This window comes from Paroedura picta, chromosome 3, assembly GCF_049243985.1.
Source record: "Paroedura picta isolate Pp20150507F chromosome 3, Ppicta_v3.0, whole genome shotgun sequence".
NCBI classification, from domain to species: domain Eukaryota; kingdom Metazoa; phylum Chordata; class Lepidosauria; order Squamata; family Gekkonidae; genus Paroedura; species Paroedura picta.
Window position 1 is genome coordinate 165,281,854 of NC_135371.1, and position 143,228 is coordinate 165,425,081.

The window sequence follows — 143,228 nt, forward strand, 5'->3', positions numbered from 1 at the left end:
ACAATGCTTTGAAACAATAACATATAGAGGACGGCACACATTCTCCTTTGGCTAGAAGTACTGAGAGGAGGGTACTAGAGGTAAGCCACACCTGGAGGTTTATTTATTTTATTTGCAGGTAACTTTGACCACCACTTCTCATATTCTTATAGAGGAACCCGCCCCTCCCCCTTTCCCCGGGTTCCCCAGAACACATCTTGAAAGGCATGGGCATTTACAGGACTTTATTGCAGAAAGCAAAGGAAATCTCTACCAGGTTCTCAGTCCACTCTTAACAGATCCGATCCCCTCTGAAAAGGATATTGGCGTGGGAGTGTTATTTTAAAGATTAGTTTTATTTGGGGAGGGGGGGGAACCAAGAGGGGAGGGAATTTTACATAATAAAAGACATCTCCCAGGAAGTCCACACAGATTACAAATCATTTTTCATAGAAGATATTTTGTACAAATTTTACATGTCTTCAGAATGTGTAAAATGCAACTCAAATCCGTTCGTGAACCTGTTCTTATAGCAGAGAGGGTGAGAGAGAGAATGCGGGCATGCATGCGAGAGGGGGGACAGGGAGGAAGAAGAGAATTTTCTTTCGGGGTATGCAAAATCAGCCGGTCACCACTTCAAATATAGCTTCCCCCCCCCTCCCCGGCATCGCACTGCAGTGTTGCATTTCTAATCCCCCCTCTGCTCTCAGCAAGGTTTCTCCCCCCAACCCCACCCCTCTCCAACACAGCATCTATGTCCTGTCCCTTCAGACTCACCAATACTATTTTGCTTTCAAGGGACTGATATAACCCTACCTAAAAAGTACTGATATTGTCACCAGTCACTGCAGCTTCCCAAGCCTGCTGAATCCAGCATCTGACGCAGCTGGGCTTGTTTCAAACCTAGACGGACCAGGACATTCTCCCCAGCTACGTGAAAGAGCTTCTTGATAAGGGTTGCGCTACACACACTGCTAGGGAAGCGAGCCGGTTAACTCTGCAGCTTCCCCTGGATTTCAAAGCGGGCTACTGAAAAACCTTGTGCTAGTGTGAAAGAGTTTGCATGGCCTTGACCCGGCCCTCAAGACAGGAGGGCGGGGAAGAACAAGACCCGCAAGGGCACAAAATAGAACAGAATTCTCTCTGGAAAGACCACAATTCGCGATTGAGATGATCCTCCAACAAAAACCCGCAGGGGGAAGCGGCTTCCAAAGTCATCCTGGTGACTTAAAGGTTGAGATTTGTCAGCCACTTTGTGCATCTGCCTGCCCAAGCTGCAGGCAAAAGCAGAACAGATCCGCTGACGTCGTTGGGGAAAAAATGTCCAAGCTAGACTTTTAGCCCAAAATTTGTGGAAGTGGCACACCTCAGCAATGGTGAGGAGGGGGGGGGGGAGAGAGAAGACACGGACAACCAAAACAATCACTAACTATCAGAAATCTGCTCTTTTAAACTTTGGGTTTCCCTTAAGCTCAGTAGATAATTTCCCTACACTACAGGTGCCTGGTGGGACAGCAGCTTAACACTGACTCTGAACGGAGAGCCTTCTGGGCACAGGGAAGCGGCTTTCGGTACAGGTTGGACAGGTGGCAAATTTGGTGCCAACTCATCCGGGAAGTTCCCACGTCGCTTGGTCGAACTATGTGGAAAGCAGCTCTTTGGGCAGAAGCAGTTACTGGCAGTCTCCGTTCTGGAGTCGCAGAGACCTTAAAACAAACTTCAAAAGGGGAGGGCATCATGCTCACTAGCAAAATTGCACCACTGGGCTTCGGTGCTCCCAACACCACTACTGGATTTGCGACAAAAATGCGGACGATGTGAGGAATCTCCCCCCTCCTGGTAAGAGGGCGAAGCTGGTGTCTAAACTGAACAATGACTCATGCAGAGTTGCAACCCCTCTATCATGAGAGTTGTCTCTCTCTCTCTCTCTCTCTCCCTTCCTCCGGGTCATTAAGATGACTTTTCTCCTCCGTTTCCCTAGTGCACAAAATGCTTTTCAAGGTGATTGTTTCAAATTGACACTGCAGAAGTCGGCCTGGTTTGCAAGAGGGGGAAGAAGAGACCGTTCTCAGCTGCCCGATTTTCCCCAATCCACTCGCAGGCCCCGGGGCCCTGCAGGCCAGATAAGCTAACCCTTCATTCTGAGCGGGGAGGGACCCGGGGCTCTTAGACGTGACCAGAAGCTGCGTGGAAGCCACGCCCGAGAGACACACACTCACTCGCACACCCCTGGGCCTATTCCTTTTTGTTAAAAAAAGACGCCTGCTGTTTTGCTCTCTTGCTACACTTCCTTTCGTTTTTGTTTTGTTTTGTTTTGCAGGGATGCCTCCAGTTAGTTCAATACTTTAAAGGCTGCAGCAGCATGCAAGAGAAACTTATCAACGTTTTGATTTCGTGTGGTTTTGTTTTGTTTTTTAAAGAAAGGTTTTAAGAAAAGTCTCTCCAGGGAGATGTTGACTTGTAGGCTTTTATTTTTTTTTTTTTTCTGTCTTGTCTGAATAAAGGTTTGGTTTTGCTCTCCGAATGTTCCTGGTTAGGAGACGGCACGGAAGGGCTGGAGGATTCAGTCGACGTATTCGTCTCCCTCAGCTTCGTCGTCGCCATCCACTGACAAAGCAGCATACTTGCTGGCATAGCTAAATTTCTGCAAGAGAAAATGTTGGGGAGCGACAGGTTATTGGCGCCAAGCACAGAAATGCACAAGGGGAGGGGGGCTGCGCCTCGGCAGTAGAACATCAGTGCTGTGCGCAGAAATTTGCAGGCTCGATCCCCGTCATCTCCAGCTACATGGCTCAGGTAGTAGGCGACGTGCAAGTCCTCCACCTGAACTGTTGGCGAGCTGCTGCCAGTCTGAGTTGGCAATGCAAATCTGGAGAGTCCCATTGCTAGACTCAGAAGGGAGCTTCAGGCATTCCTATGGCAGTTTTGCAAACAGGGTTCTGTGCGTGCCACGTGTCATTCTGTCAGTTTTCCAGGCTGCGCGGAGGACAGGGCTTGCTGCAGAATTGCTGATGTTTGTTTGGACATTCTTGGCTGATCACCGATGGTGCTCAGAAAAGGAACGGCTGGGCTTCAGATCCCCTGCTTTCCCACAAAAAGTCCACGGCTTTCCTATGGAACCCGAAGTGCTTCAGTTTAACCTACCCTAACCATGTCAGCCTGAACATGTGAACAATATAGGGTAGCTTATATTCAGACAACTGAGCCTTCCAGTCCCACACTGTGGATTCCAGGTGGCTACTGCCATCCCCTACCCGTAAACCTCTTTAAGGAGAGCAGCTGAGGAGCAGATGTGGGAATTCCTGTATTATTGTCAAATATGTTCATTGCCACGGAACGTGGACATAACGTAGCAGGGACCGGCTCTTCCATACACAGCTCAGGGCTTGGAAAATGTGCACCTGGATCCTTACTCTTGCTGAGCCGAGGGGCGCTTTGAATTTAGAGAACAGGGACCGGGCGCCACAACAAAACGGCTGCCGTGGAAATATGCAGAAAAGATGACCCAGCATCAGTAGTTAGTCCAAAGTTGAAATCAGAAGGCCAACGTTATACATCACTCATTCCACTTTTATGGGATATATATTAATCACTCAACTTCTCAGCAACCAACAAGTTGACTGATTAATATACCCAATAAAAGTGGAACGAGAGATTTTTAACTTTGGCCTTCTGATTTCGACTTTGGACTAACTATGGAAATATGCAGTGCAGGGCCAGATGGTTGACAAAATCATAGTTTGCTTCTCGTCCCCCAAAGCCCTGGGCTGGCGCTGGCTGGGTCACCGTGCAATGCAAACTTCTGCTTGTGGGTCACCATCCCAAAAAGGTTGGGAACCACCCGTCACACTTCGGGGGGGGGGGGGGGGAGACTGTAAGATCAAAGCCCAGCATCTCATTCATCTCACTCCAAGAGGCAGGACATGGGGGGAGGGACCGTGGCAGGACGTTTCAGGTTCCCTCCCAGCTACCTGCATTTAATCTCCATTTAAAAAGGACCAGGTCCTAGCAGGGGATGTGAAAGACCTCAGCCACCTAAGACCCTGGAGAGCTAATGACAGTCTAAGTAGCCACACTGACCTTGAGAAGAAGAAGAAAAGTTGATTTTTATAACCCCGCTTTTCACTGCCTGAAGGAGTCTCAAAGCAGCTTCCAATCGCCTTCCCTTCCTCTCCCCACAACAGACACCCAGGTGAGGCTGAGAGAGTTCTGACAGGACCACTTCGTCAGAACAGCACTATTAGGACTGTGACTAGCCCACGGTCACCCAGATGGCTGCCAGTGGAGGAGTGGGAATCGAATCCGGTTCTCCAAATTAAGAGCCTGCTCCTCTTAACCACTAGACCAGGGGTAGTCAACCTGTGGTCCTCCAGATGTTCATGGACTACAATTCCCATGGGCCCCTGCCAGCAAACGCTGGCAGGGGCTCATGGGAATTGTAGTCCATGAACATCTGGAGGGCCACAGGTTGACTACCCCTGCACTAGACCACACTGGCTCTCTTGCTGGACCAAGGGTCTGATTCCGGAGCAGGCAGCTTCACGTGCTTGTGGCTGGAGAGACGTTTGACCTCGGCCCCAAAGGTCCAGGCAGAGAATCCAAAGTTCACTTCCAACCACACGCTCGACACCCAGTTCCCCACACAGACACCGCTTGGCCGCAACGGCCTGGGCACGGCAGCTCCCGCACTTACAGGGGTCGGGTTCTCTTCAAACGTCTTTGGCTCAGACGGAGACCTGGAGTCCTGATCCTTCTTGCTCTCGTTCCTGGAAAAGTCAGGGCTACCGAGTTAAAGGAACACACAGAGCGTGAGAGTCATACAGGAAAGAGTCAAGCAGAGGAAGTGAGAGCAAAGAGGAAGGCAGACTACACACCGGCCTGCATGACACCGAACCTGCGATGACACAGACCGCGAAACAGCAGACGGCTTGAGAAGGTTAGAAGTCAGGGGTGTGATGTTTCCTACTGGTTTTTGTTGAGTTATACTGCCTGCCCACCATGCCCTTTAGCTGTGTCCCCTTCTCCCCAAACCATGTCAACCTTCCTGCCTTAAAGGCTGAGTGGCTGATCACAAACACTGCCCACACAGGCAGGAAACTGGGTCCCCCGGTGATGTCCCACGAGACAATGAGATGCACCCACAGACCTATCTGAATCTTGCCAGTGGTCTCTGCTGCCTCCATCTTCGGGACCACGGCCAGAGCTTCCGCTTCGGCTCTTCGGACCACTCTCTTTCCCGCCGTCGGGCCTGTTTTCATCTCCTGGAAAAGTGACAAGTCTTTTGTTACTCTGAGCGTGATGTATGGACTGGCTGAAGGGCAAGGGAAAAAGCCTCCGCTTCCAACTGTACAAGGCAGCCAGTTTCCCTTTAAATAGCAGAACCTAAGAGAAGCCATGTTGGATCAGGCCAATGGCCCATCCAGTCCAACACTGTGTCACACAGAGGCCCAAACCCAGGGGTCATCAGGAGGTCCAACCATTGACTTTAAGAACTTAAGACAAGCCATGTTGGCCCAAGGCCAATGGCCCATCCAGTCCAACACTCTGTGTCACACAGAGGCCCAAACCCAGGGGCCATCAGGAGGTCCAACCATTGACTTTAAGAACATAAGACAAGCCATGTTGGCCCAAGGCCCATCCAGTCCAACACTCTGTGTCACACAGAGGCCCAAACCTAGGGGCCATCAGGAGGTCCAACCATTGACTTTAAGAACATAAGAGAAGCCATGTTGGCCCAAGGCCAGTGGCCCATCCAGTCCAACATTCTGTGTCACACAGAGGCCCAAACCCAGGGGCCATCAGGAGGTCCAACCAGTGACTTTAAGAACATAAGAGAAGCCATGTTGGATCAGGCCAAGGGGCCATCCAGTCAGGAGGCCCACCAGTGGCTTTAAGAACATAAAAGAAGCCATGTTGGACCAGGCCAATGGCCCATCCAGTCAGGAGGTCCTCCAGTGGATACCTCAAGGACTGTTGGGTCAGGCCTTTGTTCGAGGTAGGGGAGGTTAGGTTTCCATCCTCCCAAGCCAAAGAGTCATTTGTCAAAACCTTCATATCAGATACAAAGAAAGCCCCCCCCCCCCTTACTAGTTAACATTGCAGACCCTGACGCCAGAATACGGATACACGTTTGTGAACTAGGCGGAACATGCAGAGGGTTCTTGGAACCACGCTCCAGAACAGACGCAAGTTCTGCACGCAGGTCGACTTTAAGATTTCCTGCTCCTCCACTGCCCAGAGCTTTGCTGCCCTCTCCTGGCAAGCGAGAAAAATTAAGCGCATCTTTGGTCAAGGCATAGTTGGCTCAGGGTGACCCAGGAGGTGGCTTTCAAGGCTTGAGACGAACAGAGGAGGTTTGCCATTGTCGCTCTCTGCAAGGCCAGACTCCTGGGTGGTCTCCCATCCAAGGACGAATGAGAGCCATCTCTGCTCAGCTTCCAAGAGCTGACAACATCAGGCTAGCCCAGGGGTGGACAAACCATGGCTCTCCAGAGGTCTATGGACCACAATTACCATGAACCCTTAACAGCATCATGCTGGAAGGCATTCATGGAAAATGTAGTTCATGGACATATGGAAAGCCACAGCTAGCTTGATCTGTCTGTACGCATACAAGTTCTGGATTCCTTGGGTGGCTTCCCACTGAGGACCACTTAGGGTGCTATATATGCCAACGTAGTCAGCTCGATTCCACCACATGTAGATCCGTGTAGATGGCGGCATGCAAACGTCTATAAAGTTTGAACTATATGCATAATTTTAACAGATTAACTGATCAGATTGCTGAAATCTTGCAATTTCCTTCAGCCTCACACGTCAAACAGGCCACACCTTGGATCTCCAGGGCCTTACCTTTCCTTGGGGTGTTCTTGGGGGGCACTCCATCTTCAGACTGCAGGGATGGCAGAGTCTGGCTTCCACTGCAAAAGAGAGCACGTGGTAAGAGTGGAGGGTGACACTCCAGAGATAACAATTTTGAGAAAACCTCCAAGAGGACTGAGCAAATTATAGATCGCGAGGAAGTTGCTGTCCATCTCTGTTAGAAGCGACCGAACGGTTCTTGTGTCTAAGGCATGGGTAGTCAAACTACGGCCCTCCAGATGTCCATGGACTACAATTCCCAGAAGCCCCTGCCAGCATTCGCTGGCAGGGGCTTCTGGGAATTGTAGTCCATGGACATCTGGAGGGCCGCAGTTTGACTACCCCTGGTCTAAGGAAACAGCCTTCCAGTTTTTAGCTAGATGCCCAAATGCCATGCCAGTGCAAAGCCTCGAAACATGTTCGAGTTTAGTGTTTCTGCCCCTGCACTTCCCCCCGTGGACCATAAGCCTCTCCAATGGTGTGCTGCACCACCAAGGCCTGATGTTTGGGGCAGTGTGGCTTTAACGGAGCCTGTGTGGGAGGCAGCCAGCTTAAAGGAGCCCCGGCAGAAGTCAACCCAGATGAGTTTCTACCAGGAGGGACCCTGGCATGGAGACTTGCGGGAGCACTGACAGGGGGAAGGTGCTCAAGGGCAGCCAGGGAGAAAGAGCCAGACTTATTCCTCTGCAGATGGGAACAGGTCGCTGGATGAGGGGAAACGGGATGGAAAGAAACCCCCTCTTCTGTTCTGAGGCTGTATCCTGGGACACCCGACAGGCTCATGAAGGGCGGGTTATAAATGCAAACATAAATAAGCAAATAAATCCATGAGCTTGCTGTAGCGGTTAGGAGTGCGGACTTCTAATCTGGCAAGCCAGGTTCGATTCTTCACTTCCCCACATGCAGCCAGCTGGGCGACCTTGGGCTCGCCACAGCACTGATAAAACTGTTCTGACCGAGCAGTGATATCAGGGCTCTCTCAGCCTCACCTCCCTCACAGGGTGTCTGTTGTGGGGAGAGGAAAGGGAAGGCAACTGTAAGCCTCTTTGAGCCTCCTTCTGGTGGAGAAAAGAGGCAAATAAGATCAAACGCTTCTTCTTCTTCAGTATTATCAGGGCCTCACCTCCCTCACAGGGTGTCTGTTGTGGGGAGAGGGAAGGGAAGAAAATTGTAAGCCACTTTGAGCCTCCTTCGGGTAGAGAAAAGAGGCAAATAGGATCCAACTCTTCTTCTTCTTCTTCAGTAATCTCAGGGATTTCTCAGCCCTCCCTCACAGGGGGTCTGTTGTGGGGAGAGGAAAGGGAAGGTGAATGTAAGCCGCTTTGAGACACCTTTGGGGAGAGAAAAGCAGCATATAAGAACCAACTCTTCTTCTTCTGAACTGCTTTTCCCCATCCTCAGAATTAACAGCAGCAGAGTGAGCAAGCCAAACAAAGCGAGCCACTCATAAAGCAGGAAAAGGGAATTTGAAGGCACGGACAAAGAATGCACAAATCTGATCTTGCAGAGAGGATACCTCAAGGACTGTATTGGTAACAGCTCCTTTGTAGTGGGAGGACACAGCTTAAGTAACATGACCTTCCAACCTTATGTTATTTTAATTTTGGGGGCGCAGGGATTTTTATGCTGTTCCGCCCTGACAAGTCAGCTCTTATCATCGTAAAAACATCAGAAGAGCCCTGCTGGATCAGACCAGGGGTCCATCTAGCCCAGCATCCTGTCTCACACAGTGGCTGACCAGTTTCTCTGGAGGGCCAACCATGGGACTTCCCCTGATGTTGCCTCTTGCTTCTGGGACTCAGAGGATTAGTGTCTTTGAATGTGGAGGTTCCTCTCAGGCGCCATGACTGGTAACTTATCGATAGACTCATCCTCCTTGAATCCATCTAATCCCCCTTTTAAAACTGTTTCATTCTGTGGCCATCATGGCATCTTCTGGCAGCAAATTCCACATTTCAATCCCTCTCTCTGTCAAGTAAGTTCTTCCTTTTGTCTGTCCTGAACCTACTGCCCATCGAGTTCTAGTATTTTGGGAGAGAAAAATGTTCTCTTTGTCAACTCACTCCACCTTATGCATAATCATACCCCCCCCCCCCCAAAAAAAAAACTCTTTTCTAAAATGAAGACCCAGACACTTCAGTCTTTCCTCCTAGGGAAGATGCTCCAACTCCCAAATCGGTGGGGCTGCCCTCCTCTGTACTTTTTGCAATTCTGCAATATCCTTTGGGAGACACGCTGACCAGAACTGCATACCCTGGGGAATGTTCATGTAATCCCAAGATTCTCTGGAACCCTGGTTGGGAATCCTTGGGCTAGATGCTTGAATGATCCTTCCGCCCCTTCAAACCTAGACAACTTCACCCCCTGCCCCCCTCCCCCCAAAAGGAGAGAGAGAAAACATTGAGCAAGACTGAATCCAAAAAGTCTGGGAACATATAATGACCTACAGAAACTATCACAAGAAATCAGGACTCCGCAAGGGAGGCAGAAAAAGGACTGCTTTATGGGGGAAGCTGTGGCCTATAATTGCTTTCTTGGAAAGCCATAAAAGTGGGGAAAACCAAGCAAATATAACAGACAATACATTTAATGCTGACGGCACAATTCGGTTTGTTTAACAACGTGAACAAACAATGTAGTGGGGTGGAATGGGGAGGGGAGGGATGGATATTTAAACTGGTTATAGGCCTCTTTGTTCTTTTATTGTGTATACTGTTAAATGCAAACTTTTTAAAAAGATGAAAATTAAGCAAACATGAACTTCTGGTTAACTTCCTATAGCTTGTCTGTAATTAAGACTGTGCAGCGGCAAAATTCAGCTTGCCCTGGGACTAGATTTCTCTTTAATGGCACCTACGACCGTCTGCTAGCCCTGAACCTCCCAGAACTGCAGCGTTTTTCAGAAATCTAACCCTCCAGCAGCACCAAGCAGTGAGCGGTTCACCCCAGCATCCAGCCCTAGAGACTCCCAGGCGAGTGATCCCCAACTGAGATGCTCCATCAGTTCTGCAAATACTGCTAGATAGTCAGAATTAAGTGTTGCGTTTCTTCAAATCCCCGTGTCTTCCTTTTCAACAGTCACATGTCCTCTGCTTCTCACAGGTGGCAGCCCTCCAGGTGGCACCTGGCGATACACTATTAGTTGATCTCCTGATCACGCTCAGTTACTTGGGAGAAAAGGGCTGCTTAGGAGGGTGGACTCTATGCCGTTGTAACCTGCCGAAGCCTATTTCTCCCCTCCCCGAGACCTGCTCTTCCCAGGCTCCACCCCTCCAAAATCTCCAGCTATTTCCTAGCCCTACCAGCAACACAGGTCCACAATGGCATTCTATCCTTTCACTCTGCTGTAGATCAAGAGAAGAAGAAGAAGAGCTGGTTCTTATATACTGCTTGTCTCTACCCGAAGAAGTCTCAAAAGCGGCTTACCGTTGCCTTCCCTTTCCTCTCCCCACAACAGACACCCTGTGAGGTGGGTGAGGCTGAGGGATCCCGGATATTACTGAAGAAGAAGAAGAGTTGGTTCTTATATGCCGCTTTTCTCTACCCGAAGGAGGCTCAAAGCAGCTTACAGTCGCCTTCCCTTTCCTCTCCCCACAAAAGACACCTTGTGAGGGAGGTGAGGCTGAGAGAGCCCTGATATTCCTGCTTGGTCAGAACAGCTTTATCAGTGCTGTGGTGAGCCCAAGGTCACCCAGCTGGCTGCATGTGGGGGATTGCACAATCGAACCCGGCATGCCAGATTAGAAGTCCACACTCCTAACCACTACAGCAAGCTGGCTCTCCAGACGTTTCTAGCAATTAATGAAATGACACATCATATTACCAGCCCCCCGGCCCTAAACCCTCTAGGCTCCCCTTCTCACATATTTCAGTCTGTGGCCCCCTTCAAATGTGCCAGGCCTCTCTATGGGGCCATATTGTCCCTGCTGAGAATTGCTGGGCTATGCTGAATGCCCCAGGTTACAGTTAGACAAATCATATTATGGAGGGGTATATATGAAGGAGAAGAAACAATTACAAGCCAAGTTTAAAAAAGACCTAGTAAGTAGATTACTAGTAAATGAGCCTCTTGGGGCGCAGAGTGGCAAGGCAGCAGACATGCAGTCTGAAAGCTCTGCCAACGAGGCTGGGAGTTCAATCCCAGCAGCCGGCTCAAGGTTGACTCAGCCTTCCATCCTTCCGAGGTCGGTAAAATGAGTACCCAGCTTGCTGGGGGGTAAACGGTAATGACTGGGGAAGGCACTGGCAAACCACCCCGTGTTGAGTCTGCCATGAAAACGCTGGAGGGCGTCACCCCAAGGGTCAGACATGACTCGGTGCTTGCACAGGGGATACCTTTACCTTTAAGTAGATTTCAATGTCTTGATGTGATTAAGAAACAACACCTGAGGAATCTAAGCTTTCGGTCCTGCCCCCCCCCCCTCCTAAGTCTTTAAACTTATTTGTTGTCAAATTTGGAGCAGGGATCCCTTTAATCGTGATGGTGCAAAGTTTTCCGTTCCAAAAAGAGCATTCCTTCAAGTGTTACACACAGCAACTGTAGAACATGATACAAACTGCAGAGTATACCACCCCCTGCCCCCACTACATGGATGGCCAAACCGGTCCTTTCCAGATGCCCGCGGACTACAATTCCCATGAGCCCCTGCCAGCATACTGGCAGGGGCTCATGGGAGTTGTAGTCCACGGGCATCTGGAAAGGACCAGCTTGGCCACCCCATCCACCCATGAGATAGTCACCTTGTAGGGGAATGCTGGTCCGAGTCCGAGCTTTGGGAGCGTGCCGGGTGCGAGTTGCTGCTGCGTTTCACCCAAGCATTCTCTTTTGGCGGAGGAGCTGGCATCACCTTCAGGGGGAGCTTCTCTTCCCGGGGAGTCTTGGAGGTGGGAGACAGGCCTTCCTCCTCTTTGCCGGTGCTTTCGTTCTCCAGGGATTTCTCGCTCTCCCGCCTTCGTGAGGCTAAAAGGGTAAAATCCAGGCGTCAACACTCCTAAGCGTGGCAGAACGTATTTCTGAACCCAAATATTCAGTCGTTCGGGGCCCAGCGGTGTCACCCACCAATGTTATGCAGCTGCACAGACATAGACTGATGGCTCCGTCAACCTGTGCGTTTCCGTGATTATAGACCACGACAACCATGGAACAAATTTGAAACTGTGCCCAGTCTGCTCGATGAAACAGGACACGATACAATGAATCATTCAGAAGTCCGGCTTGCAATTCAGTCTTTTTGCTTTTTCTATCCAAGTGGAGAAATGTTGTTTCTTCCAAGGGGGTTGCTTTGTATCATCATAATAACAACTTTTTATTTATATCCCGGCCTTCCACTGCTCAGGGCGGGTTACAGCTTCAAAAGCATATACACAAAGTTAAAGCATTCCAAATTCTGCCAGTCCTGCCCTCGACTAAGTCCCAGATGGGAGAGGTTTGGCAGGAACAGATCTTCCATCTCCTCTCCTCCCTCCCCTAGTGGGGAGGCCAGCTACCATGATGGATATTATTTGTGGCCTCGGCTATAACCCTGGTGGAAGAGCTCCATCTTGCAGGCCTGGTGGAACTGGTTTAGGTTGCACAAAGCTCTGATCTCTCCTGAGCTCCTCCCACCAGGCTGGGGCCCTGGCCAAAAAGGCCCTGTCCCTGGGCAACTTCACCTCTTTCATGATCGGCATTCATTCTTTTATTGATTTATATCCCACCTTTTCTGCCAACAGGGACCCGCTCCTCCATTTCATCCTCTCCGCTCCTCCATTTTATCCTCACAACAACCCTGTGAGGTAGGTTGGGCTGAGAGTGTGCGACTGGCCCAAAGTCACCCACGGCAAGCTTCCATGGCAGGGTGGGGTTTTCGAACTTGGGTTTCCCAGATCCTAGTCCAACGCTTTCACCACCACACCATGCTGGCTCTCATTCAAATCCCTACTGATCAGCAGTTACCAACACCACCAAGCAAGCAAGGTATATATTGCATGTTCAAAATTATCCATAAGGATTCATGTCCTGATCTGTATTGTATCTGGATAGCATCTTCAACATTATTATTATTATTTAATTTAGTACCCACCACTCCCCAAGCAGGCTCGTGGCGGGTTACAAATGTCCAGTTAAAAAAAAAAGCAATTAAAATGGACAGAGAAAATAACAGTACAGAGACAATCAAAGTTGCAGCTTGACACCAGGGGGGCCCTGTCGATCTTCCCTCCACTGCCCCAGCCTCAACCGTAGACCTGGCGGAAGAGCTCCGTTTTGCAGGCCCTGCAGAATGCTGGAAGGTTCCGCAGCTCAACCGAGAGCTCATTCCACCAGGTTGGGGCCAGGACCCAAAAGGCTCTGGTTGAGACCAGGCGTGCTTCTTTGGGGCCAGGAACGACCAGTAAATTATCACCCGCAGAGCATAAGGCCCTGCGGGGGGCATACAGCAATAGGTGGCCCCTCAGGTATGTGGGTCCCAACCCGCATATGGCCTTAAAGGTTAAAACCAAAACCTTGAACCGGATCTGGACAGCAACTGGCAACTGACATCGAGAAATCCCCCAATACAACATATGAAGCTGACTTGGAAACCAGCAGGGCTTCCCACCCTCCTGGCAAGCAGGTCAATGACCCTTTTGTGGACCACTTACTTCTTCCTGTTGGGCCTGTTCCCACAGAGGGGGTTGTACTGCCAGTCTGCGAGGACTCGCTCCCTGTCCGCGATCGCTCCTGGTTCTCTTCGCTACGCCAGCTAGGGTGCCTGGAGAATAGAAGAAGAAGAGTTGCTTCTTTAAGACCAACAAGACCACAACCTTTAAGACCAACAAAGATTTATTCCCTTTCCTGTCCCCACAACAGGCACCCTGTGAGGGAGGGGAGGCTGAGAGAACCCTGATATTACTGAAGAAGAAGAACAGTTGGTTCTTATATGCCACTTTTCTCTAACTGAAGGAGTCTCAAAATGGCTTACATTTGCCTTCCCTTTCCTCTCACAACAGACACCCTGTAAGGGAGGTGAGGATGAAAGAGCCCTGATATTACTGAAGAAGAAGAACAGTTGGTTCTTATATGCCACTTTTCTCTACCAGAAGGAGTCTCAAAAGTGGCTTACAATTACCTTCCCTTTCCTCTCCCCACAACAGACACCCTGTGAGGTGGGTGAGGCTGAGAGAGCCCTGATATTAGTGCTTGGTCAGAACAGCTTTATCAGTGCTGTGGAAAGCCCAAGGTCACCCAGCATGTGGGGGAGCGAAGAATCAAACTTGGCTCGCCAGATTAGAAGTCCGCACTCCTAACCACTGCACCAAGCTGGCTCTCCACAAGGATGCAAAGCAAGCGTTGTGGCCGTTACTGGGGAAATCCGTCGTGCAGATCTCTGCAAAGGGTCTACGGCTACGCCCAAACGGAACTGCTGCCCTTTACATTTGATAGCCCTGCTTCCAACGGGGGTTCTCGTTACATAAGGGAGTAACGATGGGCAGGTCATAATTTGCAGGAAACAAGTGAAGACTGTTTGGGGTTTGAACACACTGGTGCCAAACTCTTACAGCCCAGTGGTTTGTTTATGCAAGGATTTAAAAAAAAAAATTCTGCCTTTCTACTGTAAAACACTCAACAGCGGTCAAGTTAACCCAGATAAATCAATCGGCACATTCATGAGATATGGATGATTAAAATAAGCATAGGGAAGTCATCGTAAAAGAAATGATGTCTGTCTGACCCACAGGAGCTCCCGCACACTAGCAAGTCAGCTTCACCTACTTTCCAAATTGCCTCTGGGTTAAAGCAGCATGTGTGTCTCTCTGTGTATTTATTAAAGAGGGAAAAGGGAGCCAGGCACACTTCTCGGCTGAACAAATTCTCTAGAGTAGCGGTCCCCAACCTTTCTCAGGTCAGGGACCGCCTCCGGAGTGAGGGAAGAACCGACGGCCCAGGTGCTGCGAAAACGCGCACACGCAATTGCCGCACATGCGTGTTTTCGCCACCAGGTGGCGGTAACATGCATGTGCGGCAACTGCGTGTGCATGTTTTTGTCACTAGGGGGCGCTAACGCGAATGCACGGCAACAGCGCGCATGCGCGTTTGCGTAACCGCCATGCCGGCGGCTGCCCCTGCCTCTTCCCTTCCTTCTTGCTGCCGGCGGGGGAAGGCAGGCGTGGCTGGCAGCGGCCCGGTACCGTGGCTTTGGTGGCCTGCCACCGGGCCGTGGACCAGGGGTTGATGACCCCTGCTCTAGACCGTTAGGGAAAATGAGTGGATGAGATGGGCCTTTGCCAAACATGGCTTCTGATATGGCCACTGGAGATCCCCCCCGAAATATTGTTTTGGCAGCAGCTGCCCCCACCGCACAAGGATCTCTACTGCGTAACTGAAGGTAAGCTATGTGTATGCAAGAGAACATAGGTAAACGATTTTAGATTCAAATGAGTAGCCGTTTTGGTATGAAGTAGCACAATCAGAGTCCAGTAGCACCTTTAAGAACAACAAAGATTTATTCAAGGCGTGAGCTTTCGAGTGCAAGGTCTGACGAAGAGCGCCTGCACTCGAAAGCTCACGCCCTGAATAAATCTTTGTTGGTCTTAAAGGTGCTACCAGACTCTGTAAACGACGTTTGTTTGTTAAAATACTTTTTATTAAGAAGGCCCTGTGAAGCAGCGCTTCTGCTTGTAACGTTGAAGAGCTACTTTTGGAGTTATGTCCAACCTCACTCAGTGGCATTGTGCCGCTGGCTCCGCCTCCTGCGGCAGCCATTTTGTAGTTGGGCCTGTCACCCTGCGTCAGAATCCCCAAAGTGCCCACAAGCCCATAAATGTTTGGGACCCCACAGCACCCCCCCCTGCAACCCCCCCCCAGTCCTTCATGCTCATCCATCTCACAGAGACACATATGGCAAGGCCCCAACTAAAGATCTTTATACTGCTATGTAATATCTGACATTCTGTCCTCCTTTCAATGTTATTTTGTCGAAACTGTAATAGTTAATAAATTTCTTGATAGCAAGGATCCTGCTCAAATTGCCCGTATTGCAGCATTTTTAGGCAAGGTTTTTAGAATTACAGTATTTGCTGGCATATAAGACTACTTTCCCCCCCTGAAAAACATGCCTCCAAGTGGGGGGGTCGTCCTATACGCCGGGTGCACTTCAGTTGGGATAGACATAGCTGCCCATAGTACTGTATTTTGAGTGGAAATGTTGGGGGGGGGGGTCGTCTTATACGTCCAGTCGTCTTATACGCCGGCAAATACGGTAATTCCTTGTTTTTAACTAAACTGAGTAACTCTGCTTAATGTTTTTTTTCCTGTTTCATTACTTTGTATCGCCCTACTTGTATTGCTCCTTATGCCAATAAAGGCTTCTGTATCTGTCTCTGTAAAGATCTGAGATGACAAGCAGGGTCACATATCCTAAGGACAGCCACTGGATTTTCAAGGAAGGCTACCGGGAGGTTATCTTTTGCTTCCTTCAGAATGGACCGACTCAGCTGACAGTCTACAATATTCAGTGGGGTGCAAGGATCTCTACTGTACTGTTGTTGTTTTGCAATGCTGCCACTGCAAAAATTCCTCTTCTGCTGACACACCTGCATGACCCTCGCCTCCTAATTCAGCACTCACCGCTCCCGGGGCCGTCGCTCTAGCCTGGGTTTATCATCCTCTAGCTGACGCTGCAGCTTCTCCTGCTCCTTCTGTAGCCTCTCTTCTACTTCGCGCTCTCTTGCCGCAGTGTCCACAGGCTTGGCCCCCCCAAAGATGGAGGCCGCACGGCTAGACTGGGTAGCAGGAGCCACGGTGGTATCTTCCTCCTTGGGGGTGCTCCTGGGCTTCAGGTTCAACTTAGGCCTCTGGGTGGAACCTAAGAGGAGGGAGAAACACCCAAATCAATACCAACATTAAAGAAAAAAAATAAGCTATCCTAAGATTAGGAAACACTGACCGCAAGAGACTTAAGCTTCGTAGGGTAAAGCTTAATCATTAAGTCCTTAGTCCAGTGGATCTCAGCCTTGACCCTTTAATACAGTTCCTCATGTTGTGGGGACCCCCAACCATAAAATTAGGCAAGGGCTCTTTCACTGATATTAAACCGAAACAAACCAATGGCGGGAAAATCCATTTTTCGGGATTGTATATAAATTGTTTTTTTTCCCCCAGGATTTCTCAGTTCAGTTCTGCCTCTTGTCCCACCATGCCGATCTCGCTCTTTTCTGCTGCTCCAGACAGACAAACGCTCTGTCTCGATCTACCCCCCCCCGCCAAGCTGCTTGCCCTGCCGTGACCTCTGTGAAAGGGTCATTCGACCCCCAAAGGGGTCCTGACCCCAAGGTTGAGAACCACTGCCTTAGTCCTTCCCTGATAATGTTACCATACAAAGCTTAAGTCCCTTGCTGTCAAGTTTTGCTAATTTTAAAATAACTTCCATTTTAAACTTCAATGGAGAAATACTAAAAATACCCTGAGGAATCTATTAAGAAACAGTGACCAATGGGTGCTGATCAATCTTTAAAAACTCCAAACTTCCGCAACGGTGTGTTTACTATTCATTGGGAATTGAACCAGATTTCTTCAAGCATTCTCCTAGGATTATGTTTGCTGTTGTTGGCAGAATACCACTTTGGGGCAAGTGGAAGGTGGGGTGGGTGGATGGGAGCAAAGCCAACAAAATCTTCCCCAACTTGCAGCCGAGCACGAGCTGGTCTTACCTCTATCATCTCGCCGGCTGTCCTCCCTGTAATAATCGTCCCGTGAGCTCCACCTGTCCACCCGGTCATCTCTCCTTTCGTAACGGTCCTCGTAGCGGTCGCCGCCACCCCGGAAATCATCATCTCGGCGGTATCCACTGCCGAAGGCTCTCCTGCCACTGCCTGACCTGGAGTCGAAACCTGCAAGGGAAGGACGTTTATGGTGGCTCCCTTGGACGAGAGGAGAACTGTCATGGCTGCAGACAAGAGATGCTCCACAGGCGAGACAGGAGCCCCATTTCAGGGGCGTCAAAACAGCAAACAGGTGTCAGAGAATATGTCCTAAAAGGAGGAAATATGATTGTCTATGGGCATGTCCATAAACATAGAATACAGCGAGTAGGAAGAAGAGGAAGAAGAGTTGGTTCTTATATGCCGCTTTTCTCTACGTGAAGGAGTCTCAAAGCGGCTTACAGTCACCTTCCCATTCCTCTCCCCACAACAGACACCCTGTGGGGTGGGTGAGGCTGAGAGAGCCCTGATATCACTGCCCGGTCAGAACAGTTTTATCAGTGCCGTGGCAAGCCCAAGGTCACCCAGCTGGCTGCATGTGGGTGGGCGCAGAATCGAACCTGGCATGCCAGATTAGATATCCACACTCCTAAGCACTACACAAACTGGAACCAGTTTATCATGAATTTTGGGTGGTTTGTGAAATCAAGTTTATGACTGGTCAGCTGGCACAAACGAACTTTGAACCTGTTCACGGAGGCTGTCGCAGTTTGTGAATGGATACATTTCCAGATAGACCGTCTCAACTCAATCAAGATGTTCACTAGACTTACAAAGCTGGGGTGCGTGTGTGTTTGTGTGAAGTTACCCTGTTTTGGTGTCACTGCCTTGTTCCTGAGAAATTTCATAGACTCCTGTAACGGCAGCAATGCAAGAAAAAGAGGACTAATATCAAACCACTGAATCCCTGCAGTAAAAACTGAATGGTGGGTGTGTGTTTCAAACCGGGTACAACCAGTTCATTATACAGCATGCCCAGCAGAATCCAGTTCCTCCTCAACAATGCAAGCATCGAAGGACTGATCCATCTCAAAGCACCTTGTCAAAAGAAATCCAAGCAGGGCAGAGGAATATCTACAGGTCCAGCACAACCAGTTGAGGGTACAGAATGCTGAGCAGAATCCAGTGCCAACGTGGCAATGCAAGCTTAAAAGGACTGACAGATTTCAAATCACAATGCAACAAGACATCCAATTGGGGTGGGGGGCCCCTCTTAAAACTGACAACAGAAATGGAGAAACCCCAAGTTAGGGGTGGGAAGAACCTCATTCTACCCCCATAATCCCCCTAGGAAACACTTTCATGGGGGCACCTTCTTTGGGAGGGGGGGGGGGCTTATAGATCCCATAAATTCAATCCTCAACAAATTTGGAAAGCAGGCAGAAGTTGGCTAGAGATTCCTATGGAGTCTGGTGCCTCTAGCAGGCCGGTGGTTGTTTTACCGCATCACTGACCTTATGAACCAAACTGGTTTGACAGACATCTAAAAACGTTTGTCCATGGTTTGCGAACAAGGCACGCCACAAGCCACAAATTGTGTGTTACCCAGGGCACGCCTATCTCCCATGGTGATACCAAGCTACAACCAAACAGAACTGGACAGCAGTGATAGATTAAGGTTCGTGGGTGAGGGCGGGATTTCACATGCAGTTCTCGAGACAGTCTATCTGTTCCCGGATAGGCTTTTCGGCAAAACCCATTCAGCAAAACCCACCAAAAGCTTGAATTAAAAATGGGCTCAGATGTGACAACAGCCTGGAAGGCAAGTCATCCGTGACGGCATGCAAGCACCACTCCCATAAACTAACTGGGGGAAAACCAAGGGACCAACGACAAAATCATTGGCTGGAAAGAACTCAAAGATCCCATTGGCTAGAACAGAGATAGAATCATAGAATCATAGAGTTAGAAGGGGCCATACAGGCCATCTAGTCCAACCCCCTGCTCAACGCAGGATCAGCCCAAAGCATCCTAAAGCACCCAAGAAAAGTGTGTATCCAACCTTTGCTTGAAGACTGCCAGTGAGGGGGAGCTCACCACCTCCTTAGGCAGCCTATTCCACTGCTGAACTACTCTGACTGTGAACATTTTTTCCTGATATCTAGCCTATATCATTGTCGTCCTTGTAGTTTAAAGCCATTACTGCGTGTCCTCTCCTCTGCAGCCAACGGAAACAGCATCCTGCCCTCCTCCAAATGACAACCTTTCAAATACCACAAGCTTTTGGAGCCCAAGGGCACCTTTGGGATTCTGACTCTGGGCAGTGGACACGAGAAAATGGCTACCCCACGTGGCAAAGCTAACCACAGGGGGAAAAGAGTGATTTTTAAAAGTAAGCTGGGGAAGAGGAGTGAGAGAGAATAAAACCACCCCTGTGGGGGCTTGCAGTGGCTGAAACAACATTATTTTCATCTGCCCACCAATAGAATCTCCATGGGCATACAGAAAGGCGTTGGCAGGTGCTACAGCTCCCAGGGGCATCATGTTAGGGCAGGGGTAGTCAAACTGCGGCCCTCCAGATGTCCATGGACTACAATTCCCATGAGCCCCTGCCAGCAAATGCTGGCAGGGGCTCATGGGAATTGTAGTCCATGGACATCTGGAGGGCCGCAGTTTGACTACCCCTGTGTTAGGGGCTCCTGATCTATACGCAATCAGGAGTATTATCTGGATTGATGTACCGCAACCTGAGGAAACCAGAAAGCACTGGGTCTTCTGCCTCTAGAACACTCCATTCCTTCCGCCTCTAGAACATTTCATTAAGCAGTTCGCTCTTGGGACACTAAAGCAAAACGAGCTGATAAAAGCCTTGTTCTTCTGGACGCTGCTTCTAATACCCTGTCTCCAATTACAGTCTCGCTCAAGGTAGAAATGCCTTCCGGGCACCAATGACCTAAGACACAAAATGGAAATTTTCAGGCATGCGGGAGGAGGGGGGAGTTTAATAACCGCTCAGCACAACTGGCTGCACACACTGAAATGCCCCACGAGAGGTTGTTTAACCCGACAGCCCCCGACCCAAGTTACTGGTGCACTGTACCTCCTCTATCGTAGTCCCTGCTACGGTCATCGTAACGATCTCTGCCCCCAAAGCCCATCTCTCTCCGGGGACCATCGCGATACCGGTCCGAATCGTAACGATCACGGTCCCGATATCCTAATTCAGGGAAAGAAAAGGAAAGAAAAAGGTTACAACGCGTACAAAACAGCTCTAGTACAACACTGGGTAGTTCCGAAAAGCACGCTGCACCCAGGGAGGTGAGTGGACAGACAAGTTCGTGGGTGACCTTCTAAAATTACAATGTTCTACCAAGAAATATTGCCTTACGTTTTACCATGAAATGCATGGGAGTATTTAAGTTTGTGCTTGTTTGCACTCCAAACGGATTGCGGAAGCGAGTGTGGCCATAAAACAGGTCTTGCTGGGCTTCTGGTAAGAGGCCAAGTTCGGATGCGTCTCCACAAGTACAAGGTGCAACTGTATTCGCTCTATTTATTTATTAAATTTGTACACCGCACCTCTTGGCTAGCCAATTTGCAGTGGCTCACGACAGTCAGATTACAATGACTGAAAAATCCCAACATTTAACAGTCCCAGCTAAAACGAACTTAGAAGCCACTGTATCAACAGCATCCTCCCAACAGTTCTGACCAGCTACAGATTATTATTGATAATAATGATGAGGGAATCTGATAACCATCTTCAAGTATTTAAAAGGCTGCAATGTAGAGCAGTGGTCCCCAACCTGCGGTCTGCGGCCCGGTGCCGGGCCGCGAAGGCCATGGCGCCAGGCCGCGGTTCCCTCTCCCCGCCCCCCCCAGCAGTAAAAAACTTCCAAGGCCGCAAGCTTGCGGCCCGGGAAGCTTCTTACTGCGGGAGGGGGGGGAGAGGGAATCAGGGCCGGTCTGCGCATGCGCACATGCGCCACGCACGTCCGAAATCGCACATGCACGGCCAGCTCGCACATGCGCAATGCGCGGCCGCGCATGCGCGGGCGGGGCAGTTGCCCTGCTGGTCCCCAGCCAAAAAAAGGTTGGGGACCACTGATGTAGAGGATGGAGCAGAGTTGTTCTCTCTTGCCCCGGAGGGACGGACCAGAACCAATGGGATGAAATTAATTCACAAGAAATTCCGTCTCAACATCCGGAAGAAGTTCCTGAAAGTCAGAGCGGTTTCTCAGTGGAACAGGCTTCCTCGGGAGGTGGTGGGTTTTCCGTCTTTGGAAATTTTTAAGCAGAGGCTGATTCTGTGAAGGCTTGAGGGGGTGGCAGGTGACAGTGGATGAGCGATTGGGATATGAGTGTCCTGCATAGTGCAGAGGGTTGGACTAGATGACCCAGGAGTTCCCTTCCAACACTATGAATCTATGATAAGCATATCAAAGGATTTCACATACATAATCCAGACAACAGCCCTATAAAGATTACTCCAGCCTTAAAAGAGCTCAGAGTGGTACCCATGATTCTTCCCTCTCGCCTTTTATCCTGGTGGGTACCTTTCTATGTGTAGTTTAAAGCCATGAGTGCGGGTCCTATCCCTTGCTGCCAAGAGGAACTGCTCCCTGCCCTCCTCTAAGTGACAGCCTTTCAAATCCTTCAAGAGAGCCATCCTGTCCCCTCTCAGCCTCCTCTTCTCCAGCTTGAACATTCCCAAGTCCCTCAAGCCTTTCCTCACAGGGCTTGGTCCTGAGGCTCCAGATCACCCTCATCACATCTAGAAAGTGAGTCAAGGAAGCAGAGCAGAACACTGTTTTTCAGCTTGAGGCCATAGAGGATGAAATCTGCCACGAACTCACTATCTCCAAAGCTATCCTCGCCCCTGCGGGGAGGGTAGTCATCAAAGCTCTCAGTAGCAGGACGAGCCCTCCAGTCAGTCTCGAATCTCTCCGAATCGCGGTTGCGATCACGATCTCTGCCGAAAGAGCGATCGTCCCTGTCTGCAGGAAGCAAAGGCAATGCAAGAGTTAAAACCATACGCCAACCCGTTTACAAGTGGACCTAGGGGAAAAGAGGGTTAAAAACAATGTCATCCGTTCAGTCGTGTCCATTCTATAGGCTTTTTGTAAAGGTATCCCCTCCCTGTGCAAGCACCAAGTCATGTCTGACCCTTGGGGTGACGCCCTCTAGGGTTTTCTTGGCAGACTCAATACGGGGTGGTTTGCCAGTGCCTTCCCCAGTCATTACGGTTTACCCCACAGCAAGCTGGGTACTCATTTTACCAACCTCGGAAGGATGGAAGGCTGAGTCAACCTTGAGCCGGCTGCTGGGATCGAACTCCCGGCCTCATGGGCAGACAGCTTCAGACAGCATTTCTGCTGCCTTACCACTCTGCACCACAAGAGGTTAAAAGCTAGCCCCAGTTTAAATGCTTCATCGCCATCTTGCTGGATTTCCCCCCAGCAACATAATGCATCCTCCTAAAACAGCCCATTACAGCCTTCTATGGAGGTACCGCTGAAATATTTTGCACGCTTTGAGGTGCCAGGAAGTGATGTCAGCCGGCCATATCTCCCTGCCACGCCCCCAGGAAGTGAGAGGGGCCCCGAGCAGCAAAGGTTTAAATGGCATGTGCCCCTCCCCTTCCTTCCTTCTCCAGGCTTTCATTGGCCACTTTGGGAGGGGGTGGGTCAACCTGCCCAAATAAGGGTAGATTTTTGAGGGGCCTTTGTGGCACTGAATGGTACTTTGCTACCTTGGTTGGAAAACCCCGTCCTATAGCATTAGGCATTAGGTTATTTATTTATTTATTTGTTTAATATTCCAATTTATATCCTGCCACTTCCAAGACCGGCTCGTGGCGGGTTACAAGTCCCCACTAAAAGACATTAAAACCCCAACATGGCGGAAAAATCCCCACCCAACCCCCACTAAGCAGAGGGGCGAGGAAGGAGGTCATAGTCAATACTCTGCTCATACCCAAGGTTACTGCAGAGACACAATTTAATTGGCTAAACAAGCCTAAAGTGTATATACTGACAAATTTAGAATCCAATGTCATCTTAAAACCAACACGTTTTTATTCAAGTTATGAGCTTTGTGTGCACACACACACTTGTACCTGAAAGCATACGAAAGCTCACACCTTGAATAAAAATTTTTTGTTGGTCTTACAGGTGCCCCTGGACTCTAAATTTGTTCCGCTGCTTCAGACCAACATGGCTACCTGCTGCTTGAATCTGCGTATAGGAAAGGCAGACTATTGCTTTAAAAGTTGTCCAGTAGCTGTGAAGCGACCTGCTTTGAAAGAGGAGATACGCTTCTTCATAGGACCGCAACCCCCTTTTAAAAAGAGGTGGAAATAAAGGCAGAGGTTTGTGGAGGGGATGCCTGTAAGAAACACCAGGTAAAGGTTGATGGCAACCAGCCAAAGAGATGCAGCACTGAGCTCGGATCCAGACCCCAATGGGAAGTCTCCCGAAGCTGTGGTGAAGCGGACAAGCCCAATCCTGGCCAGTTTCACCACTGCTTTGCACTTCAAGCTTGCGCAAGATGCTGCATCATCCAGTGGCACCCGATTTTCTCCAGACGGCCTGCACAAGATCTGAAACCTCCGGTCACCAGCAAATCTCCCCTACCCCACAAAAGAAATACAGTTAGAGGGAACTGGGCCCGAAGAGAAGGGCTCAGGATGGACGTTCAAACCAACAGAGAAAGTATATGCCCTGGAGATAAAAACCTAATGGATTACAGTGATCTGCTTTAGGCTGTTTGTGATCACCGAGACTCCACGTGCTGCTTACTACTAGGGAGATTTCTTGGGAAACAGGCAGGGGGCTGCGAAATCCATCTCTGATGCAAGCGAACAGCCCCAGCAGAGAACTGAAAGCCAGCAAAACCACCTTGCAGGGTTGTTGTTTTGTTTTGCTCAAAATGAAATTTCTCTCCGCTTACAGCAGCCTTTTCCCACCTCTGGACTGTGGAGGAGCCCCTGAAATAATTTTCCAGAATTTGTGGAGGACCAGCTGGCCACGTTCCCTGGCCACGCCCCTGGATGTGACATCACGGCCCGCACTCTTTCTGCCCCCTCCCCCCCTGTCCTTACTAGTTCTATGCCAGTTCTGCATCATGGAGGGTGGGGAAAGAAAGGTAGAAGCTCAGAAGACAGCCCACACACACACAGAAGCTCAGAAGACAGACCCCCCACACACACACAGAAGCTCAGAAGACAGCTCATACACACACACACACACCATATCATGCCATGTCAGTGTTTCCACGGACCCCCTTCAGAACCCCCGCAGACCCCTGGTTGGGAATCCCCGGCTTACAGAGATGCGGCTCTTACCTTTATCCTGAGCTTGATCAGCAACATCCACTCGTATTCTCCGGTTCCCTAGAGACTGAACACAGAGTGCAACATTGGCTTATTTAAGTCCAAAGACAAGCAGCTCAGCAAGCTCAAGGTAATCTTTCAATAATGTACTTGGCAACACTCCCGGGAAACGGGTGCCATGGCAGCCCATTCGGGCTGGAGGCGAAGAGGCCAGCCTAGCTGGGAGACCTCTGTCACTGCAATGCATGCTCTCCAGAAACCCTTCTTGCCGGATCTGTGTTCCTGCCGGCACTTCCAGACGTAAATACATGGGATGCACGTCAGTGTTTTTTTTAAGTCATATCCCAGTTTATTGCTGCGGGGAATCTAATTGTGGGTTCTCCCTAATGCCAGTGGAACAAAAATATTAATGAGATTAGTTGTGTTACACTCATCTTGGGCTCAAGGCACCGTGAGGCTGTTTCAAGTGTTAAATGCTGCCTAAACGCTACAGAGTAAGCGGATTTAAGTATGTCCAGCTCCCTGTTGTGTAATAAATTGCATTTTGACTCGTAGTGCTAACAATGCCTAGATAGTTGCTTTGACTTTTTTTTCATGGGGAAAGGAAAACATAGTTGTATATTAAATCACAAAATCAGACTGCCGGCTGGCAAAAAAGCCAGTAGAAAATGAGCCATTTCCTCCTGGCCGTGTCAGAAGATCTAGTACATTTTGAGCCCACTCTTCCTGCAAAGTGCCGATATTTCTTGCGATCCTGCGTTGAGCAGGGGGTTGGCCTAGATGGCCTGTGTGGCCCCTCCCAACTCTATGATTCTAGGATTCTATGATTCTAAGCAGCGGCTGGACAGGTACTTCTCCTGGATGCTTTAGGCTAATCCTGCACTGAGCAGGGGGTGGGACTAGATGGCTTGTCTGGCCCCTTCCAACTCTATGATTCTATGGTTCTTGGCAGGGGCTCTGATCCCATCAGGTCACAGAAGCTAAGCAGGGCCGAGCCTGCCATATATTTGGATGGGAGACCCTCAAGGATTTGGATGGAGTTCCTCCAAAGAACACTAGGCGTCATGCCGCAGAGGCAGGCAATGGCCAACCACCGCCAAACCGTCCCATGCCAGGCTGCCGGAGGGTCCCCAGATCTCCTGGCTACACTACCCGTGCCATACGATAAATAACAATAGATTTCGGCAGGTTTCCACTCACCTCTTCATTGAGGCTCAAAGCGCTGAGCAAGGAGTCCAGGTCTTCGAACTCAGCATATCCAAATCCTTTCAACCTTTCTGGGTTTGTAGGCTCTCGTGGTAAACGAACAGCACTTATCTGCCGTTGGATGGGGACAGAAAAGAATTTCTGGGTTACCGTATATACTCGCATATAAGTCGACCCGCATATAAGCCGAGGTGCCTAATTTTACCACAAAATCTGGGCAACTTTATTAACTCGCATATAAGCTGAGGGTGGGAAATGCTCCGTCATCACAGGCTCTCCCATCCAGCCCCCTCCCCAACAAATACAAAAAAGTCAAGAGGATTAATCGCTGCTGGGTTTTGTACCCCACTTTTCACTAGCTCAAAGTGGCTTACAATTGCCTTCCCTTCCTCTCTTGATGCCAGACACCCTGAGAGAGCTCTGACAGAACTGATCTGTGAAAACAGCTCTGGCAGAAGAACCAAACAGTGCCCCCCAGGCCAGCAAACCAGAGCAAAACAACAGTACCCAAAGTTGGCAACCTACTACAACAAGTACAACAGCCACCAAACTGGGAGAACGGACAACTCTAACTACAACTACAGTGCCCCCCGAACAAAACACTGGAAGAAAGAACTGTAAAAATCAACTTTTAAAATAAACACAAGTCAGAGCAAGCTCAGCTTGCAGTAGATATTTGCAAAAGGCAATGCAATGATTGGCTGGCTAGAGCAGGCTGTTATTTCGATTACCATATATACCCAAGTATAAGCCGAGGAGGGCTTTTTCAGTGTGAAAAAAGGTGCTGAAAAACTAGGCTTATACGCAAGTATATAGGGTACTTTCCACCTTCAGGAGTGAGGCAACGCCACCTATCACGCTTCACATTCCTGGTGAAGACAGAAACCCACGGCAGATCGTCTCCACAAGAAAAGGAAAGCTGCATCGTAACAGATCACAAGAGAGAGATTTGCAGGCTACTGGTATCTGGCATAATGCCCAAGGACCTGTTAGCAATAACCATCGAGAGACTTACAAATTGCTTGACAAGGAACGGCAGCAAAGAACTCAGGTGCGACTTTTGAAACTCTTTAATTAAGCCAGACAGAATCACACCCAGGCATTTTGCATTAATCACCCGCCTTCTACCGCGACGCTCCTATTATTGCAAGTTGCCTGTTTTGCTCATCAACCGGCATAAAAATAGTGAAAAAAAGCATGTTTTAACTCAGAAACTTTCTTCAAGGAACCCCAGAAGTGGTGGGATTGCGGGGAACAGGGGTAGTCAACCTGTGGTCCTCGAGATGTTCATGGACTACAATTTCCATGAGCCCCTGCCAGCAAACACTGGTAGGGGCTCGTGGGAATTGTAATCCATGAACATCTGGAGGAACACAGGTTAACTACCCCTGGCGGGGAATATGGTTGGGAAGCAGAGCTGTGGACACGCCCTCCTGCGGCCCCTCCCTTTCCCACCCCCTCCAGGCCCATCACTGGCCATTTCAGGAGGGGTCAGGTCGACCGGACCATATAAGATCCTCTCACCTGATAAATGTTTAACCAATTAAAAAAAATATATTAAAAATTAATCAACTCCCACCCACTCAGGAAACTCTTCCAGGGCTGTCAAGAAACCCCAGGGTTTCAGAAAACCCTGGCTGAGAAACTATTTGGATTCCGAGCTAGTTAAGAGTTGATTTAACAATTTGCCTATTCCTAATTCACCCACCCCGGTCCAGATTAGAGCCTTTAACCACTAAGCTGGCTCCAGCAGTTTTGGGCAACAGAAAACTAAAGGAAAGCCATGGCTTTTCAGTCCGAGGAACAATCTGCTGTGATCAGCAGGGCATGCTGCCACACCGATAACATTCAGGATGGCTAGAACAAGCGGTATTTCATGCTCCAGCCTTTCCAGACCTAGACCCGTGCTCCTTCAAGCATGATTTCCTGTTAATCCTTTGTACGAGCAGGCCTAGGAAGGGAGAGGGAAACAGCAATGCCAAAAGTGATCTGTCAGTTGCAGAGGACACCCCAAAGCTTGCACAAACCAATGAACCAAGTCCAAATAATTGATAAATGCTGTAGCAGGAAGCCAGGAGGCTGGACGCTGCAAGATGTTTGCATGGATGGAGAGGAGAGGCCTATTCAGCAGTGGAATAGGCTGCCTAAGGAGGTGGCGAGCTCCCCCTCACTGGCAGTCTTCAAGCAAAGGTTGGATGCACACTTTTCTTGGATGCTTTAGGATGCTTAGGGCTGATCCTGCATTGAGCAGGGGGTTGGACTAGATGGCCTGGATGGCCCCTTCCAACTCTATGATTCTGCGATTCTCCAATCCCTCTGCTGCAAAGCTCTGACTCCCACCCCTCGCTCTGTTCTTATGGGTCTCCACCCACCAGGAGCAGCATTTCAGGAAGTGTTTGGGACTTCTATGGCCCGGTGGAAGTTCCAGAAACCCTTCTGCCAGAGGAAAACGTCTGTCAAATCCAATCCAGGTTGGATAGTACAACAGCAATTTTATTTGTGGTCATTCGGACCAAGGTTCTGGTTGTGGGGTAAAATTTAAAACTACATCTAGGATCCCCTTTTTCTACCTACTGGATTAGGACTTAAGGCTGCTGGGCATGGTAACTCTCCTGCAAGCACCTCACAAGGATTTTTTAAAAACCTAATAACCTTTTAAAGGTAGCTCATGCGTAGCAATCGTCAGAGAGTCCAGAGAGTATCACTCAGTAAGGATTAGAAAACAGGTAGAGGAAAAGCTTGGCTTTCCATGAATCGATTACCCAGAATGCTCAGTGAACCAGCATCACTCAAGAGAGCTAGTGTGGAGTAGTGGTTAAGAGCAGCGGCCTCTAACCTGCAGAACCAGGCTTGATCCCCCATTCCATGAAAAGCAGCCAGCTGCGTGACCTTGGGCTAGTCACAGTTCTCTTAGAGCTGTTCTTGCAGAGTAGTTCTGTCAGAGCTCTCTCAGCCCCCCCTACCTCACAGGGTGTTTTTGTGGCGAGAGGACGGGAAGATTGTAAGCCACTTTGAATATCCTTCAGGTAGTGAAAAGTGGGGTATAAAAACCAGCTCTTTGGAAATGTTATTATCCATTGTGGCAAGCAGGTTGGGAATTACTCTTCTAGTCATTCAACAGGTTGAAAAAATGTATCCCATTTCCCCTTAACTAAACGTACCCTTTTGTTATTTTAGAAATATGGCACATCACGCAGAACTAAAAAGTATGTGCGATGGGAGTGACAGAGCTAGAAGAACACATCCCTAAATTTCAAGACGATGTCTGCTGTCACAACCATGTGTGTCACACCCTACTGCAGCCTTTCTCAACAGCTTGAGATTTTTCTATTGAGAAACCCCTGAAACATTTTTCAGGCTCTGAGAAACCCCAGAAGTGGCATGATGGTGTATGATGTGGTAGAGAAGCATATCTGCGGACACGCCCACCCGGAGACCCTCCCCTTCCCACCCCCTCCAGGCCCTTCATTGGCCATTTCGGGAGGGGGCCCCCCGCAGGTTGACATGATCATATATGGTCATATCACGTGATAAATATTTAACAAATTGCTCCCTTCTCCTTTAGCTCCCTGCCCACCTCAACAACAAGCACTTTCCCCACAGTGTAAAAAATACACTCTTACAGATGAAGAACAGAGTTTTGCTCCCCCAGAAAAAAAGAAAACAAATTTTTGGGAGAACTGACATATCCAATGCTTCATGCCCAGTGAAACAAAACTAAATGTACTGCTTTAACAACAACATAAAATGCATACTTTATGTTATCTTAGGATATAAAACTGCAATATTTCACATGTACAGAATTTTAATGTTATAAATGATTTGGCTTTCTACAAGCAAAATTGCAAATGCACCCAAAACTTGAAAGAAAACAGCAGGCTGACGCACCCTATGCTACCTTAAGCACGTGTATCTTAAATTTTGCTACATGGTTAAAGCAGGCTTTTTCAACTGGAGTTTCATGAAACCCGGGAGTTTTTATTTCTTTCTTTCTTTTTTTAAATAATTTTTATTAATACAGAAAAAAGTTACATAGAAATTACAGAACAGCAAATACATATAACAGAAATAGTAACAGGAAAAAAGAAAAATGAGTATAAAGTCATTTTAAAAAGACTTCCAACTGTACTTACAAAGAAAAAAAAAATCTTAATCTTTTTTTGCTTGTATCTAAACTTTTGTTGTATTACAATAACAAATATCTCAAATACTCTATAAAATATAGAGCCATCCTTAATATTTATAATCATATCTTTGTTTTGAATTTTTTTCCAATATAAATTTTCCAATATAAATGGAATTTTTTCCAATATAAATGGAAAATGGAAACCCAGGGGTTTCTTGATGGTCCTGGAAGGGTTTCCCAAATGGCTGGGTGTTAAGTAATTTTTAATCTATTTTTTTAATTTGTTAAAACTCTTTTGGGGTGACATGACCAGATATGTGGTCATATCAACCCGTTCCCCCTCCCAAAATGGCCAGTGATGGACCTGGAGAGGATGGGAGGGGGAGGGGCCCTGCAATTACTGCCCCGCCTTCCTCTGATCTCCACCCCCCATCCCCAGCAAGGTGGGGCAATAAGCTACTTGTAACCAGTCTGTGCGTATATGTGTCACAGTAGTTTAAAAGAAGAAATCAGGTCAAAAGGACGACAGACGGTATGCAACAGTTAATAAGCAATAAAAGCCCTGCAGGATCCCTTCATGAAGATTAGATATCCTTCTAGGTACGGAAATACATCTTGGATTTAAAAGCCGTAAGACTACAGCATGCTCACCCTGTCTTTAAAAGGATCACTCATTCTAAAAAACCAAACAAACCCAAAACCTTTATAGGAGGATATTCCCCCAATGTTCTCCACAATTTCCAATTTTCCCATCAGAACCCCAAAAAAGGCCTTGGGAAAAATGGAGGGGGGGATTTATTCTGCTGAATTTCCCCAGTTCTTTCCCCTCTGGGCATGTCACTGTGGACAACTTCTATTGTAAATGAGAAAAAACAACATCCAGGAACAGTGAAAAAGAACCATGTTCAAGACTGCTGAGTCAACTTCATGAAATATAGTTGCAAAAGTCGCCTTCTGTTTTGCAGCCTTTTGCCTCCAAGGCAGAAGGGCTGCCCTTGACTTAGCAGGGCTCTATTTGCAAACAGTGCATTGCAGACTGTGTTTGCCCTTTGGTTTTTGAGCTGAGGTTGGGGAGGGAGCTGGGGATTGAGAAACGGTGTCTGTGGTCACCTCTCTCCAGTTATAACGGGCTCTTTGTAGTTTCAAGATGACGGCAGGACAGCAAAAGTACTTTGCAGAATTCTATGTGCAACTGTGCCAGTAGAAAAGAGCAAGAACCCAGTAGCACCTTAAAGATGAACAAAATTTGTGGCGGGCAGCTTTCGTGCATCACTGCCCACTGCTTCAGATGCAGAGCAGTGGCTCTCGAAAGCTCATACCCTGCCATACATTTTGTTATTCTTTCAGGTACTCCTGAACACTTGCTCTTTTCTACTGCTACAGACTGAGATGGCTACTAGCATTCAGCTTAAGCCAAGCTGAGAAAAATACACATTATTTAAGCCTAATATAGATCAGAAAATCTGATCGGCTACTGGTATATAGCTGAGCCTGGATTAAAGCTGATTTTTTTTTTTTGGCTTTTAGTCGGATATACTCAGCTATCCTGAAGATCAGCTAGGGAAAAGGGAGCTGAGGGGCCAGTCAGCTGAGGCAGCACAAGCTTAAAACTTCCAGCCAGGTCTGCGGGGAGAGACACCCCCATCATACACCAATCCTGGGGCCAGCTTCTTCTGTCGTGTGGTTTAAACCAGGGGCAGTCAACCTGTGGCCCTCCAGATGTCCATGGACTATAATTCCCATGAGCCCCTGCCAGCGTTTGCTGGCAGGGGCTCATGGGAATTGTAGTCCATGGACATCTGGAGGGCCACAGGTTGACTGCCCCTGGTTTCAACTACACTGCAGAAAAAGCCCTCACAGTCAGGTCTGCTTGTGATGGGAAGAGACCACCCCAGGACATGCGGATCTTGCTGCCAGCTTCTCCTGCAGCTTGGTTAAAAACAAGACAAAACATTTTTCTTCTTAATTCTATTGGACCCCCCAACATTTCAGGATTTCCAAAGGGGAAAAAAAAATCCTGGATCAGAATATCATACCAGTACTGGGATCTGAAAAACTGACTTTTTTCCGGTCCAATTGACCCAAACTGAAAAATACCAATTTGATTTTTTCTTTGCACAGCCGTAATGACTACTCATTTTGACCTACGTACAACTGGAAGCCATTCCAGAGGCTTGTCTGAGAAGCACCTGCCTCCCACCCCACAATCTGCACACGTCTAAAGAGAAAAAATGCTGCTTTTATGAGGATGAATGCTAATCTAGCCCCCCAAAGAATGTATTTGAGATAATTAAGAGTGCCACAATGCCATTCCTCGAGATCCACCAACTCAATGCTCACCGCCTGGTTCCGAAAGCTCAGCCCGCCCCTTGAATACTCACATTAAGTCCTCGGAAAAAGTCCTTGATAGACTCTTCTGTTACATCGTAGGGCAAGTTTCCCAGAAAGGCAGTGTAGGGGGGTGATTTTGGGAGACGGCTTCTGTCAATATTGGGCTCCCGAGCTGCCCGAGGTGCAGTGGGCAGGATGGAACGGTCAATCGGAGGGGCGCGGTACACGTCGTCATCGTTGCTATGCCAGGTGGTGGAAACTAGGAAGGAAGTTTTGCACATCACATTATACCAGGGGTAGTCAAACTGCGGCCCTCCAGATGTCCATGGACTACAATTCCCAGAAGCCCCTGCCAGCATTTGCTGGCAGGGGTTTCTGGGAATTGTAGTCCATGTACATCTGGAGGGCCGCAGTTTGACTACCCCTGCATTAGACACTGGGTGAATCCAGGCATTTTGCAGCCCCACTCCCAATTGTTAGGCAGCCTACACTTGTCGGCAGCGTATCAGGAAAGGCAAATTGGAGGTTGCTTAAGAAACAGGACGGTCTTCGCGTGCAATCTCCTTGTTATTCAGCCTAGTGAACTATTAGGCCAAGGCATAAGCGGCTTCCCTCCGACATCTCTCCTTACAAAAGCAGACGCATCACGAAAACAAAATGCAATAGAGACTGGCCCCAGGCTGTCCCTTTAATGGGAAAGCAGCAGAAATGGAGGGTGCCGTACAGATATAAAGACCCCAACTAATCGCAAAGCCAACTCCCTAGTAACATCTGGCCAGTATTACTGAGAAACAGACATGAGTCTGTAACAGTACCCCGATACGTACATACTGGAAGAGGCAGATATGCCTTTTTGGCCCTGGTCCCTGCCTGGTGGAATGAGCTCCCAGGAGAGCTGAGGGAACTTCTGCAGTTCTGCAGGGCCTGCAAGACAGAGCTCTTCCACCAGGTGTTTAGTTGAGGCCAGGATGTGGAAGATCGCCCCCCCCCCCCCTCTGGTGCCTTTTGGTGCTTTGGCACCCTTGATGCCTGCCTTGTTTTACATCTTTCTGGGCACATATGGTGGCCATTGCTAGCTTGGTAAGGGGGGTGGTCGGGGGGGGTGGTTTGGGGGATTTTAAGGTTATGTTGTTTTTATTGTATTCTATATTTGTTGTAAGCCGCCGCAGGCTAGCTGATCTAAAAGCGGTGGCATAGAAATTTAACAAACAGAGTCAGGTTGCCACGGGGCTCCATTTCTGAAAATCAGCACTTGCTCATGTGCACACACAGACTTATTACTTGCTCAGTTTGCCGTAGCCATATACAAAGAGGACCCCTCCCCCACCAGGTGGCCTCTTCACTACATTATTGGGAATTCTGAAGCACAGTAGAGGTGAAGGGGCTGCTTCCTCACCTCCTGGAAAAATCTGAAACCGCTGGGAGCGGTATTCACAAGTGGTTAAGGCCTAAGTGGGCGGGGTCCCTCACCCGGACTGACAAGAATTCCAGCCATTCGGGTGAGGGGCCAATCGGAAGGTGGAGGCTTCCCTGCGGGCCTCCGACTCGGAGGCCCGTAAGGAAGCCAGGGACTCAGCGGGCAGGGGGGCAGATGGGGGAGGCTTCCCAGCGGGCCTCGGAGCAGGCCCACCATGTCTGGGACACGGCAGGCCTGCTTGGAGGCCTGTAGGGAAACCAGGGACTCGGTGGACGGGGGGCAGGTGGGGGGGTCCCCACTCGGGGGGGGTTCCTGGGGGGGTGCAGGGGCCACCGCTGCAGCCCCCCCCTTCAAAGCCCACTTTTACAAGCAGGCTTTGAAGCCTGGTAGAACCATAAAACATTTAAATACAGTATGTGCAATACTTACCGTCTCATCAACCTTAAACTTATTGTGTTGCTTTAATGTAAAAGGCATCGTTTAGTATAGAAAGCTGTGCTGCTTGGCATTTGTACCCAACGTAAATTTCTACAAGAAATACTGTGAACACAGAGACCACTAAAGAGACAGGGTTACAGACTGCTGTTCTTTGTGCTGCCTCAACGTATGTCTCTTGGTTTTAGTGGTGACCAGAGGAAGACAAACAGCCACCCGCTTGAAAAAAGGACCCTGTGTATTTCTCTCATGAAGATATCAGCATTCTCTTTGTTGCAGCAATGCATCTTGGATCAGATTGCTAGATATGTCTACAGCAGGGGTAGTCAAACTGCGGCCCTCCAGATGTCCGTGGACTACAATTCCCAGGAGCCCCTGCCAGCGAATGCTGGCAGGGGCTCCTGGGAATTGCAGTCCACGGACATCTGGAGGGCCGCAGTTTGACTACCCCTGGTCTACAGAGTATGTAGGAACTATTCTCTACTCCGGTTTTCTGTCCTGCAAAAAATCTTCATACTAGTGAATACAATTTTGTACTAGAGAATGTCTCTTTGTACTAGAAACTGTACTAGAAAACGTCTCTTATTTAAATAAAGGGAATGAAAACCTGGTAGAGTAAGAAACGGCTCATTCTTCTGGTGCGCCCTTACATTTGTTTTCCCAAATGATTCTTGCTGGTGTTGTGGGGGACCCTGTTTTTAATTTTGCCCCCCCCTTTCCCCTAGGCCTTTGCAACTTTGATTTATACAAACGGTTTCAGTGTAAATGAAACCAAGAAGTAACCCTACGTGCTCTCAAGGGACAAAATGCACGAAAGTCATTTTTGAGAAGATATATACTACTCTGAGCTTTACAATTTCAATTGTCATTTTTTACAGCTAGCTTTAAAATGGATCTGAATTTGGTACAACCAAGAGGAAAAGCCTGCATTGATTGATCAGGATTGCTATTCTAAGGCTACAGAACTATGTACTCAACTTAACTGTAAAAGTCTCAGCAAATTTTTATGCATTTATGTTTATTTGATAATTTCTATTCTGCCATAATGAGCAAGCCAGTTCACAATGTTATCATGGCAAATCAATGGCTTTTATTTATTTATCATCTCAACAGCCAAGTATTGTGGACTTAGAGAAACAGTCCTACACTTGATCTTAGCCAAAAGGCCGAGAAGCGATGGACTTAGAGAAACAGTCCTGTTCTTGCTGGCCTAGCTCATTTGCCAGAATTTGTGCCCTGTCTTTGAATTGGGTTCTGGTGTCACTGGATGGCAAAAACCAGAATCCAATTCAAAGACAGGGCACAAATTCTGGCAAACGATCTAGGCCAGCAACAGTCAAGAGAGCCAGCTTGGTATAGTGGTTAGGAGTACGGACTTCTGATCTGGCAAGCTGGATTCAATTCATGATTCTACTGCCAAGTAATTCCCCCACTCAGTTTTGCCCTTATGAAGATGTTGACTCAGAAAAAAAATGGTGGAATAAGAAGTTGCTATTTTCCTCTTCCTTTAAACGTTGCAGGGCTCCCCTCCCTCCCACGACTATGTACAATCTAGTCATCAGAAGACAGGCCATGCACGGGGAGGACAAGGAAGTGGCCCTCTTACCATCTCCTTCCAGGTCGTCTGTCTCATCTGCCCAGCTGACTGGTTTAGGAATATAGGTGGTGCCGCCACCACCACCACCATCCTCTGCCAGAAAGTCCGTCAGAGTCAGGGTCTTCCCCTTCTTGTTCTTCTTCTTAGCTGTGGGAAGAAAAGACATGTTCAGCCACTTCAACATGACCCTTCCCTGAAGGAACTGGAAGCTGTGCGGCTCTGGCCAACTGTTCATTCAAGGGACTGCTGAAGGACTGATCGGCCCCATGTTCCAAAAATGACGAAGCCCGATTCTACTGAACAAAAAATGTGTGGATAACACTGCAATAGAGTCAGCTCACTTTTAAAGCTAATAAAGCTTTCCTGTCTCTAAGCCAGGAAAACTAAATGAATGTGCCCATTCCATGTTCCCAACACAGCATCATTCATTCATTCATTCATTCATTCATTCATTCATTCATTCATTCATTCACGACATAACTCCACTGGAAAAGAAGCAGAAAATAACAATTTCGTCTGCTGTCATAGTTCATTGCTGCAATAGTCTTACAACCTCATCCATGTAATGGCCTCGGTCAAGGGGAGGGCTGACTTGGTGGAAATTACTATTAAGCCTTTAGCAGAGAATATCATTTGCAGGATGTCACTGTGCTACCTTAGGGTTCACACCAATTGCTAATGTCCGACAAAGCAATGGAGCAGGCTATTAGGATTCGGACTGGAAGAGGCAAATTCAAATAAATGCAAGCCAAGCATTTCTGACCACGCTCCCATAATTGTCAACTCTTCAACATTGCCCCCAAAATACCCTTTTATGATGTTTGACACGTTTTGTAGCTACTGCCTCCTATCTACGGGCCTGTCTCTTCCCCTAGCCACGCCAAAGAGGGCCAAGATCCTGCGACCGAAATTTACTCAAGGTCCCTGGCCTGAAAGAAGTAAAATTAGTCTCAAACAGGGCCAGGGCCTTTTCAGCCTAGTCGAACGCTCTGCCAAATGAGATCAGGGCCCTGTGGGACTTTAATCAGTTCTGTAGGGCCTACGAGTCAGAGCTGGCCTGCCAGGCCTATGGCTGAGGCCTAGAAATAATATCTCTAGACAATGTTGGGCTCCCTGCTTAAAGGTCCCCCCAAAAACAACTCCCTAAGAACTCCATATGGCCCAAAGTTTCAATAACTATTTGGGCAAAGAGGCAGCGGCCATAGGTTTCTGTACAACAGGATCTGGATTTATTTAAAGAATTTAAAACAGCATTTTAGAGTTTTCAAGCTGAGACAAATATTTATTATGTAGTTAAATGTTGTTGTAAGTCCCTACCCAAGCCCCCCGGGGGAAGGTAGGGTATAAATCTAAAAATAAATAAATAAAGGTATCACAATCACTCATGCAGTGCAAAGAAGGCTTCAGGGGCAGCCTCCCTAGTAAGAACATAAAGGTATCCCCTGTGCAAGCAACCGGGTCATGTCTGACCCTTGGGGTGACGCCCTGCAGCGTTTTCATGGCAGGCTCAATACGGGGTGGTTTGCTAGTGCCTTCCCCAGTCATTACCGTTTACCCCCCAGCAAGCTGGGTACTCATTTTACCGACCTCGGAAGGATGGAAGGCTGAGTCAACCTTGAGCCGGCTGCTGGGATCGAACTCCCAGCCTCATGGTCAGAGCTTTCAGACTGCATGTCTGCTGCTTTACCACCCTGCGCCACAAGAGGCTCTAGTAAGAACATGCATACACATAAAAGTGCACCACTTGTAATCTTAATAAGTTCAGCAAATAACGCTCAGGGCACTCTTAATGTTTTAGTGACTACTTCAATTATCCATCCTAAGTAGGTAAAATGGACCTTAATGTTAGATCAATACAAGTCTGCCTATTAAGGTAAGAAAGTGCAATACAGCAATGTTACTGTGTATACCAGTGGTTCTCAACCTTCGTAATGCCGCGACCCTTTAATACGGTTCCTCATGTTGTGGTGACCCCCCAACCAGAAAATTATGCAAGTGGTCTTTCACAGAAATTAAACCGAAACTGACCAATGGCGTGACGATCTCGTTCTTTTCCACTGCTCCAGACAGACGAACGCTCTATCTACCCTGCAAGGCTGTTGCGTGGATGGTGCTCCCCCGGCCAAGCTGCTTGCCCTGCCGTGACCCCTGTGAAAGAGTCGTTCCATCCCCAAAGAGGCCCCAACCCCCAGGTTGAGAACCACTGGTGTGCACCCAACTGAATAAAATAAAAAGTGAAATTTTTGACGTAGAATAGAATCCTAGAGTCGGAAAGGGCCAGGTAGGCCATCTAGTTGAACCCCCTGCTCAATGCAGGATCAGCCCAAAGCATCCAGGATAAGGATCTGCCCAGCTGCTGCTTGAAGACAGCCAGTGAGGGGGAGCTCACCACCTCCTTAGCTAGTCGATTCCACTGCTGAACTCCTCTGTGAAATTTCCCCCCCTGATATCTGGCCGATATCGTCCTAACATGTTGTTTAAACCCATGATGCTTTAGGATGCTTTGGGCTGATCCTGCGTTGATCAGGGGGTTGGACTAGATGGCCTGTGTGGCCCCTTCCAACTCTATGATTCCATGATTCTATGACTGCAGGTCCTCCCCTCTGCTGCCAACAGGAACCAATCCCTGCCCTCCTCCAAGTGACAACCTTTCAAATACTTAAGGACAGCAATCCTGTCCCCTCTCAACCTCCTTTTCTCCAGGCCGAACATTCCCAAATCCCCCAGCCTTTCCTCATACGCCTTGGTTCCCATACCCGCGGAGCATTCTCGTCGCTCTCCTCTAAACCCTCTCAATTTTGTCCACATCCTTCTTGAAGTGAAGCCTCCAGCTGCAGAAGAATTCACCCCCAAAGTTACTAATCTATCCATTTTCTTCTGAACACCAGCTCCCAAATGGCAAGACCCAGTTCCATAATTTCCTGGAAAACAATCAAAGTCCGCAGGATACTTCTTCAAAAAAATTTAAAGGGGGGGGGGAGGGAGGTGGAGCGAGCGAATGAGCTAATCCAACTTCTGGCTGGATGTTTGCAGCAAGCCCTGCTTAAGTACCTCCACCGTCCAACAAAAGGTACAAACCGGTCCCTGTGCACCGAAGATAAGCTTCCAGCCAAGCAATCGCACTTCTTGGAACCTTGCCCCTTTTCTCTTCTTCCCCTTGAATAAACAGACTGGAAGGTTATTTGCCACCAGCTGAGTTCGGTTACCAAAGCAGATGGGCTGCTGTTCCAGTTGCTAGGGCTGGCTGTCAGAGGAGGCCCCCGGAAAGAGCTGGCTCACCTGCTTTGAAGAGCTGCTACAGGTAAATACAGATGTTTCTGCTGCGATGCACAACAGTTCAACAACAACTACTTCCCTGTCCCCTGGGGTAGGGCTGCAGTCAGTATGGCTATGAAGAGAGGGGAGTTTCTCTAGCAGAAAGACGGACGCTGGGTAACTGCAGACTATTAAAATCAGAGTCCAGTAGCACCTTTAAGACCAACAAAGATTTATTCAAGGCGTGAGCTTTCGAGTGCAAGCACTCGAAAGCTCACGCCTTGAATAAATCTTTGTTGGTCTTAAAGGTGCTACTGGACTCTGATTTATTAATGCTACTTTAGACCAACACGGCTACCGATTTGAATGCATACTATTAAGACCACAACGGCTTCCCTCAAAGACATTTTTCTGATGTTAGAGGAGTTTTCTGTTTCCTTGGAATCATAGAGTTGGAAGGGGCCATACAGGCCACCTAGTCCAACCCCCTGCTCTACGCAGGATCAGCCCCAAGCATCCAAGAAAAGTGTGTATCCAACCTTTGCTTGAAGACTGCCAGTGAGGGGGAGCTCACCACCTCCTTAGGCAGCCTATTCCACTGCTGAAGCTTGTTTCTGTTAGTATGGCTTTTAAAAGACCGACGTACTTTGAAAATAGACTCATCCTATGAGTGAACAGCACCGGCACCCTTAGTAGATTTAAACACCTTCAAAGTCTACTGAAAGTCTATAGCTTAGAATAGAGCAAGTCTTCTTAGGATGACAGAGCAAATGGGCCAAGGCAGGATTATGCAGGTGGCTAAAATGAGAAACTCCTGGGGAGGGGGAGGGAATTAGGAAGGTTAGGGCAGGGTTGGCCAAATGATGGCCCTCCAGATGTCCATGGTCTACAGCAGCGGTTCTCAACTTTCCTATTGCCGCGATCTTTTAATACGTTCCTCATGTTGTGGTGACCCCCAACCAGAAAATCATGCAAGCGTTCTTTCACTGAAATTAAACCGAAACTGACCAATGGTTTGAAGATCCATTGTTCATGATTGCATATAAATTGTTTTTTTTTCTGGGGTTTCTCAGTTCAGCTCCGCCTCTTGTCCCACCAAGCCGATCGCGCTCTTGAATGCTCGATCTCAATCTACCCCACAAGGCTGTTGTGTGGATGGCACCCCCTCTGGCCAAGAGACTTACCCTGCCGTGACCCCTGTGAAAGGGCCGTTCGACCCTCAAAGGGGTCCCGAACCTCAGGTGGAGAACCACTGGTCTACAATTACCACGAGTCCTTGCAAGTGCTGGCAGAGACTCATGGCAATTGTAGTCCACGGACATCTGCTGAGCCAACCCTGTTTGGCCAACCCTGCATTAGAATGAGAGGGGTCACCAAATTTTGGGCGCAGTTTGAAATCCCGCCAGTATCTGTGGAGACAACTGATTATGGTGTAAAGGTGGGGTGTGGTGTATTGTAACAACACGATGATGTTCGCCTGGCCTCGACCCGGGCCAGGGCCTTTTCAGTCCTGGCCCCAACCTCGTGGAATGAGCCCCCAGAAGAGCTAAGGGCCCTGTGGGATCTACCAGCTTTTCGCAGGGCCTGCAAGACGGAGCTCTTCCGCCAGGCATATGGTTGAGGCCAGGGCAGCTCTCCCACTAATCCATCAGAAGATCCCCTCCAATATTGAGATCTCTAACATCGAGATCATTGTTAGATCTATTGCATTGGCGACACCCTCTTCTGAATATTATTCTCCCCACCAGGCTGAACCTGGGGGGAAGTCGGGTAAATACGATCAGAACTGTGACCACCGCCGCTTATCTGTTATATGTGACTTGTTGATGTTAATTGGGGGTTTTATGGGGATTTTATTGTGTTTTAATGGTTTATGTTGTAAACCGCCCTGAGACCTATTTGGAGAAGGGCGGTCTAAAAAATTAAATAGTAATGATGATGATGATGATGAAGGCCTTAGCTAGCGTCCACAATGAAAGTGGAATAAAAAAAGGCAGCATACTGCTTGCTGAACTGCTCCAGTTCAGAGCACAGTCAAAGAGAGGCTCAGTGTAGACTGCCAGCCCTGAATACAACTCTTTAAAAAAGTTACTCAGCATTTCTAGAGCGCTGCTTGGATCAGCAAAAGAACATTAACGAACACCATATTTACACAGGATCAACAAATGTGTTGACCAGAGCAGTTGATGGAATGTTAACATATTAACCACAGATATTCTTGTGCATGCAGATTCATAAAAGATTTGCCCAAGTTGACTCAGGGGAAAATATTTCCAGCCTTAAACATGTATTTATTCCTTTAGGACCTTGGAAAGAAGTATTTTGGAGCCAATGCTTGACTATAGTTAGACTAGAGGGAGGATAGTGACTTTCCTCACGTTTCCTATCTGAACAAACCTGTTCAATGTTGGGATATGTTGATTTTCCTCTTGCTTACCCCTCATAACCCGAGACGGAGAAACGGACACAGAGATAGCTGTTGCACACACCTTTGTCACAACACAGCGGAAAGCCACAACCAATTTTGCCCAAGCAATCTGTATTTATCGACGGACTTTGTTTATAGCAGAGGTGGCCAAAACTGTGGCTCTCCAGATGTCCATGGACTACAACTCCCATGAGCCCAGCTGGAGAGCCACAGTTTGGCCACCCCTGGTTCAGGCACTATTTTTCTCCACAATGGGGCCCCAAAGTTGCTCACGACATTCTCCGTTTCTTTATTTCATGCTCACAACCACTCTGTATGACACAAGAACTTCTGAACACCTGGTTGTCGCATTCCCATAAGCATATAGCTGAACAGCCCAAACATCAAAGAGGTTTCCCAGACCACAGAAGGCTCTGATCTTGCTTACCAAATTGAGGACAGACAATGGAATCCCTCAGGACTTAACAAGGATATTGGGGTTTTTTTATCTCGCTACAGATGCTGGCCCAGAAGCACCAAAGAAAGCATCTCCAGGAGGCACGTCTGCCTTTTTCCTTCTCGAATTCTGTCATGGATGACCTGACACCTTCTAAGTTAGTAAAACCAACTTTGCCATCACGCTGAAAACTAAGATTCAAGTGGAACTGTTAGGAAAGGCCAAATCCAAACGGAAGCCGGAGCTTGCTTCATTGAATTACGCCCCTCAGCAACACTCTCGGGTCAACAACAGGAAAGAAGAGAAGAGCGAAAGAAACATTCAACCTTAATGCGGCAGGTTGTTACACTCAAGTCTTCCTCACAAGCATGGCTTTGCACTCCTCTCAATGTCACCATTCCCCTATCTTCAATGGGGTATAATGCCACAGAATGTTCAAAAGAAGCCATTCTCTCCAGGGAAACGGTAGCCTGGAGATGTAATTCCAAGGGAACCCTGGGCCAAGGGTTACCTAGTCCTCCTTGGCCACTGGCGGGGAATAGGGTGGCCAGATCTAGGTTGAGAAACTCCTGAGGGGAGGGGGAGCTGGGAGTGGGGGGATTAGGGGCCTCAATGGGGTACAATGCCACCGAGTCCATCTTCCAAAGCATCCATTTCTCTACGGGAACTGAACTCTGAGATTATCTGCAATTCCAGGGGATCCCCAGGTCCCACCTGGAGGCTGGCATCCCTACTTCCTCTGCGCGTCAAAGCCAATCTTCTGAACATCCACTAGATATTCACACCTTGGCAGCTGAAAGCTGGCTATTCCCAGCAGGACAGTGCGTTGTCATGCATCCAGAGTCCTAAAACACCAGCGAGGACACGGTCCCAGCCCAGGAAGACCCTGTCAGGTGCCTGATGAACGGCGGCTCCGATATGATCCACTTACTTTCTTCTGCAACCTGCATAGTCATTGGCCAGCCTCTGACCAAAGATAAACGGCATGGTTTTAAAACGTCGGCTCACCCCCTCTCTTATGAAGACTTTAAATCCTGCAGAAAAGCTACAGGGCCAATTTGGTTTGCCTCCACATTGTGATAATTCCCATTATGTCATCACATTATGACTTCACGGGCCAGGCTGGCCAGAAGCATTAAAAGTTATTTTCAGAGACCGAGGCACAACGCGGGAATTAAACGTGGATTTGAAGGGTGTCGCGACATCGGATGGCCCAGGCTAGGCCAACCTCTTCCGATCTCAGAAGCTAAGCAGAGTCAGCCCTGGTGAAAACTTGGAATGGAGACCAACAAGGACATCCAAGCTTGCTCTGCCAAGGCAGGCCACAGCAAGCCTCCTCTGAACGCTTCCAGCCTCAAAAAACCTATGAGGTCTCCATAAATTAGCAGAAACTTGATGGAACTTTCTACCACCACAGCCACCACCAGTTTTCTGTGGGTTTTTTTCCCCTCTTGTCTTTATGTCTTCTTGACACAGTGATTTTTTCTGGAGCTCTGTAAATATGTTCCTTGCTCCCAGCAGCCAGGCCATAATCAGATTCTGAGGGCAGGCAGCAAATTGGTGAGTGGAATGGACATTACAAATGTCCCCATAGGCAAGAGGAATTGTTGTGGTAGAACATATGCTGTGCATGCTTACCATCTTGAAATCATAGAGTTGGAAGGGGCCATACAGGCCATCTAGTCCAACCCCCTGCTCAACGCAGGATCAGCCCTAGGCATCCTAAAGCATCCAAGAAAAGTGTGTATCCAACCTTTGCTTGAAGACTGCCAGGTCTCAAGGATCACAAACAGGTCGAAGACAAGACATCTGGCTGTGGCCCCAGAAACACAATGTCAGTCCAGGTAAACACCTGAGCTAGTAAGACTATGGGTGATACAATGAAGACTGATCTTTCAAAGCTCTATACCAGGGGTGGCCAAACCATGGCTCTCCAGATGTCCATGGACTACAATTCCCATGAGCCCCTGCCACATGGCAGGGGCTCATGGGAATTGTAGTCCATGGACATCTGGAGAGCCACCGTTTGGCCACCCCTGTTTTATACCAATACTACACTCTCTTACTGAATACTTAGCATGTATATATAAATGCATTTGCAGCATACCAGTACTTTATCTCATTACATCCTTTCAAGGTAGGTAATTTGTCTTCATGTGCTCAGCAAGTTCATGGAAGAGGGGGGGGGGAGCGCCATTCCTGGTTCACGTCTCAGTCTTTCAGACACTGCTTAAGTGTGCTTTCCTTTCAGTGGCATGCCTGAGAGCACACCTTCCCAATACTAGATGCAAACAGGACTTCTTGCCAAAATATTCCCCGCAGAAGGTGCCTGCCTAAGTTTGTGATAAAAATACTTAAACCTGGCTTGCAGGCCTGTGATCCTGCTGTGGGCACATGAATGTACACTGGAAGCTATTTTAGGACCGAACCCTAGAGATTGAACCTTGATGCCCATGTGGCAATATTCACATATTTCTGTAAGCCATAATCCCCCCCTCCCCCGATGCTATTTTGATGCCAGCCACAAAACCTTAGCCTCACCCCTTTCCACTCCCCTCACCTCACTGGCATAAAACAAAGTACTGTCAAATTTCTGTTATAAATAAATCGGCTTAGCAGAAGGCAATGCTCACCCAGCCAAAGAATAAAGGGACATAAATCTGATATCAAGAAACATGAGACTGAGCAACCTGGAGGAGAACGCTTCCAACTCTGCCTCGCCACAGCACTGATAAAGCTGTTCTGACCGAGCAGTAATATCAGGGCTCTCTCAGCCTCACCCACCCCGGGGTGTCTGTTGTGAGGAGAGGAAAGGGAAGGAGACTGTCAGCCACTTTGAGCCTCCTTCGGGTAGAGAAAAGCGGCATATAAGAACCAACTCTTCTTCTTCTTCAGTAATATCAGGGCTCTCTCAGCCTCACCCACCTCACGGGGTGTCTGTTGTGGGGAGAGGGAGGGAAGGCCATTGTAAGCTACTTTGAGCCTCCTTCGGGTAGAGAAAACCGGCATATAAGAACCAACTCTTCTTCTTCTTCAGTAATATCAGGGCTCTCTCAGCCTCCCCTCCCTCACAGGGTGTCTGTTGTGGGGAGAGGAAGGGAAGACGATTGTAAGCCGCTTTGAGCCTCCTTCGGGTAGAGAAAAGCGGCATATAAGAACCAACTCTTCTTCTTCTGTATTAATATAAAAATAAAAGCATTATTCAATACATTATATAATATTAAAATGCTCAAATATAGAGAACAGATACACAGAACATGTGCAGAATATAACATTAATGAACCAGTACAACAGAATCAGAATCCAGGAGCACCTTTAAGGCCAACAAAGGTTTATTATTATTATTATTATTATTATTATTATTATGATGATGATTCATTTCCCGCCTCTCCTGATAGGCTCGAGGCGGGTCACAACAACTAATCCCATTAAAATTCCCATTAAAATATCAATCTACTAACTAACATGGCGGCTAAAAATCCCATCCCTCCCCCAATTATTAAGAGGTGAAGAGGAAAGGATAGGGGAGTAGCGTACACTCCAAGGCGTGAGCTTTCTAGTGCAAGCACTCTTCCTCAGACTAAGAACTCTTAAAGGTCTTAAAGGTGCTGCTGGACTCCGATTTTACTGTGCTACTTCAGACCAACACGGCTACTCGTTTGAATTAATGAACCAGATAAAACATCTTATACACAATCATATTACAATAATAATTAATTTTTTTATATTGAGATGAAATAGCCTAAAACCGCTGACTTTCACATTCTCTGTTGAATGTTACTTTCCCTTCTGTAAGTATTAACCTGAATGTGCCATTCCTCATTGATAGGATTGGCCACCCAGCTGCTACTTAACTCATTTGTGTATAAAGTTCCCCCAATCCCAAAACTGTCTTAATTTTCTCGTCTTAAAAAAATGCTGCCATCTTGCCTGCCTGATTGAAACAGTCCCCCGAACTTGAAATCTGTGGATTTGTGATTACATTCTGTGAAATGCCGAAACCAATTTGTTTGCGAGAAATATTACTTTTGTTTTCAGAGAGTCCCTGTTTCAAAAGCCTGGTTGTTTTGCCAATGTGCAGTTTTTCACATGCAGATTTTCTAACATAAAAAACCACAATCGCTGACACATGTTGTGAATTGTTTGAGGGGAATATGTTATGCTGTCAGCAGGGTAACATAAAAAACGACACAATCCCTGGCACGTGTTGTAAATTGTTTGAGGCAACATGTTTTGTTGTCTGCAGGATTATTTGGTAAAAATAAGTTGTGGGTTTAGTGTTACAGAAACCACAAGGAAAACATCCCAACAGGGAGCTTGAAACCTGGTTCCGATCCGATGACTCGCTTACAGAACCTGGTCTTAAAGGTACCACTGGGCTCAAGCTTTGTTCTGCTGCTTTAGACCAACAAGGCAACCCAACTGAACCAGTCTCTGCTCATTGTCGCATGCACTAAACATGACAAGTCATTCTAGGACCTCCTTTCCATGATCCCTGAATGGTGCAATTTGTTGTTGTTGTTAGTTGTGAAGTCGTGTCCGACCCATCGCAACCCCATGGACAATGATCCTCCAGGCCTTCCTGTCCTCTAGCATTCCCCGGAGTCCATTTGAGTTAGCACCGACTGCTTCAGTGACTCCATCCAGCCACCTCATTCTCTGTCGTCCCCTTCTTCTTTTGCCCTCGATCGCTCCCAGCATTAGGCTCTTCTCCAGGGAGTCCTTCCTTCTCATGAGGTGGCCAAAGTATTTGAGCTTCATCTTCAGGATCTGGCCTTCTAAGGAGCAGTCAGGGCTGATCTCCTCTAGGACTGACCGGTTTGTTGCAATTAGACAAGATCTATTTCAGGGACAATGCAGGATAAGGGGATTCTACTCTGCTGCCTTACCAGTCCTCCCATCATACCTCAACAATCTCAAAGACCAACATCTCACTTAAAGCAGGGAACCAGTTAAGGCCTTCAAAGCATTGGGAGATTAATTTGCTTCTACCCTGTGCTATGCAAGCCCAGAGGTTCCACAGTAGGAATATAAAGGTGTAACAAAACCAAGTTTAACATGGAATTGCAATTACAAAGGCCTGCTAATGCAGAAACAGCAAACGGAGTATCAAAAAGAAACCACAACTCATTCCCCCAATGGCCAAAACCTCTCCCAGTAAAGAAAGGCCTTAGCTAGGTGCCCAGAAACATTTTTAAAAGACTCACCCACGCTCTTCCTAGATCTGAGAGGAGAATACCTTACATTCTGAACTGTGCCAGTGAAGTCCTTTTATGTCTTTAAGTGTCTGAAGAATGCATTGGTATTTCTGCAGCTGTAGCAGATTTTAAGTTGACTGTTCTTTCCTCTGTTCTATAACTTGCTTGTAACCGCCTGGATGCTTGCATTAGAGCAACTTTATTGTAAGCCACTTGGGAAGCATTTTCAAGGTACAAAAGCGGTCAATAAAGTCTTCTACAAATGCTTTTCTGGGAAAGCTTGTGATTTAGATGCCCATACTCAGCTGGCAGAGCCAGTGGGGCATAAGAGTTGAAGCGTAAGACTGGGAGACCCAACCCTCAAATCCCCACTCTGCCAAGGAAACCTGTCCGGTGACTTTGAGCCAGTCACTCTGGGCTTAACCCACCTCACAGGGTTGCCGTTGTTGAGATAAAACATGAAGGAGAGGATGATGATGCAAGTCACTTTGGGTCCAAATCGGAATGAAAACCGGGGTATAAATACAGTAAACAAATAACTGTGTGAGAGAGAAAGCTGTAAGGAAAGCTGTCTTCAAAGATCAAATGAGAGAATATACAAGTCTGTGGGATACAAAAGGCAAACGCGCTTGCTCCAGCCATAGCTCATGACACCAGATGCATTCGTAACTTCAGAAAAACATACCACCCTGCCTACTCCATGGGAAGAACACAAGAAGAGCCCTTGCTGAGTCCGATCAGTGGTCCATCTAGTCCAGTATCCTGTCTCCAACAGGAGTGGCCAACCAGTTCCTCCAGAGGGCCAACAATATGGCACAGAGGCCAAGACTTTCATAACATAACAAGAACCCTGCTGGATCAGACCAGTGGGCCTTCTAGTCCAGCATCCTGGTCTACCCAGTGGCCAGCCAGTTCCTCTGGAGCAGTGGTCCCCAACCTTTTTATCACCGGGGACCACTCAACGCTTGACAATTTTACTGAGGCCCACTGCCCTAACGCTCTCTGACTCTGGTCGCTATGGTAATGTTTAAACATCCCTTCAAAATAAGATACAGACACGCCACAACAACGAACATAAGGAACATTTTATTTTCATGGAAATTTTAACTCATGACAATGACAAATCAATGGGAACCCTGAGCTTGTTTCTCTGCAACGAGATAGTCCCATCGGGGAGTGATGGGAGACAATGACACCCGAAGTGTGTTGTAAAGGGCCGGGGGGATGAAGTAAAGGGCCGGGGCAAGGGGGGGGGGGACAAGGCGTCCTTTGCGGCCCACCTCCAATTAGTAGATGGACCACATGTGGTCCGCGGCCTACAGGTTGGGGATCGCTACTCTGGAGGGCCAACAACAGGCGGAGAGGTTGAAGCCCTTATAAGAACATCAGAAGAACCTGGTGGATCAGACCAGTGGTCCATCTAGTCCAGCATCCTGCCTCACACAGTGGCCAGCCAGCTCTTCTGGAGGACCAACAACATGGGGAGGCCAAGGCTCTCCCCCTGCTGTTGCCTCCCAGCTCTGGGATTTAGAGGATTAGTGCCTCCGAATGTGGCGTTTCCTCTCAGTCACCATGACTAGTAGCCATTGATAGACTTAGTCTCCATGGATCTATCTAATCCCCTTTTAAAGCTGTTTATTCCATCTCCGAAGTTGCAGCCTCATCCCTACGCTATGACATTAAGAATGCATCTTTATTTGTTGCATGTTCTCAGACTTATTCTTCACGTTTCATACAACTAATGCTGAGGATACAAAATAAATCGATACATAAATCTATAGGGAAACCAGCACAAGTGTCCAAATTCAGTATTTTGCCTGCTGGACTCTGCCCTGAGTTTACCAACCCGGATATGTGAGATTTTGTTTGGTCTGCACACATCTGTGCACCTGTGCCACAAGAATCTGGGGCTTTTTGAAGATCCAAAGTTGGCAACCTTAGCAAATATTTGGACTCGAGACAATATCACTACATGGATTATAGAAAAATAAATTAGTGCTGAAAGTTGTATAAAAGGTAAAGGTATCCCCTCTGCAAGCACCAAGTCATCTCTGACCCTTGGGATGACGTCCTCCAGCGTTTTCATGGCAGACTCAGTACGGGGTGGTTTGCCAGTGCCTTCCCCAGTCATTACCGTTTACCCCCCAGCAAGCTGGGTACTCATTTTACCGACCTCGGAAGGATGGAAGGCTGAGTCAACCTTGAGCCGGCTGCTGGGATTGAACTCCCAGCCTCAAGGGCAGAGCTTCAGACGGCATGTCTGCTGCCTTGCCACTCTGCACCACAAGAGGCTCTTGAAAGTTGTATACTATATTCCAAAGAACAAAAGCCATCAGGGTTGTTCGGCTAGTAGCCTGAACCGCTGTCGTCTTGCAAGCAATGCGCGTGATTAAAATAGTAAGGTGAGCCCTTTAGGAAGGGCTGAAGTTCAAAGGCGTGCACGCACGCAAACGCAGGCACGGTAACATGACATCAGGTGAGGGCTAAAAAAGGTTACCGATCAGCAGTGCAACCTCCTGACTGCAGCGTTAACGTAAAATGAAACTTGCTGCATTTCCAACGTAAGCTGGGTCTTTAAAAAAAAGAGAGAGAGACAGACAGAAATAAACTAAATGTTTTCCAATCTGGCCACTTCGGCTTCTCTTTCTCCCCTACTGCTCTCTTCCTCGGTTTCAGTGACAGCAGATGAAGTATTAACTAGCAGGCACCGGCCTTAAAAACAACACCCTCCGTTTGCATCAAATGGTTGACAACTCCCAGGCAAGCAGGACCAAGCTGGTCCCTGCTGCAGTCACACACGGTGCAGTTTCTACATCATCAGCATTGTCAAAGCTCTAGAACAGGGATAGTCAAACTGCGGCCCTCCAGATGTCCGTGGACTACAATTCCCAGGAGCCCCTGCCAGCGAATGCTGGCAGGGGCTCCTGGGAATTGTAGTCCACAGACATCTGGAGGGCCGCAGTTTGACTACCCCTGTTCTAGAAGAATGGGGGGGGGGGACACATGGATGAAAACAGCTTGTCTTGATAGCTGGGAAATCCACATGGCCACACAACGACCAGTTTCTGCTCACATCACAGCGATTTTTATTTTTTGTGTATGCCAAACTTCCTTCTGCCTGTCACAGCCCAGCCAGCAAAAGAACTGGGTCATCAGAAATCCGACGTAAGAGCAGCCATTTAACAACGGGCGCCGTAACTTAACTCGGGCAGTATCCTCAGCCCCCTAGCAACTGCAGTACAACGTACGTCCCTATCGCAACACGGCTCTGCAGAACTGTTTATCAAGTTTTGCCACCTGGGGCCACAAAAGGCTTTTTTTCCTTGGGAACAAACACTTTGCGCTTCCCCAAGGAAGCTGCGTTGCTGGAGAGAAGCATGGAAAACCAAATTCGGAGTGAGGCTCTTGCGTAGGAAAGACTGTAAATAAATTTGCGGTCATGTGAGGCTCGGGATAATTTCCTGGATTTAGGGGATTATTCTCCTGACCTCCCTCTAGAGGGGCATCTATGGGTCCTCTTCACCCCGTGCCCCCATCCCATATTTTTTACAATAACCTTGCGAGGTAGGTAAGGATGAGAAAACAACTGACGCAAGGTCATGCCTCTCTACAGAGAAGAAACCTGAATCCAGAACTTCCCAGTTGTAACCAGACATGCAAAGGGATACCACCTCATCTCTACCTAATTCACAGGCTCCTTCTTGAACAAAAATATAAGAAGAAGAAGAGTTGGTTCTTATATGCCACTTTTCTCTACCCGAAGGAGGCTCAAAGCAGCTTACAGTCGCCTTCCCTTTCCTCTCCCCACAACAGACACCCTGTGAGGGAGGGGAGGCTGAGAGAGCCCTGATATTCCTGCCTTCCCTTTCCTCTCCCCACAACAGACACCCTGTGGGGTGGGTGAGGCTGAAAGAGCCCCAATATCACTGCTCAGTCAGAACAGTTTTATCAGTGCTGTGGGGAGCCCAAGGTCACCCAGCTGGCTGCATGTGGGGGAGTGCAGAATCGAACCCAGCATGCCAGATTGGATGTCCACGCTCCTAACCACTACACCAAACTGGCTTTATTTATTAAATTTCTGTTCTGCCCTCCCAGTATGGCTTAGGGCAGTGGTCCCCAACCTGCGGGCCGCGGCCCGGCGCCGGGCCGCAAAGGCCATGGCGCCGGGCCGCGGCTCCCTCTCCCCGCCCCCCCCCCGCAGTAAAAAACTTCCCAGGCCGCAAGCTTGCGGCCCAGGAAGCTACTTACTGCGGGAGGGTGGGGAGAAGGAATCAGGGCCGGGCCGCGCCCGTGCAGGCCGCGCCAGCGCGGCCCGATCCGCGGGCGCGGGCGGGTGCGGCCAGCGGGCGCGGCCGGGCGCGGCTCGTGGGTGCGGCCGGGCGCGGCTCGAGGGTGCGGCCGGCGGGCGCGGCCAGGCGCGGTCCCTGCGGGCACGGCCCGATGCCCTGCCGGTCCCCAGCCTAAAAAAGGTTGGGGACCACTGGCTTAGGGGACAATGGGGGCATGCCCTTAAAGAAGGCGACATAATATAAAAGCTGCTGTTGCTTCTTCCACCAAATTTATCCTAGGACATCTTTTCAGCACTCAAGGAGGTGTGGAAAAGTAATCTAGATTGTGTAACAGCCATGCGAAGTCGTAGAAGGCGGAACCCACTGCATGACCAAGAACACTTTTTGCAAGAGGCTGTTTTGTAAACAGGAGTTTCAGAACTCCATCATGAATGCCAAAAACAAGTAAGCAGACTTATCATATAATCACCGTTGGAAGGGACCTGGTTAACTATGTCTGGTTAACTATGAAACCCACGGATGCATCAGTATGTTCTTTCAGAACTAAAGGGGACTTAGGATGCCAGTCAGTTTTATAATGAACTCTAATTCATTTATTAATTTTTATTCTGCATCCTCTCCTCTACAGCCTCGGAGCCATTTACAATAAAATACGGGGAGAAGGAACATCACATACCCATTTCCCATTCATCTATTTTATTATTTATCACCAAGGATGGCCCAACTGCAGCTCTCCAGGTGTCTATGGACTACGATTCCCACAAGCCCCTGCCAGCACCTTGGTCCACCCCTAATATACACCATGTCCTCCTCTCCAGTGGGCACCTCAGTTTACATCATTCGCCTCTCCTCCATTTTATCCTCAAACCAACACTGTGAAGCAGGTTAAAAAGGTAAAGGTATCCCCTGTGCAAGCGCACAGGGTCATGTCGTGAAGCAGGTTAGGCTGGGAGTTAAGCAGGATTCGAACAGGCATCTTGGTCCCTACATCACACTCCCATTTGCCAAGGCTTGTCCCAACATTGGGGGGGGGGGAAATAATGGGAGTGTCCTTCCCTGCCAAAAAGACCCATACACAAGGTTAGCCCTTATGGCAGAGGCATTTACACGAAGCCCCTTGGTTACAAAGTCTAATTTACTGCAAAATGCTGAAGCGACTCTCTGCTAAGAGTTTTACACTCCTCACCTTGTAAGCTTCCTTGGTGCAAGTACCGCTTGGTGCAGCCTAATGCATTTCAAAGGCATATAGAAGTCACCCATCGGATGAAGCTACTGAAGCTACTGGCAGGGGGGTGCAGGGATGCACAGAATCACACCTCTAGCACCGACTGAGTCACAATCCCGACACAGACAGGGACCAAAGGGCGCGGCGTTTCGGTCGGATGCCACTCGTGTTATTTTGTGCTCATGTTTTTTCCCCTTCCTACCTCTTAAGGGGTCTGTGCGCTGTACTGCAGATGAAAAACCTATCAAAGTCTTTCTCTTGCCTGCAGAAATGGAAAGTGAGTGCAAAAAATACTAGACTTCCTTCTCACCTTGCATTGTTCAATCATCCACATCCAGAAATGGAGATGTCCCCGAGGGGCCAAGAAGCAGGAAAGTTGCATGCTTGAAAGACAATAGAACAAGGACTGTTGTATGCGTTTCTCCTGGGGGAATCCAAGTAATTGGACCACAAGCAGTACAGCAGGGAGAGAGAAACCAACATGTGACAAGCTGGTATACCTTTACTGCCTTAGAAGCCTGGAGCCAGCCTGGTGTAGTGGTTAAGAGCAGCAGTCTCTAATCTGAGGAACTGGGTTTGATTCCCCGCTCCAAGGTTGGGTGACCTTGGGCTAGTGACAGTCCTGTTAAGAGTTGTTCTCACAGAGTAGTTCTGTCAGAGCTCTCTCAGCCCCACCTACCTCGCAGGGTGTCTGTTGTGGGGAGAGGAAGGGAAAGTCATTGTAAGCCGCTTTGAGACTTCTTTGAGTAGGGAAAAGCGGGATATAAAAAACAACTCTTCTGTTAGTTTCCCAGCATGGTGAAGTGGCCATAATGTTGGATTAGGACCAGTGAGGCCCAGGTTTGAATCCCTACCCTGCCATGGAAGCTTACTAGGCGACCTTGGGCCAGCCATCCCCTCTCAGCCTAACCTATGTCCCAGGGTAACAGTTGTGAAGATAAAAATAGAGGTGGGGAAAAGTGATGTTGTAAACCACTTTGGGCCTTCACTCGGGGGAGAGGCGGTGTGGCTCATCTGAAGCGCCTCTGCTTTTTGTACAGAGACGATCTCGGCCTCAGTCACCAGCACCTTTAGTTAAAAGGAGCAAGTAGGGGACGATGCAAAACGCCTCCTCCTGAAACCCTGGAGAGCCCCCTGCCAGTCTGAGGAGACAATATGACCTTGATGGGCCGATAATCGGATTCAGTGTAAGGCAGCCTTTATGTGGGAAGAATATAAGTAAATAAATTATGTCACAAGTCAAGGAGGGCAGAAGACATTTAAGGGCACTGTGTAAGTACAGCACAGGGAAAGGGACGAAGACTAAACCCATATTTGCAAGAAAAGGAAACAGAGAGAAGGCTCTTAAGGAGCAAACCGGTCCAGCTGCAGGAGACTGTAGTATGTGGGTAGGGACCAGCTGTAGTATGTGGGTAGGGACCATACAGAGTAGTTTTCAAACTTCTTAGCTATGGTGCACCGTTTCCCCAGTACTGCTAAACTCCTACAAATTGCACTGGGGTTGGGGTTCTAGGTTCTCAATGCCAGATCTGCCAACACCAGTTTAAGAGGCCATAAGAAGCTGATGACACTTGCACTCAGTCAATCCAAATGTCTCCTAAATAGCCAGACGGTCAGTGTCGTCCCTTGCCTTCCCAGAACATACATAAGGCAAACAGACAGCCTAAGTCAGCAAACGCTGGCAGAGGCTCATGGGTATTGTAGTTCATGAACATCTGGAGGACCACAGGTTGACTACCCCTGGCCTAAGTCATATGCAACAGACCACACCCCAGAGGGATACCTTTAAAAAAAATCTAGTTTTGTTGCTTCTTTGCCTTACAGATGAAACTGTATACAATTAAAATAATTGGTAGACTATAATGATCCAGAATAGAGCTTGGCTGGTCATTCTAGAGCACATAGTCCATGCACACAAGGTTCCTGCCAGATCTGTTCAGCCTCTTTATCATAGAAATGGAGTACACGCCCTAAAATGCATCCAATATCACCATGGCTGCACACCACTTTCAAGGACACTTGTCAGCCATTGTCACTGTCATACTGGCCAGACAAAATAGGGAAGTTAGCATGCATAGTGGAAGGCCAGACTCATGTTCTGAAGCAATGCTATATAACGAGCGCAGTAAACTCTTGCACATACTTGGCACATGCCAACTCTGGCCCAATGGCCTACGTTCTTTCCAGCAAGTTAAAATTACATGAAGAGCTAATCTACCACGTGTTTCAGTGATTTTGGAGAACGCTGATGCACAGGATACAAATCATGGCCCAGGAGGGAAGAAACCATGCTGGAGAGCTGCCAACTGGACTGAAGAGACGGCTGGGAACGTGTGCATGTTGAGTGGAGAACAGTGTAGAAGAACAGAAACGCAAATAAGAAAACGACAGCCCTGCAACGCGTATGCACACCTCACAGGAAAAGGATATAACAGAACAACCAGACCAACTCGTCTCTTCTTATCCAGGAAAACAGAGATGAGCAGGAAGGCTGCCGTGTGACACAGCAAGGAAAATGTGTCTGGAAAAGTCGGGTGGCAAGAAGACAAGAGCAGGAAATGTACTATACAAATTAGAACCCCTTATTATTGAATGACACACAATCCAGCATATTAGTCACAGGTCCGGACTAGGATCTAGGACAGGGGTGGCCAAACTTTGGCTCTCCAGATTTCTGTGGACTACAATTCCCAGGAGCCCCAGGCAGCACCATGCTGTCAAGGGCTCATGGGAGTTGTAGTCCATGGACATCTGGAGCCAAAGAGACATCCAGGTTCTAATCTCTACTCTGCCACAGTACCTCGCTGGGTGACCTTGAGCAAGTGAGTCTCTCACCTTCTCACCTACCTCACCGTGCTATTAACGTTATGATAAAGTGGGAAGGATGATGTTGTAACCCACTGCGTACCCTGAATGAGGACACTGTGCGAATTTCAGAAACTTGGTGGGATGAGGATAAGCAGTAGGATACAGTGATTCCTGGATACCAGTTATTTTGGAAGGATAGGGAGGGAAGGGTCAGAGGTGGACGGGCTCTGTGTGTCGAAGAGGGCATACAGTTCAGCAAGATGAAAAATGTAAGAGAAATAGTTTGACTTACAGAAACGCTCTAGGTGGAATAGTGTGCCCAAAAGGAATCTTAAATCTGGGAGTTTATAACTTACGAGATCAAACTTTAGAGCCGGTTTTCCCAATGCTCGGGTTTCTTGATAACCCTGGAAGAGTTTCCTGAATGGGTGGGAGTTATTTTCATATATATTTTTTAAATTTGTTAAACATTTATCGGGTGATATGACCACATATGGCCATGTTGACCACCCCTCCCAAAATGGCCAATAAGGGGCCTGGAGGGGGTGGGAAGGGTGGAGGATAGATGTGTCCACAGCTTATGTTTCCCAACCATATTCTGCATGATCGTGCCACTTCTGGGGTTTCTCGAAGCCTGAAGAATGTTTCAGGGCTTTCTTAATGGGGAAAAAAGTTGAGAAAGGCTGGATTAGAGGATGATTTAAAAACAGTAAAAGAATTAAGGAAAATGGCTGGATGAAATAATTGTGTTGTAATGCAGTGGTCCCCAACCCGCGGGCCGCGGCTCCCTCTCCCCACCCCACCCCCGCAGTAAAAACCTTCCCAGGCCGCAAGCTTGCAGCCCAGGAAGCTTCTTACTGCGGGAGGGGGGGGAGAGGGAATCAGGGCCGCACATGCGCACACTCTAGAAAGTGCCGCGCATGCCGGTCCCCAGCCTCAAAAAGGTTGGGGACCACTGTTGTAATGGGCAATTTTAACTACCCACACATCAATTGGGTCAATATGTGTACAAGTTAGGAGAAAAGGATTGGGTTTCAAGATATTCCCAGTGACTGTATCATGGAGCCAATGGCCACTGAACCCAACGTGGTCCTAAGTGAGAAATGTAAATGTGATAGCACTGGTTGGGCACAGTGACCATAATGCTATTAAATTTCACATTATGTAGAAAGGAAGTTGCTGCAAAACACCAACACAACCACATTTGAATTTGGAAGGGATAACTTCTCTTAAATAAGGGGACTTTTAAAGAAGAAACTGAAAGAAAAGGCAAAGAGGGTCAAATCCCTTCAGGAACCTTGGAAACTACTTAAAATCACAACTCTAGAAATTCAGATAAAATGTCCACCACAGGTTAGGAAAAGGACAAATAGGTATTTAAAAAGTCCTGCATGGTTAACAAACAAAATAATGGAAGGAGTAAAAGGTAAGGAGGATTCCTTTAACAGAAAGCTAACTTGAGTGAGTTAAACAAAAGGGAGCACAAGCTTTTTTGGCAAATAAAAAGCAAGTCAGTGATCAGAAGAGGAACATATAGCAAAAAAAAAAAAAAAAAAAAGACCCAACAGTACAAATTTTTTCAAATGCATTAGTAGCAGGAAACCAGACAGGGAAGCAGTGGCACCCTGGATGACCACGGGGTAAAGGGATTACTAAAGAATGATTGAATGCTTTTATTTTTTGCCTCTGTCTTCACTGTCAAAGATGGGATATATTTGCTGATTTCAGAAGTATTGAAAGATCTGAGTTGGATTGAGGTGATGATAAAAGTCCTACTTCTCAGAGACAAACTAAAAACTGCCATATCACTAGTCCCAGATGGCATCCATCCAAGTTGGGGCTCTTAGCTTGGAGAAACATCGACTGAGGCGTGACATGATAGAGTTTTACAAAATTATGCTTGGGATAGAGAACATAAAAGTAGTACTTTTCTCCCTTTTTCACAATACAAGAATTCGTAGGGACTCAATGAAATGAATGAGCAGTATGTTTAGAAATGATAAAAGGAAGCACTTCCTCACTCACGGTAATTAACACATGGAACTCATTGCCACAGGAAGGGGTGGCAGCTATAATCAGAGTGCTTCAAGAGGCGATTGAATAAACATATGGAGGAGGGAGTCCTCCATGCCTATTAGCCACAAGGTATGGATGGAAGACTATGCCTGGGGCAGCTCTATATTCTTGGTGCTCCATGGGGGGGGGGGGGAGACAACAGTGGGAGGGGCTTCTGGGGCACTGGTCCCGCTGCTGGCCGTCCAGATGGCACCTAGGTTTTCACCACGGTGTGACACAATGCTGGACTAGACAGGCCACTGGCTCGATCCAACATGGCTTATGACCTTAAAGTTGATGGTGGGCTTCCTGATGACCCCTGGATTCTGGCCATGGTGTGACGGAGTGCTGGATGAATGACCAGCATGGCTTCCCTGTATTTGTGCTGGAGATCTGGCCCCACTGGTGGGTCTTCCTACTGGGTTTGGGCCACTGTGCGACATCGAGTGTTGGACTAGATGGGCCGTTTGCTAGATCCAACAGCTTCTCTTATGTTCTGAAAGCCACCGTTGGACCTCCTGATGGCCCCTGGGTTTGGGCCACTGTGTGACACAGGGTGCTGGATGGGGCATTGATTTAATCCAGCATGGCTTCTCTGTATTTGTTTTGCTGGGGGGGAGGGGACAACAACAGTGGGAGGGATTCTGGAGATCGGGCCTCCTGATGGCCCCTGGGTTTGGGCCACTGCATGACACAGAGATCTGGAAGGCACCGGCCACTGGCCCGACCCTGCATGGCTTCTCATACACCTGAGGCAAGCAAGCCTCCTCGTGCCTATATGAGATTCGACTCAGGGCCTTCCTAGGTCAGGGAAGAGCTCTTCCACCCCTTCCTTGTCTGGGCGGGAACGATGAAAGGGACACAGCAAAGGCCAATTCCCTCCCCCCAACTCCAAGCTCTACATCAGGGGTAGTCAAACTGCGGCCCTCCAGATGCCCATGGACTACAATTCCCATGAACCCCTCCTAGGGGCTCATGGGAATTGTAGTCCATGGACATCTGGAGGGCCGCAGACCCCTGCTCTACATACTGCAGGAGCCGATAGTGGCGAGGGTGGGCGGGGCTTGGGACGCTCACGCGGCGCGCCCCACCCAGCCTGACTCCGCCACGCCCCTCCCGTGTCCAGAGCGTGGCGAGTCCGTCGCGCGGCGGGCAGGACCTCCGGGCGGCACCCACGTGGGCGCCGCGCCCCACGTTCTTCTTCTTTTTTTTTTCCTTTTCCCTTCGCCACCTCACCCGGGCGCCACCGCGCGTGCGCACTGGAACGCCGTCGAAGGTTCCATCGGCCGCCGCCACCGCCCCCCACCCCCATCTTGGGTCAGCCAGTCAATCATCTCTCTCACGCCCAAGTCGACTAAGCCGCTCCCTTCCCCCACCCACCCCAATGGCGCTGGCCAGGGCAGGCGCGCGCCGCGAGTTGCCCAAGGCCGCCGCGTTCGAAGCTGCGGCGCGCGCGCGAGAGACATGTGAATGAGTGCGTGCGCGAGGGGCAGGCGGCCGCGCGCCCCTGCCCTAGCCTGAGAAGGGGGACGGGCCGCATATGAGGAAAGGCAGCCTCGAGGGCGGCAGCCTCCAAAGCAGCCGCGGCCTTCCCTTCCGGCGCCCTCCCCTCCTCACGCGCGTCCGCCCGCCTAGCCGCTCCCCCGCGTTGGAAGAACAGGTCCCGCCGGGCCTGGCCGGAGCCTGAAGGCCCATGCCCCGCCAAGCAGCACTCACCTGAGGCCGCCATGTTGGGAAGAGGGAGAGAAGGCAAAAGGCCCGGATGTGGCCGTCACGTGATTATAGCGAAAGGCGAAGCGCCTCCTCGCCGGGAGGGGAGGAGGGCCGAAAAGGGAAGAGGGCGGGGAGGAGACAAAAAAATAACAGGGAAGGAGGAGGCGGGCGGGATTGGCTCTGCGTTTCTCAGGCCGCGGGAGGAAGTGGGAGGGGAGCGCGCGGGCGGGGAGGGACGGAAATGCGTGCAAAAGGGAGGCAGGTTTCTTTCTTTTTTAAGTGTGGGTTTTGTCTGCAGGCCACAAGCTGGTGGCGACCTAGGTCCGTGATGCACACGTTGGGTAATGGTCTTTCAATCCAGTGCGGAAATGCAGGGAAAACACATTTATTTATTTATTAGAATCACAGAAACATATAGATGGAAGGGGCCATACAAGCCATCTAGTCCGACCCCTGCTCAACGTAGGATCAGCCCTAAGCATCCAAGAATAGTGTGTATCCAACCTTTCCCTGTAGACTGCCAGTGACGGGGAGCTCACCACCTTCTTAGGCAGCCTATTCCACTGCTGAACTACACTGCTGAACTACTCTGACTGTAAATATAATAATAATTTATTATAATTATATAAAGCCCTTCCCGAAGGACTCGGGGTGGTTTACAGGAAAAAGATAAAGATAATGTATGGTAACAACAAGTGATAACAGCAATAACATAATAATAACCTTAACATGATAACCCCAATAACAGAGAATGATGGAACTGCAAACGAGCAGAAGGAGAGGGTCCTCAGCAGGATCTAACACCATAAAGTCTACTCTCCACGGCATCTGTTTTTTCCAGGGAAGTGATTTACATCATTTCCCCCTCCTGCATGTCATCCTCATACAACCCTGCAAGGTAGGTGGGACTGAGAATGTGTCTGGCCCAGGGTCACCCAGCATGTATCCATGGCCTAAGCGGGGATTCAAACCTGGGTCTTGCAGGTACTAATCTTGAGATGACACTCGCTCTTGTAAGTATACTCTCAATAAAGCAGGGTTTTATGAAACCCAGAGGTTTCATAGAATCATAGAGTTGGAAGGGGCCATACAGGCCATCTAGTCCAACCCCCTGCTCTATGCAGGACCAGCCCTAAGCATCCTAAAGCATCCAAGAAAAGTGCGTATCCAACCTTTGCTTGAAGACTGCCAGTGAGGGGGAGCTCACCACCTCCTTAGGCAGCCTATTCCACTGCTGAACTACTCTGTGAACATTTTTTTCCTGATATCTAGCCTATATCATACTGCAGGAGTTTCTTGACAGCCCTGGAAGGGTTTCCTGAATGGGTGGGAGTTAATTCATTTTTAATATATTTTTTAAAAATGTTAAACATTGATCCATGATATGACCATGTATGGTCGTGTTGACCCATTTTCCCTCCCCTAAAATAGCCAATCATGGGCCTGGGGGTGGGTGGGGAGGGGAGGGGCCCCAGGTGGGTGTGTACTGTGATTCTCAGCCATATTGTATATGATCTGCCACTTCTGGGGATTCCCGAAGCCTGGAGAATGTTTCAGGGGTTGAGAAGTTGAGAAAGGATGGTTTGGATTCTCCAATACTTTACAGATGGAAGTAACATTACTTTCCTGCATTGAAGACTGGTCTAAGACAAAAGCCCAAAATAAAAGCTAAGTGATACTTTTTTTATAAGGACTCTGTGTGGTTTGTGGGGTTTTTTTAAAGTTAGTCCTGATCAAAGGAATTATGTGGCTTTAACTTTTTTGTTTCTACTTATTGTCACAGCCAACATCTCTCAGTTCAAACACTGCTGCTGACAACTCTCCTCGGCCTACTATCTGTTAAAAGGACCATACTTGATTATGTAAAAAAAGAAAACATAGGCATAACAGATATAACAATTCATTTCAGCATGGATCTGATTGTACCTGCAGGATTTCCGCAATGCAAGCAGAAATTTTGCTTTAAAGCATAGGATTGTCAGGTTTCCGTCTCAGCATCTGAATCAAAGTTTCAGGACTTTAGTTTCTTTCCAGCATCTTCAGGTGGGGGGATATATGTAAGGGAGCCCATTAAGGGCTTTCCCACATTCTCATTTTCCTCTCTTGCAAGGTCTTTTAGGGGTTTCTAAACGAATCTATTAACAGAGAATTGACATTATATATACAAAACAGTAAAAGGTACCCAGTCCATCAGAAAACCCTTAATATTACCACCTAAAATATTATTGTTGACTTTTTTGTATAGCTTTAGACCAGTGGTCCCCAACCTTTTTATCATCGGGGACCACTCAATGCTTTTTACTGAGGCCCGGTGGGGGGGGGGTAGTTTACTCCTCTACTCTCAACCACTGCCCTAACGCTCTCTGGTCGCTATGGTAATGTTTAAACATCCCTTCAAAATAAGATACAGACAGGCCACAACAATGAACATAAGGAACATTTTATTTTCATGGAAATTTTAAGTCATGACAATGACAAATCAATGGGAACCCTGAGCTTGTTTCTCTGCAACGAGATAGTCCCATCTGGGAGGGATGGGATACAAGGACACCCGAAGTGTGTTGTAAAGGGCCGGGGGGGGGGGGGGAGGCGTCCTTCGCGGCCCACCTCCAATTAGTCGACGGACCACATGTGGTCTGCGGCCCACAGGCTGGGGATTGCTACTTTAGACCACACAGAATCGCCCCCATCAAATATTTCATTTCAGGTATTTCTTTGAGACATAAAATTAACTCAAAGGTGCTTTTTAAATCTGTTTACAGAATGTAAATCGAAGTAACAAGGGAGTAGAGAATCCTTGAATTGGGGAACAGAAGTTGGGAATCACAATTGTATTTATTTATACCTTACTCCCAACCCCGCTGGATCCTAGACAAGTTTTTGTTGTTGGTGGTGTTGTTCTCTCCCCCTCCACTCTCTCACAACCTCAACCCTGTGAGTAGACTAGGCTGACTGTCCCAAAAGATATCAAGCAATGAGCATGCACACAAAAGCTTCTACCTTGAATAAAACTTTGTTGGTCTTCAAGGTGCCACTGGATGCAAACTTTGTTCTGATGCTTCAGACCAACATGGTGACCGACCTGAATCTACCTCCAAAAGTCACTTAGAGAGTTTCCATGCTAGAGGAGGGTTTTGAACCGGGACGGAAGTCTGGAACTCTATTCGCTAAGCCAGCCTTTCTCAACTTTTTACTCTTGAGAAACCCCTGAAGTGGCATGATTGTGCAAAAAGTGGTTGGGAGGCAACGCTATGTACACGCCCATCCAGGGCTCCACCCTTTCCAAGGGTCAAGAAACCCCAGGTTTCACAAAACCCTGGTTGAGAAAGCCTGTGCTGTCAGCTGGCTGAACAAATACGTGGAAAGTTTTATGCACATGATAAACAGCTTAACAATGTGGAAAATCAAATTACTTTTTATATAAACTGCAGTGGTCTAAAGTGATTTTGGATGTATACAACGCATCGAGAGAGATTTACTGAAATTAAGGAGCTTGAAGGAAAACAAGGCTCAGGGTTCTGACATTTTTGTTTCAAATATGTGCACGTAATTTATCCTGACCCCGGGGGAGGCTGATTTTCTATTGATGTTGTTGTTATTTATAGTGTTGTAGTGTTATTAGATCTGGCACCTCACTCCCAACAGTAGATGGCTTGGCCTCGGGCTGGACAAGATGGGTGGGATTACTTGGTGGATTATTTATCGCCTGCCGCCTTAATTGTTCATTATTGTCTGTTATGAGGGAAGTTTTAATGGGTTTTTGCTGCGTTTTTATTCCTTTATTATTGCAAACCACCGTGAGCCCATTGGGGAATGGTGGTATATAAATTGAAATATAAATGAAATAAATAAATTAGATTTGTATCCCGCCATTCACGGCAAGCCGTCTCGTAGCAGGTTTCAAGGTAAAACCCCCTATAAAAACATACAATATCCCCATTAAAATCCCCGTTAAATCACGGCGGCAAAACTATCCCCTCCTCCCACAGCGGCTACCACTTGGTGCGCCAAGGGGATTATGCCTGCCGACAGCCACCAGCAGCGATAATCGGGCATGTCTTCTGTTGACCAAGGGATGATGCCAGAATCCTGGAGCCTTGCTATGTTAAGATAAAATAATGGCAGAGGATCAACCACAGATCATTGGAGCAGAGAATAAAAGAATTAGGACAATGGGAATTCAGGTGCAGTTGCTGTAGTTAACTAGAATTTTAACTAAGTCAGTGGCTGTGGCTGTGCTTCTTCGCTTGATGATTTTGTATTAGTAGACTACAGAGTATGGAGGTGGTAGCAAAAAGTTGTGGCATCTTTGCACACCCAGAGGAAACAGTCCAAGGCATAGGCAGTATTATGGTGAAACCAGTCCACTAGTTCACATATTACAGTCATTGCATGGACACCATGCATGTATGTGTGTAGCCTGTGAGAAAGAGCCAATGCACATTCACTTGAAAGATCAATCCAGTGCCTGGATGAATAAAAAATTTTTTTAGCTTTGCCCAAATGCGGAATACTAAAGTCCAGCTCCAAACCATGAATTGTTCTTATGCAACGATCTGAATGATACCTGTACAGTGGAATGGATCCAAGCATCTTCCAAGGATCTTTTGTCCAGCCAAAAGAAACTTAGGAACATAAGAGAAGCAACATTCTGTGTCATACAGTGGCCCAACCCCAGGTGTCATCAGGAGTTCCACCAGAGGCTTTAAGAACATAAGAGAAGCCCTGTTGGGTCAGGCCAAGAGCCCATCCAGTCCAACACTGTGTCACACAGTGGCCCAACCCCAGGGGCCATCAGGAGTTCCACCAGAGGCTTTAAGAACATAAGAGAAGCCCTGTTGGATCAGGCCAAGGGCCCATCCAGTCCTACACTCTGTGTCACACAGTGGCCCAAACCCAGGTGCCATCAGGAGGTCTACCAGCAGCTTTAAGCAAATGCTGGCAGGGGCACATGGGAATAGTAGTCCATGGAGATCTAGAGGATGACAGGTTGACTACCCCTGCCCTAGGGTTCTCTTTGGTTTCATTTTTGTAAGAGGCATCCTTCCAAGTTATTCGTTTTTAATAATGTTATTAACGGTTCTTGTTAATTATTGTTAGCCTTCCTGAGCCCACTGTGAGATGGTTGACCTTTAAATCAAGCTTCTCAAATAAATGAAGGATTGAGATTACAAAGGAAAGCCCATTTGTTGAAAAGGTTAACAGGAGGCTCTTTCCAGGAATGCTGTCCATCAGAGACTGGCACACAGGGACAACCTGCACACCTCCCTCACCCCCAGTTTAGGGGACCTGAATGGGTTGTTTTAAATAAATAGTATATTATCAAGTTTTATTTGCATATCGTCACAAATGACCGTAGCATCTTGTGGCCACCTCCGCCTCCCGGAGCAGCCATTTTGCAACCGTATCCAACATACTACATCAGAATTCCAAAAGTGACATCAAAATGTGTGCCATAGGAGGAGAGGTAGACAAAGGTTATATTTGGAGGCTTTCAAGTTTGGAGTCTCTCAGGAATCTGCCTCAAACTCAGTTGGTGGCTGGGTGGAGACCTGCCAATTGCACCCTTCACCCTGCTTTCACTCCCTCTCTCCACTTTTACTACTTCTATGGTGGCTTTGCCTCCTGTAGGCCAGAAATAAGGGCAGGAGCTGAGAAGACAGCCTGGACCCCCTCTACCATGCCACAACCAACTCCCCCCTCCTTGAATTTTACCCCCATGGCCTACCCACCAAGCCTTCCAGGTAGAAGCAGCCAGTTCCCTAGCTTGTAGCCATTTAGGCAAGAGCGGAAAGGCTGCAGACCCCCTCCCCCACATAGCTCCTGCCGACTTCCAGGGGTCCATGGATCCCTAGTTGGAGATTCCTGGTGTATATGATGAGGAGGTATAAGCAGTGTTGCTAGAACTTCATTTGCCTGAGCAGAGATCTGTCAGTGGATGCCATGCTAAGCCGTCAGGAGTACCGCCGATTGCACACGGGGTATGTGGCTTGCCTGTGGACTAGAAGAAGTAGCACTGATACATGGGAACAAGGGATAAGGGAGTTAGCATTTCCTGCAGTGTTTTCGCCACTGAAATGTATACCCAATAATGTGAGAGGTAAAATATCACCCTTGGAAAAGCCAAGGTGTGATCTGAAAAACCATGTCGGGAAATTTAGCAGTCTTTTCTTAGGTTGCCTTGGCTCTGATCTTGTAATCTTCCACGTAATCCAAAGCCCGTCACGTCCTTGGACCTCGCACCTGCATCGCCTCTGTAGTCTTCTGTACACATAAGTCGTTGCAGAGGTTAATGATTAGCGAATCGTTCCTCTGCACGGGAAGTTTAGGCAGCAACTCAGGCTATATAAGGGAGTCACAGAGGAGTCAGTGACAGCCGTAGGAGTTGTGTGTGCGTAAAGCTTGCTGCTCAATCTTGGCTATGCCACAGTCCTCACCTTGGGCTTGTCCCAGCCCTGATAGTGCTATTCTGACCAGGCAGTCCTATCAGAAGCAATTTTGGCCCCACCTACTATTAAGTCTGCAGGTTCAGTGTTCACAGACTCCAACTCTTCAGAACAGCTCTTTTTATTTAGCAACTCCAGCAACAGACTACAATTACTGAACAGGGAAAAGCAGGCAAATTCATGCGCTTTTATATGTTTCAGGCAGCCCGCTGCTGCCTCTGATTGGCCCAAAGCAGAGCAATCTGATTGGCTCTAAGCAGAGCGAACTGGTTGGATCTTAACAGGTTTCTTTGATTGGGTAGTTCCTTGGCTGGCAAAAGCCCTCATTTGCATCAGTGGCCAAATACCTACAGACATAACACCTACCTCACAGGCTGACTTGTGAGAAGAGGAAGGGAAGGTGGTTGTAAGCCACTTTGAAACTCCTTCAGGCTGGGAAAAGCGGGGTATAAAAACGAACGCTTGTTCTTCATCGATACTATCAGCATCCTGGCTTCAACTTCCTTATGCTGGCATTGCTTATGAATTATTCCTCAGTAGAGATGCTCAAGCAAGCAGAGAGGAACAGACCTATCCACTGGCAATATGATAAATATATTCATAAAAGAAAGAAAAATGTCCTATTTTTGTAGTTTTCCTTTTTTCTTTATTCTTTAGGACTTCTGTCAAAACGGAATCCAGGTAATCTCCGTTTTGGATTCCGTTTTGACAGAAGTCCTAAAGAATAAAGGAAAAAGGAAAACTACAAAAATAGGACATTTTTCTTTCTTTTACGAATATATTTATCATATTGCCTGTTCCTCTCTGTTTGGTTTAATTATTAGACCGTCCTTCTTATACTCTTGAGATGCTCAAGCAGACTGTTACAACTTGGCAAGGGAGTCACTTTTAGATGGTCTTCCTTGCCAGATGTGTACCCCCAAGTCACCAACATGGGGTGGGGGGTTGGGTGGCAAGAAGATCCCTGTGGAGTGAGATGTCTCCTTGGCTGAACATCTATTACATGGGAGCTGATTGTAGTATTTTTATTATACATGGGTGGGGGTTGGGTCTGAAGTTTTTGTTAGGATCAACACCATGACACCCAAACAATGCAAATTTCGAGCTCACAAGTACTCTTCATTGGACGTTAGAGGGCAGCAACGAGCTTCTCCAGCATGGATGTGACCTTTGTCCATTTCCCCAAACTATTTCGCCCTTCTACTCCTCCCGCAGCCACACCTCTCCATAATCAACCCTTATTTATAAATATGCAAGATCATCATCATAAAAAACTGGACCCGCATAGACTTGAGAAGCATAGGGTGCCCAGTGCATGTGGGATTCAAGAAATTTATAATATTTGTATCGGCCTCATCTGCTTTTCTTCACATGTGATATGAGCCTGCAATTTGTCCCTGTTTTTGTGACCGTGTTCTGTGGTCCAAGGACTATGATATTCCTGCTCGGCCAGGACATCTCTACCAGTACCGTGGTGAGCCCAAGGTCACCCAACTGGCTGCACGTGGAAGAGCGGGGAATCAAACCTGGTTCGCCAGATTAAAAGTCAGCGCTCCTAATCAATACACCAAGTACTGACACACACCCCCCCATATATTTTGGCCCTTGAGAAGGAGCAAAGGAGGAATGAAATCTCTGCACCATGAGCTGGACTTGTGGCATTTAAAAATGGCAGCCACATCCTTGTGGCAACCACGAGGATACCGTCACACGTCCAGTGTGCCCCTTAGTTAGGTCCTCATGGATCCTCTAGTCTATGTCTTTACACGGAGTCTCAAAAGAGCACCCTGCGGCTGCAGGCCAACCCAGCTGCTCTTGCAGACTTTGATTCCCTGCCATGTGGAAGGCGCATGAAAGGTTGTCTGGAGTAAGAGGGACTGTAAAGGTGCCTCAAAGGGCATCCGAGGGGGTCAAATGGCATTTTTCAACACAGGCTCCTCCTTATCTCCTTTTGGATTAGGTGACCCTCCTGCAAACAGCCAGGTCTTGTGTCTGAAGATAAGGAGGCAACAAGGGGCTTTTGTTTGTGTGTATCTGCCAAGGCAACCGAGTTACTGATCTTCTATCCTCAAGGTTATCTCCCAAATGATTCACTCCTCTTGTCTGCCACATAGCACAGAGCGAGCTGTTGTAGTGGCTGCAGGCTCATTTCTCCTTTTCGGATGGGCGTTGAGTCACCTTGCCGACTGCTTGGCAAGAGCCTGCCTTAGCTTTGCACATTTTGCCATAACGGGGCATTCTGCCAACATGTTTTGAGGCCCAGTCCCTCCTCTCCCAATGACCTGCGTGACTATGACCTCAGTCCTAAAAGGAAGCTGATCAAAGACCATCCTAGGAACCAAAACCAAATTCCATACAGGTGATTCATGATAGGGAAGTGCCTGTCCTTGAGCTAAACGGACAGGGAATGCCAGAAGGGGGACTTCTGAAGAACTCAAGCTGGATTCCTGTCTGTCTTAAGGGCAAGGGATCAGGTCTAGGCCAGGGATTTCCCACACGGTTGGCAAGCAAATGACAGTAAGCCTACTACCATAGTAATTTAAGGCAGGGGTAGTCAACCTGTGGTCTTCCAGATGTTCATGGACTACAACTCCCATGAGCCCCCTGCCAGCGTTTTCTGGCAGGGGCTCATGGGAATTGTAGTCCATGAACATCTGGAGGACCACAAGTTGACTACCCCTGATTTGTGTCGTTTCAGGACAATGTCAGGCTCTGCCCTGAAACTGGTGTCCAAAGGTTTAGAATCTCTAAATGAGGCCTGAAGATTTCCCACAATCACAGCTGGTGTCATAGAATCATAGAGTTGGAAGGGACCTCCAGGGTCATCTAGTCCAACCCCCTGCAGAAGGCCAGAAATGTCCAGGCTACAGAAATCAGTCCACCTGGATAAAATGTCTGCTTTGGGTAGGATCGCCAGGCATGAATTACTGCTGATGTCCAAATTAAAAACATCGGTTCCCCTGGAGAAAATGGCTGCTTCAGAGGGTGTACTCCATAACATCATAACCCACTAAGGTCCACTCCCCAAAACCCGCCCTCTCCAGTCTGCATCCCCAAATCACCAGGAATTCCCCAAACCTGGAGCTGGCAACCTTGGTAGCTGTTATATTCCTGGGTCTTTTCTGCACTCACAGCATTCCAATTATCGGAGAATCCAAGTCGGTATCCCTTTAAATCAAATTCATTCCCTGCACACTGCTGGTCTCTCTCTGAATCATTTGAACCCTCCATTTCTGGAGAAATGTACCTTACGGAGATGGATTTTTCAACTGCATCTAGAACCACGTCACACCTTCCTTTCCTTGCCAGACTAAGATTGCAGAACATCGGTAATGCCTCTGGCCCCAACCACCCTATAGGGCCACTTTATTTTATTTAGAAATTACTCCATCCAATGGCAGACAGACCAGAGATGAATGGAAGCATATCCCAAAAGAAACTAGATAAAGAATTCTATGATCCCTCTAAATCAAATTCATTCCCTGCACACTGCTGGTCTCTCTCTGAATGATTTGAACCCTCCATTCCTGGAGGAATGTGCCTTATGGAAATGGATCTTTCAGCTGCATCTGGAACTACATCGCACCTTCCTTTCCTGGCCAGACTAAGATGGCAGAACGGTCCATCAGTAACGCCCGTCCCCACCCACCCTATAGGGCCACTATGTTATTTAGAAGTGACTCCAGCTAATGACAGACCAGAGATGAATGGAAGCATATCACAAAAGAAACTCAGACCAGGACCTGGGAGGCAAAGCTCTGCTGGTTCCTCCCAAGGGTTAATGTGTATAGCAAGGGGCTAATTCCATCCTGTAGAGGTTGCTAATTGAGCCTCTCTGCTTACCTGGCCCTTATCTTCAAGGCCAGAGATAGGAATGGGATAATTGGCTGAGCATGAGAACCTGCAGCCCACAGGCTGGGAGGGGAAGAATCAAGAGTGATGAGGTAATTTTCTAGAGGGTTCCAACGAGAAGATATTCTGCTTGGATTGCCATCATCCCCTAGGGATGCCAGCCTCATCTCCAGGCAACAGAGATAAGTTCCCCTGGAGAAAATGGCTGTTTTGGATGGTGGACTTCATAGCCTTAGACTCCAGTGAGGTCCCTCCGTGCCCCAAATCCCACCCACCCCTGGCTCCCTTCCCCAAGTCCCCAGGTATTTCCCAACCTACAACTCGCAACCCTAGCACCATTTGATGCCAGTTGGCGAAAAACCTATAATTTGGTTACGAGCCAGGAGAAGAAAGCTAGTTTGGTTCCTGATGGACTGAAGGATGTGGACTTTGATATGCTTCCATTGCAATGGACAGCAACGTAGAGGATGCTTGAGCCACATACGGCCTTTGACTTTGGGACTTTAGTGCCATCTAATGCAGGTTGTATGAGCCTCTTTGTGGCGCAGGGTGGTAAGGCAGCCGACATGCTGTCTGAAGCTCTGACCACGAGGCTGGGAGTTCGATCCCAGCAGCCGGCTCAAGGTTGACTCAGCCTTCCATCCTTCCGAGGTTGGTAAAATTAGTACCCAGCTTGCTTGTTGGGGGGTAAACGGTAATGACTGGGGAAGGGAATGGCAAACCACCCCGTATTGAGTCTGCCATGAAAATGCTAGAGGGCGTCACCCCAGGGGTCAGACATGGCTCGGTGCTTGCACAAGAGGGGATACCTTTACCTTTACCTAATGCAGGTTGTAAATGCGTTAAATATGTAGTTGAGCTAGATTTTCTTGTTTGCTGTATGGTTTTAAAAACATGTGCGAATATTTAAAAAATAAACTCCCTATCTTATCACAAAGATTGTTTTCTTGGGTATACTTGCTCTAAGAACCCATGTGTTCAGGCTTAGATTCCTTGGCATGGTGGCCCCCTATAGGGATCAGGGCCTTTGTGCACAAGTAAATTGAAGAGCTTTCTGGATCTGCAGAGCATTTACTTTGGTGATTCGGGATGGATCCTATCACGGAGCTGGCTACTCAGGTTCTCGGAGTTCTGCAGAATAGTGTGTGTGCATCACCAGACTCTTGGCAAAATTAAAGGAAAGCTTATTGAATAGGTTTAGAAAAAGGGGGCTAGCAATATCGTAGTTCAATGCAGTACAGAATTAAAAGCTATAAAATCCAAAAAAACAATAAAGCTCGATTATACCTGAACTCTCCAGGTGGCTCCTCCTTAGTACCTTCGAGAAAGCAAGCTCCTGCATAAAATTCTCTGCACAGCTACATAGTCCGAAGACCACAAGGGCTCCAAAGTCCAGCTGGTTTCTCTCTTACCCAAGCGCAAGCTGCAGGGATCCCTGCAGGGCAGGACTATCAGGTGCTTCCCCTGGGATCAGTTCATTTACCACCTTGATGGAAAAAGCCAGAACTCCCATCCATCCTCCCATCCTGAATTCACCGGTTTCCCCTAGAAGCAATTAACAAGACAGTATACAGCCTTGGAGCGGCACAGAGCCAGCTGTAAGAAGATACCTATCTACTATCTGCAGCCAATTCACATTCCAAGCAAGACAGGAAAAAGCGGTTGGGGGGGGAACAAGGGATCAAACACTTCTCAAATCCATTAGGCTGGATGGTCAGAGCAGAGTTACCAAAAGCTCTGAGCAGTGTTGCAGAAATGGGGGTTACCCTGGATCAAGAATCAGGCATACAAGCAGATACCAGGAAAGGTGGAAGCACCTGGAAAGAGTCTTGTCTAGGGATTCACATCTATGGTACCACGAAGGCCCCAGGGGCCTCAATGGTATGGTGATATGAAGGGTTCTCAAAATGACAGCTGGGGAAAGCCCTCCTACCCTAAGCTTGCTGTTTCTGGCTCTCAGTGAAGGGGGAAGAAGGTTTAATTATCATCATCATCATCTTTGAGTTATCATGTGGCTGTGTCTGGATGCTGTGACACAGTTTACTAATGTAACAGGATTAACTTTTGCTTATATATTCCTATTGTTATGATGGTCAGTTCTTAGTCTGAAGAAGAGTGCTTGCACTCGAAAGCTCACGTCTTGAATAAATCTTTGTTGGTCTTAAAGGTGCTCCTGGAGTCTAATCATCTTTGAAGCAATGGAAGGCCGGTTGCTGATGGTCTGTCCATCAGAGCAGAGGAATGAGGCGATTTTTGGTAGCTCTGCCTTAGTATGTGTGTTGCTCTTTTGTTCTTACCTCCTGCTGCTATGAAAAACCTTAATCTGCCTCCCTTGATAGACTTGTTGTTGCTCTTCCTAGATTATGTGAGTTTTGATTAGGGTTAGGCCATGGGTCTCAGTTTATACAGGGGAGGTGTGTGAGGCAACACTCCCCTGGCTCCTCCCAAGGGTTAACGCACAAAGAGTTGTTTTTGAATGCCATGCTTTTCACTGCCCGAAGGAGCCTCAAGGCAGCTTATAATTGCCTTGCTTTCCTCTCCCCACAACAGACATGCTGTGAGGCAGGTGAGGCTGAGAGAGCTCTGACAGAACTGTGATGCACCCAAGGTCACCCAGCAGGCCTCATGTAGAAAGCAATATATTTAAAATAGACCCAGCTCTTCTTGAATGGTCACCACTAAATAGGGTTACTAGCCTCCAGATGAGGCTTTGAGATCTCATGGCATTAGATCTCCAGATGAGAGATCAGTTTACCTGGAGAAAATGGTTGCTCTGAGGCAGGGGTGGCCAAACTGTAGCTCTCCAGATATCCCTGGACTACAATTCCCATGAGTCCCCATGGACATCTGGAGAACCAGAGTTTGGCCATCCCTGCTCTATGGCATTGTACCCTGATGAGGTCCCTCGGCAAGAATTTCCTAACCCAGAGCTGGCAATTCTGTCATCTACTCGTTTTTAGGTGGAATTCTTCATAATTTTTCTTGTCACCACCTTTCCTAGGATTCCAACTGATCTTCAGGCAACACATTCAGAGGTACTAAGCTTCTAAATCCCAGAGCCAAGAGGCAACAACAGGAGAAGGCCTCCGTCTCTATGCGCTGTTGTTGGCCAACCAGAGGAACTGCTTGGCCACAGTGTGAGACAGGATGCTGGACTAGATGGACCACTGGTCTGGTCCAGCAGGGCTCTTATGTTCTTCTCAGGGGAAGGTCTCGGCCTCTATGCCCTGCTGTTTGTCCCCAAAAGGAACTGATTGGCCACTACGTGAGACAGGATGCTCGACTAGATGGACCACTGGCCTGATCCAGCAGGGCTCTTCTTATGTTCTTCTCAGGGGAAGGCCTCAGCCTCTCTGCTCTGTTATTGGCCCTTCAGAGGAACTGCTTGGCCACCGTGTGAGACAGGATGCTGGACTAGATGGACCACTGGCCTGATTCAGCAGGGCACTTCTTATGTTCTTCTCAGGGGAAGGCCTCAGCCTCTCTGCTCTGTTATTGGACCTTCAGAGGAACTGGTTGGCCACAGTGTGAGACAGGATGCTGGACTAGATGGACCACTGGTCTTTTCCAGCAGGATTCTTCTGATATTCTTAACAAAGATCAGTTCCTCTGGAGGAAAATGGCTGTTTTGGAAGGTGGACTCTCTGCAGAGTCCCGCCCCTCCCCAAACCCTGCCCTCCCCCAACTCCACCCCCAAACTCCCCAGCCCAGAGCTGGCAACCTTCCTTCGCCTGATGTTATAATAAGGCCACTCCCTCTAATATATGAACCCTGGGCCGTTTTATTAAACAGGTGGATGAATAACTCAAATACGGAGTCGGTTCATGTTAGCAGTGTTTTATTGAATGGCACTCCCCAGTCCCTCTCAAGGATAAAGGTAATTTCTGTTGCTGGGGGAGGCATTTCCTGCCATGCGCGGCTGGGGGTGGGTGGGACGGAGGGACATCAATGCTTCATCATTTTGCTCTGGGTTGTTTCGGAGACCACTTTGCCATCGACGACTGTGGTGGTGTGGATTTTCTGGGTGGTTTGCATGGTGCTTTCCAACAAGGCGTCTTTCAGGCTGGGGGGGGGGGGGGGACAAGAGCAGGAGGAAAATACAGGCAGTGAGCAAGAGACAAGTGAATCCCGGCTCTGTACAAAGACTGTGACACATTTTAGCATCCCCAGTTTTACAGGCTGTACTCTAAAGACAAGCCCAGTGGTGCACCCAGTGCTATAGAGCAGGGGTAGTCAACCTGTGGTCCTCCAGATGTCCATGGATTACAATTCCCATGAGCCCCTGCCAGCGTTTGCTGGCAGGGGCTCATGGGAATTGTAGTCCATGGACATCTGGAGGACCACAGGTTGACTACCCCTACTATATAGTCAGACCAGTTTAAGGAATTCTAGAATCCTAACATCCATTCTGAATAAGACATAGCCAAAACCTACAAGATTCAGCAACGTCCCAGGTCTGTCTAAAACTGCAAAGACTGCGGAGGGTCTTTTGTTTGTATTCTCCTTAAGAGGATACATGGGTAATAAATTCATTTCCGTAACGCCACAGAGGAGGGTGCCCACTGGGCCTCTGCATGAGTCACTGCTACCGGCTTCCTTCCAGTCAGGCTCTGCCGGGATGGGTAATTCTGCCACGAGTCTCCGTGGGATGGGGCTGAATGATCCCCATTACTCCCAGTGCGAAGACATAGCAGAAATACCTATGCTCAGAGGATGTTCAGCAGAACAGTGAGTTCTGCAAATACACATTGAAGGTTCCTCCAAGCCGAAGCAGCTCTGATCCTTTAGACTGGAAGAAAGTTAAAATTTAATAAGAGGAAGCAGGCCTCTTTTAAAATTTAGAATCAAGCAATTGTCAAGTATAAGAGAAAAGGGGAGCCAGCCACCTAGAACAGAATAGCAGGGCCGCCTCTCAACCAGAGGTCCCCAACGTGGGGCCCACGTGCTCCATGGTATGTGCTGACATCTCTCCTGATACCCGCCAAGTATTTTTAGAAAATGGGTGGGGCCTGGTGAAGCTTTGGCACAGCAGGGCTCCTGATTGGCCTCCGGAGATCTGATCTGCTGTGCAAATTAAAATGCATCCTGTTCTGACTAAAATAATAATGAGTTGCTATTAGATTTCCGTAGGATCACTCCCTGGCATGCTGTGGTTGGCTCCGCCTCCTGTGGTAGCCATTTTGTGGTTGGCTCCACCTCCTACAGCAGCCATTTTGTTCTTGTGTCAGAATGTCAACAATGCCTGCAGGCTACAAATAGCTGGGGACTCCTGCTCTGAACTGCATGGGTTGAGGCCTTTGCTTTGCCATTCCTCCAGCTCTGGAACGGAGAGAGAGAAAAAGAAAAGATGCTCACCTCAGCTCCTCTCCGCCCTCCAGCAGGTGTCTGTAGGTCGCGATCTCAGCCTCCAGTTTGTCCTTGATGTTCAGCAGGGCCTGATACTCCTCGGCCTGGCGCTGCACATCATTCCGCACCTGCGTCAGCTCGGCTTCGACCCGCAGCAGGATTCCGTTGAGCTGTTCCATCTGCATTCCATAGCGGGTTTCCACCTCATGCAGGTTAGCCTCCAGACCAGCCCTCTGTCAAAGGGGAATTCTACGTTATTCTTATTCTTTTCAGCAGAGGGCTGGTCCAACCTTCGTATTATTCGCAAGCTGCATTTCTGTATCATCTCTTGCCTCCAACTGGGAACATGGAATCTGTGGCTACGGTGGTTGAACGTAACCCCCTCTGAGCCACTTCCCTCCCCAAAAAGCTAGGCGTGTTTCTACAGCATGTCCCTGCTTTGGAAAAAACAAGACCTATTTCACAGATGGGGCTGACCCACAACAGGGTCTCTCTCACACATGTTCTGAAGGAGACTACAAATTCCGCATGCATATATTGCCACTCCTTTCTGCAGACTCATAGAGGGACAACTGACCACTTAGCTTGGTGTAGAGGTTAAGAGTGGCAGCTTCTAATCTGGAGAACCGGGTTTGATTCCCCGCTCCTCCTCCACAGGCAGCCAGCTGGGTGACCTTGGGCTAGTCCTGTTAGAGGTGTTCTCACAGAGCAGTTCTGCCAGAGCTTTCTCAGCCCCACCTACCTCGCAAGTGTCTATTGTGGGGAGAGGAAGGGAAGGCAATTGCAAGCTGCTTTGGGACTCCTTCGGGTGGTAAACCAATTTTTCCTCTTCTTCTCATGCTTAGCCTTTCAAGTGTGTTTTCAGCGTTCAAAGTGCTTTTTGTAAGGTTACCTTGGGCTATATCCACATATTGAACCACCTGGTGGTGAATCATAGTCCACCACAGTCGGTATAGTCTACTCAGACAAGTAACAGCTCTCCAGGGTCTCAGGCAGAAATTTTGCCACCTACTGCCATATCCTTTAACTGGAGATACCGGGGATTGAACCTGGGACCTTCGGCATGCCAAGCAGAGGCTCTACCACTGAGCCACAGCTCCTCCTCCATTGGATGATATTGTACTATGGCAGGCATTTGCAATTGGATCGTCCCATGTAGGTAAGATAGCCCCCTTGCACAGGACGGCTAGAGCACAATGATCGTGCAGTTTGCAATGACACAGGCTATCAAAACAAGATGTCTGTAATATTGTTCCCATTTTGCACATGAAAACCTGAGAGAGAGAGCAGTTTGTCTAAGGGAGCTCAGGGAGTCCATGGCAGAGGCAAGATTTGAACTGGGGACTTCTCAGATCTTCATGCGTTCAAGATACCACATCAACATAACATCCATGTCCTTTGAGGGTAGAGCTTGCTCTTTGGCCCCCAAGGCTGGCAGTTCACTTTAGCCCAGTGGTGTCCAAACTGTGGCTCTCCTCCAGATGTCCATGGGCTACAATACCCATGAGCCCCTGCTGGCAGGGGCTCATGGGTATTGTAGTCCATGGACATCTGGAGGAGAGCCACAGTTTGGCCACTCCCGACAAGCTTGTTCACCTCTTTTAAAAAACTCCCCAAGGTTTAGTTCTGAAATCCATTTTCAGTGCCTTGGATGTGTTAAATAATAATTTGGGTTTTTTAAAGGAATGGCTTTAACCCGTGCAGGATACATTCCCCTTCAGCCTACGGAGCTTTTTCCTCATAGACCTTGAATGCCGACGACAGCTAAATTGTGAAGCGATATTATTGAGTATGCTGCTGCTGGTACTGCTTTTGGATTTCAAGATTTGTTCCCCTTAGAACCCAGAGAGTCTCCCCGTAGGTGTGCATCCATACCAGGTTGCGCAGGGAATCCAGTTCAATTTCCAGCGTCTGGATGGTGCGACGCAGGTCGGTGATCGTGGTGCGGGCACTTTCGATCTCTTTGGTATTCTGGGTGATGATGGTGGTGCTCTCGGTGATCTAGGAGAGAGTCACAACGTTAGGATTACTTCCCGGGGATCTCGCCCCTGTCCAATCCCTGTCCCAAGGATAAATTCAAAGTACCCTGGCAAATGTTTGGGTTGAAAGAGAACAATTTCCATTCCAGCAGCAAGGGGGGGAAGCCCTCAAGAACGTAAAAGCCCTGCTGGTTTGTGAAGTCCTACATTCTGAGATTCCATTTATGTCTATTTATATGCGAATAGTCATCAATAGACTTCTCACCTATGAATGTGGCTAATTTCTTTTTAAAGCCAGGTAAGTTGAGAGTCACCCTGACCTGGATAGCCTAAGCTAGCCTGATATCATCAGATTGATGAAGCTAAGCAGGGTTGCCCCTGGTTAGAATTTGGATGGGAGACCACCAAAGAAGTCTATGGTCCTTACGCAATGGAAAACCACTTGTACTCTTCTCTTGCCTTAAAATATCCTACAGGCTGGTGATATTGGTTGTGACTTGATGGCCTTTTCTACTCCCAATGAGTTAGTGGCCATGCTATGTTTTGTGTCTGTGAATTTCATCTCTAGCAAGGTCCAGAAGTTGCTTCTCTTACCTGCTGGCTCCAGTACTTGTCCAGATCCTCCAGGTTCTTCTGAGCCAGAACATCATACTGCGCCCGGATCTCTGCCATTATCTTGGCCAGATCCTGTGTTTTGGGAGCGTCCACTTCCACCGTCAGCCCTGAGTTGGCAATCTGAGCCTGCAAGTTGTTGACCTCCTAGATGGGGAGAAAGACATGGAATCAACCAAGGTAGACTATGAAGGCAAACAACCTTCCTGGTTGACAACGTACTGGCACTGTCCATAAGTGGCCTGCATCACCATCAACTAGAGGAAAGGGCTTATTCCCCAACACCTTGACCTCCCAGTGCCCGATTGCCCCATGCCTGTAGCTCAAGACTCACATCCTGGTGGTTCTTCTTCATAAAGACCAGCTCCTCCTTGAGAGATTCAATTTCACTCTCCAGCTGCAGGCGGCTCATGTTGGTATCGTCGATGACCTTACGGAGTCCGTGGATGTCATTTTCCACTGACTGACGGATAGCCAGTTCAGCCTCGTACCTAGGTTTGAAGAGGGAACAGATGAAGTCTTTGCCGTGCTTAGGGCTGCGTGTACAGCATGATTTTAGGGAAGTGCAGAAAGGGCTAATGCTTTCTGAAGTTTTTAAAATAAAGACTCCTCTCCAAATTCCCAGGGGATTTGAGGGTGGGAAGGGCGCTCAGTGATGATGTGATGTCACTCTAGGACTTCTTTTTCACCAAACTCTATGATATACCATAGAGTCTATTCTCTGAAGGTGTCATTTCTTCCAAGGGAAGTGATTTATGTAATCTGGAGATCAACTATAATTGTCAGTCAGGCGAAGGGGAGGGGGAGGTGGCTGCTACCCCTATGGCTTTTGATCTGCTAGAAAGGAGAAATGCCGGTCATTGGAAATGGGATCCCTGTAGATGGTACATAAGGTGCCCTGGAAGTGCTTGAATTTCTATAGAACAGGGGTGGCCAAACTGTGGCTCTCCATACATCTGTGGACTACAATTCCCATGAGCCCCAATTCATTATTATTGTTAGGTGGTAGGAAAAAAAAACATTATTTGCTTTGTCTTTGTAGAATAGTTCTCAAGAAGACTCGGAACAAGTCAAAACCTATAATTACTGGGAATCGCTTGACTGCTATAGTTTTGTATTTCTAAATAATATGTTTAATTGCTTCCTTGGACTGTTACCAATTTTTTTTATCCTTCCCCAAATTTAGGGAGTTTCTTTTGGCAAAGAGCACAGCCTATTGATCAAGATTCACATTAGTGACCACATTAAATAATATTTTGATTTTCTGCTAGCCTCAAACGATTTTTCCTCCTTTCTATTGTCCAACTTATACCTTTTGGCTTCCTTGTTTGGTTCCCCAGCTTTTAAAGACTCCAGCAGTCATAAACTGCTTAGGATGTGAACTACTCTGCTCATTAGCGGGGAATTACAAGGAAACATTTTCAGCGACTGGGGAAACCACACTCACTTGACGCGGAAATCGTCGGCGGCCAAACGAGCGTTGTCAATCTGCAGGACGACGCGGGCGTTATCCACGGTACTGTCAAAGATCTGCAGGGAGGGGGAGAACCGCAAGGCATAGGGGTGAGCATCATGAGAGACGAAGCAAAGTCCACTAGTCCTTCGTAAGGATGCTAACTGGACTGAAAGGAACGGCTTAGCTGAGCTGTATGCTTTTAAGAGCAGCCTTCAGGAAATGACTTTTTTCAGATCATGCAGAATGCATTGTGCTCTTAAAGGCACAGGAGCAGGGGACTATGAGAAATTTGGCAACCCTAAGCCTGTGCAGTCGTGGACAGAGTTTGGCCAGCAGCCTGTCACTCAAAGATGTTATTCGAGAACCAACTCCGAGTCCCGCAACCAGATGAGCTGCCAAATCTTCTCTTTTTCCTCAATCAGGGGAGGGTGGTGCAACCTGAACTTTCTGGTTTCCTGCCAACTTACACAGTACCCATTGTTTGTCTAAGCCAACACAGGTGCAATTCACCTTGGGTTCCCAAGGTAACGGCGTGGCTTGGGAAACCAAGTTTCTTAAAGGGACAGACGCCTCTTTATTCAAGCAGGGATGCGGCTGCCGTTTCCCTCCATAATACCAAAACACACTTCGTCCCTTACCTTGCTAAGGATATGTATGGCATCAGCCACAGCTGCCCAAGGTGTGGCTGGACCGGGAAATTGCAGATTCTGCTTGCAGGCAGCTCTGCCACTAATCCCTTAATTGATATGATTTGCAAGTAAAGTGCCATTTGTGTTGGATGAGGCTCAGTTGTGGATCCGGGAGCCTTGAATGTTTACTCCCTCCCCACCATAGGAGCCAGCAGATGATTCTGGGCCAGTGCCTGTTTCTCAACCTGTTCTACCTCGCAGGGCTGGTGCAGGGATCCGTATGGAGGGAGGTTGACACATGTATGCTTCTGCCCCAGACAAGAATGGGGGTCAAAAAGAAAATTAAGTGGGCCTTGCGTTTTCATGCCGTGTTTTTAAATCTTGCTTTCAGGTTGCTGGTTTTTATTGTATGTTATTAGTAGTGAGAGTTTGCCTCAGATGGGGTAGGTTTTTCTGTAGGGAGGTATAAGTAAGAAAATTTCTGTAATCATAAACAGCCATTCTAAGAATGCCATCTATTTCGCAGGCCAGAATGACAGAAAATTCTGATCCATGAAATATTTGCATGGGTACTTCAGGTTCCACTGACCTCATTTAACCCACAGGATCAGAGAGATATCTTAATAGGATTGCCAACTGATTGCCATCACCCCAATGGGGAACTCCTGTGCTTTGAACAACAGTTCAAGTTGAGGACAGTAGCAGAGGAAGATCTCAGCTTGAATCCAGTGGCATCTTTAAGACCTACACAGTTGAATACCCAGAATTAAACTTGGTCCTAAAGGTGCCACTGGACTCAAAATTTGTCCTATTCAGACTAGAACGGCTACCCACCTGATTTTAACTTGTTCTCAGTATCATGGGAAACCTCACCTGGGGATGCCAGTCCCCAGGTGGGACTTGGGGATCCCCTGGAAGTATAGCTCATTTCCAGGCTAAAGAGTTTCATTCCCCAAGAGAAAATGGCTGCTTGGGAGGGGGGACTCCATAGCATTAGACTCCCCTGAGGTCCCTCCCTGCCCCAAATCCCACCCATTCCCAGCTCCTCGCCCATCAGAGGTGGCCACCTAGATTCAACTCATGATTGCTACAGATGAGCCGCTATTAAAGGGATAAAAAGAGACAGTTCTAAGCTGGGCAAACCTAGTCCAGTGTGTTGAGCTTGAAGACAGAATACATGGAACCTTTGAATACAAAGTGCGGTCTTTGTTATTGAGGAAGGCTCCCCGCCCCCCTTCAAAATGTACATCTTTTCCCACCACTCAGTGCTGGGAAAAAGCTTCCTCTTTTAAACATTTGTCACTCAGGCCAGTGCTGAAAAGCTCAACCACCTTCTGGAAGGTGGAGAGGGGGACACCTTTTTAATACAGGGAAGCTTGCAATGTCTGAAAAGGCCCTTTGTTTCTCACAGGAACAAGAACAGGAAATGTGTGAGAGGCTGTCTGGAGCTTTGGGTGTGTGCCACGCAAGCATATCATGAAACGCAAATAAATCAAGGTCTTTAATGAGGCCTGTTGTCCCTGTCGCCGCCATGTCGCTGCCCACAAGGCAAATGGCCGATTCTCCTTCACTGCTGCTTGGGCCTGGAACTCTCTCCTACGTGTTTAGAAGAGCTGAATTTTGTTTTTTATTTTGTACCCTGCTTTTTACTCCGCAAAGTAGTCTCAAAGCAGCTTCCCTTCCTCACCCCACAACAGCTGCTCTGTGAACGTAGGTGAGGCTGAGAGAGCTCTGAGAGAACTGCTCTGCAAGAACAGTCCTAAAAGAACTGTGACTGGCCCAAGGTCACCCAGTTGGCTGCATGTGGAGGAGGAGTGGAGAATCAAACCCAGTTGTCCTTATATTTAACCACTACTCCAAAACTGGGTCTTACACATCCTGCAGAATCTAATGGAGCCGAGCTCTGATCTGAGGTAAAACATCATTTTGGGGCCCTCCTGCTGCTGCCCCACATGCAGACAGTGGGAAACACATCATGTAAGTGCATGGAATATTTTAAAAATATTCTATGTGTTATAAAGTGTGGTATTTAATTGTGACAAATTCATTATGAACCAGGAATGAGACGGGGAAAAAAGGTTCTGGACTCTAGGAGCCACTGCCCTCGAGGTCAAAGGTCAGATGGGCAAAACCTTGTCCACTAACTTTAGGCAATATGAACCAGTAAGCTGGGGATCCCCAGTCACACGGGGGCTCCAGGGCAATTTGCCCCCCTTTCCGAAATAGAATTTCAAAACAAAAATATTGTGTCTTCTTCACACACATACACACATGATTAGCCATAACCTTTGAAGCTCACCCTGCTAGAGAAATTCAGCTTTATTATTGAACCTGGTAATGCAAAGGGAACTTGGAATGGTTAGATCCCTGGCCTAGCATCCACAAAGTGAGAATATTGTGGTTTAGTAGACAGGACTGTTAAATTTTCATGAAAATTCCAGGGACAGTATACCTGAAAACGACCCCCCCCCCATCCCCTTCCCATCTCTCTTTCCCGTGAGACCTTTATTCTGTCTTTTCTCTTTGGCTGCTCTGACCACACCCTCCCACTCAGTTCCTTTGCCTTTTGTCCTGGACACCTGTCCTTGCCAGGTGCAAATCGGGTTCCTACTTCTCTTTTTTTTTTTGCCCTCTGTTTGCTAATTCATTAGATATGACTCAGAACAAATTTGCCCCCCTTCCCTTTCCAGGAAGGGCTGTCCTTTGAGCCCTGCTAATAGCCAGGGGTTGGGAATTTTCCTGGCAGGCCTCCCGTTTTCCCAACGGCTGCAGGACTGAGTAGACATCCAGCAGTTGCATCTGCAGGCCAGGTAGAGCTTCACCTGTTGATTTTTACCTGTAGGGCTTTTGACACTCAAGGCTTCTGACTGACTATCAGAGTCTGAATTGGCTGTTGCTTTAGCATCTGTCACCACCCCAAAAGAAGAATCAACACCATGTTAATAAAGTCAAGCTGTGGCAACATTTTTGTGGACGGCTCCGCCTCCTGCAGCAGCCATCTTGTGCCCTCCATTTTGTTAATGTGCACATCCTGCTGGGTCAGAATTCCAAATGTCACTCAAAAGTCCCTGGAGTGCTTCTGGGCATGTGCAGAGTGTATGCTTTCCCCCCTTCAGACTTCTACAGTTTAACAGTTGTGCAAGTGGCTAAATTCCTGGTGAAAGTCCACCTCACCACTGAATTTCGATCTTAGGTAATGTTTGAGTCACCATATTTCTGCCTGCAGTCATGTACTACCCAGCCAGGTAGAAAAGTTGGTGCTCCTCACCGGGTGTCTCTGAGGTTAGAGTTTCCAGGCACAAATTCTAGAGTGGGATACACTCTGGAAATTCTCGTTTTACAAATCAAGCACTGAAACCTTCCTACAACTGCAATTTGGTTGATAATTAACTTGCAAGTAGAGTTTGTTGACCCTTGGATCAAAGAAGTCAGAGAGAGAGTGAGAGATTTGCATATCCCTCGTTTTCATCCCACCCTTGGTTATCCCCTCCTCCAGTTTATGTTCACAACAACCCTGTGAGGTAGGTTAGGCCAAGAACGAGTGACTGGCCCAAGATCACCCTGCGAGCTTCTATGGCACAGAGGGATAATGTGAAGTTGCATCTCCCCTGTTCTACTTGGCTGGTCTAACCACCGTGCTACTCCTATATATTGTGGAGCATGTTTTGAGCAGGAAGAAACCATCAAAAAGCTTTTAAGCAAGACTCTATCCATAATTTCTAACTTCTGTCCCTAATTAGGACAACTGGGTTCACCCTGATCCCACAGAGCCAGTTGGTTTCCATGGGACTAGCTTCACCTGTTGAACTGTGAACATTTGCATCTCCAGCTGTGGTTCACGGCATTAGTTGGTGGGGGGGGGCACTGTAGAGCATTATAATTCTTCCTGAGTAGATTCCTATTCAGCACTGAATTGTGAACAACTGTAGCATCGTAACTTGAGCGTACAAGACAACACATTTGTTGTTTTTCCTTAGCCTTAAGCTTAGCTTACTGAACAGTGAGAGAAAGGCACTCTGCACGTGCTCCAAAGTACCTTTGTCTGATAGGTTTTTGCCAGATTTCAGGGTTCCTATGAAGTCTTGACTGCACATAACATCCTCCTTATCAATCTGTAAAATTCTACCCTCTTTACTGGGGGGTGGGGGTGGGGGGGTGGCACACAGTGAACCTGACCCAAGGCCAAGAAGGTGGAGCTGATCTATGCCTGCCAGGTACCTGGAAGCCCCTCACTGAATTAACAGGGGAAATCACTCAGTGAATTCTCAAATGTGGAATGAGATTCTAAACTGGACTAATATGGAAGTAGAACAAAGGGGTCATCTCCCCAGGGGTGACACAAGGCTGAGCGTCCAGTTGAAGATTTCTCCTATTTGTGCCTGTAGCCTGGGCCTCTGACTCCTTAGCAGTTCAGGTTGCCACCTTTTCAAGCCACCCCTATCCTTGCACCTTGCAAAACAGGGACGATCCAGGAATATGGTTCTTCCCCACTGTCCCGAGAAAAGTTTCGCTTTCTGATTCCTGCATGGGACGCTCCTTGCAAGGCGGGGCACTTTGAAAAACTGAATGACCTCTTGGCTGGCTTATGGCGAGGAACCCTGTGGGAGTTTGTGCTTTTATGCATGCTGAATAATGCAATTTCAATCCACTTCAGCGACTGCTTGTAGGCGGATTTTGATTTCACACAGTAAAATCCAGCTGCAAATTGTAGTGAAAGTGCATTATTTATTGTGTGGAAGTACCATGTGTTTTGACCTTGCCTGGTTCCATGTCATGCCCCTGGTATTCCTTAGTGGTCTCCTAACAAAATACTGGGCAGGGCCGACCCTGTGAAGATGGGAGGGCACTATATGTTTTCTCTTCCCCTTTTAAGGAGAAAGTTATGTGGTTCCATTGCTCTTTTGCTCTTCCCTCTATGTTAGGCTGTCAAATGACCACCCCAGTTTGACCCCCCCCTTGCTTTAACAGAGGTTTGCTCTGCAGAAACCATCAGGTGAAATATCTTTGTGACATTAAGCTGAATATCACAGTGCTGTCGAAAGGTAAAAGAGTCAGCCGTTCTAACCTTGAGCCCCACAACCCTTCCTTGTTCAGCATCTACAGCCACACCGCCTGGTTGGACTTTGGAAAGGCTGTAAGTTATCTTGTAAGATTTCTGCAAACGTACATTCCTCTTTTGTTCGCTCAAGGTCCGTGGCAGCACCCAGAACTGATACACTATTCAGCATTACTGAAGTCTCTTGAGGATTCCTTCCCGTACAGTCTAGGTGATTTTTTTTACAACAGCCCTGTAATGCAGGTCAGCATCTCTGCACTGAAGCAATAATATGGTCAAGACTACACAGCATATATTTATTTTTTTTAATGCTAGTTTGCACACACTAGAGCGATCCCCAGATTGACCCAGACAGCCAAGGCTCACTTGTTGTCAGATCTGGGAAGCTAAGCAGCATCTGCCCTGGTTAGTATTTGGATGTCAGACCACCAAGGGAAGTCCAGGGTTACCACTTGGAAGAAGGCAACGGCAAACCACCTCTGAATGTCTCCTCTGGGAAACCATATGGGATCGCCATAAGCTGGCTTGTAACTTGATGGCAAAAACAGAGGGAGAGAGATTCCAAAACATGTGCAGAGTACTAATTCTAGGAGAGATCAGGAACAGTTTGCTAATTATTCTTGGGACATCATTATAGGTTAAACTGTTCTCACCCCAATCTTCCCACTGTTAGATCTCTGCTGTTAAACCACCAATGAATTCCTGGAGGACTCTGCCCTTGAGTACTTTCCTCTACTGGACTTTCCTCTACTGCCAGCAGTGCATAAACCCCTCCGATCACAACTCAGAAATGGGGTTGCAGGTAAGACAGAGCTTTAAACCTATACGTATGCGCTGAGTTAATTTGGCCCCCATGCACCTTTTCAACGCACACACAGCAGAGAGGGGACGCGCCAGGGCCAGGCGGCCGCGTGTCTTTCTCACCTGATTCTTGAGGTCCTCGATGATGTCGAAGTAGTGGCTCCAGTCCCGGGTGCTGGGCCCTTTCTTCTCCATGTACTCTCGGATCTGGATCTCCAGCTTCCGGTTCCCGGCCTCCAGGCTGCGCACCTTCTCCAGGTAGCTGGCCAGGCGGTCGTTCAGGTCTTGCATGGTCTCCTTCTCGTTCTGGACCACCCCGGAGCCTGAGAAGGAGAAGCTGCTGCCGTAGCCCCCTCCGTAGCCCCCCATGCCACCTCCGTAGCTTGAGCCCAGGGTGGAGGACCGGGAGACCGAGATCCTAGAGCCAGAGCCCCCGGCTCCGGCGTAGACGCTGGCGGCGCTGGCCATGGGGGCATACCTCTTGGAGGAGATGACACTCTGGGTGGTGGTGGTGCTAACAGGCCTGAAACTGCTGGACTGGATGGTGGAACGTGAGTAGCTCATTTTGCCAGAACAGGTAGGGTGGAAGAGCGGAAAGGCCGGAGTCTGCTGCTCAGAGCTGGAAAGTGTGTGGACGCTCAGCCTGGTGGAGAGTGGAATTTATAGCCAGGAGCTGAGAGGAGGCAGCAGGGAGGGGAGCTCCTGGCCGTCTCGCCTGCCCCACCTCCTCCAGGCTGTGCGTGCTCAGGGGAAGGTGGGGCCAGTGATAATCCTGGGCCGGCTCTCGGTGTTTTTGCAGACTGGGGGCTGGGTTGCTTGAGCCTCTGGACCCAGCGAGGAAGGGCAGGAGCCTAAATCCTTGGCGTCTGATGGCAAAGCCTCTCTTGTTTTGCCAACTGAAGTGTTTGCGGGCTGGGAAGGTTTGGGAAGGTGACTTATTCACCGGGTGGAAATTCCGGTTGGCCGATGGAAGGGAGCGGGGAGTGGGATTTTAAAACAAAGCATACTGGGGCACAGTGTAGGGATGCCAGCCTCCAGGTGGGACCTGGGGATCCCCTGGAATTGCTGCTCATCGCTAGATTACAGGGATCCGTTCCCCTGGGGGAAAGGGCCGTTTTGGAGTGTGGTATTGTGCTCCGCTGAAGTCCCTGCCCTCCCTGAATCCCACCCCCAAATCTCCATGGGTTTCCCAACCTGGATCTGGTAACCCTCCCTCCTCACCCTGGGTGGGCCAGGCAATTGTCTGAATACTCCAAAAGCCAAAAACACGCAGTGCTTTTTAAAAAGACCAGCCAAAATGACACAGAACAGAGGGTGAATTTGGGGTTCTCCGGAACTTTTCCTCGGGCACATAAAAGATTACGGCGGGGATGATCAGCTTGGCAACCTTGTGATATGTCCCCCACTCCTCCTTTGTTTTTGGTTTTCTTAAAAAGCAAATTCACGCAAACATTTGGAGAGCTTTGTTTGATGGAGCCTGGATAACATCTCATTGAATCTCAGGCTGTGTCACCATCAGCCCAGCTGCTGATATGATACCGGCCTTACTTAATTTATGTGTGGAACATTTTTCTTCCCCTCCTCCCTTTGCTTGTGGTTCAAGACAGCTTCCTTCCCTTTGTAGACAGGAGAAATTCAGAATGCAATCAAGTGTCAACAAGCCCCCTCTCCTGATTTCGAAATCTCGTCTCCTCCCCACCCCATAAAACCAAGTGAAAGGGAGAGGGGGGATATCAATCCACTCAAGGTGGGCTTGTGGGTGCAATTTTGGATTCATAGTAGCAGATGCTCATTTCACAGGGCTGCCAACCTCCAGGTAGGGGAAGGGTTGCCAGGTATAATGGTAAAGAGTGTGGTGTAGCCAGACTGGTAATGATGCAAGCCTCCAGGTGGAACCTGGGGATCCCCCGGAATTACAGCTCATCTCCAGGCATCAGTTCCCCTGGAAAAAATGGCCACTTAGAAGGTAGACACTGTTCTCCACTGAAGTCCTTCCCCTCCCCCTAACCCCCACCCTCCTCAGGGTCCACCCCAGGCTTTGCTCAGCCTGGAGCTAGCAACTCTATGTAGTGCAGCAGTAGAGAGTGGCAGACTCTAATCTGGGGAACTGGGTTCGATTTCCCACTCTTCCACGTGCAGCCAGTGGGCTGACCTTGGGACAGTCACAGTTCTCGCAGAGCTCTCTCAGCCCTACCTCCTTCACAAAGTGTCTATTGTGGAAGAGGAAGGGAAGGCGATTGCCAGCCACTCTGAGACTCCTTCAGGCAGTGAAAAGAGGGGTACAAAAATAGCTCTTCTTCTTCTCCAGGGCCCTCTCGCACCATCAGATTGTGGGGTGGGAGTACAGTTGCCAGCTCCAGGTTGGGAGGCTACTCGAGATTCAGGGATGGAGCCTGGGGAGGGCGGGGACCTTAGTGGGGTACAATACCCTAGAATCCACCCCCCCAAAGCAGCCATTTTCTACAGGGGAACTGATCTCTGCAGTCTGGAGATGAGCTGTAATTCCAGGAGGTCCCACCTGGAGGCTGGCATCCTTAGGTGAGAGGCTTCAATTCTGGAATTGAAACTGGAGAGCCAGTTTGGTGTAGTGGTTAGGAGTGCGGACTTCTAATCTGGCATGCCGGGTTCGATTCTGCGCTCCCCCACATGCAGCCAGCTGGGTGACCTTGGGCTCGCCACGGCACTGATAAAACTGTTCTGACCGAGCAGGAATATCAGGGCTCTCTCAACCCCACTCACCTCACAGGGTGTCTGTTGTGGGGAGAGGAATGGGAAGGTGACTGTAAGCCGCTTTGCCTCCTTCGGGTAGGGAAAAGCGGCATATAAGAACCAACTCTTCTTCTTCTTCTTCTTCTTCTTCTTCTTCTTCTGACCTCTAGGCATCAGTTCCCTTAGAGAAAAATGGCAGCTTGGGGGGGGGGTCTTTATAGCATAGGACCAATGCTGATCTTCTTCCCCTTGCAAAACTGTGTCCTCCTCTCTCAAATTTCCCCAAGGCAGAGCTGGCAAACCTATCACTTAGAATCATAAATTTAGAAGGTACTTCCTGGGTCATCTAGTCCAGCCCCCTGCACTATGCAGGACACTCGCAACCCTATCGCTCATCCACCATAACCTGCCACCCCCTTGAGCCTCCACAGAATCAGCCTCTCCGTCAGATGGCTCTCCAGCCTCTGTTAAAAGATTTCCAAAGATGGAGAACCCACCACCTCCCGAGGAAGCCTGTTCCACTGAGAAACCGCTCTGACTGTCAGGAACTTCTTCCCGATAACTTCATCAAGGATATTTAAAACCCGCAGTCTTAACAAAAGCCTTGGGGGGGGGGCGTAATCATTCTCCCCCTCCTAGGGTTATCACAAGAGCTCTTCCTGGACTTTGTACCATATGCCAGCTCAAAGAGACCTCACATTCCTGCTGTAAATGCTTGAGCAAACAATGCAAAATCCCCAAACTACATTTTTAGGGGTGTGGGTGGGGGGACAGGTTTATTTTTTGCTGTGACCACAGAAAACATGTTTATAGGAGATGGTGCTCATGTACAGATGCACGGCCACCTCCCGCCCACCTTACATCTTTCACACAGATATATCCGTAAACTTTGCAATTGAGACCAGCAGAGCTGTGCTATTTTGGTATTCTGGTCACAGTCTTGATAGAGCTGTTCTGACTGAGCAGTCAGGGCTCTCTCAGCCTCACCTACTTCACAGGGTGTCTGTGGTGGGGAGAGGAAAGGGAAGGTGATTGTAAGCCGCTTGGAGACTCAGGCCTCAAAGAAGCAGCATATACAACCCAACTCTTCTTCCTGGTTTGTAATGTGTTGGACTTACACAGCCGAAACCATTCTGAAGCATTCCCTAATAGAATTTACTGGATTAAAAAAAAGAGGGAAGAGGGAATTGCACAGCATAGCCAAGGCTTGCTGCAGCTTCCGCTTTTCAAGAATTCCCAGCAATGGCGAGACATACGTAGATGAGAAACGTCAGGCATTAACTCCCTTGTTGCAAAGGTTTTTGCCCAGGGAGGGGCAATGCTGAGGCATGAAGACCAAAGCAATCTTGTTTCTTTAAAACCTTCAGCTACCAGGGGTAGTCAACCTGTGGTCCTCCAGATGTTCACGGACTACAATTCCCATGAGCCCCTGCCAGCGTCTGCTGGCAGGGGCTCATGGGAATTGTAGTCCGTGAACATCTGGAGGACCACAGGTTGACTACCCCTGAACTAGACCACAGAGGTGGTGTGAACAAGAGTATAGGATGCATCTTGCCAAACGCCCAACCAAACCTCTTGATGAATGTAGAGTTTCTCCACGTTCCCCATCACATAACAGTCCATATGGGCTCCTGGCATCACAGTACTCACGTGAGGAAAAAAACCAGCATGGCCATGCACAAAATCCCTCCTTTTTCTTCTAATAGCGGAATTCAGTGAGCAGTACAGGGAGGAAAGAGGCCATTTTATAAGACTCCCACATGGATCTCTCCCCCCGAAACCAAGAAATAAATGCTCTGGAATGAACTTATTAGTGAAACAGCTGGTATGATTGATTTTAACGTTTTTTTAAAATAGTTTTGTAATTGTAATGATTGTAATTTTACTGTGTATGCATTATGGGTTTGAATGTTGGAAGCTGCCCCAAGCCGGCATGCTGAATGGGATACAAATTAAATAAATAAAAAAATAATAAAGGTGCCCCTGGACTCAAATTTTGTTCTGGAACAAAAGCCTTCTGTTATCCGCAGGCACAAATGGAAGGGTGATTGCAGATCCAGATACGCTGTCTCTCTCTTGAGTGGCAATAAAAGCAAAGAAATAAAGCAATAAGGGCCATAGATTCTGCTTTCCCTGGGGCCTGTTCCAAACCTGTCCCCTTCCTGCAAAACTGGTTAAGGAGACAGAGGTCTTGCTGTGACCTCTAGCCATCCTTCTTAAGAATGCTGCTAATTGACTGTAATGATTTTAAGAATGTATCTGACATTCCCATCTCCCCAAGGGTTTTTATTCACTTGCTTTCGAATTCTCAGAAGCCAAACTTTTTTTTTTCAATTGAGAAATATTCTTTACAAGCAACCATTTGGTATCCTTTTTTATACCCGTTTCGCTCTTTTACCTTGCTTAAAAAAAAAAAAAGAATCCTTTGAATTTTTCTGTCTTTCTGGAACTGATTCACCAGCTCTTTCACAAGGACACGTCAGCTCAGAACCTGCATGGGTAGTTTCCGTGGCTGGAAACTTAACCTGCCCGCCGGCTGCAGATTCCAAAAGGAGATTGAGCTTGCAGGCTGGAGGGTGGGGGGGAGAGGGGGTTATTCGACTGAGATGAGGATTACAAATACCACCTTTGACGGTGTCAATTCTGCATCTTTCCTGGATCCCCTGCTTGCAAACTAGCTGAATCTTTCCTCGCAGAGACAACCTGTCGGAATGTTCTAGTCCCGAGAGAAATGAGGTACCTAAAGGTTTAGCGGTAAAGAAAACATTTAATTTCAAATCCAAAGATTTATTATAGTGATGCGCACATTATAAACGTTAAAAAGGTTGATAACATCTCAGCGGTCATATACTGCATTGAACAGAAAGTACAGAAGCAACACGGGGAAGGCGGGACAAGATGGCTGAACATTAGGACCCCTTCTGTGACCTCCGTCCCCATGTGGGGGCTACTTGAAGAGTTTGAGCGGGTGGGAAAGGGGATTGACGTTTAAATCCCCAACGCCTGTTCCAAAAGCTCCAGGAGGGGCTTGGGATCCTGAAATACCAATCTGCGAGAGTCACAGAAAATACAGAAGCAACATTAATGCATGGAACAGGCAAGGACCAAAAAACAGATGCACTTTGACCCTTAAAGGGTCTTCCTCAGTGATCAAATAAGTTTAAATGCATTTGTAGCTAGAGCTGCCACGGATTGAAGCTGGGAGCCTCCACATGCAAAGCAGATGCTCTACCACTGAGCCACGTCACCCAACGCATAACACTGCATGCTTGATGCTCCGGTACAGAGAGAGCTTTGCTACTTGGCGTTTAAACCACTCTTTCTTGCCCCCAAGATCCTTCATGCAATGCTAATCTGTTGAAGGACACAGTGGTCTAGCCAGCCATTAGTTTTGCCTGAGGTTAGCGGACGGGAAAGTTCCCAACCTTCTAACCAATCCTTTGCAAGGTTGAAAAGAACATCGTGTACCATTAATCGAGGCTAACTGGGATGCTAACTGACCAGGTGATATTGTCTACCTCCATGCTATGAGTTTCAGCTTTCCATTTCTGCATTTTAAGCCTCCTGGAAAGAGACAGGGTATTTTTTCTCCAGGCCAGTTGGCAAGCCTAGTCCCAAACAAGGATGCTGAGGACTTTTGCATTAATGAGATCTCCAGCTGAACTTCCCTTGCTCAAACTCATCTAAAAAACAAACAGTGAAAACATGGTGCCCCTTATCAGATGGTCTCACTGCTTCTGTTTGAAGATGGAGTCTAGTCCCATCTGCCTGGGATTCTTCCCAAGGAATGAAACACTGAGTTGAAACTCCCAAATAAGCTGTGATCGATATAACTGTTTATTCAAAACAACTGCTGGAAACCACACCGGCTGAATTGGTTTTTCAATGGACTTCCTCAGCAGCCAATAACTATATCAACTCGATAACATGTCAAATGTATCCAAAATCCAAAAGCAAAAAAATCAAACTGGTATTACATTTAGAGGTTGCATAAATAGCCTTCTTTAAAGGTAAAGGTCTCCCCTGTGCAAGCACCGGGTCATGTCTGACCCTTGGGGTGACGCCCTCCAGCGTTTTCATGGCAGACTCAATTTGGGGTGGTTTGCCAGTGCCTTCCCCAGTCATTACCGTTTACCCCCCCAGCAAGCTGAGTATTCATTTCACCGACCTCGGAAGGATGGAAGGCTGAGTCGACCTTGAGCTGGTTGCTGGGATCGAACTCCCAGCCTCATGGGCAGAGCTTTCAGACTGCATTCTTTACAAGGCTACAAAACCAGAATTTCATTGAGAAAACATATCATGCAAGGCAATTTCAGTCAAGATTCTAGGTTGCTCACCCCTACCTCAGCCAGGCCAGAAACTGTAATTCCATCAATTTTGTGCCTGGCTCATTGGGGAATTATAAACAGTCAGAGTGTTGTCAATTTTTTTTAAACAGATAAATTTAAAATCCTGTATGTCTTTTATTGTATTTGGGGTTTTATTTATTGGATTGTAAACCGCCCGAGATGACTTTGGAGAAGGGCAGCCTAAAACCCTCAAAATAAATAAATGAATGAATGAATGAATGAATGAATGAATGAATGAATGTCAAATAAAGCTGTGTCCAAAGGACAATTCACTGTGAATATTCCAATAAAATAAAATCAAGAGACAGAAAATGAAAATAAATGAACATAACATATAATGAAGATTGACCAACCATGGAAGTATAATATAAAAATACATTTAAATGCAATATACCAAAGCTAAGCACAACAGAAAGGTCAGAATTTACAGTCTGCTTGCAGATAGACGATTGTAAAGTCCTTTTGCAAACGGATTCCAAGAGGAACCCAGATCCATGTAGGCAATTTAAAGTCCGTTTGCAAACGGATTCCGAAAGAAGTACGCTGTCTCTAATTTGTGTACCCAATTTGAAGTCCGTTTGCAAAAGGATTCCAAGAGAAGTCCGCAGTCTCTAATCCATGTAGGCAATTTAAAGCCCGCATGCAAACAGATCCCAAAGGTACACCAGATTGTCCCTCAGCTATTGTTTGAAGATTGCCTGGAATGCCATGCTGGGCAAATCTGCCTCTGCACCAAAGCTGAAAGACCCTGGCCAGGCCCTGCCTGGGGAAATGTGCTGAGTTTGTCACACACCTCTCACTGCTTGCGGTTGCTTTTGCACCTGTGCAGCTGGCTGATTAAATCTGAGTCCGATAGCACCTTCAAGATACGATTTCCAGGGTATGATCTTTATGTGGCTCCCCAGATGTCCATGGACAACAATTCCCATAAGCACCTGCCAGGGAGGGGCTCATGGGAATTGAAGTCCATGGACATCTGGCCACCCTGTCTGAGCTCCATTCATGTGTTCATAAACATATATCAATTTGACCACTTGCCTTTATTTTTTAGGGGTGGTGGTGGTAGAAGACATAGGGTCTTAGTGGAAGTAGGAGAGGTGGCAAAGCATGCTATAATTGTTCATGCACAGTGCTTATTTCTGCAATTGGACATGCTTGGCCTGTTCTATTGGAAGTGAAGTAGGCTCAGGGGGGGACTTGGAGAATTCCAGCTCATCTCCAGATGACAGAGATCAGTTCTCCTGGACAAAAGGGCTGCTTGGGAGGGGGGACTCGACAGCATTAGACTCCACTGATGTCCCCCCTGCCCCAAATCCCACCCACTCATGCCCACCGACAAAGTCTCCAGGTATTTCACACCCAGCGCTGGCTGAGATCAGTTGCCCTGGAGAAAAGAGCTGCTTGGGATGGTGGACATAGCATTAGACGCCACTGAGGCCCCCTCCCTGCCCCAAATCCCACCCTCTCATCCCTACTTGCAAAGTCTCCAGGTATTTCACACCCAGAGCGGGTAATCCCCCATCCCTCACTTGTAGCCAGGGGGTACCTGGCCACCCTACCCCCGGGGTTCTGGGCCTGGGCCCGGGGTTTGAGCTGCAAACATTAGCAAGTAATGCTGTGCAATAGACAGCTGGCTGAACCAGCCACGGGGAAGGGCACAGTCCACCGGCAACGCTATTTGCGAAGGGATTATGGCGTGCACAGCCAAAGCCTCGATCCCTCCCGCCCCACAGATGGTTGGGTGCTGTGGGATATTTCCTCTTTTGCCTGCCAGTAGTAACTGGGTGGGGCAAATGACAAATCATTGGGCCAGATTTGGCTCAGAGCCATGCAGTTGCTGGTCCATAATTTGCCTTGGGAAAAAAAAAACATCTGTTATCTTATAGGGCCACCCATAAGGTACCAGGGCATCTGGGGTAAAGTTAATATTTGCACTGATATGTGTAGCCTGAACATCAGTTATAACAGGAGCTCTCCAGGCATCTCCTGGATGTTGGCAACCCTGAGTTGCTACAGGGTTGCCTCTCCCCCCCTCCCCCAATGCATGTCCCTTGCTTCAGGCCTCCGTGGCTTCCACTTCCTGTTCCGGCCCATCCTACCTGAGGGCTTTGGGCCGGTTTGAATGGAACATTGAGACAGTGTGAAGCTGATAAGGGAGGTTGATCTTCAAGGTGGAACGCAGGGGCAAAAGTTTTCTTCTGGACCTGCACCATTTCCCTACATCATCACCAATGGTCCTCTTGCCTCTCAAGATGCATCGTGGATTTCCATTGGGTTTGTCCAGATTTTGGCCAAGGACAGCCTCATCAAACTCACAGACTCCTCTGTCCAGCAAGGAACACCTAAGGCTCCCTACCATGATCTACAAGGAGGGGGGTGTTATAGCTAACAGTATAGATCTAACCAGAGTTATCATAGAATCATAGAATCATAGAGTTGGAAGTCCAACCCCCTGCTCAACGCAGGATCAGCCCTGAGCATCCTAAAGCATCCAAGAAAAGTGTGTATCCAACCTTTGCTTGAAGACTGCCAGTGAGGGGGAGATCACCACCTCCTTAGGCAGCCTATTCCACTGCTGAACTACTCTGACGGTGAAAATCTTTTTCCTGATATCTAGCCTATATCGTTGTACTTGTAGTTTAAACCCATTACTGCGTGTCCTCTCCTCTGCAGCCAACGGAAACAGCATCCTGCCCTCCTCCAAGTGACAACCTTTCAAATACTTAAAGAGGGCTCTCACGTCCCCTCTCAGCCTCCTTTTCTCCAGGCTGAACAGTTGAATGTTGCCGTGAAGTCACGGCTGATTTACAGCAATCCCTGGTGAGGTTTTCAAGCCAGGAGACATTCAGAAGGGGTTGGACATTACCAGCTTCCACATCACCACTCTTGTCTTCCTAAGAGGTCTCCCATCCAAATACCAGCCAGGGCCAACCCTGCTTAGCTTCCGGGCTCTGACAACATCAGGCTATCCTGTACTACCTAGGTCAGAGTACAGGGTGCTGATTCCTGATTTAGGGTTTTGTGCTGACCCATCATAGCAGATGTGTGGTGACCCCATAGGGCAGGGGTAGTCAAACTGCGGCCCTCCAGATGTCCATGGGCTACAATTCCCAGGAGCCCCCTGCCAGCATTCGCTGGCAGGGGGCTCTTGGGAATTGTAGTCCATGGACATCTGGAGGGCCACAGTTTGACTACCCCTGCCATAGGGCAAGCTTTCTCAGTCAGGGTTTTGAGAAGCCCTGGGGTTTCCTGATGACCCTGGAAGGGTTTCCTGAATGGGTGGGAATTAATTAATTTAAAATATATATTTTAAAAAAACGTGTCAAACATTTATCGGGCGATATGACCATATATGGTTCTGCTGACTTGCCCTCCGCTGGCCAATGATGAGCCTGGAGGGGGTGGGAAGGGGAGGGGCCCAGGGTGGGTGGGTCCACAGCTCTGCTTCCCAACCCTATTCTGCATGATCGTGCCACTTCTGGGGTTTCTCAAAGCCTGAAGAATGTTTCAGGGATTCCTCAACGATAGAAAACTTGAGAAAGGCTGGTATAGGTCGTTCAAAGGAAGAGGCATTCAGAGGTAGTTTGCTGACACCTCTGTACAGTGACCTTGGTATTCCTCTGGTCTCCCTTCAAAATACGAATCTGGTTATATTTCTGAGATCTGATAGGATTGGGCTACCCAGGTCATGAAGCCATTGAAATAAGTGGATTAGAAGGGTGTGTGCCTCTGTTTAGGATTGAACTGTAAATCGGATTAACGGTCCTTTCCATGATTTCAGAAAGGATTAACAACCTCCTAGAATCCCTAGACCTTCAGACGGCCAAGATTAGTTCCCCTGTAGAAAATGGCATCTTAGAAGAAGAAGAAGAGTTGGTACTTATATGCCACCTTTCTCTACCCGAAGGAGTCTCAAAGTGGCTTACAGTCGTCTTCCCTTCCTCTCACCCCAACAGACACCCTGTGAGGGTGGTGAGGCTGAGAGAGCCCTGATATTACTGAAGAAGAAGAAGAGTTGGGTCTTATATGCTGCTTTTCTCTACCCAAAGGAGTCTCAAAGTGGCTTACATTTGCCTTCCCTTTCCTCTCCCCACAATAGTCAGAACAGCTCTATCAGGACTGTGACTAGCCCAATGTCACCCAGCTGGCTGCACGTGGAGGAGCGGGGAATCGAACCCAGCTCACCAGATTAGAAGTCGCAGCTCTTAACTACTACACCAAGCTGGTATAAATACACACTCTCTAAAACAGATAACATGCAATTTAAAATCATCCGCCTCCTGCAACAGTTCTAATGAAGGCCAGCAAGGTCACCCAGCTGGCTGCATGTGGGGGAGCGGGAATCAAACCCGGGTCACCAGCTTAGAAGTCTGCACTCCTAACCACGACACAAAGCTGGCTCATTCCAGGAGATCTCCAGTTTCCACCTGGAAGTTGGCAATCCCATCGCCCCAGCCCACTCACAGTGACCGTTTATGCACTGGGAACTTCACTGCCCCAGCTCCCGGGCGGGAGCACAAATAGGAGGTGGATGAGGTGCACCAGGCCAAATGCTCCCCTGTGTGGGGGCATGAATAGGTGGGGCAACTTGCCATGACTAAAACTCCAGTCTGCAGCACAGCATGAAACCTCCAGTGCATAAATGGTCAGTGAGAGATCTTCCCTTCCCTGGATCCAAACCTCCCCTGCGCATATTTCAGACCCCTGCCGGTTGCCACATCAGGCCTATGGAATGCCGTCCTCCCCACTACAGTAACACAGAACTGCCCGGCCTCTGTTAAACCCTGACCCTTGGAGCTGGATGCCAACGAAGCAGCAGCCCCCGCAGCCCCCACGCAGGATCCTGCTGGCCGGCCAGTTAAGCAAGCCAGGGCTTACCAGGTGGGAAAGCCTAGTTTCTAATCTGATGCGAGCCCCACCGCATTCCTGGCTTATCGCAGCCACAGAGGGAGCGGCGGGGTCGAGCACCGAGAAATCCATCTCCCGCCCCTCTTTTCCCAGCACCCGCCTCATGCTGGTAGCACGTCCGTCCGTTCAGCTGCCCGGGAGCACGTCTCCTGCGGGACAACAGGGACCAGTTCAGCCAGGGGGCAAAAGGTCAGGATAATCCTAGGCTACTTTCCACAGGGTCGCCAAGCTCCAGCTGGGGCCTGGAGGTTTCTTGGTAATCCAACCCCCCCCCCACATATCCTGCTGTTGTCCAGGGTGCATCTGGTGACCCTAGGCTGGACAGGCATGTCAGTGGCTGCAAGGAATTCAGTAAAGGGCACGTGAGAGATCTGAGGTCAGGTTTTGGGACACCCTGGCCAGACAGTGCTTGAGACCCCCTCATGCCTTCTTTTCCACCCCTATACCTGCACATACACTCCCCACACCTGTGTGTCTTCCTGCTCTCAAGCCCTTCCATAACCCTTGCTCAATTGCCTTCACCACCAGCAAACCTTTTCCTTGCCAGCACTGGCCAGGCTGAGCAGCTGGGAGAAAAAGAGCTGAGCTTTTTTTGTAACCCACTTTTCACTGCCCAAAGGAGACTCAAAGTGGCTTGAAAATTGCCTCCTCTTTCTCTCCCCACAACAGACACCCTGCGAGGTAGGTGAGGCTGAGAGAGCTCTGAGAGAACTGTGACCAGCCCAAAATCACCCAGCTGGCTGCATGTAGAAGAGGAGTGGGAAATTAAACCCAGTTCTCCAAATCAGAGGTCGCCTCACTTAGTCGCTACACCAAGCTGGCTCTCCAACAACACCATGCACCAGCCACATGTTCTTCCTTCATGACTCTAGGCAGGTGGAAGCATGGGTACAGAAATGGCAGGGTGGGTGGGTGTGTGATTGGGAAGCAGCCACAAGGGCCCCCACCAGAAACCCTGGGCCCTGACAGCTGCCCCACCTCGGTGTACAACATTGACGCCTGCCCAGTCTGAGGTTCTGAGTCAGCAGTTCTATCTGAAGTAGAGAAATGATTTGATTCTTTGTCATCCCTTGTCACACTCATAGATTGTGTGCATGCTTATTATAAGAGGGGAGAAGGATAAGTCTCTGTTGCTCAGCGAGAGAGAATGCCTGGGCTTTCTCCTAAATCCCCTCCCCTTCTTGCAGCCTACCTGCTGACAATTCCTTCCTCTCCCTTCTGAACATGAGCTTCCGTTCAGCAGGGAAGTCGGGGCACGCACAACCTGAGACCAAGCATCTGCCTCTGTCCCCCCCACACTTTGCCCTGCCTTACAAGGTTCTTGTCCCTGCCTAGCAGACATGGGATTCATTTAAGAGTAGGAGGGAGTTTGTTAGCTTTATTCAAGGAAATATTACACATGTAAATACTTACTAATATTTTGTAATAATTTGTTTTAGATAAAACCACTGAGGAAGAAGGAAACATTGAAAACGGGCTATTGAGAAAAAAAAACTGTGTTTATCTGGAACTCATTTTGGTTTCATTTGTATTTTCATGCCTGTAACTATGACATCACGGATAACATGTATTAAATATTAATTATTGAAGTTATTCATTTTTTCAATAATTTGGAACAATTATAAACAAAAACAGATGACCTTTTTGATAGCCAACTGGTCAAATTATTCTATTTTGGATACTTCCATTCAATATTGTTATATTGATTTTGAGAGTGTTCTGTGTAAATGTTTCAAAATGTTTTATGTAAACCGCCCAGAGCCGTAGGGAAGGTCGGTATAAAAATATAATAAACAAACAAACAAATAAATAAATAAATAAACCACACCTATTTTGCACGCAGTAGATATTGGGAGCAGACCCAGAGAACAAATTTGCTTGTGCAGATATAACTCGTTTTTATGTACATTGACAAAGCCTTCCCTGAACCAGAGAGGTGACTGGCAGAAAAGGAGACATCAATTTAGAGATTGTTATGGTGGGAAACCTAGTTAACTCTTCTGTTGGATAACGTCATTGTCAGGCACAAATCGACACAGTCACTCTGCCTTCATTGCTACTTGGGAACGTTAAACCAGGCAGTCTGATGCCAGAATAAATGCTGGATCTGATGTCTTCTTGCCCCTCCCAAATCTCAAAACTATTTCTGTTCCATTTCAAAGCATTATTAAATCAGTCTGGCCGTTGTACAGATGGCGGAAGCGGTCAAATGGGGCCACCCACAGCCAATGTAGTAGGAGTTTGTACATACTTGTGAGACACTCCCCAGCTATTCGGAGAAACAGGAGTCTATAGATAAATTAAAAAAAAAGAAATCAAAGGCTTGGGTTGAAGAGGACTGAGAATAGGGTGTGAATTGTTGAGAAAAGCTGGACACTAGTTAAAGAAAGCAGCAGGAGGGGAGGGAGAAGTCAGACTGATAAAACTACCCTGTGGGAGGCAGATTTTACATCCATTTTTTTCCTCCCACCCCAGTTTTCTCACAACCCTTCTGGCTGGTTTACTGTTTTTCAATTTGGGTCAGCGGCTTACAATCACCTTCCCTTCTTCTCCTTCCAACAGAATCCCTGTGAGGTCCCCCAACAGGCCTCATGTGTCTCCAAGCATCTTACCACAGCCTGCCCTTTCTCTCCTCACAACAGACAACCTGTAAGGGAGGTGGGGCTGAGAGAGCTCTGAGAGATCTGGGATTGGCTCAAGGTCCCCCAGCAGGCCTCATGTGTCCCCAAGCAGCTTACCCTTCCTCTCCCCACAACGGATACCCTGTGAGGTAGGTGGGGCTGAGAGAACTGTAACTGGCCCAAGATCACCCAGCTGGCTGCATGTGGAAAGGGAGTGGAGAATCAAACCCTGCTCTCCAGATAAGAGACAGCTACTCTTAATGTGCCTCTTGTGGCATACAGTGGTAAGGCAGCGACATGCTGTCTGAAGCTGTCTGCCCATGAGGCTGGGAGTTCGATCCCAGCAGCCGGCTCAAGGTCGACTCAGCCTTCCATCCTTCCGAGGTCAGTAAAATGAGTACCCAGCTTGCTGCTGGGGGGTAAAATGGTAAAATTACCATGTTTTGCCATGTTTTATGCTGTATATATTACTGATGCACTGTGAGCTGTCCGGAGCCTGCTTACATGGAGAGGCGGATGGACAGACAGACTGACAGACAGATAATTTGGGGCTAGTCATAGTCCCAATAGAGCTGTTCTGACCAAGCAGTAATATCAGGGCTCTCTCAGCCTCCCCTCCCTCACAGGGTGTCTGTTGTGGGGAGAGGAAAGGGAAGGCGATTGTAAGCCGCTCTCAGACTCCTTCGGGTAGAGAAAAGCGGCATATAAGAACCAACTCTTCTTCTCCTTCAGTAATCTCAGGGCTCTCTCAGCCTCACCTCTCTCACAGGGTGTCTGTTGTGGGGAGAGGAAAGGGAAGGTGATTGTAAGCCTCTCTGAGACTCCTTCAGGTAGAGAAAACCGGCATATAAGAACCTTCTTTTTAAAAAGTGTATATACTCCAAAATGCAGAATTTGTTTGATAAGTGCCTGCACGCAGGTACACAAAATCCCTGTCTTCAGCGCTTGCCATTTTCCATGGCAGGAGAGGAGGTATGACCAGCTGGCAGGTGGTGACTGGGCATGCCTTCAAAGGGAATGCCCACATCTCGTAGGCCATAATTGATAAGCTTATCACCTCTCACTTCCTATGCTGGTTCTCACCGAGTGACTCAGAGTAGTGATGTATGTTCATCTCTTCAAAAGAGGAAAGGAGTGTTCCAGGAAGCCACACCTGTACTGTAGCCACCTTAACCTTAATCAAAGTTGCATAGAGACTGCTGCTGGCTACTAAAATACTAAACAGCAGTCTGCACATGCTCAGAGGTAAACACCTCCTCCTTATTGCTTCCCATGTCCCGTTTTTGAGCCTCAAAGCTGGGGGAACAAATTCTGTTCGCTCTAAACAGAGCTCACGCATATTCTGTCCCCCTTCCCAGCCTTTCTGCACAGAGTTCATCTAAACCCCGAATTGCTTCCTGCTAGGGGGTCCCTTTGGGGGTCAAATGACTCTTTCACAGCTTGGCTGGGGTGGATCGAGATGGAGCGTTCGTTTGTCTGGAGCAGCGGAAAAGAACAAGATCGGCGTGGTGGGACAAGAGGCAGAACTGAACTGAGAAACCCCAGGGGAAAAAAACAATTAATATACAATCATGTATATATCTTCATGCCATTGGTCAGTTTCAGTTTAATTTCTGAGAAAGAACCCTTGCCTAATTTTTTGGTTGGGGGTCATCAGAACATGAGGAACTGCATTAAAGGGTCGTGGCATTAGGAAGAATCATAGAATCATAGAATCATAGAGTTGGAAGGGGCCATACAGGCCATCTAGTCCAACCCCCTGCTCAACGCAGGATCAGCTCAGAGCATCCTAAAGTAGTGATCCCCAACCTGTGGGCTGCGGACCACATGTGGTCCTTCGACTAATTGGAGGTGGGCCCCGAAGGACGCCTTCTTCCCCTTCAGCCCTTTACAACACACTTCATTGTTGTGGCGTGTCTGTATCTTATTTTGAAGGGATGTTTAAACATTACCATAGTGATCAGAGAGTGTTAGGGCAATGGTTGAGAGTAGAGGAGTAAACTACCCCCCCCCCACCGGGCCTCAGTAAAAGGCGTTGAGTGGTCCCCGGTGATAAAAAGGTTGGGGGCCACTGTCCTAAAGCATCCAAGAAAAGTGTGTATCCAACCTTTGCTTGAAGACTGCCATTGAGGGGGAGCTCACCACCTCCTTAGGCAGCCTATTCCACTGCTGAACTAAGGTTGAGAACCACTAGGCCAGTGGTCCCCAACCAGCGGTCCGCGGCCCGGTGCGGTTCCCTCTCCCCGCCCCCCCCGCAGTAAAAAACTTCCCAGGCCGCAAGCTTGCGGCCCGGGAAGCTTCTTACTGCGGGAGGGGGGGAGAGGGAATAAGGGCCGTGCCGCACATGCACGGCACTTTCGCGCGTGCGTTTATGCGTGAAAGTGCCGTGCATGCGCGATTTTGGCAGCGCAGCGCACATGTGTGCATGCATGGCCGGGCCGCACATGCGCGATGTGCGGGCATGGCCACGCGTGCGTGCTGTGCGGGCGTGGCCATCGCCCTGCCGGTCCGCAGCCAAAAAAAGGTTGGGGACCACTGCACTAGGCTACAGCATTTGTATAAATCTTCAGCGCTAATGTTATTCTCCTGAAATGTCTGAGGGTTGGTGTGCCTTCCTACGAAGCTCATTGTAAATCTATTACTTGGCCCATATAGGATATGAGCTCTAAAGTCAGATACAACTTGATGGCACTTTCCAGGGGGGGTTGGGCACAAAAGAAATCTGAGCTGTTACTTGGGGAAAACCACCTTGTCTGGATTTGAGCCTCTGCTCTGGCGTGAAAGCTTCCTGGATGACCTTGGTCCAATCACTCACTCTCAGTATCTGCCAAGCTAACCGAGTTACTCATCTTCCGTCCTCAAGTTTTATCTCCCAAATGATTCATTCCTCTTCTCGGACACCTAAGCCCAGAGCGAGCCAGTGGACTGGCTGCTGGCTCATTTCTCATTTTCGAGTTGACGTTGAGGCCGCCTGGCTTCTGTTTGGCAAGAGCCTGCGGTAGCTTTGGCTGTCCTTGAACTAAGCACACAGTGTCATGCATCGGGCAATCACACACAGGGAACGCTGGAGGGGGATTTCTGAAGAACTAAACCTTGATTCTTATGTCCTTATAGGTGATGCAAAGGGTATCTCTTCTGCAGTTGAGAGCACGGACTAATTATTCCGGAGAATTGTAATTCTGACAGTGTTGGCAACTGTTTCTTTTCGAGTCATGCTGCCTTACAAAACCCTCCTGACAAAACAGAGAGGAGGACTATGGGTAATATTGTTTGGTTCTTGACAGAACTGTGTCCAATCAAAGGATAACGTGGTGTGGGAGAGTGAGCATGGTTCGGAGCTGGACCAGGATCTAAGAATCATAGAATCATAGAGTTGGAAGGGACCTCCCGGGTCATCTAGTCCAACCCCGTGCACAATGCAGGACACCAAGTTCGAATTCCCACTCATTCCATGGAAGTTCGCTAGGTGACCTTGGACCAATCAAAACCCTCTCAGCCTAACCTACCTCACAAGGTTGTTGTGGGGAAGACAGTATATGGAGGAAGGGATAAGAATGCTATAAGCTTATTTGAGTTCTGGTTGGAGGAGAAAGGAATTTATAAATAGCAAAATAAATAAAATCATGACCTCCAAAGAATAATTATGGGTAATCCCTGCGCTGACATGGAAGTTTGCTTCCTTGGCCTAGGCATTTTCTGTCAACCTTACTTACCTCACATGGTTGTTGGGAAGATAAGATGGGGGAGAGGAGGATACCATAAGCTGTTTTGGTAAGGACACCAACTGGTGCCAACAGCAATTCCACAGAGTTGTAACTTGCCTGGAGGAACAAAACAGTAACATATCCTTGGCCAGATCCTAGGCATAAGGAGAACCATAAGAACAGCTGGTTCAGGCTGCTCCCAAAATAAATACAGATGCCAGCCTCCAGGTGGGACCTGTGGGATCTGGGGAACCGTTGGACTTACAGCTCATCTCCAGACAACAGAGATCAGTTCCCCTGGAGAAAAGGGCTGCTTGGGAGGGGGGACTCCATAGCATTAGACTCCCCTGAGGCCCCTCCCTGCCACAAATCCCGCCCACTCCTGGCTCCACCCCCAGAGTCTCCAATTATTTCCCATATACTTGGCCATTTTCTCCAGGGGAACTGATCACTGTCATCTGGAGTTGACTTATAATTCCAGGGGATTCCACAGTGGCATCCCTAGGCTAATATTACAATTTATCTCCTGTTGGTGGGAAAGCAACCACCCGTCATCCCTATCAATTACCAACCATTTGTCTACTGCCTCTTTGAGGCCACACCTTGGTTCTTCTCTCCCTTTTTGTGGAGCACAGTCTGAGGAAGAGCGCTTGCCCTCGAAAGATCACGCCTTGAAGAAATCTTTGTTGGTCTTAAAGGTGCCCTTGGACTCTGATTTGGTTTTATGGTGCTGCTTCAGACCAACACGGCGACCCACTTGAATCTATTTTCGTGGAGAGGTTCTCCTTGCTGAATTTCACTCTGACCCTAGCCTCGCCCATCACGGCTCATGTCTCGTTCTCCTTCTTTGGTGTTTACTGTCCAAATATTTGGCGGCTCGTATCATCTCTCATCTCTCATCTCCTGGCAGTCGTCTTTGCTGAGCCAGCCAGGGCTCTTTCGAGATCAGTCTAGATCCATGTGGGCCTTGCGTGTTTAAAAATGCCTTTTCTGCTCTCCTGTGGTTTTGGAGGACAAGCAGGTCGTGCGCTGCTGGGAACGATGCATAGTATTCCGGGGCGTGTCCACAACCACGTAGAAAATAGGACTGACCTCTCGCCCCTAAGCAATGCAAGTCTTGGAAAGGGCCCAGGCCGATATTGCTTTATCGTGTTTGCTCTTTATATGTAAGAGCGTGAGAACTGGAGGAATGCCTTGCTGTCAGGTGGCCAACCTCCAGGTGGCACCTAAAGATCTCCTGCTCTTACCGTTGATCTCCGGACAACCAAGATGAATTCCCCTTGAGGAAATGCCTGCTTTGGATGATGGACTCTTGTGCTTTTACTGATGGACTCTTGTGCTTTTACTTTGGATGATGGACTCTTGTGCTTTTACTGTGCTGAAGTCCTTCCATTCCCCAAACTCTGCCCTCCACAGGCCTCACTCCTCAAATATCCAGGTACTTCCCAACCTTGAGCTGGCAACCCTAAGTTCACCCTTTCTGTGTCCAGGACAGATGAAGAGTTGTTTGTTATCCTCTGCTTTTCTCTACCCGAAGGAGTCTCAAAGTGGCTTATAATCGTCTTCCCTTCCTCTCCCCACAATAGACACTTTGTGAGGTAGGTGAGGCCGAGAGAGTCCTGAGAGAACTGTCACAGGCCCAAGGTCACCAGTAGGTCTCAAGTGTCTCAACACAGCTGATAACAGCTGATAACCACTTCCCTTTCCTCTCCTCACAAGGGACACCCTATGAGGTGGGTGGGGCTGAGGGAGCTCTAAGAGAACTGTGAGTGGCCCAAGGTCACCCAGTAGGCCTCAAGTGTCCCAAAGTGGCTTACATCCACCTTCCCTTCTTCACTCCACAACAGACTCCTTGTGAGGGGGGTGGGGCTGAGAGAGCCCTGACAGGACTGCGCTGGGAGAATAAAAACGGAGTTCCATGGTCTGGAGCTGAGAGCCAAGTAGGCAAACTCTGACCCAACCCAGAAAGAATGTGTCTGGCTCTTCAAGTACCCATAGAGCTGAGATTCCCCAAATCCCATCCGGTGTTTATAAGCTTGTTATGTCTGGTTGTTGAACTGATAACCTTCTGCTCTGGAACCCTTTTCTGACTTCACCCTGCAATGCCAGAGGGAGGCCTGGCTCCCAATCCGCCCATAAATCAGGCCTTTGTGATTAAAAACAAGGATGGGGGGAGGAAGAAATAGCTGAGAACTAGCCCGGAAGCATCTACTGGTGACCCTGTTCTGCCAGAGGATGTGTGAACGAGGCGCATTTCCCTGCACTGTTTTTAAAATGGATGCTTAAGAGCTTTAAGCTTACACCTTTGAACATTGCGTGAATGTGACAAATGGATGTAGGCCATGTGGATTTGTTTGGTGCAAACCACATGCATTCCTTCATCAGACAGATTTAAGTGGGTAGCTGTGTTGGTCTGAAGTAGCACAACAAAAATTGAGTCCAAGAGCACCTTTAAGACCAACAAAGACTTATTCAAGGCACTTGAAAGTCTTTGTTGGTCTTAAAGGTGCTGTTGCCTTCATCAGACGCAGTCTTGTTTCCCCCCCCCTGGTTATTTTGAAAGATGGGTGGAATGTGTATGGTTGGTTTGTTGCAAATCTCAGCGTCGTGTAGTGATTAAGAGTGGGGCTTCTAATCTGGCAAATCAGGTTTGATTCCCTGCTCCTCCATATGTAGCTGGCTGGGAGACTTTGGGCTCGTCACAGCACTAATAGTGCTGTTCTCACAGAGCTCTCTAAGGCCCACTGAACTCACAGGGTGCCTGTTGCGGGGAAAGGAAGGGAAGGCGATTGCCAGCCACTTTGTGACTCCTTTGGGCAGTGAAAAGCGGGGTAATAAAAAACAATTCTTCTTCTTCATTCATGAGGAAGGGGAGGGTATTTAGCCTTCCTTTCCTGGCTACTTTCTGGCTCGAAAACAGCACAGCTGAACTGCTTTTACTCCAGCTGGGTAAAATTTTTAAAGGATCATAGGAACTTTCAGCTAGGGTACCATACCACTGACGCATTATTGCTTGGAGCATAGGGCTACAATGATATTTAGAGGCATCTACAATGGCTACCAGTAATGTTTCTAACACTGCTTAGGCAGATGCCAGAAAATTTGGGGGACAGGGCCTGAGGAGGGTGGAGTACATATATCAATTTATTTGTTACAGTCTTAGGCCAGCAAATCTAATAGCTTTTTCCCCACACTCATTCAATTTGTTGCATAGATATCAGTTCTTTAAGGTTTTGCATCCTCTTAATCATACATTCTTTCACTTACTCATCTTCTGTTTCTAGCTGGAAATAAAATCAGATGCTCGAATTCAGTCACATCTCTTAGAATGCCACCGTCAATACTCACGATCTCCTTCCGTGTTGAAACTAATTGCTGCTATATCAGTCACTGAATGTTTACACCTTCATCCTTAATATCTTTCCAAAATGATGTTTATCATCGTGCCATATGTTAAAACTTCATTTTCATTTCTCATGTTGTTATCATTTCATTTCTCAGGTTGTTATCATTGGATGCTTTAGGATGCTTTGGGCTGATCCTGCGTTGAGCAGGGGGTTGGACTGGATGGCCTGTATGGCCCCTTCCAACTCTATGATTCTATGATCATAATGTATCATGATGTACTTCTATGGGGAACATAAGCAAAGAGTTTGAGAGGCTCAAGAAATTCCAGCAAGTAAACCATATTCTCACAAGCTCATCTCTGATTACTCGACTTTTTTTTATTGTGTTATGATCTTTTTAGTCGATTTCTTAATCCATAAATAATTGTGCAGGCCTTCAGCAAGATCTGATGGCATGTGGCCATCTTAGGAATGCTGAGTAGGTATGGTGTACCCAGCCACAGAATGCCTGCCCCAGCTCCAGTCACCCAGCAAAGACCCTTCTGTTGTGGTGGCCAAAGCAATATGCTTACAGATCTGCACTGTCAATCCAGTTTCCAGTGGCCAATCAGAAGCCTAGCTGGGCAAAAGCCCTTCCTGGGCCCTCCCACTTTCTATAAACACTTTTTAGTGACCCCTGGTGTACAATTTAATTCAAGTCTGTATGACCCCCATATATATTAAAAACCCTGTGACCTCACAAAAGCTGGTAGGACTTGTTGGATTAATTGCAATATCTATTGGCTGGGTTTCTCTCTTCTTTCTATGCCTTACCTTTCTTCCCGGTATGAGAGTAGTTCATTATGCTGACGCCAGATCGTGACAAAGGTTTTGGCACATACTGTTTCCTTGCTCAACTTTAATTACACTCTTGCACATTTGTGTTGCTGTCTGCATTGGTTGCCAGTTTGGAGCTGTGTATATCGGAGTGAATGGATGTGATCGGATGGGTAAATGAAAGAGGGCCTGGCACATTTCCCTGGCAGTTAACTTCATTGGTGCATAGAACCGGGGACGAGCATCGACTAGCTGCGGCAGCTATACGTGACTCCATACCAGGACTGCATGTGCTCCAGCCCAGAAGATGCGGAAGTAATTTCTCCAGAACTCAAGGAAGGAGAGATGGCCATGCTGCTCACATTTGTCTCAGAGTTAATCATAGAATCATAGAGTTGGAAGGGGCCAGACAGGCCATCTAGTCCAACCCTCTGCTCAATGCAGGATCAGCCCAAAGCATTTGGGTTTGGCCAATCCATTCTGTCTGTCAAATAATGGTCTTGCACATTTGGACTGAACAGGTTCCCTTTAACCATTTGATTGACAGGGGATCATTGTACTTGGCTCCAAGACTTCTCCCACCTTTGCTCAGCTAATAGAAACTGGATACGATTTTGGCGTCCAGAATTCTTTCCTAAATCAGCAGGCCTAGCTTGCAGGCAAGTAGGTACCTGGCTGTCTTTTGGAATGCTGTTTTAGATCGGCTTGCATAAGGAGGATCTCGGTAGCCAATGCTGATGTTATGGTTATGTCGAATTGACCTAATCTCAAGGCTAAAGGACGAAATCGCTATAGTTTATTATTATTATTATTATTATTATTATTATTATTATTATTATTATTATTATTATTATTATTATATTTATACCTCGCCTCCCCCCGAAGGCTCGAGGTGGCTTACATAACCCCGTCCCCTAAAACCATAAAATGACAATAAAAACCAATAATTTACAGTAATTGTAACAGCGATGGCGTAATCTACTCATTTGCTCTCCGCATCCTCATCTACGGCAAGGGGGTGACGCTCTCTACCGCCAGTTTGTGAGGGGGGGGCTGATCTTCTTTCCGCCCAGCCTCAGTTATAAGCCTGGCGGAAGAGCTCCGTCTTACAGGCCCTGCGGAATGCTGGTAATTCCCGCAGGGCCCTCAGCTCTTCCGGGAGCTCATTCCACCAGGTTGGGGCCAGGACCGAAAAGGCCCTGGCCCTAGTCGAGGCCAGGCGGGCTTCCTTGGGGCCGGGAACGACCAGTAGGTTAGCCCCCACAGAGCGTAAAGCCCTGCGGGGGATATAGGGCAAAAGGTGGTCCCTCATATAGGGCAAAAGGCGGTCCCTCAAAGGTTTATGTAAACCTTTGGAGGCTGGTCGGGGGGAGACATGGAAGCAGCTTTTCAGAACCTGTCAGCAATTTTGGGGGGCTGGCTCAGTGGCTGCGGGGTGGTCCGGTGAGATGAGGGTGGTGGAGTCCCCAGATTATTGGCTTGACCCATAAGGGCATCATCTCTCCCCATCTCCAATGCAGAGGTATTTAATCTCAGGTAATTGTATTGTTTTGCCTTTTGGAACTGTCCTCAGCATCCTGCCAACAAAAGTGTGTCTAGTCAAGGCTATGGTCTTCCCAGTTGCAATGTATGGCTGCGAAAGTTGGACCATGAGGAAGGCTGAGCGTCAAAGAACTGAGGCTTTTGAACTCTGGTGCTGGAGAAGACTCTTGCGAGTCCCTTGGACTGCAAGGTGAACAAACCGGTCAGTCCTAGAGGAGATCAGCCCTGACTGCTCCTTAGAAGGCCAGATCCTGAAGATGAAACTCAAATACTTTGGCCACCTCATGAGAAGGAAGTACCCCCTGGAGAAGAGCCTAATGCTGGGAGCAATTGAGGGCAAAAGAAGAAGGGGACGACAGAGAATGAGGTGGCTGGATGGAGTCCCTGAAGCAGTCGGTGTGAGCTGAAATGGACTCCGGGGAATGGTAGAGGACAGGAAGGCCTGGAGGATCATTGTCCATGAGGTCCCGATGGGTCGGACACGACTTCACACCTAACAACAACAATTGTATTGTTTGGTGCACAGGTACTATTTGGTCATCCACCCCACCTGTGTCAATATGTATTTCTATTCTTCTGCAGTTGAATAACAATCATCAAAGGTTTTTCAGCCTTGTGATCATTCTGTTTGTGCATTGCACACTAGGCAAGCAGCCCTAAAAGGCTCAGGCAAGGCCCTGGGCCATCAATGTTATGTTGGCCCTGTTCATTGGAGCCAGCGTGCTTAATCTCTAGCTTTGGTCTCTTTGAAATGTTTGTTTATTCGTTGGCTCAATAAATCTGTCCAGCTGCATCATTGATCTTACTTCATCTGGTCCCAGCTGTGCATAGATTTCTCAAATGATGTTTCTTTTGTCAGAGGTTTCCCCACAAATATTCCCCAGCTCCAAAAAAAGAAATCAATCTGGAATGATCCTGGAAATTTTTCAAAGAGAGGGAGCACAAAGCCATGTTACAGCTTCTAAATTGAATCCTGGAGTTAAATTCCCCATGTTGAACATTGTCACATCTTACACATGTATGCGGAACAAAGTTTGAGTCCAGTGGCACCTTTAAGACCAAAAATGTTTTATTCAAAAGCTTTCGACGGATACAGATGCAGATTGTGTTCAGATAGATTTTAGTCATGCAGACGTATGCAAAGAATTGGGTTAATCTCTGCAAAAATGCATGCATTTGTGTATATGTGCATTTTTATACAAAGAGAGAGAGGTTCAAATTAGGAATTTTGTTTTTTTTTAAGCAAGCATAAAAGTGGTTTATTGGGCATGTGATTATGTAACACTCTAGCCAACAAAATTATAGATTTCACATCCTGCCCCAACTGGAGAAGTGATGGTAGAGCTGTCAACAGCCCTTCAGAGTGGCAGAAAACTAGTTCTGGCCCCATTCCTGATAGCCCCTGGGTTTGGGCCACTGTGTGACACAGAGGGCCGTTCCACATTCGTCCAAAATAGCACAATGGTTACTAATTGAAATTGCTACAGTTTTGCCGCTATGCACAATGTCGTTGACAATCTGCAACACTCCTGAAACCGATCCGCAAAAAGCGCTTCGTTGTAGCGCTTTCAGGGAAATCCCAAAAAGTGGATTCACCCTCCGGAAAGCGCTACACTCCTGCAACCAATCTGCAACACTAGCGGGAAAGTTCTGTGCGTTACCATTGTTGCGGTTTCTGCAAAGTCCCTCCCCCTGGCTCTCTCCTCTGATCTTCCAGCGAAGCGATCGCCATTTTTTTTTCTCCGAGCGAGCGGAGATCAACGCACCAGCAAGTCTTCGTTTACCCAGTGAGGCTTCCCCGGCTGCAGTCCCTCTGTTTAAAGTCACCAAGCACAAGCATCGCAGAGACCCGTTTGCTGGTTAATTTTCACTTTATTTTTCACACTGTTTTCGGCCGAAAATCGCGCACTCGGGGGGAGCGTGGCAACAATGAAACGGCAGCTCAAACATCACCTGCTAGCTGGATGGGTCTCTCCGTTGCAACGAATCAACGCATATTCGTTGCAACGTGTGTGTGTGTTTTTTAAAAACCTTCCTTAAAGGGAAAGTGGTTTTTTGGGAGCATGCTAACGGCCACCCATTGGCTGCTTGACGGCCAGGGGCGGGACACAGCTCAGCAATAGCGCTTCCTTTCTAGCGATTTTTGCCGAGACCGGAACCCTGTGGGAAACGATAGAAACGCAACTGGATTCCACTACAAAGGCAGGTATGCGTTACGCCGAATTCCACTATTTAAAATGGCGATTTTTCGTTTAGCAAACAATTTGCTACATGGATCCCGGTGCGGAATGGCCCAGAGTGTTGGACTGGATGGGCCCTTGGCCTGATCCAACATGGCTTCTCTTAGGTTCTTAAAGCCACTGGTTGGCCTCCTGATGGCCCCTGGGTTTTGGCCACTGTGTGACACAGAGTGTTGGACTAGATGGGCTCTTGGCCTGATCCATTATGGCTTCTCTTATGTTCTTACTATGGTTTTACCTCTTTCCCCTGGGATACATTGCTAGAATACCGTGAGTGTTTTAGAAGCATTCACCCTAGCCAGTCCTTACAAAGGATGCAGGGACCTACCGGGCCCAGTTTGAGAAATGCTGCCTCAACAAATCAGCGGCTGAAGAGTCTTCCGGAGAACGCATCCCTAGTTTTAACCCCGTCCCATTTGAATGTTTCTGTCTCTGAGCTACTAGTTCCGAATATGGCTTTGGAACCATTAAAATGTCTTTGGACACCCTCAGAAGAGGCTTGTGTATCATTCTCAGAGATCCTCTGTTCTCATTACGAAACTTAAATTGGACTGGGCAAATGCTTTATCCCCCGGATTCGTGCAGTGCCTTCTTTGTATGGCCAAGCGGCCTCGAGCGAGCTGCGGTTTTCCTTTCTGCAAGCTGCCTGCGGAACGGGGATAACAATTTGGACCCGCAGTAAAACCCGAAATGCTTGGGGCACTGAAAGTGATGCAACGCGGCCCACACCATCCCTATCACTAGGGATCTAATTGCCCTGTCTGCCTACAGATCCAGGCCTGGTTATCATACATATTGCGTGTCAACCGTCAGTCTGATGAGTGGTATTCGATCTGGAATGGAGACCCTGTGTCGTGGTTAAAGAGCAACAGCCACTAATATGGAGAGCCGGGTTTGATTCTCCACTTCTCCTCCACATGCAGCCTCCTGGGTGACCTTGGGCTAGTCACAGTTCTTGGAGGGCTGTTCATAGAATCATAGAATCATAGAATCATAGAATCATAGAATCATAGAATCATAGAATCATAGAATCATAGAATCATAGAATCATAGAATCATAGAATCATAGAGTTGGAAGGGGCCATACAGGCCATCTAGTCCAACCCCCTGCTCAATGCAGGATCAGCCCAAAGCATCCTAAAGCATCCAAGGAAAGTGTGTATCCAACCTTTGCTTGAAGAAAAGTGTGTATCTAACCTCTGTTCTCGCAGAGCGGTTCTGTTAGAGCTTTCTCAACCCCACCTACCTCACAGGGTGTCTGTTGTGGGGAGAGAAAGGAAAAGGCCGTTTATAAGCCATTTTGAGGACTCCTTCTGGTAGAGAAAAGTGGAGTATAGAAACCAATTTGTCGTCTTCTTCGTGGAACTGTATATTTGAGGATTTCCATCCATTGAGAGTATTGTGAAAAGGGCACTACAAGGTCAAGAATTACATTTGCCAGCTCTGGGCTGGGAAGTATCTGGAGGCTATGGGGGTGGAGCCAAGAGTGGGCAGGATTTGGGGCGGGGAGGGACCTCAAAGATGCCCCCCCTCCAAAATGGCCATATTCTCCAGGGGAACAGATCCCTGTCACCTGGAGATGAGCTATAAACTGGGGGATCCCCAGGTCCTGTCTGGAGACTGACATCCCTACCAAGAAATCTTATCTCTGTTCTCATACCAAAGATTCCTGCCACATGCCCATACTCCAGTCAGGTGTGACTGGGGAATTTCTGTAGCCTCAGAAACAGAAGGTTGTCTTCTGCTGATTAAAATCCTAGCTACAGGACACACTACCCAAAAGGCATACATTCCTACATATTAGTGCTGCAAAATATGCATGCTTATTGATTTATTTATTACATTTATATGCTGCCTCTCACCGCCAGGTGGTCTTGAGCGTTTAACAACCGTTAAAACATGAACAAATCTCAGTTGAAAACACGATATACGTGTTTGCAGGCCAAGTGGAAGAGCTTGGTTTTACAGGCCCTGCCGAACTTACCCTACCCGTACCCCCCCTGCGGAACTTACCCTACCTGCGGAACTTACCCTACCCGTATTTCCACTTTGGAAATCCCTTGTCTTGGAAACCCGACAGGCTTACCCTAAGTCAGCTGTGACTCAAAGAGGAGGAAAAAATTCCAATCTGTGATTCTAAAATTTGAGAGGTACAAAGCAGGGAGTGAACTGGACTACCTGGCCGCTGGGTTGCCAACCTCCAGATGGTGGCTGGCGATTTTCTAGGATTTTAACTGATCCCCCGACGACAGAGATCGGTTCACCTACAGAACATGGCTGATTGGGAAGGTATATGACTTTTTACCTCACAGAAGACCCTCCCCACACCCCACCTTCCTCAGGCTTCACCGCCCAAATCTTCAGGTAATTTCAAGGACAAAACTGAGCACCTTACATGCCATTCCTGCCCAGCTGACTTTACAGTTTACAGTTTTCATAAGGTTAAATAGCCTCAAAGCCAAACATCTATACCAGGGGTAGTCAAACTGCGGCCCTCCAGATGTCCATGGACTGCAATTCCCAGGAGCCCCTGCCAGCATTCGCTGGCAGGGGCTCCTGGGAATTGTAGTCCATGGACATCTGGAGGGATGCAGTTTGACTACCCCTGATCTATACATTCAAGAATTTTTTTAAAAAACCAGCAAAACAGAAGTTGGCTACATCAACAACACAATGTTGACACAAACTGCTCAAAACCACCACAGTCTTTGTGTTAGTCACCTGCAGCTCCAGAGCATTTTGCAGACCCATTTGCTTCAGATTTGCCTAATAAAATCTCTTATTGTCCCGACATCGCCTCCTACACAAATTAGGCTGAACAGCCATGACTTTTCATCTTAAAAATCAACCTAAATGTTGAAAGTCGTATCAATAAGGATTCCGTAAATGTCAGGATGGGCTATGGGAAGATTTGACATCCTGGGACTTCTAACTCTTCATTCCCGCACCAGGGTGCCTTTGATGGATCTGATAACAAATACAACAGAGAAACGTGAATGCAGGCATGAATGAAGGGGTGTTGCCATGGCAAAGTGAAATGTTGCCTGGGTGAGGCAGATGGGGAAATAGACCTTGTACAGGTTGGAAGTTGATCTGTCAACAGCACACATTCCCTCCCTCCCTCCCTCCCTCCCTCCCTCCCTCCCTCTCTTCTTTCTTTCTTTCTTTCTTTCTTTCTTTCTTTCTTTCTTTCTTTCTTTCTTTCTTTCTTTCTTTCTTTCTTTCTTTCTTTCTTTCTTTCTTTCTTTCTTTCTTTCTTTCTTTCTACCTGCCTACCTGCCTACCTGCCTACCTGCCTACCTGCCTACCTGCCTACCTGCCTGTGCCTTCTTTCCTTCCCTCCTCCTTCCTTCCTCTTTCTCCCTCCCTCCCTCCCTCCCCTTTTTGCATTTGCTTTTGCTTAAACAAATGAATGATCTAGCAATGGGAAACCAACCCACTCTGTGTTTCTCATAAGGTTACAGGAGCTGGCTGGCTAGGAAATGGGAACAACATTTGCGTACCATTAAAAGCAGGTTTCTTTCTACGTGACTAATCACTAGTAATTTCATTACTATTGATGATAAAGAAGGCTATGGAGGGTTGTCAGTTCCCCATAGCTTCTGGTGCGGGGTGGGGTGGGGGGTGGGGGCATGTTGGATAAGGAGGCCAGCTCCAGATTGGAGAACTGGGAGATTTGGGGATGGAGTCTGGGGAGGATTCTCTGGAGGGCTGACTCTTGTACCCCACTGAAGGAGGTCCCTGTCCTCCCCAGACAATAAACTGAAGAAACAAACAAACAAACAAACAAACAAACTAGGATGCTTTGGGCTGATCTTGCGTTGAGCAGGGGGTTGGACTAGGGGGTAGTCAAACTACGGCCCTCCAGATGTCCATGGACTACAATTCCCATGAGCCCCCTGCCAGCATTCACTGGCAGGGAGCTCATGGGAATTGTAGTCCATGGACATCTGGAGGGCCGCAGTTTGACTACCCCTGGACTAGATGGCCTGTATGGCCCCTTCCAGCTCTCCATGATTCTATGCTGCCTAATTTTGTGAATTTAAAATACCTCCACAGGCATGGGGATTCTAGTTTCTTTCTGAACAGGCTACACAAGACTCTTGTGCCAGAGGACATGGATCCTGTGGTTTTAGCAGCTAAAATTACAGAAGCCTTTAAGTATCTCATCTACATAAAGATAGATTATGTTAGCCCAGCAGGTAAATGTTTTCGCTTAATAATAGCACTAATATAGGGGTTCAGAAGGCATTCTGAGTGCTTCTTGAGTACCAACCTAGATCTATTTTAGACAAAAAGTCATTTCAATTTTCACATGACATATTTGTTTGTGGCACTGGCAGCTTTCCACCTCAAGAATTCTGTGATGATTTCATGCGAGCTCTTTGGCCTGTGGTATAATGAAGACTTGTTTATATTCCTGGGGGAGGAGTCTTTCAGTAAGTGCCAACCATAGATCTCTGATTCCAAACTAGCAGGAGGAATGGAGAATATCTCACTTTCTGTTTATCATCTCTCAACATACTGGCCTCTATGACTTCCTTTAGAAAGCTAGCAAACATGAACAAAACCTACAGACTTCTTTTAGAAACCTAGCAAGCATGGATGAAACTTACAAAGTTCTGAGTGAAAGGAAGGGGTTCACACAGCCTGGAAAACCCTAAACAACCAGAAGGGGTTCACACATGACAATGGACCTTTTAAAAAATCCTTTATACTCTGCAATGATTAACATAGACCCTCTTGGCCAGCTCTCAAACCAGGCATCGTGTCACCAATAGGGATGGACATGAACTGGTTCATGAGCCAGAATTCAGCATGGAATTGGGCTGATTTGGCACCTCTGAACATGTTCCTTACTTTTGTCTGGTCTAGCTGTTCTGGTCACTTAAACCTATCAGCTGAGCAGCGTGTGTCTGCAGCTGACTTGTTTGGTTTAAATGGCTGGTAGCCATTTCACCTGTGAGCCATTTCACCAGTTGACTTGTGAAATGTCTGCCAGCCATTCAAACCAGCAGTGGAGCAGTTCTACCCATCAGCCATTAGATTTAAAGGGGCATCCAAAAAGGCCGGTTTGGGGCGTTATGCTTTAGTTTGGTTTAGGGGTTGGGAACCACCCTGCACTGAACCAGAATTTTTAACTACATAGTGATCTCTTATCACCAATTTGGAATATGGTAAACTTGTTTTCGAAGGTTGTTTTATACTCCTTTTTCAAATAGCATAGGTGATGCTGAGCATGATGTTCTAAGGCCAACTGGTTAGTTCATGGTAGAAGTCTGGGGACTTTTTCATAGCTTGATCTCTTAGCTGCTATTCTATGCCAGCTTACTTGAACCCTAACAAGCAGCCCTGCAAATAAATAAAGCAATTAAAAAATGGAGCAGGAGGTATGCAGGGAATTTTAAGCTATATTAATATGGTTACCAAATAAGTTACTGCTGCTGTTTGGTGCACTACCCTGGCAGTACAAGTAATTTTAAAATGTCATTGGTGAAGGATTTGGATGCCTCACTAACATGTAACTAGACACACACTAAAGAATAATACTCTGGACACCACATAAAATATGTGTGTGTGTGTTTGTGTGTGCGTGTGCGTGTGCGTGAATCCTCAGTACCATCTCATGGTCTCATGGACCTTATCAAAGTCATATTCCCTGCTTTGCTAATGTGTGAACAATTGCAAAACAAGTTTAGGCTATATGATCTTGGACAAAATAATTCTCTGTAAGTCAGTAGCAACAACATCACAGTAGTGTTTCAGCAACGGGGGTTTAAAAGTGCTGTCAAGTTGCAGCCAACTTACAGTGACCCCAAAGAGTTTTCAAGGCAAGAGATATTCAGAAGCGGTTTGCCATTGCTTGCCTCGGCATAGTGACCCTGGACTTCTGCAGTGGTCTCTCATTCAAGTGCTAACCAGGACTGACCCTGCTTAGCTTCTGAGATCTGACATAATTGGGCTAGCCTGGACCATGCAAATCAGGGTAACATATCAGCTAGGCATTTTAAGAAATTGGCAAAAAGCCCTCCGACATAGATAAAAAATGGCATGGATAGGGTCCGGGTGGTGTGGAAATCTGTGCTGGTAAAAAAATATACATCTGGCAGTGTTATTCTATAAATGAGGAGATCAGATAAGGAGTTGTACTGTATATAAAAAGACAATTTTACTAGCTAAACAGGATAGGGGAAACTGGAAGACAAGAAAATGCATGGCTTCCTATAGCTCATTCAGGGGCTCGACACCTTAGCTGTTACATGGTGAAGATGGAAGATGCTCTTCTCAAACAAAGGTAGGAAGGAGAATTTGTCACTTCCTGCCAAACTTGTGTATGTGACAAGCCAGGGAATGGTGCAGCCTGACAAACCTGCATATGAAAACAGACCATTTGACCCTGCCTGTCCCCAATGGCAACAACTGTAAACAAACAGTTTAACCCTTTGACTGACAGTCCGTGGCTGACTCTTGCCAAGGGACAAAGTCCAACTATCTGCCCCCTCCCTGCTCACACCAGTGGGCAGATCCAATTTGACTCAGATCTTCCTAAAGAGTGGGCCCAAAGAAAATGTGATGAGGATGGGGAAAGATCAGAGGACTATAGCATACATATCAAAACATGAAACTGCCTTGTGCTGAATCAGGAGATTGATCTATAGGCCAGAATTGCCTGCTCAGACCGGCAGCCGCTCTTGGCTGGAAGTCTTGCACAGCAACTCCTACTGGATCCCTTTAGCTGGAGATGGTTGAACCTGGGCCTTCTGCATGCCAAGCAGATGTTCTGACCCTGAGCTGGGGCCCCTCTGTTCATGACTGTACCACCTCCTACTCATTGACAAGCAGTCCTTCTTCCGGATTCTATTTCCCCTTCAGGCTTTCCCCAGAAATCACTTTTCCAGATCATTTCCAGCCAATGCACAAATACCAGAGTTCCAGGGCACTGCAATGCCTCCCACTTTGCACATTACAGCTGCCGAGGTGTATATTGACCCCACTGATAAGGTATCGCAGGGCAATTATGTTTTCTCAGCATACGGTTAACCCAGAAAACAAACACCATCCCAGCTTTCTGAATGAACAGAGAGACATGCTTTTATGGAGTAAAAAGAATGTAGCATGCAGCACGTCGCCCACATCCAGCGTCTGGGCAGTAACCGGATGGCTACATCCTCCATTTTAAAGCACTAATTGGGGAATTGCATCGTAGATTCCCCAACCTATTAAGCGCTAGCTAAGAAAGAGCAACCAGCAGAGGGAAGGTATGGAGGCTCAAATGTGCTAAAGGTACCCATCTCATCCCGACCTTGCACCCGCCTCACTTTCCCTTGTTCCTGGGGACAGGAATTTCTTTTAAAAAATGGCTAACATCCTGGAGCAACGAATAGGCGGACAAGCGTGCAGGCGATGGCAGAAAATAAATTTTTTCCAAAGTTGTAGCACAAAGCATGCCTCTCAAAAGTCCCCCCACAAAAAAATCAGGAGCGATATTAGTTTTTAAATGCCTCAAAGATCTCGTGATCCCATAAGGGGTGGTGTTCAAAAAGCACTATGCTTCGATGATTCAAGTTGGCCACCTGGTCAAATGGAAATTAGCAAACAATCCCACATGAGGCAGAACCCCCCCCCCAATTTATTTCTTAAATTAAAGAAGCCACAAGCCTCTTTACTTAGTAACTGGATATATTTTCTCAAGTATATCCCTCCAACAGAACGATTGTTCTTCACAAAGTACTTGAAAAGGTAAGTTCACCTGAATGATGACCCTTGTTTAACAAAAGAACTTAAATGGCCTTCACAGAATGTCATCATGGAGTTGTTCTACTCGTGAGGAAAACAAATGAGGAAGCTGGGAATGTATGAAGCCGTTGTCCCTGGTGTCCCCTTCCAGGGGCAGAAAGGACCAGCAGCTCTAGGTTTTCAAAATGGCAAGCTGTATTTACTACTGCTTACTTGTGGTGCAGAGTGGTAAGGCTATCTGAAGACTTGCTGTCTGAAGCTGTCTGTCCATGAGGTTGGGAGTTCGCTCCCAGCAGCCGGCTCAAGGTTGACTCAACCTTCCATACTTCCGAGGTCGGTAAAATGAGTACCCAGCTTGCTGTGGGGTAAACGGTAATGACTGGGGAAGGCACTGGCAAACCACCCCGTATTGAGTCTGCCATGAAAACGCTGGAGGGCGTCACCCCAAGGGTCAGACATGACTCGGTGCTTGCACAGGGGAGACCCTTACCTTTACCTTTACCTTTACTACTCCGGCATTAGCTCCAGCAAGAAGTTCCCTCCCGCATACACCTGCTTTCTAATCCCAATAAATAGAAATCTCGCAACTGGGATGCAGGCCAGGGGCAGCAGGCCAAACGGGATAAGATCGGCTCCTCTAGGCTCGGATGGTTTGGTTACTTTAAAGACTGAGAAAAGGGGGGGGGGGAGGAGGGGGAGGGAGGGAACAGACCGATGGAAGGAGTCAGCAGAGAACGGTTGCGATAGTCGGAGAAAGGAATTAAGCTGAGGCAGCGTGTAACTCCCCAGATACCATGTGGAGCGTTCAGGTATCGATGGTACTGTTCCCAGTTTGTTCTCCTGGCAAGGCCAACATGTCATTAAGGGCAGCCTGACTTGCAGAAATGTTGGAGTGTTGTTCTCAGCAGTTTAGCAGCATGGCAGGAAAAGTTTCATTCGCTACATTTTGGGAGGTCAGACTGTGAGGGTTAAAGACACAGGATGGGGCCCCCAGCCTTTGTGAACCTGCAGGCAGCTTTGGAATTCCGCAAAAGCAAAAAGGGGAAACCAAAACCCAACCTAATCAGAAAAGTTAGGAACCCAAAGGTTGAGCTGCAAAAATAATTGTTAATTTTTTTCAAATATTTATTACATAAAGTACACTAATTAAATATGTTAAAAACATATATAGTCATCCTAATTTTAAAACATAACATTTTTAACTACACATGGAATAGTGCATTCCTCACACTAATTCGACCATTGAGAAGAGAAAAGTTGGTTCTTATATGTCACTTTTCTCTACCCAAAGGAGTGTCAAAGCGGCTTACAGTCACCTTCCCTTTCCTCTCCCCACAAGAGACATCCTGTGAGGTGGGTGAGGCTGAGAGAGCCCTGATATTACTGAAGAAGAAGAGTTGGTTCTTATATGCTGCTTTTCTCTACCCAAAGGAGTCTCAAAGCGGCTTACAGTTGCCTTCCCTTTCCTCTCCCCACAACAGACACCCTGTGAGGTGGGTGAGGCTGAGAGAACCCTGATATTCCTGCTCGGTCAGAACAGCTTTATCAGTGCTGTGGCGAGCCCAAGGTCACCCAGCTGGCTGCATGTGGGGGAGTGCAGAATCGAACCCGGCTCTCCAGATCAGAAGTCCGCACTCGTAACCACTACACCAAACTTAGTGAAGTCTATTGATTTATCCAAGGAATTTCCTGAATCGTTGTTGGCAGCACTGCCCTGGAAACAGAGACCCTTCTGCTCCCTCACGGAGAACCCACAATCCTTCTCTCTCGAAATACGGACGCTTCCGTGGAACTGCAGTTGGCACCGGTTGGGATCTTCAGGGCTCTGAGGAACAGATTTCTCATGCTGATTATTGCCCAGTACATTCCACCCTCCCCTTGTAAGTGTCAGTCTTTTTAAGGATTTTGTAAAGCTTGCCAAATCAACAGGGCTTTGTCTGAAGACTTTAAGATATGAAGAGCAATGTTTACAGGCCGGCCTTTAAGAGGATGAAGGCATTGTCTGTTGCGCTTGGCTCATTTAGACAAGTTCTTGGCAATCCTGGGTTGTGGAGGGGGAAAAGCTTCTAGTCTGGGAAGGGCTGGCTGCTGGAGATTCATTCCTTTTTCTTTTTTGTACTTAATCAACTGGATAGCGATGAGGTTTCAGACTGGAAACCGGTGAGAGCCAGCATGGGGTAGTGATTAGGAGCACGACAAAATCTGAGTCCAATAGCATCTTTTGAGACCAACGAAGACTTATTCTTTGTTAAGAACAGCAGCTTCTAATCTGGCAAGCTGGGTTTGACTCCCCATTCCTCCACATGCAGCCAGCTGGGTGATCTCGGGCTAAGTCACAGTCCTGATATTGCTGTTCTGACCAAGCAGTCCTGTCAGAGCTCTCTCAGCCCCACCTATTTCCCGGGTTTTCTGTTGTGAGGAGAGGAAGGGAAGGCATTTGTAAGCCACTTTGAGACTGGCTTTCGGCAGTAAAAAGCGGGGTATAAACACCAACTCTTCTTCTTCAAACGAATTCAGGTACAATTGCTGTGGGCGAGGCAAGGGACTTTGGGCGAAATCAAAAGGCCTCTCTCAGCTCTCTCAGTTATCTGAGTCATTTCAATCCTGAAGAAAATGATCCAAAAATAATAAATAAAGTCATAACCACACACCCCCCTCCCAGGGTAAGTGTTAGCACCTGGGCATTACCAGCTAGGCCCCCTCTCCTCCCCAGTGGGTATTAGTCTTGGGCGTGGGGCTTATTTCACCTGTTCGATGTGTATTTTTATATTGTATTGGTATGTCCTTTTAATGGGGGTTTTACTGGGATTCTTAATGATGATATGAATGAATGAATGAATGAATGAATGAATGAATGAATGAATGAATGAATGAATGAATGAATGAATGAATCTGGTCTCTCCCCTATTAGCTTCTTTATTTATTTAGATTTCTTTTATTTAGATTCTGAGGCTTTACTCCCAGGCTGGTAAATGTCGGAATCAGAAAGACAGCTGTTGGTAAGATACAAACCTCTCTTGTAAACTGCAAACCGGTAAAGCTGGGTTTTGAGTTTTGGACCTTAAATCATATTCTTGAGACAAGGCTTTTTGAGCATCTGAGAACTTTAAATCAATGTCTTGAGACTGGAACCGCTCCCTAACTCTCCCAAAGAAACCAAGTAGCATTCATCATGCTTAATGCCTGGCTGGCTTGTGATCCTGCCTTCATAAATAATTTGAAACGTGCTGTAAATTCAGGCCTCTTGAACAGAAGATCTGGAAGGCTTGGCTCCATGTGCAGAAGTACAGCATGCTGTGCACACAAAAGAGATAACAGCCAAAAATAATTTGTGTGTACACAGATGTATGCAATAATACAATAATATATAAATCAAAAATCCTAAGTCCTGTTCATTATCCAGTCCTTGGAAGCCAAAGGAGAAATTCTCTAGCTTCCAAGGACCGGATAATGAACAGGACCTAGAATTTTTCATCTGGCAGGGGCTAGTCCATGGACGTCTGGAAAGCCACAGTTTGACCATCCTTGCTGTATGGTGTTATACCCCACTGAAATTCTTCCCCTCTACAAACCCTGCCCTCTGCAGGTCCCACCCCCAAATTCTCCAAGTTTTTCCCAATCCAGAGCTGGAAACCCTACATAGAGTCTACTCTCTGGGGCAGCCATTTTCTCCAGGATCTTGGTCATCTGGAGATGAATTGTGACAGCAGTGCCCTGGTATTTGGCCAGGCCAACAAGCACAAAGTGGTCTGCCTTCTTCTCCTGGGAAAGGAATTCTGCACCCAGCCTAGCTGGATTGTGGAATGCAGTCTGATGCCTGGTGCTCATTTTCTCTCTGTCTAGCAACTTAAAAAAAAAAAAGACAAACTGTGCAGCTGTATGGCTATGCGGGAAATAGAGGCTGCGTTGCTAAATGTGTATGCTTGGAGGTCTACCTGGAAGTAAGTCCCATTTTATTCAATGGGGCTTACTCCCAGGAAAAAAGTCTTGGATTACAGCCTCACTGAGACTGTCCCAGTCCCACAGTTAAGCAGACCACTTTCCTCTTGAAGAAAGAAGAAAGAAGAAAGAAAGAAGAAAGAAGAAAGAAGAAAGAAGAAAGAAGAAGAATTGGTTCCTATATGCTGCTTTTCTCTACCCAAAGGTGTCTCAAATGCAGCTCACAATTGCCTTCCCTTTCCTCTCCCCACAGCAGACACCCTGTGAGGGAGGTGCGGCTGAGAGAGAGGAGGAGGAAGAAGACTTGCTTCTTATATGCCACTTTTCTCTACCCAAAGAAGTCTCAAAGCAGCTTAAATTGCCTTCCTTTTCCTCCTCTCACAACAGACACCCTGTGAGGGACGTGAGGCTGAGCGAGCCCTGATATTACTACTCAGTCGGAACAGCTCAATCAGGACTGTGACTAGCTAGAGGAGCCATTTAAAAGCTGAGCACTCTGATTATAGATTCTGGAGGGTAGTCCTGTCAGTCTGAAGCTGCAGAATAAACTGAGTCCAGTGGCACCTTGAAGACCAACCAGGTTTTGTCCAAGAGATAAGCCTGCATCAGCAAACACATTTCTTCAGCTTATATCTTGAATAAGATGGGTTAGTCTTCAAGGGGCCGCCGGGCTCAAACGTTGTTCTCCGGCTTGACTTGGCTCCCCACCTGAACATGTCCTCGTGGAAGGCACCACATTAAGCGGCAGTGAATGGAGCTCCATTAACTCTAATTCCATCCATGCTGAGGACTGGGTTGGAATGCTAGTAGAATCATAGAGTTGGAAGGGGCCAGACTGGCCATCTAGTCCAACCCCCTGCTCAACGCAGGATCAGCCCAGAGCATCCTAAAGCATCCAAGAAAAGCGTGTATCCAACCTTTGCTTGAAGACTGCCAGTGAGGTAGTAGCCATCAAAATCAGGGACATTTAGCATGCATTAAAGCAGGGGTAGTCAAACTGCGGCCCTCCAGATGTCTATGGACTACAATTCCCATGAGCCCCTGCCGGCCCATGAATGGCAGGGGCTCATGGGAATTATAGTTCATAGAATCATAGAATCATAAAGTTGGAAGGGGCCACACAGGCCATCTAGTCCAACCCCCTGCTCAACGCAGGATCAGCCCTAAGCATCCTAAAGCATCCAAGAAAAGTGTGTATCCAACCTTTGCTTGAAGACTGCCAGTGAGGGGGAGCTCACCACCTCCTTAGGCAGCCTATTCCACTGCTGAACTACTCTGACTGTGAAATTTTTTCCCCTGATATCTAGCCTATATCGTTGTCCTTGTAGTTTAAACCCATTACTGCGTGTCCTCTCCTCTGCAGCCAATGGAAACAGCATCCTGCCCTCCTCCAAGTGACAACCTTTCAAATACTTAAAGAGGGCTATCATGTCCCCTCTCAACCTCCTTTTCTCCAGGCTGAACATTCCCAAGTCCCTCAACCTATCTTCATAGGGCTTGGTCCCTTGGCCCCAGATCATCTTCGTCGCTCTCCTCTGTACCCTTTCAATTTTATCTATGTCCATCGTAGGCAAAGCCTCGTTTCGTCTTTTCGACATTATCGGTGTAATCCTAAAGAGAGTTACACCCTTCCCAATCCAGTGGGCTTAGAACAGCAAAACGCTGCTTCTGCGTGTGCTGTTTTCCCCCTGGAACATCACATCCCATCTCTCCCTGGGGCACTTATATGCGCTTTGCAAGCCGCTTTTAATTAATTCTCACTTGGGTGTTAGGAAACCCAGCTGAAACACGGGAAAATAAGTCTAGAAGCCCTGGCACCGCTGAGCAATTAGTCACTGGAGCGGAAAGTCTCATTCCAGTGATTAGGCAACTGCTTCTGATGAGATCAGTGGAAATAAACAGAAGTTTGGTGCCTTTGCCAAATACCTCCCCTCTCCCCTTTGGGATCTTGGTTTTCTTACACCCTGCAGAAGTCCCTCCCCTCTCCACATTCATTCTCTTCAGGTTCTACTCTCAAAATCTCCAGGTATTCCCAAATCCTGGCCATTTTCGCACCTGTTAAAAATAGTGAATTCTTTACCTTTAATTGTCATTATATTCTGGCCCCTCTATATGACGTTGCCAACATGCAGTGTCTGAGTAGTAAACAGCCGGCTACATCCTCCATTTTAAAGCGCTGGTTGGTGAAACCCAAAAAGTGGATTCACCAACCTATGTAGCACTATCAAATGGGGAGCAACCAGCAGCCCACCAGCCAAAGAAAGGTATGGAGGTGAAGAAGCTCTGTCTTCACCTCCAATGTCCCCCCCTTGCATCCACCTCCCTCTCCCTTCTCCCAGGGACAGGAGTTTTTTTTTTTTAAGTGAACTGCCTGGAGCAACAGTGTTCAATTGTGCAGGCAAAGGCACAAAAAAATTTCCCCTCAAAGTTGTAGCACAAAGCACGCCTTTCTAAGCGCCCCCCCCCCAATCAGGAATGAGATTATTTTTAAAAGAAGCAAGACTCGTGATTCCATGAGCGGTGGCAATGAAGAAGCACTATGCAACTGTGATTAGAGAACTAGTAATTTAAAAAAGTATTGGCGGGCATCACAGGATCTTTAAAAAAAGGAAAAAGGGGATTGGCTGTCTGGCTTGATTGACAGGCAGAAGAGAGTCACATCTAAATTGTGTTCTTCTCTTCCGCCATTTCCAGCAGCATTTGTGGAGGGTAAGAAAAGGCGATGGCAAGGAGGTGAGGGATGGCTGGAGGTGCAATAATATTTAGCGCTAAGCCATTTGGCTGGCATGACACTATTTTTACAGATGTGAGGAAATGACCCCAGAGCTGGCAGCCCTACCTGAAGAGGCAGCAAGAAGATGCTCAGTTTATATTTAGAGCCCTTATCTTGTGCCGCATTTGTTCCAGCCGCAATTGGCATCGTTGCCGCATGGAAACTTTCCACCAGGCAGGTTAAAGATAAACTGCGTTGAGTAAATCCAGTGAGGGCTTTTCCTATATTGATACATCTGTTTGGGAAGGGATAGCCAAACTGTGGTCCTCCAGACGTCCATGGACTCCAATTCCCATGAGCCCCTGCCAGCAAATGCTGGCAGGGGCTCATGGGAATTGTAGTCCATGGACATCTGGAGGGCCGCAGTTTTACTACCCCTGTGTTTGGGAGTCAATAGCCTGTGGGTTTTTGACAGCTGTTATTGTGGATTCTCTATGCGATTCATTATGTTTATTAATCCATGCAATGTATGCTGTATATGAGAGTCTCCATTTACGGTTAGCTCTTGACAGAATTTCTTCCCTTTTTTGGATTGTATATTCCTGTCACTGTGTGTCCTCTTTGTTTGTCTACCTGAGGGGAAGGTGAGCAAGATGCCCAGGCCAGGCATTTCTTCCTGTCATCTCTGAACAGTCGCCAGAAGCGATCTTTATGGTTCATTGTTTTGCCTTCCCAAATTTCAGAAGGGAAACCACTGGGCTTGTCTGGACAGAACGGCAGCAAACAAATGAACCACTGTTAGTGAGCGTTCACCACAATAGCTCAGTAGCTAATAAATTGTATATAAATTGGTGGGCGCCTTCAGGAGGAGCGGCAACAGTGGTGGTACCCCCTCCCCTGCCAAGCTGCTCGCCCTGCCGTGACCCCTAGTAAATGGCTGTTCGACCCCCAAAGGGGTCCCGACCCCCAGGTTGAGAACCACTGGTGTACTCTGTCACCAGAGGTTTCAGGGTTGGCTGCTCAGGAGGCAGGTCCGTTCCATTGGCGTTGTCATCGGGCCACCGTGGAGTCCTTCTACGAAGATTTGAGACAGGAAGTCAGTCCCACCTCAGCCTCCTCGGACGTGAAGCGTCTTGACAATGCTGCACCCCTGCCACATCCTTTAGCAGAGTGCACAGCATTGGTGTGTGCCTGCTACATGCACGGCACCTGTGCATTGGGGCTTGGCATGTGCCAGCTGCATGGCACCAACCTGGGCGTGGGTAGGGAGAGGCGGCCGTCCGGACTCCGCCCTACTTGCCGTACCCTAATACGTTACTGCCCCAAATATGCTTGTTCTCTAGTAGCCCCTCAAATCTTGCTGCCCCACTGAAGACCAACATGGCCAGCCTCTGAAGCATCTGAATAAGACATTCCTAATAGGGGGGGAAAGAAGAGCCACAAAGAATCAATGATTTTTCAGAGACAAATTGTAGAAAATAGTAACTTTCCCTGCTAGACAGGTGGACAAAGAACTCTTACCCTGGTGAAGGTTGTGATCAAAGGGAGCCCTGAGGCTGACACATTCTTCTTGCTACTGACTGGTTTTGGGTTGGGCTGTCAACCCTGTAAAGATTTCCCCCCCCCCAATGGATTGACGGTCTCTCCCCCCCTGCCCCGCCCCCCGATTAATTGCCTAGCTGTATACCAACTGGTGCATTACCTAAACCTCACTGGAGGTTCTACTCGGAAAATCTGACGGAAGTCCACGGCTCACTGGCAACGTGATAGATGGAAGCTACGACTGCCTGTTAGAGGAGAAATTAATCTTGTAACGTTCTTGCCTGTCATTTTCTGTTTCAAGAGCCCACAAGAAGCAATCTCCTACAAAATCCAACCCAGAGGAAAATGTGCTAATTTGCAGAACCCATTGATTAACATTCAACTTTGTGGATTAAAATGACCTCCCGCCAATTCATCAACGGAAGCTCTATGTGATTCGACTGCTGTTTAATAGGACTGTCCCCCTCCCCGAATAAATCAACATTGATTCGGTCTACTCTCACGGAGGAATGAGTAGACGAAGCTTTTTAGGACCTGGAGCTAAGCAATTGATCTCTCTCTCTCTCTTTCTCTCTCTCTGGGTAGCCCTGTTGTACCAAACAATAAACAAAAGTCTGGAAGCACCTTAAAAGCTAATAAGATTTTATTGTGAATGGCCTTTGTACTTTACTTGCTCCCATTTGAAGCTCTGCATAATTACATCCCACGCTGTCCTTCCCGCATCTTATGGCCCCCTCAACCTGCTCTTTATAATAATAATATAAATGTGCACCCAGGCTGACCCCATCTCATTCGATCAGGCTCTCTCAACCAGGGTTTCATAAAAGGGTTTCTGAATGGATGGGAGTTAATTAATTTTTAATATATATTTGTTAAACATTTTACATTTTACATATTACATTTGTTAAGCATTCATTGGGTGATGTGACCATAGATGGTCATGTTGACCCACCCTCCACCCTCCCAAATTGGCCAATGATGGGCCTGGAGGAGGCGGGAAGGGGAGGGGCCCTGGGTGGGCATGTCCATAGCTCTGCTTCTCACCCATATTCTGCACGATAGAGCGACTTCTGGGGTTTCTCGAAGCCTGAAGAATGTTTCAGGGGCTTCTCAATGGTAAAGAAGCTGAGAAAGGCTGAAGTAGATCTTGGAAGCCGAGCAAGGTTGGCCAGGGTTACAATTTGGTGGCAGTCCACCAAAGAAGTCCACACTGGTTTGTGAAGCAGGGCTGGCACTACCTCTCTCTCTTTACATCTCATGTCACTTTCATTCCATGCTGATTGTTGTTGTTGTTAGGTGCGAAGTTGTGTCTGACCCATCGCAACCCCATGAACAATGATCCTCCAGGCCTTCCTGTCCTCTACCGTTCCCCGGAGTCCATTTAAGTTTGCACCTACTGCTTCAGTGACTCCATCCAGCCACCTCATTCTCTGTCGTCCCCTTCTTCTTTTGCCCTCGATCGCTCCCAGCATTAAGCTCTTCTCCAGGGAGTCCTTCCTTCTCATGAGGTGGCCAAAGTATTTGAGTTTCATGTTCAGGATCTGGCCTTCTAAGGAGCAGTCAGGGCTGATCTCCTCTAGGACTGACCGGTTTGTTCGCCTTGCAGTCCAAGGGACTCGCAAGAGTCTTCTCCAGCACCAGAGTTCAAAAGCCTCAATTCTTTGACGTTCGGCCTTCCTTACGGTCCAGCTTTCGCAGTCATACATTGCAACTGGGAATACCATAGCCTTGACTAAACGCACTTTTGTTGGCAGGGTGATGTCTCTGCTTTTTAGGATGCTGTCTAGATTTGCCATAGCTTTCCTCCCCGGGAGCAAGCATCTTTTAATTTCTTTGCTGCAGTCCCCATCTGCAGTAATCTTGGAGCCCAGGAAAATAAAATCTGTCACTATCTCCATTTCTTCCCCATCTATTTGCCAGGAAATCCATGCTGATGCACCCCCTTTATTTTTGATCAACACCAGCAGGGATCTGGACCTCATGCAATTGCTTTTATTTCCCCATCATTTAACTTTTTATAATTCAGTGATCTGAGACTAGCAATAGTGTCATATTGATAGACTCATGCTGCCTGTCCAAAGAAAATTTTAAAATGTGGGGGGAAATGGAACTTGTTTACTGATGATGGGGGGCAGGATGGTGGAACTACAGCGTAAATGGAACAACCTCGATCAGGGGAGGTAGTGACCCTCGAGGGGCAGCAAAAGAGCAGAGGGAGGAAATCTGAGAGAATCTGAATGCTTTTGAGTTACCTTTTGCTTGGAAATGAAATAAGGGGGAAATTGGTACAAAAGCACTCTAAGAAAACTTGGGGAAAGAGCAACCAGAAAGGGAACTGAGCACTGAAGGGAGGAAAATCCATACAGAAAAGAAAACCTGATAAGACAAGCACGGGGAAAGCAAAGGAGAACACCCATACATAACAGGCCATTAAGATGCTGCAAGAGAAAGAGGTTTTCAAGAAAATTCAAGGCTTTAAAAAAATACTGATTTAATGTTGCATAATTTCTGCTGATCTGTGTACTGTATTACTTAGAAATGTCACCCTTAATAAACGTATTCATCTTCAAGGTGCCACAAGAATCCTTTGTGCCTTATCTTTGTGGCTCGCAGGTTGACCTTTCTCCCTCCTCTCCAAGGCAGTCTCCGGAGCTTAGTCATCCGTGGGTGGCCTCCTAAGAGTATTTATTTTCGAAATCTTGGCTTTGGATCTTTTTCCAAAGTCGGTTGACAGAGGTGACACAGACATCTAAGGGAGCTTGTTACATTCTGACTCAAGACAAAGGGAAGGGTGATTGATCCGTGTGCTGCTGATGAAAGGCCGGCCACAAAAGCAGTGAACTGCACAAAAAAGAATGACTCTTTGAGATAAGAATCAGGCCCAAATCAGGAAATAGTCACCCATTCCACAGTCTCTGCTTTCCAATATCTTCACTTGTTGCAACCAGTAGGAAAAGGCTAGTGGGAAGAGACTGAAGGTTTTCTCCATTAAGATCAGAGGTGAAGCTGTTTTGTCTTTGTACAACAGAGTTGTAGACATTTGGATCCCAACTTTCATTTTCAAGACAGAAGAAGTAGAAGTAGAAGAGCTGTTTCTTTGTTCCTGCTTTTGACCACCCAAAGCAGCTTATAGTCACCTTCCCTTCCTCTTCCCACAACAGATACTCTGTGAGATAGGTAGGGCTGAGAGAGCTTTGAGAGAACTGTAACTGGCCCAAGGTAACACAGCTAGCTGGAAGTGGAGGAGTGGGGAATCATACCCAGTTCTCCAGATTAGAAGTCCTCACCCTCCACCACTACACCAAGCTGGCTATCCAAAGCACATTTCTAGCTTGTTAAAGGAGCAAGGTCCAGAGTTATCTTGAAACTAGGGGACCTAGTTGCTGGCCACAGGCTCTTAACTAATCACAGACCAGACTTATGGACCAATCACAGGCCTCCATTAATGACCAATCACCTGCTCTGGTGGGAGGCTATATAAGTTCCATAGTTCTGGTTGTCTGTGTTCAGGGTTCTCTGGTTCTAGCAAGGTGTTGCTATTTGGGGCTGAAGTGTCCATGTCTTCACTAAACCCACAGATTTCATAGGAGATCTGATTGACTGTAGTTTTTTTTTTAAATGCTACTTTGGCTGCAGCTGCCACCACATAGCAAAACTTTTCACAGTGTGACTAAAGGGGAACCGCAGCAGCCATCCTGCGGCTGGCTTCACCTCCTGCGTCCGTCAATTTGAGGCTGTGCCCATCACACTGACCCATTCCACACAAGGATCAATGTGGCAAAATTGCTTACGGAAAGAAAAAGCAGAATTTAAAATAGTGGAATTTGGCGTAACGCATACCTGCCTTTGTAGTGGAATCCAGTTGCGTTTCAATCGTTTCCCACAGGTTTCCGGTCTCGCCAAAAATCGCTAGAAAGGAAGCGATTTTTTCCATGCTTTGTCCTGCCCCTGGCCGTCAATCAAACGAGAAGCCAATGGGCGGTTATTACCATGTTCCGGAAAAGCCCCTTTCCCTTTAAGAACAGGTTTTTTTAAAAAAACGAAGCGCTTTTCGCGGGTCTGTTTCAGGAGTGTGGCAGATTGTGTGTGACGTCGTGCATAACTGCAAATTAGTAGCGTTTGAAATTTGCCACACTCCTGCTACATTTAACTTGTGCGGAATGGGCCACTGTGTCAGAATTCCCACAAGCTCCAAAAAGGTTGGGGATCCATGCTCTGGTGACATTGGTGGCATTTCACCAATGTGACTCTTTCCTCCCTATTCTGGACTTTCTTTTTCTCTGGCCCTTTTGCCAGCTATCTCTGCACAGACGCATCCCAGGCCAAGATTGCTTTCCGGAAAACATTCTGCAGGCTCGAACAAGTATGTCTAACTCTGTGTGCTTGTTTTCACAGCAAACGGCTCGTATTGTATGTCCAACCAAGCAACACAGCTGGACAGATTGGGTAGGATCCAGTGGCTTTTGTCCCAAGGTCTGTGGAAACACAAAGAACTTAATTGCTCCATTCATTCATCGTTGGGCTCTTTCCCGGGGCCGGAACATATAAGCTCTGCATTGTCACTTTCATAGAATCATAGAGTTGGAAGGCACCTCCAAGGTCATCTGGTCCAACATCCTGCAGAATGCAGGAAATTCACAACTACCTGCCCACCCACAGTGACCCTAATTTCATGCCCAGATGATGCCCTCCACAAAACCAGAATCCCTCGCCATTCTGGCCTGGAAGGAATTCACCTTCCAATCCCAAAATGGCAATTGGCATTTCCTTGGGTATGAAAGAAAGGGCCATAAGAGCAAAGCATGGACACAGTTCCTTCCTGCCCAGCTACTCACAATCTGCCTAAGTTCACAGAATCAGCATGTCTGTCATATGGCTATCTAGCCTCTGCTTCAAATCTCCAAAGAAGGAGAACCCACCACCTCCTGAGGAAGCCTGTTCCACTGAGAAACCGCTCTAACTGTATTATTACAAGTATTATTGCCTTGGATCCAAAATTCTGGAAGGGTAGCCAGGTTAGTCTGCAGTGGCAGATACAAAATGCTTGCAGCATCCGTTAAAGACCAGTGTGGTCATTGGAAGACTGTAGTGGGATGAATTCTGAAATGGATAGGTATTGGCATGCTCTCGTCCCACATGGCTGGATATGCATGAGAGAAATGTAGAGTTGCCAGTTCTGGGTGGGGAAATACAATTTCCCCATTGGTGGAACCTGGAGATCTCAGAATTACAATTGATCTCCAAACGATAAGAGATCAACTCCCTGGGACAGCTGGTCAAAATTTCAGACAGCATATCACCCCCTTCCATTAAACATCAATACTTATCACACCCGAGCCTCTTGTGGCGCAGAGTGGTAAGGCAGCTGACATGCAGTCTGAAGCTCTGTCCATGAGGCTGGGAGTTCGATCCCAGCAGCCAGCTCAGGGTTGACTCAGCCTTCCATCCTTCCGAGGTCGGTAAAATGAGTAGCCAGCTTGCTGGGGGGTAAACGGTAATGACTGGGGAAGGCACTGGCAAACCACCCCGTATTGAGTCTGCCATGAAAACGCTAGAGGGCGTCACCCCAAGGGTTAGACATGACCCGGTGCTTGCACAGGGGATACCTTTACCTTTACCTATTTACTTATCACACCTATGAAATGTGGGCAAAGGTTTCCTGAGTACTCAGACGTGAGACACGTCTCCTTGCGTATCTCTCGGTGTATTTACTTACTTGTTTTGTTTATTTTTAATGAGAATTTGTGTCTGATGGTATGGGCTGGATATTTATTTGAACTTACCGGCCAAATCCTCCACTGCAGGCCTCTAGTTAGTATTTATTTGTGCAGGACAAACTGATACGGCCCAAGCTGCGGCCTTGCGGTTTCAAGGATTTGGCTCCAGCATGAGAAAAAGAGACTGGAGTATAAAAGGAATGAGAAGACCATATTGAGTATTTGTATGTTTGGGAAGGTGAGGAGGGACAGCGGTGAAACACAGGAACTGAACCCACTACAGCATGGTTTCTGTTGGCTGAGTACATAAACTTAGAATCATAGAGTTGGAAGGGACCTCTTGAGTCATCTAGCCCAACACCCAGCACTATGCAGGACACTCACAACCCTATCGCTCAAGCACTGTCACCTGCCACCCCCTTGAGCCTTCACAGAACTTGCTCCCCCCCTCTGTTTGTTTGTTCGATGTTTCTTATCTTGCCTTGTGACTAAAGAGAACCTCCGCATCCAGAGGCAATCAACCTCTGAATCAAGGGTTGCCAACCTCCTGGTAGTGGCTGGGGATCTTCTGGGATCACAACTGATCTCCAGGCAACAGACATCAGGTCACCTGGAGAAAATGGTTGCTTTGAAAAGTGGAGTCTATGGCATCATACCCTACTGAAGTCCTTCCCTCCCCAAATCCCACCCTATTCAGCCTCCACCCTCCACCCACCCCAATTTCCAGTTATATCCCAATCAACATCTAGCAACCCTGTCTGAATCACAATGCCAGGAAGCAACATCAGGGGAGGCCTCAGCCTCCCTGCCCTGTTGTTAGTCCTTCAGAGGAACTGGTTGGCCACTGTGTGAGACAGGATGCTGGACTGGATGGACCACTGGCCTGATCCAGCAGGGCTTTTCTGATGTTCTTCTCAGGGGAAGGCCTCAGCCTCTCTGCCCTGTTGTTGGCCCTCCAGAGGAACAAGTTGGCCATTGTGTGAGACAGGATGCTGGACTGGATGGACCACTGGCCTGATCCAGCAGGGCTTTTCGGATGTTCTTCTCAGGGGAAGGCCTCAGCCTCTCTGCCCTGTTGTTGGCCCTCCAGAGGAACAAGTTGGCCATTGTGTGAGACAGGATTCTGGACTGGATGGACCACTGGCCTGATCCAGCAGGGCTCTTCTTGTGTTCTTCTCAGGGGAAGGCCTCAGCCTCTCTGCCCTGTTCTTGGCCCTCCAGAGGAACTGGTGGGCCACTGTGTGAGACAGGTTGCTGGACTGGATGGACCACTGGCCTTATCCAGCAGGGCTTTTCTGATGTTCTTCTCAGGGGAAGGCCTCAGCTTCTCTGCCCTGTTGTTGGCCCTCCAGAGGAACTGGTTGGCCACTGTGTGAGACAGGATGCTGGACTGGATGGACCACTGGCCTTATCCAGCAGGGCTTTTCTGATGTTCTTCTCAGGGGAAGGCCTCAGCCTCTCTGCCCTGTTGTTGGCCCTCCAGAGGAACTGGTTGGCCACTGTGTGAGACAGGATGCTGGACTGGATGGACCACTGGCCTGATCCAGCAGGGCTTTTCTGATGTTCTTCTCAGGGGAAGGCCTCAGCCTCTCTGCCCTGTTGTTGGCCCTCCAGAGGAACAAGTTGGCCATTGTGTGAGACAGGATGCTGGACTGGATGGACCACTGGCCTGATCCAGCAGGGCTTTTCTGATGTTCTTCTCAGGGGAAGGCCTCAGCCTCTCTGCCCTGTTGTTGGCCCTCCAGAGGAACAAGTTGGCCATTGTGTGAGACAGGATTCTGGACTAGATGGACCACTGGCTTTATCCAGCAGGGCTCTTCTTATATTCTTCTCAGGGGAAGGCCTCAGCCTCTCTGCCCTGTTGTTGGCCCTCCAGAGGAACTGGTGGGCCACTGTGTGAGACAGGATGCTGGACTGGATGGACCACTGGCCTTATCCAGCAGGGCTTTTCTGATGTTCTTCTCAGGGGAAGGCCTCAGCCTCTCTGCCCTGTTGTTGGCCCTCCAGAGGAACAAGTTGGCCATTGTGTGAGACAGGATTCTGGACTGGATGGACCACTGGCTTTATCCAGCAGGGCTCTTCTTATGTTCTTCTCAGGGGAAGGCCTCAGCCTCTCTGCCCTGTTCTTGGCCCTCCAGAGGAACTGGTGGGCCACTGTGTGAGACAGGATGCTGGACTAGATGGACCACTGGCCTGATCCAGCAGGGCTTTTCTGATGTTCTTCTCAGGGGAAAGCCTCAGCTTCTCTGCCCTGTTGTTGGCCCTCCAGAGGAACTGGTTGGCCACTGTGTGAGACAGGATGCTGGACTGGATGGACCACTGGCCTTATCCAGCAGGGCTTTTCTGATGTTCTTCTCAGGGGAAGGCCTCAGCCTCTCTGCCCTGTTGTTGGCCCTCCAGAGGAACAAGTTGGCCATTGTGTGAGACAGGATTCTGGACTGGATGGACCACTGGCTTTATCCAGCAGGGCTCTTCTTATGTTCTTCTCAGGGGAAGGCCTCAGCCTCTCTGCTCTGTTATTGGCCCTCCAGAGGAACTGGTGGGCCACTGTGTGAGACAGGATGCTGGACTGGATGGACCACTGGCCTGATCCAGCAGGGCTCTTCTGATGTTCTTCTCAGGGAAAGCTCTTGGCCTCTTTGCCCTGTTGTTGGCCCTCCAGAGGAACTGGTTGGCCACTGTGTGAGACAGGATGCTGGACTGGATGGACCACTGGCCTGATCCAGCAGGGCTCTTCTGATGTTCTTCTCAGGGAAAGCTCTTGGCCTCTTTGCCCTGTTGTTGGCCCTCCAGAGGAACTGGTTGGCCACTGTGTGAGACAGGATGCTGGACTGGATGGACCACTGGCCTGATCCAGCAGGGCTCTTCTTATGTTCTTCTCAGGGAAAGCTCTTGGCCTCTTTGCCCTGTTGTTGGCCCTCCAGGGGAACTGGTTGGCCACTGTGTGAGACAGGATGCTGGACTGGATGGACCACTGGCCTGATCCAGCAGGGCTCTTCTTATGTTCTTCTCAGGGAAAGCTCTTGGCCTCTTTGCCCTGTTGTTGGCCCTCCAGAGGAACTGGTTGGCCACTGTGTGAGACAGGATGCTGGACTGGATGGACCACTGGCCTGATCCAGCAGGGCTCTTCTGATGTTCCTCGCAGGGGAAGGCCTCAGCTTCTCTGCCCTGTTGTTGGCCCTCCAGAGGAACTGGTTGGCCACTGTGTGAGACAGGATGCTGGACTGGATGGACCACTGGCCTTATCCAGCAGGGCTTTTCTGATGTTCTTCTCAGGGGAAGGCCTCAGCCTCTCTGCCCTGTTGTTGGCCCTCCAGAGGAACAAGTTGGCCATTGTGTGAGACAGGATTCTGGACTGGATGGACCACTCGCTTTATCCAGCAGGGCTCTTCTTATGTTCTTCTCAGGGGAAGGCCTCAGCCTCTCTGCTCTGTTATTGGCCCTCCAGAGGAACTGGTGGGCCACTGTGTGAGACAGGATGCTGGACTGGATGGACCACTGGCCTGATCCAGCAGGGCTCTTCTTATGTTCTTCTCAGGGAAAGCTCTTGGCCTCTTTGCCCTGTTGTTGGCCCTCCAGAGGAACTGGTTGGCCACTGTGTGAGACAGGATGCTGGACTGGATGGACCACTGGCCTGATCCAGCAGGGCTCTTCTGATGTTCTTCTCAGGGAAAGCTCTTGGCCTCTTTGCCCTGTTGTTGGCCCTCCAGAGGAACTGGTTGGCCACTGTGTGAGACAGGATGCTGGACTGGATGGACCACTGGCCTGATCCAGCAGGGCTCTTCTTATGTTCTTCTCAGGGAAAGCTCTTGGCCTCTTTGCCCTGTTGTTGGCCCTCCAGAGGAACAAGTTGGCCACTGTGTGAGACAGGATGCTGGACTGGATGGACCACTGGCCTGATCCAGCAGGGCTCTTCTGATGTTCTTCTCAGGGAAAGCTCTTGGCCTCTTTGCCCTGTTGTTGGCCCTCCAGGGGAACTGGTTGGCCACTGTGTGAGACAGGATGCTGGACTGGATGGACCACTGGCCTGATCCAGCAGGGCTCTTCTTATGTTCTTCTCAGGGAAAGCTCTTGGCCTCTTTGCCCTGTTGTTGGCCCTCCAGAGGAACTGGTTGGCCACTGTGTGAGACAGGATGCTGGACTGGATGGACCACTGGCCTGATCCAGCAGGGCTCTTCTTATGTTCTTCTCAGGGAAAGCTCTTGGCCTCTTTGCCCTGTTGTTGGCCCTCCAGAGGAACTGGTTGGCCACTGTGTGAGACAGGATGCTGGACTGGATGGACCACTGGCCTGATCCAGCAGGGCTCTTCTGATGTTCCTCGCAGGGGAAGGCCTCAGCTTCTCTGCCCTGTTGTTGGCCCTCCAGAGGAACTGGTTGGCCACTGTGTGAGACAGGATGCTGGACTGGGTGGACCACTGGCCTGATCCAGCAGGGCTCTTCTGATGTTCCTCGCAGCGGATGACCTCAGCTTCTCTGCCCTGTTGTTGGCCCTCCAGAGTAACTGGTTGGCCACTGTGTGAGACAGGATGATGGACTGAATGGACCACTGGCTTGATCCAGCAGGGCTCTTCTGATGTTCCTCGCAGGGGAAGGCCTCAGCCCCTCTGCCCTGTTATTGGCCCTTCAGAGGAGGTGTGTGAGACAATATGCTGGACTAGACAGACCACTGGAATAATCCAGCAGGGCTCTTCTTATATTCTTCTTAGTAAATTTTGGCTGCTTCCACATGGGGATTTTTCTCCACCTGCAAAGTCCTCACTTTAAAGCACAATGTCCACATGACATCATTCTGATGTTTGGGGCTTTCCACATTAAACCTGATTAAAAAACCAACCACGTTTTGATCCAGCTCAGAGAGGCGGGGGTGAAATGCCCATTGGGATATATCTTTATGGACACATGTCCACTGCAGGTCAGAGAAGGGGGTGGAGCCAAGCTCTGCTTTCAAAATGGGCCATTTCACTCCACTGAGCCCTTCTAAGGGCTATTTCCCCTTTCACTGCTTAACTGTTCAGCAGCTGTAGTTCATACAACAGGTTGATTATCTGAAAGTTCAAGGAGGTGGCAGGTTACGGTGGATGAGAAATACGGTTGTGAGTGACCTGCATGGTACAGGGGGTTGGACTAGATGACCCATAGGTCCCTTCCTATTCTATGATTCTATGATTTTATGATTCTAAGTCATGCGGACCCAATAATTCCTCCCCTCTGGATTCCTGCTGAATTTTGCTACAAAGCTAGACCTCTGAAAGGGTTGATTGATTTAAATAGGACCGTTTCTATCCTGCTTCTCTTCCAAAGGACTCAAGTGGAGTTACCACAAAAATATGAAAGCTCTTGGAAACAAATTGGAAGCATACGCATGAGAGTTAAATATAAATTTATTTGTTTGTTTGGATTTTTATTTCCCGCCACTCCCAAAACTGGCTCGTGGCAGGTTACAGAACAGTCCATAAATAAAAAAAAAACATTAAAATGCCCCCCTGTGGGAGCCATAGAGCGACAGGCATGTGGGTCAGGTATGTGGGTTCCAGACAGCGAAGGGCCTTAATGGAAAAAAATATCCATATTTATTCATGGTATTTATATGCTGCTTCTCTCTCCAGAGGAATCTAAAGTAGCTTACCAGAAGTTCCAAAATACAAAGCAACCAATTAAAATAGTACGTTTAAAAACAGCAAAGCACAAAAAGCCTTCTGGTGTCGGGTTGCAAAATCCTTGGAGATTTGGGGGTGGGCTCGGGCGGGTGGGGTTTGGGGAGGGAAGGGACCTCAGTGGGGTATAAGGTCTTAGTATCTACCCTCCAAAGCAGCCATTTTCTCCAGGGAAATTGGTCTCTATAGTTCGGAGATCAGTCATAATTCTGGAGGTTTGATTCCTCATTCCTCCACATACAGCCAGCTGGGTGACCTGGTCCTTGGGCTAGTTGCAGTTCCCTAGAGGCTGGTGTCTCTACAGTGTTTTGCTCTTGACAGCACAGTGTTTAGGATCGGGGCCTTGCCACTCCTGTGCAGGATTGCACATTCTTCCCAGTAATCCCTATTATGTGCTGAAATGCTCTGTGATATTGCTAGTTCTGACACAGGGCTGACATATTACACACACAAAGACTGGTGCAGGCCATATCTGAAGAATTTCACAGGGGCTTTCAAAGTAAATGAGGTGTGGGAAGCTAGAAATCCATCAAGAGAGGGACAGGAGAGCAAACGGATTGTTTCACAGTTCTGGAATGCCGGAGGCCGTGCAGGTTAAGGGAGAGTTGTTGTTTTTTCTCACTCAGCTCCTTAAACCCAGGGAGACCTGCCAAAATGCACGGGAGATTTAAGCCATGAAAAGAGACAGATGCTCTCAGTGTACGCACTGAAAGGCTCCAAGTGTGCCCCCCCTCCCCCTCCCTTATCAGCCATCTGGGAGTCAAGGTAAGAGAGAAAGATGAAGGCATTCCACACAGGACAGGCCCCTGCAGGCAGCCTTCCTGGGCCTAGGGATGCCAGCCTCCAGGTGGGGCCTTCGGTGGGGGGTCTCCTACAGGCCTGCAATATGCAAAGATAATGTCCCCTTGACAAAATGGATTGCTTTGGAGGGTGGACTCTGTGGTGTTGTAAACCATTGAGGTCCCTGCCCTTTCCAGTTTTTTACCCACAATCTCCAGAGTTTTCCACCCTGAAGATGGCAGTCCTAACACACCCCCCCCCCCCATCTCTCACCAGCGGCCATGGGGAACCTGGCAAACCTACTCATGTCGCAGTCCTAGGAAAATGCACCCCCAGGATCCCAATTTCTTGCCCTAATGCTGAGGGCCATTCCGCACGCGTTTAATGTAGCAGAAGGCTTTCATATTGTAAACGCTACTAATCTGCAGTTCCGCAAGACGTTGCACACAATCTGCAACACTCCTGCAACAGTTGCGCGAAAAGCGATTTGTTGTAGCGCTTCTAGGGAAATCAGGAAAAGTGGATACACCCTCCGAAAAGTGCTACACTCTTGCGAACAATCTGCAACACTACCGAAAAAGACCTGTGCGTTCTCATTGTTGCGATTCCAACAAAGTCGCTCCCCCTGGTTCTCTCCTCCGAACCTCCGGCGAAGCGATCGCCATTTTTTCCCCCTCGGAGCGAGTGGGAAAAGCAACGAACCAGCGAGGCTTCATTCACCCAGCGAGGCTTCTCCAGCTACAGTCCCTCCACAGAAGTGCTTTAAAGCTCCCCTAAGTCCCCAAGCACAACACAGCCCCGTTTGCCCTTTATTTTTAGCCGAAAATTGCGCCCGTGCGGGGGGGGGGGATTTTTTTTTTTCACTTGGGGGAGCGTGGTAACAATGAATCGCCAGCTCACACGCCAGCTAGATGGGTCTCTACGTTAGGAAGAATCAAGGCATATTTGTTGCAACATATGTTTTTTTTTTTAACCTATTCTTAAAGGGAAAGGGGCTTTTCCGGGGCATGATAACAACCGCCCATTGGCTGTTCGTTTGATTGACGGCCAGGGGCGGGACCAAGCACAGAAAAAATTGCTTCCTTTCTAGCGATTTTTGCGAGACCGGAAACCTGTGGGAAACGAATGAAACGCTACTGGATTCCACTAGAAAGGCAGGTATGCGTAACGCCGAGATTCCACTTTTTAAAATAGCGTTTTCGCTTTGTGAACCAATTGGCAACATTGGTCCTTGTGTGGAAACACCCTGATTCTCCCACAGGTTTTCAAAATGTGACTGCCTATCTCCAATGGCATGATTTTTTTCCTTTTCGTTTTAACTAATACCTTTATTGGGGCTTATTTGACATGCTTGCCAACCTCCAGGTGGGGCCGGGAAATCTCCTGGAATCATAACAGATTTCCAAGCAACAGAAACTAGTATATCCCCAATCACCCGAAGTTCTACTTCATGTTGTTAGTTGCGAGGTCGTGTCTGACCCACCACAACCCCATGGACAATGTTCCCCCAGGCCTTCCTGTCTTTTATTGTTGTTGTTGTTGTTGTTATATTTGTTTCCTGCCACTCATGGCCCCCACCTGGTGGAATGAGCTCCCCAAAGAGATCAGGGTCTGCTGGTACTTCCACAATTCCGCAGGGCCTGCAAAAGGGAGCTCTTCCACCAGGCATTTGCTTGAGGTCGACTGGCCCATAACATCTACAGATCCTTCCCACCCCAGACTGAGAGGTCGAACCTACCAAGGGTGTGTCAAAGTTATTGTTGCCAAAATAGTGTTGTAGTTCTAGTTGGTATTGTTGTTATATTGTCATATTGATACTGAGACAGTTCCATGTAAATGTTCTGAAATGTTTTCTGTAAACCGCCCAGAGCCGTAGGGGAGGGCGGTATAAAAATCTAAAAATCTAAAAATCTAAAAATCTAAAAATCTAAAAATCTAAAAATCTAAAAATCTAAAAATCTAAAAATCTAAAAATCTAAAAATCTAAAAATCTAAAAATCTAAAAATCTAAAAATCTAAAAATCTAAAGAAAGAAAGAAAGAAAGAAAGAAAGAAAGAAAGAAAGAAAGAAAGAAAGAAAGAAAGAAAGAAAGAGAAAATAAATGGGGTGGCCAAAGTATTTGAGTTTCATCTTCAGGATATCTCCAGGAATTTCCACAGCACTATGTGTTTCCCCCCCATTTTGGTGTTTGTTTAGCGCGTGCTTTCATGAAGTCACTTTGGTGCATAAATGCAATGTGAACTAGTACCAGATGTACTATATATATCTAACCAGGGGTTGGGCTATTCCTGGAGGTTTGACGGAGGATGCCAGGGAGGGCAAGACTTAGGGAGGGATCTCATAAAGTCCGTCCTTCAAAACCAGAGCTGTTTTCTCCAGGGGAACCGATCTCTGTAGTCTGGAGAATAGTTATAATTCTGGGAGATTGCTGGGCCCCACCTGGAGGTTCAGCAGACAAGAAGGCCAAACGGTGTACATTGAAAAATAGGGCGGAAAACGTTTGAGGCGAGTAGAAAATCCAAATATTGTTTAATATGGTCACTAGTGTGAATCGTAAAACAAAGGGCTATGCTCTTTGCCAAAAGAAACTCCCTTAATTTATGGAAGTACAAAAATTGGTCAGAGGCCAATGAAGCCACAACTCATGTAATGTAGACATCCAAAAATATATCAGTCAAGCAATCCCCGGTCATGATCGGTTTCGACTTGTTGGCGTCTTTTTTGTGACTATTCACATCCAGGCCTCTTCAAAAACAAAATATTACTAAATTAAAGGAATAAGGCCAGTAGCACCTTTAAAACCAACAAAGATTTATTTAAGGCTTTCGAGTTTAAGCACTCTTCATCAGACACCTCGAATAAATCTTTGTTGGCCTTAAAGGTGCTACTGGACTTTGATTTTATTGTGCTACTTCAGACCAACACGGCTACTCATTTGAATCTAAATTAAAGGAGTTTCTTTTAGCAAAGAGCATAGCCTTTTGATTAAGATTCACATTACTGACCATATTAAACAATATTTGGATTTTCTATTAGCCTCAGACCGTATTTTCCATATTTGCCTCCTGGAGATTGGCAGCCCTTGCTCTCAGGTAGAAAAGCTTATGCTGTGATAAATTTTATTAGTCTCCAAGGAGTTACTGGCTCCTGTTTAATCTTGCTGCAGCAGACTAGCATGGTTTCCCCTCTGGAACCGATTTATTCTTTGTATATTATTTTTCTTGCATTGTAAAAGAAGCTTCTCTGTGTGCTGGATGCAAGACGGTGGAGCATGAACACCTTAACCAGACAAACGGGTAAATAAATAAAGATGAAGGAATGCCATTTTTGTTTGCTCAGTTTTAAAAGCTGTCGAGGCTTTCTGGCCGGATTAAAAACGAA

General features: G+C 47.9%; 2 protein-coding genes and 1 long non-coding RNA gene across 6 annotated transcripts; 1 reads left to right on the forward strand and 2 right to left on the reverse strand.

Annotated features, from left to right (window-relative positions):
* Positions 1-209: 209 nt before the first annotated feature.
* On the reverse strand, positions 210-59,529 carry EIF4B (eukaryotic translation initiation factor 4B). 4 transcript variants are annotated; one of them, XM_077329249.1, is made up of 15 exons: positions 59,355-59,529; positions 35,954-36,091; positions 32,546-32,754; positions 26,033-26,149; positions 24,845-24,899; positions 22,356-22,496; positions 20,600-20,716; positions 17,509-17,688; positions 16,427-16,664; positions 13,462-13,571; positions 11,581-11,800; positions 6,832-6,899; positions 5,126-5,240; positions 4,673-4,760; positions 210-2,623 (listed from the first exon to the last, which is right to left on the reverse strand). In XM_077329249.1, the coding sequence occupies exons 1-15, from the start codon at positions 59,365-59,367 to the stop codon at positions 2,543-2,545; spliced, it is 1,890 nt and encodes a 629-aa protein (XP_077185364.1). In that variant the 5' UTR covers positions 59,368-59,529; the 3' UTR covers positions 210-2,542. The 4 variants fall into 4 exon arrangements, with proteins under 4 accessions (XP_077185364.1, XP_077185366.1, XP_077185363.1 ...); XM_077329251.1 differs by lacking the exon at positions 59,355-59,529 and adding an exon at positions 53,086-53,107; XM_077329248.1 differs by lacking the exon at positions 59,355-59,529 and adding an exon at positions 42,995-43,132.
* A 13,941-nt stretch (positions 59,530-73,470) lies between these two features.
* Positions 73,471-86,185, reverse strand: KRT18 (keratin 18). The gene is made up of 7 exons (XM_077329252.1): positions 85,652-86,185; positions 79,034-79,116; positions 77,921-78,077; positions 77,569-77,733; positions 76,871-76,996; positions 75,005-75,228; positions 73,471-73,712 (listed from the first exon to the last, which is right to left on the reverse strand). The coding sequence occupies exons 1-7, from the start codon at positions 86,090-86,092 to the stop codon at positions 73,595-73,597; spliced, it is 1,314 nt and encodes a 437-aa protein (XP_077185367.1). The 5' UTR covers positions 86,093-86,185; the 3' UTR covers positions 73,471-73,594.
* A 34,033-nt stretch (positions 86,186-120,218) lies between these two features.
* Positions 120,219-128,303, forward strand: LOC143831384 (uncharacterized). The gene is made up of 3 exons (XR_013228867.1): positions 120,219-120,310; positions 122,445-122,500; positions 127,997-128,303. It is a non-coding gene; the product is annotated as an uncharacterized LOC143831384 (long non-coding RNA).
* The last annotated feature ends 14,925 nt before the right edge of the window (positions 128,304-143,228 follow it).

Excerpts from the sequence above, each read along its gene's own strand:
- EIF4B (XM_077329248.1), bottom strand. The coding sequence starts at position 43,019 with ATGACTATGCAGGTTGCAGAAGAAA. Across the intron at positions 32,755-35,953 it reads AGACGACCTGGAAGGAGATG|TTTCCACCACCTGGCATAGC; the intron begins GTAAGAGGGCCA and ends CTTCCTTCCTAG. Across the intron at positions 22,497-24,844 it reads TGATCAAGCTCAGGATAAAG|ACAGGGACGATCGCTCTTTC; the intron begins GTAAGAGCCGCA and ends TGCTTCCTGCAG.
- KRT18 (XM_077329252.1), bottom strand. The coding sequence starts at position 86,092 with ATGAGCTACTCACGTTCCACCATCCAGTCCAGCAGTTTCAGGCCTGTT. Across the intron at positions 76,997-77,568 it reads ACAAGTACTGGAGCCAGCAG|ATCACCGAGAGCACCACCAT; the intron begins GTAAGAGAAGCA and ends ACTCTCTCCTAG. Across the intron at positions 73,713-75,004 it reads GAGGGCGGAGAGGAGCTGAG|CCTGAAAGACGCCTTGTTGG; the intron begins GTGAGCATCTTT and ends CCCCCCCCCCAG.